General features: G+C 37.6%; 1 protein-coding gene across 5 annotated transcripts; it reads left to right on the top strand.

Moving 5' to 3' along the window:
• Positions 1 to 13,327: 13,327 nt before the first annotated feature.
• On the top strand, positions 13,328 to 89,758 carry TTLL7 (tubulin tyrosine ligase like 7). Of its 5 annotated transcripts, none has more exons than XM_074876386.1 (23): positions 13,341 to 13,541; positions 15,094 to 15,217; positions 21,888 to 22,082; positions 33,674 to 33,849; positions 33,999 to 34,124; positions 35,036 to 35,157; positions 35,846 to 35,913; positions 40,904 to 41,062; positions 42,731 to 42,947; positions 45,482 to 45,646; positions 46,398 to 46,556; positions 58,880 to 58,974; positions 59,637 to 59,784; positions 59,867 to 59,940; positions 62,869 to 63,004; positions 63,800 to 63,886; positions 68,267 to 68,462; positions 69,491 to 69,771; positions 72,686 to 72,820; positions 74,530 to 74,610; positions 79,962 to 80,122; positions 84,455 to 84,628; positions 87,854 to 89,758. In XM_074876386.1, exons 4-23 carry the CDS (start codon positions 33,825 to 33,827, stop codon positions 87,972 to 87,974), a joined length of 2,730 nt encoding a protein of 909 aa, XP_074732487.1. In that variant the 5' UTR covers positions 13,341 to 13,541; positions 15,094 to 15,217; positions 21,888 to 22,082; positions 33,674 to 33,824; the 3' UTR covers positions 87,975 to 89,758. The 5 variants fall into 5 exon arrangements, with proteins under 5 accessions (XP_074732489.1, XP_074732487.1, XP_074732485.1 ...); XM_074876384.1 differs by having other exon boundaries at positions 21,833 to 22,082; XM_074876387.1 differs by lacking the exon at positions 21,888 to 22,082.
• The last annotated feature ends 21,287 nt before the right edge of the window (positions 89,759 to 111,045 follow it).

Raw genomic sequence — 111,045 nt, 5'->3', positions numbered from 1 at the left:
AAGAATATATCAATTATGTCATGTAGATGTGCTAAGGGAAAGGATGAAAGTAGGAGTAGGCAATTCCCCCTGCTCCCTGCATTAGCTATACAGAGAGCGACCAAGTACCTCCTTGTGCAGGTAAGACCAAATCCACTGATGCCCAATTAATTCCTGTTGAGGACCCATCCTCACAGAGGAGTGAAAGGTCTTACATTTTGTTTCCACAATATCTGAGATTGCCAGCCCCTGAATCTGTAATGAAACTAGAGCAACTTGGCCAACATCTTGCTCTGCCAGATCTCCTGAAAAATGTTCTTTGATGCCCTCTGATTCTGAATCCAGAAGGAATCTGGAGCCTCAGGAAAGTATTATGCACACTGTGACTGTTACACTTTTGAGGGACATTTCGATTCAAAGAAGGAGGGATTTTTAATTAAGGGTAACTTGGGCTTCCTTCAATGGGACTAGGTACATTTAAGCAAAAAGCTCCAAAGGAAGTTTACACCAGCAGCCAACACTTCACTGCTACCACCCTTCCCCTCTTGGCATTAGACGTTTCCCAAGATAGCCACTGGTCAAAAAAACCATGTAAACATAGAAGCAAAGGGTTTATATATTCCCTGATTGATTTTTAACAACACCTACTTCACCACAAACTTCTCAAGAGCCATAAAGTTGTAAGGTGGGGTTTTTTTCGGATGTTTTAAACATAATTTAAAGAAACAGGTATGTTCGGGCTATGCTTTTGCTGTCAGTATTGCCCCTTGACAAGATAGCTCTTGTCAAACTTTCTATGGATAGTGGCTATATATTCATTCATAGGAGGTGGCAGGGGCTGTCTTGTGATCAATGTCCTGCTGAGTAGACATGTTTTTTGCAGAGATAAACTACAGACTTCCTTAATGGGCAAGTCCAGCTGCTCAGTTCTTGGCCTTTATCTCCTATGATCATTCGGGAGAGTGGGTGTCGTCTCTTGCTATCGGCCGAGCAGCGCTTTTTTCAGTTGCTTATAATTGTTCTGCAGATTATTCCATATTTATAGAAGATACCGCCTGCAAATTTGTGATTCAGAATAAATTGCTAATTACTGTTAAGGAAAATTCTTGCTGACCTGCCTTTGTGACTGACTTTGTGATCCTTTTGGTATCTGTCTGCCATCAGGCTCATTTTAAAAGTTTCCTTATCCACATCGAGAGAAGTCCATTGCTTTTCTACACAGGTGTTCCAGATTTTTTGAATCCATGATAGATTGCTCAGCCTAAGAAAAGCAAGCTATTTTATATTATCTTGATTTTCTGCTCTTCTGAATAGTTGATTGTGTACAAAAATTGAGTAGAGGAAAAAAAAAAACAAAAAAATTAATTGCACATTTTGTTCTTGTATTTTTAGTAGTCCAGCAACGTATTTGATTGCTGCACATGAACTATAGGAGGAATGAAATGTAAATCAAAATTGATGGTATAGTTGTCTGACATTAGATTCTAGTCTAGTCACACAGATCTGAGTAGAAATAGTACTTGTGTAGTCAAAGTTATTCAAATGCATAGCTGTTTAAAAAATTATACAGTAAACCACCTTCAGGGTAGTTGACTTCATTATCTGCATGCTTACCGTAATTGAGAGGTGATCAATATTATACTGATGTTTGTCTGTTCTTACTGTATATTGAGACTCTGAATCACTTGCCTTTTATAGAATATAGAAGATTAAAACCAGAAATAGTTGTGTTTTTCAATTTCTCTTTTTAGGTCTTTTCTACAGAGATCTCCAAGTTAATTACAGCTCTTAATTTAAAGTAGACTAAGCTATATTAAATGCCTCAGTATTTATTTTTCTTCAGAATTAAAAATGACCTTAATTCAATTTAGCCTAACTCATTCTGGAAGTGAAATAGGCTATGTTAAATGAAGGTCACTTTAATTCTAAGTAAGAGAGTTCACACAAGGAGTTCACCAGGCTTTTGTACATACTCTGTACTCAATAAATTAGGAACGATGAGGACTAGAAGTCACATATCTGAATCTAAGCTTCACTGTATTCTGCTCAAATGCATGTCCTGTAAATCGTGTCCCACTGTCACCTATCACTGTACTGGGTAAAGAAGTCCATCTAAAAAGCTTTTTAATGCATAATCAGCCATTTAGCTGTAATATTTTAGTAGTGCCATCTAAAAATAGAAAAACATCTAAGATGTTTTTCCTGGTTTATTATTTATATGTAGAAGCGTATTTTTTAAACAGAAACAAAATCACTTTCCTAAACCTGGAAATTTACCCATTTATCTTTCTACAACCTGGTGATTTTCTCTTAGGGTTACAACACAGTTCTTAGAAATACTAGGAGTCATGCACATATGACTAATTGAAGGTAATACGTCCCATTTGCTCTCATGGTTGTTATTTCTTCTACACACACCATCTTTTTCTGCAAGTGTCCTTTGTTCTTAAGAAAACAGTCACCCAAAGCAGAGGTGTCAGCAACCTGCAGTTTGTTCATGGTTCAGACCCCTGGTGCTTGCAGTCAAATTAATACAAGCTTTTGCTTAACGTTCAGCTTCTCCCATCTGCTTTATTTGTGTTGTTATTCCTTGCTTATGATTTCAAGCTCTGTGTGCTTTTCTGCCTCTTAATATCTTTGTCTTATGCTATTCTGAGCGCTTGGCCATATCTAAGGTGTCAGAGCACTGTCCCGTTCAACACTTATTCAAGTACTAGTTTCGTGGCAGATTCTAAATTGCCTCATCTGGGAGTCTGCTTCTTCCAGGAGTCTATTTCTGTATTATTTGCTCCACTTTCTGTTGAAAACCAGTGGCTTTTAAAAATTGGAAGTTGTTTTTTTTAATCTACAAATCTTCATTAGATCTTACCCTAAGGCAGGCTAATTCCGTGCTTTATCGTAACACCTGTAACAGATAAAATTGTCTCCCCAATCTTATAAACTACAGAATACATTTAAACCTTCAGGTTCAAAGCATATAACTTTCATATGCTTCATTTTTATTTAGGATGCAAGACGCCTCAATTTTTTGTAACAAATAGCTTCATGAATATCCTCCTCTGCTTAGATTGCTGAGAACTGTTAAATATGCCAAATGCATCAGCATTTGCTGTTTTCAGAAGGAAAACCTGCTTCTGGTTGACTTGCTTTTAAATAACACTTACTGCTTCCAGATGTACATTGGAGTGTTCTTCCTTCTTTTCCAGTAGTTTCTGGTATTTCCAGAGTTTGGGTCTTTAAATGCTTCAATTTCTTCTCAGTGTCTTTCTTTGATCTCTTTTTATTGCTAGTGCCATGAATGAGGAGTCATTCCAGGCTCAGAGGATGACAGTAGATGTTCTTTAATCGTGTGTGTCCACAGTGCCTTTTCCTCACACTTACAAGCCGGAAAGCTAAACCTCTGAAAGAACATCTAGACCAGTAACCTTTCAGTAGGAGAAATAATAAGCAAAAAAAAATATAGTATCATACTCATAGGTGTGAATCTGTTGAAGAAAAAAACCACCAAAACATGCAAGAAACAAATAGTAAAAGCCACTTTGCATCTGAAAAGAATCAGCCAAGAAAACAACTTCGACAGTTTATTTAATATTTGTAGATCTATTTTTGGTTTGTGTTTGACTGACAAAGCTAGAAGGAGAAATATCTATGGTGCTAGTCAAGGAGAGCACATTAATCCTCAGCAACACAAAGAAGAAGTGGCTATTTCAAGTGGTTATAATGCAAATGTCAATTTAAAAGCATTTTCCTCTCAACTCCAGAATCTGAGAAGCCATTGGCAGAATGTGCTTTGGTATTAGATATTCTGTATATGTGATAGATGCATGACTGATCCACCGAGAGAGAAATTGAATGTTTCAAGCATTTTTTTTAATCTTATGAAACAGAGAACTTTGACTTCTACTTGCATTTAGTCCAAGCCAGATTTTCTTTAAACTCAGTTTCACATCTGAACTGTTGAGCTAATTTTCTAATAATAGTTGAAATAAATATCGTGCTTCCAGTGAAACTTCTATTTTTTTTTAATCCATATTAAAAGAAGATAACCATGTAAAATACAGTTTTTTTCACAGGAATGTGAAAGACAAGGCTTTTAAATTAGTATTACCATTTTAATCATCACATTTACATGAAAGAACTCCATTCATTCTGTTTTGTGCAAAGGGCAGATCCATTCCCAAGTAATGTACTAACCAGTAAGTGCCTACATATAAAAATTACTATCAAGCATTTCTTGTTTCCAATCTGTAATTCCTTTCAAATAATTTCAGGTAAAGACAATCAATCAAGGTTTCTAACAAAGGATGTATAGAAGTTTGACTGTGGTAGGGATAATGTCTGCACTTGTTTGTTATGTCCAGGTGCAACGTTTTAACTCAGAGGTGATGGGATTTTATGTGTAGATTACTTGAAACAGCTGCTTTTTGTCCTTTGATCTCTCTCCTCAGAATTCTTCCCTTCTGTCTACTTTATTTTTTATCACAATAAAAATTATCCTCTGATTTAAACATAATTTTCTTTTGTTCCTCCTAGTTTTACTTCTTTATATTGCCAAAATTATAAAAAATAATAATTCTATTCCTCTCCAAGAAATGTCCCATTCTGTACCCCAAAGACTTAATATGTCTTCAATCTCGCACTCTGCTTCACCCTGCTGCAGAGAGGAGGGCATAGTAACTGGTAAAGGAATGAAATAGTGCAGGACAGAGAGAATAGGGTTTGAAAATGGTAAAGAGAGAGGAAAACAAACCCAGAAGAATTGGAGTACATGCGTGTGCAGACAAAGGAAAACAGATAAAATCATCACGTAGAACTTGCCTCATTCAACAGGAAAATATGCGATACGGTCTTTTAAGAAAGAAAAAAGTAGGGGAGGTAACGTGTTTCGTTTGGAGAGAAAAGGTGTTGCTTATGACTAGGAGAACCTGTGATTTTGTTACAATCTTGGCAATACACACGTGGTCCAGGTTCCTCCCTGCCTGTGAGTCTGCTCTGTGTGTGGATCTCTCTACTCCCTCCCTGATGGCTCTGAGTGGAATAATTTGCAGACTTCTGGTCTGGACACAGTCTTTTAATCTTTGTTTGGACAGCTGCATCACAATGGGGGCCTAATTTTGAATGGGGTCTCTGTTTTCTACCATAATTGAAATAATAAATCATAATCACTCAACAACCTCGTCACTATCACTTCTCAGACATAAAAATCCCATGAGATCATAAGGAAATGTAAATTATATTAGTATTATCTATTCTATTCACAACAATTACAATACATAGTCTGAACCAAAACCAAAAATCATCATGTCTGTGTAAAGTATAATTGTAGCAGTCTTTTGTTTCTTTGTAGTTGTGAAGAATTTGAGGGATTCTCCTACCCCAGCCTGTGCATTTCTCCATAGGCAGGGCATTCTGCAAAGTTCCTTTCCTTTTTGTGATTTTGGAGACTACAGCACAGACAGGACAGGCCCCTTTAAATCTCTCTGGTTTATCTGGTTGCTTAGGACAGCCCCTGTAAACATCAGTGGAACAACATGTGGTCTTCAAAAAGCTGGGGACCTTGAGGAAAAACTAGGTCATTTTGGGATGGACAGATCCTGTGTATCCGTACCTGTACAAAGAGACACGTGCTTTCACAGAGAGTTATTTTGGATATTTCTTTTGGAATGCTTCATGCTTTTATCGTCTGTTTTAATTTGTGATATATGGCAAAAATAAACATGTTTTCTAGCAGCAGCTTTTTTTCTTGTTGTCTATATTGCTTTCTGTTGTGACATAAATATTTACTGATTAAGTATTCATATATAATGAAAGAATAATATGAGAAAGAAGACTGACTACACAAAAGTGGCAATCATTTTATCATTTTATTTTGATAGTGTGTTTTTATTGTGCCTTTTGAGGTGATAGCTTTAGAAAGGTGAAAAGCCTATTAGAAAGCTAATTAAACAATTCCAAGTTTCTCTGAATCCTGTTGTATTAGGGCACTGAGGGCACTAATAAGCCTTAATGGCCCCTGACCAGCCTCACCTGGAGACTCCCCTACACCCACCGGCTCAGGAGCTCTATTTAAGTTCAGCTCTGAGCCTTCAACTCTTGTTGGAGCTATGTTGCAGGAATGTTGATCTCCTGTCTGGTCACAACCTGGCCATGGCCCCTGTTGGTCCCCAGCCCATGGGATAGCTTCCCAGACTTGTGTCAGTCCTGCCTCATCATTCTGAATCTGCCTGGCAATTGCTGACCCTTATCCTTGCCTCTGGGCTGGCTTCCTCACCTGACCTTGGACCTGCCTCATCACCATGATACTGCCTTGTGGTATGGGCTCTTGGTTGGGTCTGTCCACAATCCTGCTTGGGTACTGGGGGGCTGGTCCCTGGGGTTGTGGGATCTCTATTGTTCTCTTAGCTAGCAGCCCTATTTTTGCTGCCTCCTGACATGTTGCATCTTTGTAAAATAAATCTGAGCTCTTAAAGGTTCATTTAATTTGCAGAAGACTCAGGCTGCTGCCCAGAGCCAGTGAGTGCTTCCATTCAGTGCCTTCCTGTGTTCTGTATTTCTTGCATGCAGAGTTGTCCCATCTACATAGATACTGATCTTGCATTATTTACTGTTGCATGGCACAAGCTCACATTTGGTAGGATTTACTATATGTTGCCAAAGAGGCTGCTATAATTCTAGATTTAACTATTCCTATAAATGCAAATGGATAGTTCTTGTCCCTGCTACAGTAACTGCCACTTTCTCTCTGCAGAAATATCTTGCCACTTCTATCTCCTTTATGTCCTCTGCAACATCCCAATTTGCGTGGGTGAGAAGCAATGTAGCAACGTGTGCCGACTTCAAGCTGCCCACTTTGCCAGGCTGACAGGCGCTCCAGGAAACTGAATTGCCTTGCAGAGGCACCCGAGCATCTGACACCATATGTAAGCAAGTAAGCCCTGATGGATCAGAATGTGGTGCATGTACTTAGATGTTTCTGCATTATGTAGCCCAGTGCATCTTGTAGTACTGGTATTAGGAAGATTTTTCCACTGTTAATGAAATTTCTCTATCTTGCTGCCCTAGAGAAGTCAGTACTGATTCTAATGTCGTATCACTATGTTGGTTTCTCTCAAACACCTACCTAGTAATGAAATGACTGAATATGGAAATATTTCATCCCTATTTCAGTGTACCACATAGTACAGATACATCTATCATGCCTTTGTAAAGAAGGCTAAGTATCATTCCTGTTTTACAGGTGAAAGAAAATGAAGTATGTGTACTAGAAAAAAAATCTAAGAGGATTCTATAAGCATTAAAAAGTCATTGTCATTAAAAGTGTTTGTCACCATTGCAAAATTATTTACAGTTGTATGAAAGAAAAACTCTTTCCCCAACAACCCAAAACATGTTGCCTGTGCAGTTGGAAACTGCTCTGAGGTAGGCCCAAATAAAGAGGTTCTCATATCACCTAGGATTTTTTGAGAATTTTGTGTGTAGAAACAGTGAGAAACTAACATCTTTCAATGTTTTAAGGGTGCATAGTAATGAAAACTGAACTTCAGATTAATAGTCTGCATACAGTTTTATTTTGTTTAGGTAAAGATCAACTCTTCAACTGTCCTTTTCATATGAAACATATTGTATTTCTGTGGTATGAAGTTCTCCGTAGTTTAGCTAATGTAAAGACTTGCATCTAGAACTCAGAGTTTGGAAACAGAGTTGCTAGTTTACTGTAGAAATGCTCTGCAGAACAAATATTATGAAGATATTGTATGAAAAAAATTATTTTCAACTATCTATTAAGAAACATCACAAGTCTAAAAATGAATACATCTTAAATACGTTAAATTTGGTAAGACACTGACATCTAATCTATTGAGCACATGAATGGGATCTGGGAGGACTTGTGCACTTTATTCTGCCAGGGACTCCAAAGGTCATGTTCCAAGCAGTGTACTGTGTGAAGTAAATTAGATGGATGCTGAAAATAGATTTTTCTCAACCTTGTACATATTTCAGATCATTATCTTCTGTGTGGCTTTTGATGATGTACTTATCTGATAGGCACAAATTCATTGCTGACATGACATTGAACAAATGGCATTGGAATAAATTTCAATCTGTATCCATTGCTTTAATAGAGATGCATAATATTTACCTGATAGAATTGCTCTCACAACATTCCTTGCACAGTATTGTCAAGTGCCTAAAAGTTTTGCTTATGACAAAGTATATTAGCCTATCCAAACATATTCTAATATTCTATGCAGAATGATTTAATTCTTTTCCACCCAGCCCAAGTTTAGGTTAACAAAGCATCAGGAGACCCTGGTAATAAGAGCAGACTTTTCTCAATTGAATTGACATTTTCAAAAGACTTAGAGCTTCTTTAGGTCATAAAGCTCAGATACCAAGTATCTTCCTTAAAAATGGTCATGGTGATAGTAATACCATAGAACGCATAGCAGTTGTCACATCAAACTAATGAACTGATACTTCAGACTTATTTCAGTAAACCTGTATGGAACGATTTTCAGTTCCACCTGATAAGGTGTGGATTGAACAAATATTGAGGACTTTTATACTGCGAAAGGACACACTAACTGCATGAGAAACAGCACAACTTTGCTGGGGCAGAAATCTCTCTCATTCCCACTTCTCTCAGTGATTCCTGACCATATTGCTTAAATAATGGTTTAATTCCCATGTCCAACTGCAAAGGAGGAGTGGCTCACACCCCTCTGCTTGGGCCTGCAAGCCAGCAATAGCATAGGTAGCCTTTAGTAACACTATATGATCTTACCCCAATCTGTGAATATTTATGAAAACTGTTATTTCCTGGCTGACCACATTAATTTCGTTGACCAGCAGATATAAATTTCCACTTTCCTTCAACTTATGCCTAATTTGACCTAACAGCCTTCATACAGTGGAAATAATTTTTTTTTTTTTGCTGGCTTGATGGCTGCTCAACAAAAATGCCTCTTCAAACCGCTGAAGTTCTGGGGCTCCCTTTTTCTTAAACAGGAGCAGACAGCAGATGGGAACTTGAAGAGATTATTTGGAGAAAACCTCCAAGCTTTGATTACTAAACAGATAAAGACACTCTCAAATGATATTTTGTGTGGTTAAAAATAGAAGTGCTCATATCTTAAAGCTGTTCAAAAATATGCCTGAACCGAAGGGGCCCCATTAAGCTTGAGTGTAATCAACTGTAGTCTATGGATACCCCTGGTGTGACAGTATCTGCTTACATCAGTACTGAATTTCACCCAGAGCATGTTTAGAGTGACGAGGACTATAAAAAGTTATTGTATATGAAATGCTACTTTATGTCAATATCATACTGCTACAGCTTGTAAATTCACATTGATCTGTCTAATAAAAGATGTTTACAGCAGTGATGAACTCAATCAAGCACATGTTTGCTGATATATAAAAAAGTAACAAGCCATCTTGCTGGGCATTTGATTTCCAAGAGATAATCCCAGTCAGTACTCTGAAGATTAGAGAGAGGGGAGATAAGAAGCTGTGACAGGCTGGCAGTATCTGTGTGAAACACCATCCCCTATTACCAGGTGTTGGTGATGCTGGGAAGCTGTTGCATGGATTTTGCTAAGGCACTGAGCAGATGGCTTATTATCAAAGAAATGGGTGTTGCTTTTTGAGGCAAAAAATATGTATGGACTGAGAAGTCTTGTAGTGAGAATCCCGAGGGAATATAAAGTATAGGGAGGGAACTTGAGCTGAACCTTGTTTCTTCATCAGTAATGTTTTCTAGTCAGACACTAGGAAATGGGATGTTTTTGACAGCACAGACTCTGTTTGGACATAGTTTTATAGCAAGGGGGAAAATGCACCTGTTCAGAAAAGCATAATTAACTACTTGGTAAATATATTCCAAGATGACTGTTGTGCAAACAAAAGAAAACACACTTGGAATAGCTAAGTTTCCTATTATACAGCTACATGCTGGTTCAAAGGCTTTGAAACAGAGCCTACGATTGTTACTTCTAGTGGTTTGAAACTCTCTCATTTTGGCATTCCCCAGCACTAACAGTTGCATGAAGATACAAGCTGTATCAACAGCAGAAGCAAAATGCAACTTCAAGTTTTCAGGACTCTAGCAGACTGCATCCTACTGCAGCTCTGCAAGCTGATGGTTGTAGTGGACAGGAGGAATAAGTTTGCATTTCAAGGTCTATTTTGTGACTTTGAACAAAGACCAATATTTTTTAGAGAATTTAATTATCCTCTTTGTAATTTGAAGAAATTATATTTACTGACTTTGAGATAGATTACATATACGCAGCATTGCAGTGCTCATAATTATTCAGGGAGTATGTTGCTCATAACAGGAATGGTGAAATAGGAACTGTGCTCAAATAAATAATTAACTTTCCTCTGAAAGATAGGGCTGATCTGATTGACTCCATTGTTCCACTATAACAATTAAAAGTCATGAAGGTACCCAGGATCCCTGGATGGAAAACCAGGAAAAAACCTAAGAGAATTCATAGAAATATGTAGATTTCTGAGAAAGCACATTCTTCCTGTCTGGTTTTCTGTTTTGCCTATGTTTGTTTATTCTTATTTATTTGCCTATGTTTGTTTAAATTCATAAGATGATCTTCATGCCATAAAAGGTATCTTTATTGCTAGTTCTGTTTACAATAATTATCTAGGCACATCTGTTGTCTGAAGCGTATCAATGTTCAATAGTTAAACTAGCTCAATATTAAAAATAAAACTCTAATGCTCCTAATCAAGCAGCTGTGTACTTAATGCCCTGTTTTGGTTTCTTACTAAATTTTGTTACCTCTAAGGTTTCAACATGGAGGTAGTGAGTACCATCTACTTTCAGAGTGATTCAGAATGCAGATCACATTAAAAAAAGTAAATCTGATCTGCTTCTGGGAAACAACAACTAAAAGCACATTCTGGAAGGGATTAATGCCTCCCAGGAATGGAGATGAGAAAAAGCATTTATGCTGTCAAGCTCTGGTCTTTGCTGGGAGGCTGTCATAGGTTGTGATTTCCCAGCTGAGACCGGCATCTGTTTGTACCAGCCCTCCCCTGGAAAGGGGAAGCATTAGCTGCACCTTGGATGTGAGGCTGTTAGAAAAAGCCTCCCAGGAGCAGAGCAGGGCCCAGTCATACTGCCAAGCTCCAGGTTTGCCTGTGAAGTATAAAGCAACAGCTGGGTACAATCTCTCATCATAAACTCTCATTTGTGATTTGCTGCTCTTCCTGCTCTATAATATAATTCACTCAGCAGAGGTGCACCTCAGACTTTGGGGTGCAGGGACCTGGTTTAGGGTATGAAATGTGGACATACAGCTAAAACAAAGCAGGCAGGATCTGCTGTAGGCCCGAAGCAAGCTTTGACCCGGAATAACATGCAATGCATGTAAACCTTGTAAATGGTTTCATCTGCAGTCAGTGGCAGGATTCCAAATGACTAACGGAAAGAAAATCAAACCTTTCCCCACGAGCATCCTGTAACACAGCTTTCTCATAGCTGTGAGAAAAATTTAGATCCCATTGCCTCTGTTTTTGCATGGGATTTCTTTCATTAAAATTTAGATCTGTTCCTACAAACACTTACCTACACAAACAAGCATGTGAATTTCCACGAGATTACATGCTTGTGGGCAGAAATTATACATGCTTCTTTTTTTGACAAGCCTAACAAAGGTTTGAGTGGTAAGTAAATTATAATCTCTGCATATCAGTAAAAACCACAATGTAAACTGCAATCAAACCCGATGAAAAATACCATGTCTGTAAAAAGTAAGAAATTCTTCAACTTTATAAGCTACAAATCCATACCATACATGAGAAAAGAGTCTGACATCTCTCTAGGATTCCCTAAAGGTTTTTGCATGTGGCTTTCTGTCCTTAACAATCATTCTAGTATTTGCAAAAAGCCCACAATCTGTTCTTATTAAAATATCAGTTTATCTTGCAAGACGTTAAAGTAGCGCAAAACCCATAATGCTGACCAAGTTGCTTCACATCATTTAACATTGTCAACTTTCTCTGTTCCAGTTCTTTCTGACCAGTTCTTGCTGAATATATTTATTTCTAACTGCCTTAGAAAAGTAGTTGTAGAGATTCTCATGTAAGGCCTATTTTAGCAAAGAGATTGCGGAGAAAAGGTTAGACTGAAATCAGTTTTGAAGGTAGGTAGTAGTAAGGAATGTGTGATGTAAGAATGTAATAATATGAATAAAGTAAGTTCATTCATTGATAGGAAAACCCAAACGTTAGCAACCAGAGTAAGATTATGGCTAGTTCCACAGCGAACATAAATCAGCCTAAATCCAATGCCATGGGATTTCCACTGCTTGTGAATCTGGCTCCTAACCTTGATAAAAAAAGAAGATACTACATAATCTATTGAGATAATGGATTAAATTTCCTTTTGGCTTTTATTCTTTTGAAGAAATATTTTTTCTGAAGTTTCTTATTCTTTTGATAACATTCTTTAAAATCTTTATTTGACGAACGTGCCTCCATTTTTTGGATCTTTAATGCATGTACCTGATTGGGTCACGTGCATTATGCTAGGATGCAAAGTATTTCAGGAAAGGACCGAAATGGCTCTTTCAGAGCGGCGTGCAGCTGTTACGCACACAGGAGGAAAACCACTGCTTGTACGACCAAACGGGAAGGGAGGAAAAGTGCTTTGAAAACGCGCATAAATCCGCGCAGACCCGCGGATTTCAGTGGGTGACGACAGGACCCGCCGCAGCGGCGGCCGGGCCGCACATCCCCGCTGGCAGCTCCAGGGCCGCGCTCCCGCCGTGCCGCAGCGCTTCCACCGCCCGGCGCTGGCCGCCGCTGCTGCCCGAGGTCCCCGCCACCGAGTCCTGGGGCGCCCGGGCGGGCTCCCCGCACCCCTCGGCGATGCCCGCTGCGTGCTCCCGCGGGGCTCTCAGGCCGGGGCCGCCGGGAGCTGCCCGGCCCGCGCTGCCCCGGCCCGCGGCCCTGCCCGCTCACGGCAGCGGCGCTCCATGGGGCTCCTGGGGCGCCGCCCGTCCGCCGGAGCCGGGCGCGGGTTCCCTCGCCCGGCGGCGCTGGGGCAGCGTTGCCCGCACCTCCCGCCGGCCCGAGGGCTGCGGCGCGCGCCGTTGCTAGGTCCTCCGCTCGCGTCCTCGGGCGGGCGGACGGCGCCGGCCGCTCCCACCGCGCGCGGTCGCGGGGGGACGGATGGGGGGCGGCCGGCGGGGTGGGAGAGCTGCCCCCGGCGCCACCGCCCCGCTCCGCCGCCCCCGCCCGCCTCTCCTCAGGCGCTCTCCTCGCGCCCACCTGGGTGGGCGGGCCCGGCCGCCCCGCCCCGCCCGGCCCGGCCGGCCACCGGCGGTGCCCCCGCGCGGGGAATGGTTTCTCCCGGCTCCCCGCCGTAACCTCCCGCTCCTCCTCCCGCTAGTGCCCGGCTCGGCAGGCGCCGGCTCGGGTGCTACTGCCCGTGAGAGCCCCGCCGCGCCGCCCGTGAGGCGCAGCACGCTCCGCCCGGCCTGGCGCCGCCCGGCAGGACCGGAGTGCTCGAGGGCCCCCACCCGCCGCCCCGACAGGTAACAGTGAGGGAGCGGCGGGGCGCTCGCCCCCTCCGCCCGCGCTTCGCCTCGCCCGCCGCCCCCCACCCGCGGGGCCGGGCTGCCGTCCCCGGGAGAGGCGGCGGAGCCCGTCGTGATTCAGCATCGCCGCCCGCGAAGGAGGGGCGGCGGGGAAGGGCGACCCTGCCCAGCCTGGGGGCCGCGGGTGCCGGGGGGCGGGCAGGGGTGCTGGGCAGCCGCGGGGCGCGGGTCCCGCCTCCAGCGGAGCCGGAGCGGGGTCTTGTCGCCGGCTCGGGGCGATGCTGCGGCTCGGGGCCGCCAGCCCCCCGCTGCCCCTCGGGTGCCCGGACCGAGGGCGTGCGGGCTGCGGAGAAGTGCCCTCCGCAGAACCGGGCCCCGGGCCGGGCAGCGCGGGGCGGCGGCGCAGGGGCCGGCAGCGGCCCCTCGGGAAGTTTCCTGAACGCAGCGGGCAGCCCTCGTGTGGGGACGGAGGGGAGGGGAGGGAACTGCCTGCGTGTCGCAGTGTGAGGAATAAGGAGCGAGGAGGCGGTTCAGGATGAAAGGTACTCGGTTTCTCTCCCCCCTCCCCCAGATTTTGCACGCGAAGTCCATCGTCTGTGCAGGTCACATCGCATGTAGGGCCAGGTCTCGTCGGAGCCTGGTAAGGTTAAAAAGGGATCGTCTGTTGGCAGTGGTACCCAGCGCAGGCTGAAATGTAGAACAAGTTAGATCTCTAGAGATGCAAGTCAAATACCTTCCTGTGCTTTCTGCGCTTAGTTGAAAGCCCGTAATCTCTGGGATCTTCTTGAATTTCTGCTATTGAAGCCATGCGTAATTGTAAGCAAAAGGGAAGAGCAATTGATGCTGGAATTTGAACATACTGGTCAACTCTGTGCAACTGACTGAAGGTCTCAATATTGGTGGCTTTTGTGCCTTTCTTATGTATTTGCAGTTTGAGTACCAAGATTTTATTCCTTCTCAAAAAACCCCCTAAAACAAACAAGCACCCCCCCCCCCCTCCGTTTCAATATACTTTTCTTTCTAAATCCTTCATTACTTTTATGTAGCAGAGGGTTAGTACCTGTCTAAATGATACTCAGAGAAATCCTGCTGGTTGTTTTCATAACTGAAAGACTAGAAGCACTTTTCTGTGTGGGAATTGGTTGTCCCCCAAATTCTACAGAGTATTTCAAAATATACAGTGATTTGGCATCAGTAGCAGCTTTTGCCCCTGTTTTGAATACTAGGCTGTAGTTTTTAATAGAAATAGGATATGTGTCAGTGCTACTTTGAACAAAAAATGACAGAAGCAGTTATTATGCCAGGGGTTTTTCCTACGTGGTGAGTAAATATAATGTCTACACTGACATATGGAAGTATTATTTTTGAAGCTAGATTTTCTGAAGACAAATGTTACAAAGTTTCAGAAAATTACATGAGGTATTCTGTACAGCATATGGAATTTCTTTCATAAGGAAGGAATGGGTTTTTACCTGTAGGTATTGGCAATATTACACAAGAAAGTCTAGAACAATGGTTGTCAATTTTTTTCTTTTTTTTTTTTTTTTAGAAAAATGCCCCCTTTCTATATTTTTGATGGTTTGGATACATTCCACATACTTCCGAAGGGATCTGCCCACCAGTTTGGGAGTGTTAGAAGAGGCCAGGAGATGAAGCCTGTCAGCAGTTATTAGGTAATTATTCCGGTAATCTAGCAATCATTTTAGTAATCCGAGGCTCAGGCTTGCAATCAAATAAGGGTTTGTTCCCACGCTCTTCCAAAGCTGGCAGTGTTAAGTTGGCAGTGTAGATTAAGTTGTGGACAAGTCTGAAGAACTGGGAGATTAATTGGTCAACAAGCAGTTAGACACTAAGCCGTCTTGCAATCTTTTGTATAGTTAGGATTTTTTCTAAGATCTTTGCAATACTGTATGTCGATTATGAAAGCCATAAATATATCTTTGAAGGTGAAATGTGACAGACTAATGCTAACTGCTGAACATGCTTGCTCTGAATTGTCAGCATCAAGAAAGACTGAAATATGATTTCTTGATTTGAATCTCCATCTGTGGATATTTATTATAGGTTTTAAAAATCTCTGTAGGATACATATGGCAAATGAGTCATTTCTTGAACTTCCACGTTTTCTAATGTTCTGGGTTTTTTTCTTTTTTTAAAAAAACCTTTTTTTTCTTCTGTTTTAATGTCGTATTAAGGAGTATTTTTGTATTTAATAGATACTTGCAACTGTCTCATACGAATGGAGAACACGTTATTAAAGATGGAAATCCTTAGAAAGCTAAGAAAATTGAAATGCAATCTTAGCATCTGAAATAGAGAAATGGCATCTACTTTTGTAAAGCTTCTGTCTTGTCTTAAAAGATGAGCGTAATGTCATGTTGGAAGATAATTTTTTGGTATGTGGGTCACTAATGTTTTTTAGTTTTGTGCTGTAGTTTTATTAGTGTAAAGACAGCTTACTGAAACCAACAATGCTTATTTCTCATATCTATAACTTCCTGCAAATCTTCAGAAAACTTTGAGTGTTATTATTGCCTTTTGGGTCAATCCTAAATCATGAAGACACTGAATTGTATCAGTAGGCTTTGTATCAGTCCCTGAAGAAAAAGATGAGTGCTTGTCAGTCTTTTACTTTTTGATGAGTTATTTCCATCATCCGGAATTGACACAGTGACTCTGTAATGATCTGAGGGGGGAGGGAATAGTTGTATTTTCCTAGAAGAGGTCTAGAGTCCGCATGAAGATAGCGGGAGTTTGTTTTACTTGGAAAGATGCGTACAAACTGTCAACGTTAGGAAAATTCATTGCAAGTACCACAGCATACATATTGGAGAATATTAGCTGGATTTTGTTCTTCCCTTGTGAAATTTAGAATATTTAGCCTCAGGTTTACTTTTATTTTCTACACACCTAGGAAGTTATCTGGGGTTGTCTGACTTCGGCAGTAGGATTCAAATGGCCCTTATTAAGCACGAGGAAGCTCTTTAGAGCTCCATTAATGCTTACCTAAAACTCTGCCAGAACCCTCTTAACTACTCCTTTTGCAGACATTACGAGCTTCCTTTAAAGTTTACTGGAACCAGTGAACCGTTTTAACATTAATATTTAAAATACTAATGTATTTTAAATTTAGAATAGAATTTGTTGATGTCTACTACACTGATGGGTAAGAGAATCATCTGTAATTGAGAATGGATACAGGAGAAAAAACGTAGTGACATACTGAAGTGGTCAACCTTTGAATCTCTTGAGTATTAGAGCAAATGTTCCTGTTTTACCGTAGCTGCTCTCTCGGAGCCAGAAGCTCTTTCAGACCAGAACATTCCATAGTGCCTCAGTCTACTGGATACTCTTCTTTGTGGTGGTGGATGCAGGAACCTACAGGTTCTGTAGAGGTTGAAGTCTCAGCTTTTTGCTTGTTCACCATGTTCTTCCTTGTCTTCTCTTTTAAATGTTCATACAGCTGTACGAAATAGTTTTAAAATGCTACCACATTAATTTGTACTCATTTATTGATATTTTTTCTCTTGCCCTGAATTCCATACACCAGGAAACAGGCTCTAACGTGATAGAATAAATTTTTGGGTTTGCGCTTTAAAGGTCTAAATAAAGCAGGCATAATGGTTTTTACCTTCAAAATCAGTTTTAGTCAGAATATAGGATCTCCAAAATGAAGACCAGTGTATATAGTGTTAGTATTTCTTTTCCCAGTGTTAAAAATATAAGCTCAAATAGTTTGAAATGTTAAAAATATAGGTATTAATTTAAAAAATATCTTTACTTCAAAGACAATATTTAAAGCATATAATCACATGTTTTTTTGATGAACATTAATTTCTGGGGACACAGAAACAGTACTGCTTTATGGAGAGCCCAAATTAACAATAATAATGAAAGAAATACAAAAGAAAATAGCATTCTGATTTAGGACTCACTTTACACTTCCCTTTCTGTGGAGTGAGTGGCATGCCAATTCCCACTTATGCTTGTATTTGGTTTTGGAAGGATTCCAGATTGAAGTCTGATATGTACCACTGCTCAAATGCACCTTAGGTGGCTACATTACTGTTAATTGATAGAAAAACTGGCTGCCTAAAAGGGTAGAAGTGCTTTATGCTGCAGTTCAGAAGCTGCTTCTGGCCAGCAGTAGTAACAGAGTACTAACAGTCACTCTTAAGAAGAAAGAAGGACTAAATCCACTTTTCATATATAATAAATGCTACAGAAAGAATTGAGTGGGGCGTGGGCTTCACAGTTAGACACAGCGACGTGTTGACAAGTTTATTTTCATCCTTGCTTAGTAGCAAAATGCTAAATATATTCTTCTTTGGTTACATTAAAGTATGTTTCCTTCCAACTTTGTCCTTGGGTTGACATGTGTTTGTTTTATTTTTAGCACTTGAAAACCAGCACAGTAATATCCCTATAGGGTGCAGTGCAAGCATTGGAGTATAGCATGAGAAAATGAAATCAGATGCTTAACACTAAATTCATGCAGGTGTAGAGGCAAAGGTCTAGATACTGTTTATGATTACAAAAAAGAGTGGACTGACAGGGCAGAAGATTGTGAGATTTGATGGGGAAATTACTCTTATTTGCTTGCTCAGAGTGGACTTTTCTTGAAAAATACAGAGTAGAGCTATGTGATGGAAGTCTGCATTTTCTTTGCTTTTGTGGGTGGTTGTCATTGTTTAGTATTCATTGGCCATGAAATTTCTGTGAATTTGTTATATTGTTTTGTCCTTCCAAGCTTATCTTGGTATGGGGGGTGGGAGAAATGTGCTAAAACCCTTTATATGAATTATTGATGGAAGAGATCTGAAAGATGTGCAATTTATTCACCCAGGAAAACCCACCCTTTTTTTATTACATGTTATTTCATGTGGCTTTTTAGAGGAATATAATATTATCCTAACTTTTTATCTTTATGTCAACCTGAAATCTTTGAAAGACTATAAATTACTAGTGAGCATTAACAATTAGGCATTAATTTGAATAAAAGATTTTTTGCTTAAAAATGAACAAGAGTGATGTGAGAACATGGCTTTGGTACACTTTGTACCATTTTTAAAATGGAAGCATTTACTGAGAAGAATGTTTCTGAGGATGGAGAGGATATATTCAGTGAATAAAATAAAGTGTCACTGCATGATGAGACAGGAATCGGTGCTGGTTTGGACTGTTGCAAGATCTTTAGTGGAGTTGGGAGTCTTGTAGGATATTGACCCAGAGCACCATCCACAAGTGAAGAAGTAGAAGAAAAGTAGGGAACAATACGGAGTTAGATTTGAAATTCTGGACACCAGTTGAGAAACAATGCAGTTAATCACCCCAAGCAGTTGCTTTAAAAAGCCTATATATTACTTTCCTCTGTTTCCTATAGGTATGAAGAGAAAATGAAAGGACATTGTGGCCTTTCTGCCGAAAGCAACACTCGGGAATACAAACACACAGGAAGCAAGTCTTTGATATTTTATGAGAAAATGAAATAAAGTTTATGACAAATGAAAATAAAAAAGAAGATATATTTTTGTGAGGGGATGTTTGGGAATGTCTGATGCAGATAGTCAGCACACTATTTAGTTTCATTGATTAAAGAAGAAATACCTCTCGGTCAGTCATGGAACATGCATGCATAATGCTGTTCCAGCTGTTTGAGGATAATAGATTAATGGTGCAGTTGAGACTGACTCTGCAACAGCTAGATGTAAGAAAATTGGAACCAAGACAGTATGAGGAGCCACAGGGAGAAGTAATCTGTGGGAAGAGACTTCAGGAGAGATGTCCAGTTTTCACTCCCAGTTCTGTGCTTCTGTAGGAAATTGTGTCTCAGTTGGTTGCACCGAGTTTCCTCCTATTAATTTCCCACTGTTTCAAAGCCCTTGAATTCATCTTTTCTTCAATTTTGGAAGATGTACCTGTCCAACCATGGCCCAAGTAGAGGCCTTAATCCTTGGAGGGTTGGGTTTTTTTGTTTGGTTGGTAGTTTTTTCTTTATTTTAAGTAGAGTGAGGTATTCATGCTGAGCAACTTGAATGGGATTCATCTCACCTATGTTTAGACATCTACAATCTAGATACCTGCAGCTGCCTACACCGACTATATGTAGGCTGTCTGTGAAGGCAGCCTGGAGAAACCAGCTCAAAATCTACAGTGTAGGGGTCTACATTTATACAAATGAATCCATGTTGTGTCTTTATATTTGAGGAAAAAATGTGCTTGTAATGTCATCTGTGGGATTTCATTGTATTGTTTTTCCCTACTGATTTGTGTGAAAGGGAGAACCATACTTCTTATGAACTGGTGAAAATGGCAACAAACCGTGGTAAAGCTATTGACTTTTCAGAGCCTTATTTCTTTGTACTTACGGTGCAAATTGCACATTTGTTTGATTTTTCTATTTCACTTGAATGGGCTAGCAAGAGAGACATTTTCTGTGGTTCAGAGACAACATCTACTCTTACAATTTGTAAACTAAGGGGGGAGGAAGTAAGAGGAAATGTCTTCTATGTATATTGTAGCCTTCACACATTTGACTCCCAGCTTCATTCTACCTGTATATGATTCCTGAAGGATGGCACTACAGCTAGTAGGACTACAAACAGTTTATGTGAATATGTCCTTCTCCATCTCACTAGAATCTGGCTCTCCACAATACTTTGTTGGGCAGGTGCAAGAGTAGTGGTGCAGTTGGTCTTGTCTGGCACATGCAGTGGGCCCAACTGCTGTAAAATTGACAGAAGAGAATGGAGTGTGCTTGATTTCTTCAGAGTTTTCTTCTTTTCTTTTTTTTTTTTTTTTTCCTGTGAGGAGAAATAACCCATTTGAACAGAAGAATTTTCCAAACCTTTTATTGCCAGATGGCCTCTGTGGTCCACAGTCCACTCTGATTAAAATGTACTGAGCTGTCAGATCAAACCAATCTTTTCTTACTGAAAAAGAGAGATAATATGACAACGAAAAGTCATCTTGTGAAATGATGTCAGAAAACAGTTTCTCATTGATATAAATTGAGATAGTAAAATAAAACAACGAAATTTAAGAATTGTTAATGGTTTCAGAATACTACAGAAAAAGTTATCCCAGGAAAGGAAGTAACATTTCACTTTCCATCACTTCACTTAGTATTTCATTTTGTTTAAAAATTGCTCTATAAGACTGTAATCCTGGCCTCACTGAAATCAAGTAGGTTTGATTTCAAAACCTGAATTCCAAAGCTGGAAGAGAATCATAACTGTTTATCTTATAGCAAATTATAAACTATTCATCTTCTTTAGCTTACTTCTCTGCTACTATTTTATGTTATTGTGGTCTTGACCTCTTAATTCTACATTTGGAGAAATTGTAGTTCTGGTTACAGTACCTCATATCTCTGGTATAACTCCTTCCCAGTCACTGAGTCATTTTCTGGTTTTAGATTTTACTTCTCTTTAGCTTATTGTTATGGCTAAATCCTACTGACTTTCTGCCCACGGTGCTTGTCACACTCTAAGTAGTGCAAAATAATGCATTCTTTTCTTATAACATGTATCATGCCTTTCTCTTTTCACCCAAAACACAGGGAGAAAATACCTAGAAAGGGTTAAGAGAGATCTAAAAAGTGTTAGAGACAGGCTAAATGGGAAGGAGCTGCTCCTGCAGCATGTCTTTCTCTGGTGTACCAGTACTGCCTGAAACTGTATCACCTGTTAGTTATTGATAGAAAAATCTCTTTCCAGAGGGCTGACTTCATATAGTTTCAGCAATGCAACACTAATGGTAAGTGATTTCATTTTGGTACTTCTACTGCAGAATTATTTTAAATCTGTTTCCATGTGGAAAGGAGGTCCTGGTATGACTGTTTATTCTGCAGTATGTAATCTTGTCAGTTAAATCCATGATAAATAAACATTTTGTGCTCTTATCGGTAATTTGTATGCAGAAGAATTTGGTATATCATCCTGCCACATGCTGCTGCTAAGTTGGTTTTGTTTTGGGGTTTTTGTTGTTTGTTTTGGGGTTTTTGTTGTTTGTTTTGGGGTTTTTGTTGTTTGTTTTGGGGTTTTTGTTGTTTGTTTTGGGGTTTTTGTTGTTTGTTTTGGGGTTTTTGATTTTGTTTCCCCACTATTGCTCTCTGTTGCAGACTATGTTAATTGAAATATATTACCTTCAGTTTCAATGCTTATGCATTCTATCCACCACATATATTTTGGAATGAGTTCTTTTTCCAGGATTCTTGCTCCTTTTCTCCATTTTTATGGTCGTTCTCATCCATCCCTGAGCTCACGGTTTATCTTTTCTTATAATAGAGAACTGGATTCAGGAGCATCTTCTGAATACAGTAAATCTTGATCCATTAACTAGACAAAATATGCTTCTGGAGAACAGCATGAAGCTTTTTCTGTGGCGATATGTATCACCTGCACAGTAATCCGTGTTTCTGAACCTGTGAATCCTACGTGAGCTACAAGTATGAAGCACTGCATCTAGACAGCCAAGCAGTTCTGAAAGTGGTACTTGAAGCTTGTAATCTTTGTCAAGAAAGAAAGAAGTTCAGAGGCAAGTCGGTTATTTTTAGCTGTAATCTCTACTGTGATGAAGGTTTGGTTTAAATGGACTGTAGTTTTGACCTGGATGAGACATGGGTTGGTCTTGTTACCAAATGAGTCTGTGTCTTAATTATATTCCCAAATTGTGCCACCAGCAGGACTGTTCTGGAACTGAAATGCTATGACATAAACACCACAAAAATCAATGAAATGTCTATATTTACTTCACTGGGCTACAGAGGAATCTTGTTGCATATGGCTTGATCTCATTTACACTATAGACTTGAGACAAATTTTGTACTTGGTGTACATTTCTTCCAAATATGGAACTGGGAAGTTTCCTGGAGAAAAGCTATTTCTTCCTTTGAGCACTCAAAGGAGCATAAAAAATTGGGAAGAATTTTCATATTTGTGAAATATGTTGAGAGTTGTATCAATAACCAACTATGAATCCTAGTTTATTCTCCATTTCTTTCTGTTTGGATTATCAGTGGTCTTCTTCATTCTTATTTGTACTAACACTTTGCATTAAACATTTACTGAAAGATTTATTCTTCTGGTTAATAGGTGTGTTGTAACTTTTCCATACCTTTGTATATATAAATGCATTTGGCTCAGTTTGGTGCATTTCTTTTTTCCTTATCTGTGGTTATCAGGTAAATATAATAGTCCCTAGCTACAAAGAATTCTTTTGTAGTTTGAAGGGTGTGTTATGTTTGCGAGTCAGAAGCACAAAACAAACACTGTAATTTTCAGCCTAAGATAAGAGAATGATTAAAAAAAGGATTGTGTAGATCAGTTCTCAGTCGTGTTTGATTTGGGGTGTTGGTGGTGTGTGTTGCTGTAAAATAGTAAGAGATTAACGTATTTGTTTCTTTTGAATATTTGAAAACCAGTTAACTTTGCTGCCAGCATGTATTCACGTATTTGACTGTATAAGTTTATGCCTTTCTGCTTCATTAAGAATGCACCATTAAAAAATATAAGATTAAAGCAATGAAAAATCAAATTGAGCCCTGCTAAATGAATTGAATATCCCACTGCTCTAGCCTCTGGCTGAGGACTTTAATTTTAGTACATCTCTCAAGCGTAGCTCTTAACCAACACACAATGACCTTTTTTTTTTTTTTTTTTTTTTTTTTTTCAAAAAAACCCAAAACACACACTCCAGAGCCAATTGCTTTTAAGTGTTGCTTTTTGGGGGTTGACCAAGATGGATGAGGACAGGACTAACTGTGATACTGTTCCAAACTTGGAACTGTGCTGCTTCTGTGATTAAAGTAATGAAGGCAAATAGGCATGCTTAGGGCGGTTATCTCCTCAGATTTTGGAGTTATTTTAAACTACAGTAAAAGCTATGATGCTAGTGTCAGTATGGTCTCTGTAGCTCAGAGGCAATGTATGATTACTCAATAAATAAACTGTTCAATACTACAGAGTTGCATCGGTAATGCTGTACTTACCATTCAGAACGTACATTATTCTGATCCTATGAATTCAAGCGTTTCCGGAAAATTAATTTTGGTAGGTTATTTTCATGCTTTGTTCTTTTAAGCAAAAATTAAACCTAGTGTGTATAAAGTCTGATGCACTTGATTTTTCTTTCTTGTTTTGGGTATTCAAAGTATTCAATTTAGGGTCCGTATTTAAGGCATGTTATTTTTCTACTCTTTCTGACTACATGCTGTATTTCTTTACAGGTGAGTAGTATATACATAAAATGTTCCTGTAGTAGGATACTGGAGTTTCATCTCATTACTGATGAGGATAGTGACTCTCTTTTGATCCCCTACAATGGATAAAAATAGCATGACACAGAGGGTTTGAAGCCAATCCAGTCTTTTAAAGGAATTTTTATAAATCGGGTCAATTCCAGTTAGAGAAACTTCTGAGGACTTGCATCCTTTCGAAAAATATTTTCAAATCAGTGGTACCCCCTTGAGCCCCAAATACTAAGCTGTGGGGAAGAAAGCATATTTTTGCTGACATGTTTTGTAGCTGCTGGAGTTTCTGGCTGGCTTTATCAGCTGTTTGTAAAATACTGCTAGCACTGAGTGTTTGTTGCAGTAGCCCTAATGATACTGTAGGCCAACTGTGAATATTTCTGGCTGTCATTTATTCTTTACAGACTAGAAGAATATGGCACAGTCATTAAAATATCAGAGGTCTACTGACTCTCATACAACCATGAGAGTATCCCCAGTGGAGCTGAGCAAATTACTCTGTAGTTGGAAGTATCAGTATAATGTGATAAACAATTCGGTGATCACGTAAGAGCACCTTTCTTGTACTTTCATGGTCAAGAAGACTTTGAATAGATGTTTCTTGTGAGTGCACTTGGTAGCTTATTCAAGGGCTGATTTTTTGTTTAACGTTTGCATATCAGGTGCTGAAACTTCAGGCTAATGTCTGCCAATTTATATTTCAGGCTGCTGTGGGAGTGTCATCCTTGTTGCTAAACTAGAAAACATTGTTATGTGGTAGCATGTAAATTAGGATGATGTAATCCTCAATCAGAGTCATTGTGGGCCATGTGTGATGACTGCAATCCGTGTCTAGAGGTGCTGAAATAGATCTGTGAATTGTAGACCTGTAAAATAGCAGATGAAATGGGGCAGACTTCATGTGGGGCTAAGGTGTGTCCCTTGCAATACAAAGACGTCTGTAGAAATTGTAACCATATTTGAGTTCTTGCATCCCTGAACTTGAGTCTGTTTTCACACCAAGCCAATGCCACCGACTTGAAGCAGGGGAGGAAGAATTTCATATGTGAGGGGGAACCTTCCAAAGATATCTTTTTTTTTTTTCTTCCCCAAGATCCTTAGTAAATCTCCCCCCAAGGACTATTTATAATATAATGAATCATTGCAAATATATCAGCTTCATTAAAGGATTAGTGCTTTTTCTGTTATACTAAGTCATCTATGCTGATATATGTAAAATGTTAAATTGTCTTATCTTGTAGATCCCTAAGATCTTTAGCTCTTGCTAGAGAAGTAAATCTTTTGACACGTGAATGACAGAAAAAGAAAGGAATAGTTTAATTCCAGCAGTGATTAGTGTGTTGTGTACACAATTCAAAACACCCTGTAATACGTGTTGATGTAGGTTGACATGCTGTAATAAAGAACATGGATGGCACATTGCAAAGTCAAAAGCAGAGCAGAGATGTTCCCACAGGTGCCACTACTCAATTCTTCTCCTAAGTCTCCCTTGTTTACCCTTTCCCCTACCAAAACCACCCTGTTAATGGGCAGACTTCAATATTACTCTTACACATAATCATTATTTTACATTATCATCTCTATTTCTTTCCTTAGTGGCCATGGCTGTCTCACGACAAAGAGCACTGGCCCTTAGTGTGTTCCAGTCTGGCAGTCAGCAGGGCTTCCTTGACTTATGGTCCCCAAGACAAATCAAACAAGGGTCTTTCAGGTGTTTTCTTTAAAGGTCATGCTTCATTTGAGGTGACAGGGTCCAGCCCTCCTGTGGGTGGTAGGTATCATGCCACTCGGCTGTCGCTTGCAGAGGTGATGTGGCCAATGCACTCTAACATAGGGTATGTTTCTAGGCTGAAAATGCCTAGAAACTCACTCCAACGCTGTTTTAAATGAAGGTGGAATGATTATTGATGTTGCTGAGCTAGGTAGTTACAATAAATAGTGATCCATTCCATTCAACAGTGTTCAGTGGAGCTTATTGTGATCAGGGGCTAGGAATGCTTTCTGTTCTAGAGTTAGTGAAACGCTGTCCTGCTGACAGATTTATGGTGTTATCAACACTTACTGAAGTGGTGAACATTACTACGAGATCTATGCATTGTCTGTGCTTTTGCTGAGAGTAGAACATTAAAGCTGGTATTTTTTTTTTTTTTTTTCAGCAAGTGATGCAGATGTATGTTTTCTGAAATTAAGATTTTACTATATAAAGAATATCGTTACACTTTGGGTTGTTTAGACTATTTTGTCAGTATTTTTCCTTGCCATTATGAATACTAAGTGATGTTTATTAAGTTCCCTGCATTTTATTTATGAATTATTGATTTGTAAGTCATACAGTTTCTTTTCACTTGCCTTGTCAATTAATGTATTTCCTGTGTTTTACTGAACAAGAAAAAGGTTCAAGCATTGCCCTTTTTATTGTAGTCTTCTAATTCTGTCTCATTTTCTTTGATGGCCCTCTCTTTCAATATTCAGAACATAACTATGAAACTCTATAGTACTCAATTTGCTAACTGTCTGAAATATGTTATCACATTAGAAAGGTCTTTTGAAGGGTGAGAATGAGCCAACAGATAGTCACATTGTGTGCTCTGCTATGAAAGACACTTTGGAGGTCATTTTTTAAGAGAAAATCAATCTTCAGCTCTGAAAGCTTTGACATTGATTTAAATTTGGCCAAGGATTTGAAATTTCCTTTTGGAAAATGGATGAATGCAAAAAGAAGCAATATTGCTTCAAGACAACACTGAAAAGAAAAGAATTGCTTCTGTGCCCAATTCTGATCTCTGTATATTATGAGTAGGAAATGATTAATTCCTATGAAGCTCTTGTGACATTTCCACCATCTTAACAGCTTCTAATACATGTCCTGTTTTCTTAATCAGGGATATATACTTACCATTTCATAGACCTTTTGTGATAATAAACAACGAAAGAACTCAGCTCAAAGCTGTGAAGTGCAAAGTCAGGAAAGACCAAAAGAAAATCTCCCATGAACTGAGACTGCAAAGCTCCTGGGGCTCTGTGCTGATGTGTGCGACTGAGCCTCAGAGCTGGCACTGATGGGTTGTCTTCTGACCAGACTCCAACCATTTAAGATAACACACCTTTTTATGTTCTCCAGCAAAAGATACAGGTTCACAATTGTAATGCAGACTCTGCTTTGCATTGTTTTGAAGGTAGACTGGAAGGGTCAGAATAGTTTATGCTTTCAGGCATTGTAAAGTTATGTTTATTATATAAGCTGTGTTGGAGAAGGATAAGACTGATTCTAGGGCTTTTACTGATTGGGGTCTCAGATGGGAAATGGCAGTTGTAAGGTTAAACACACTAACTGTAACTTATGGATTCAGTGGTAGAGTGCTGTTATAGCTTGGTTTGGTCATTTTGGTAGCTTGGTAGTTTAGGGAAATTTTGGAAGTTTTAGAAATGCTGTCTATTTGGATGAACTGCTTCGGAGAATTGTTTTACAGAACTACATGATTCAAAAAAGTTTTAAGTTGTGTAAATCTTGCTGTTTGTTTTCTTGTGTAGCTTGTAGCTGTCTCCAGCAAATCAAACACCTGAGAACTCTGTACATTCTCTTTATCGGAAAGAACTGCTGAATAAACGTCTCATCTCACTTGATGGTGAGAGTGAAGGGTGTTGAAATTAATAGATTTCATTTGACTTCAGAATATTTTGAACCAAACCCTGATGTGTATGCATTTTTAAGCCTGCTGACGGATAGCCTTTTAAAAACAAGCTTATCACTTTGACACATGGAGCTTCAAAATGAGGACTGCTTCTTGCATTTAGAATTTATCTGTAGGAGTGAGAACTTGCCACCAAATTGTTCTCTTAGCATGTTACAATAAAACTGCTCGCCTATGCTTGCTTGTAGCAGGAACGCTTCAACATACATTTTGTCAAGACACATGAAAAAGAATCGTGAAGGGGTATGAGGCTTTTAATTCCGCAGTTTAATTACTGCAAATTGCTACTACTTTGCTATTTGAGAATGGTACTGAAAAACGCGTTTTTCTCTATTGTAATTTCTGTTAATGTCTTAATCTCATTTTCAGTCTGGATTTTATAGTTTAATTCCAGATCAACAGTGGATTATAATTTTGTATAACTAATAAATGACAAACCCCTCACTATGGTGTATCTAGACTCTCATACTCTAAGATCTAAGGGAGCAGAAAACTTAATTATTTAGGTTTAGATTGAAAAATGAACCAGAACTCACATGCTTGCTAGGTCAGTGCTCTGATTCACTTCTTTTTCATGTTTCCCTGAAATTTTTGTTATTTTAATTTTCCAGCTGATTGGGAAGTGGGGATTGCAGTGATGCGATGTTGTCCTTCTGTCCCTATGGTCATCTGCCAAGTTCTGTAACTGTATCTTCAGTGGGTCTCCATTTTAGAGTGAAAGCTCCTTATGTCAGGAGCTTTGTGGATTTCTTCACAGCTACTGAGCATTTCCAGACACTTTTGACAGCATTGAGTAAATTGCAATAATGGTCTCAGAGGAAAGCAGTCTGATAGTTTTAAAATCTATTCTAAAATATCCACTGTTGGTGAGTGTTTACTTGTCTGTACACAAAGAATGCAGGAAATTAAAATAAAACTGACAGTCCAGTTTTTGTAGCATTTTACTTAGGTAAATAGGAAGACACTTAAGAAATGTGTGTTGTCTTTGAGAGGTCTTGTCGTATGTGCCATCGCTTAAAATCTGAAGTCACATTTTCAGTTCATATATGTAAAGTTAAGCACATGCATAACTCATGGAGCTTTTCAAACTGGTCACCAGTAGCGTCACAATAGCTAGAAGGAGGGAAGAGGTTCATTAAAAACAGTACATTGAGTGATACAGTGTTTGTCTCTGCTTTGGAACATGGAGTATTTTGATAGTAGATGATTCTACCATTCTTAATGCTTAAATAGATTAAATCTATTTAGAATGTGCATATGCAATCTAGTCTCTTTTTGCTAGGGTACACAGTAGTGGTTTCATAGTTACTGGTATGATCCAAAATAGCTTGAAGAATCTCATTGACTTGAATGTTCTTTGGAATAGATTCTCAAGTTGCACCACTTTATTTTAAGTTTGAATTTGACTCCCCATTCTCTATTTTGATCTGATTAATTCAACCTTTTTCTGGGACGCTTACTCTTTGAGGAAAAAAAAAAAGGGTCTGATGCCATGCAATTCCTATTTAGAGATTAGAAATTACCTTTTCAGCTCCACACTGCATCAGGATGTAAAGTGAAGGATCGTGAAAGGCAGAGGCCACTTGTGAGCAGTATGGAGCAAATAAATTAGAAAATAAAAAAGGGATTTGTTCAAAAATACTTCTGTATAATCTAGGCCAGAAGAATATTTTTCAGGCAGTTTACTACCTTCTTATGTGTAATTTGTGTAATAGCAAAAAAACCTCTTAAATTTTAATTTTTGACAATATATTGCAACTTGTTATCAAGGAAACATGGATCATGCTGTTAACTGTGAAACTGCTTCTTCCCACTGTCCCCTGTCCTTCACCTAGGCATCCTTGTACCTTGCTCAGACTGTTCCCTTAGATGGACTCAAGTATCTGCTTTGGTCCCTGCCTGTGTGCAACACTTCCCTCTCCTGGAAGAGTATCCTACCTCTGCTGTCCCTGGAGGAAGGAAGCTGCCTTTTTTTTTTTCTTTTCTATCCCCCTTTTCTTTTGTCAATTTCTAGGACAGGACTGTGTGCAGTGCATCTCTCTTGCTGGCTCTCTCACACCTTTGCCAGGCAACAGTAAAGATAACATCTAATCTTTTTTTTTTTTTTTCCATAGAACACTTTTATTCAAAGTGCTTGTTTGTATAAGAATGTGCTAACCTGATGATGATGTTATCATTTCTTCTTCACAAGTCTTTCTCCATTTGTAGGTTAACTATTTCGAATCAGTATGGGTGAGCAACAAACCTTCACCAATTTGTGTGTATCATAATTTTAGGAGGGAAATGGTATATGCAGCAGAAACTATGATCCTTTTCTGTCTGAGTGTGAATTCAGAGATTCCCAATTGCTGACTTGTGAAGGTTAAGCAAGCTCTGTCAGTCCCAGTTTGGAAATAGAATACTTTCTTCCATGTTACTAAAAGCAATCTCTTAGAAACAGGCCTTTCAGGTAGGTTACTAGAGAGATATGCCTCTACATTGTTGTAGCTGAATGCAGGTTATAGGTTATGCTTATTTTATAAGTAAAAAGTTGTCGGAGTTATAAGAACTGGCTCAGAATTTGATGTAATCATAACCTGACAACACTGTTGCTGGTACTGTTGCATGATCCAGTGGGCCCTGCAATAAGCTTTGCCCCTGTACCTGGAAATTCCGTCGGGACTGCAGCGGCTGCCTGCAAAGCAGTCTTTTTCTTCAGCGTGCCTGAGACAACTGTGCTCTGACCTGGGAGTAGGGCAGGGTAATAAGAACAAGTCAAGAGATGTGAACTCAAGGAAGGTGCCTGGGGAGGACCTGGGTCAGAGAATGCGGTAGCTCTGGGGTGGTTTCTGCTGTACAGAAGTCAAAAAGAGGAAAGACATGTGGGAGCTCATGGCTGCCAGGGCCTGTGACACTGCTGTGTCTCAGTGCTCTGTCAGTGTGTGCCTCTCTCCTTCCAGCTCCCTCCCCTCAGCAGCAGCCCTTCATTTATTTCTCTCTGAGATGTATTCCCATCTCTCCCAAGTGACCCATTCCCCCAGTTAGAGAACTGCTCATCTCAAGCATAGTCTGAGGAACAGTTGCGGTGTACTTGAGAGGATTGCAGCTTCCTCAGTAGCCTGATCTTAGGTTTTCTTGCTGTAGAATTGGAACTTCTTGTGGTACTGCCCTGGGGACATACAAAGCCTGGAGGTCTAAGCAGGAGCAAGTCTACTGGTCCCATGGTTTAGCCTGCAACTCACAGCTAGTGTAATATATTTGCCCAGATGAGATGCTGTACCTCTCATCTGTCACTTGACATGATGGGAAGAAAAGCTGAGACTGTCCAATTTCAGTGGCGCTGTATTTGCCCTTTGGAAGGAGATGGATCCAGTAGGAACAAAGGAAAGGACTGCATCCTATGTCAAATAGTTTTGAAAACTACTGATTTAGAACTGCTGGTGTTTTGGTATTCAGTGAAATGGTTATTTGGAGATCGGTGACTTAAGCAATTGTAAACCAGTTTTGAATTATTATATATAAGCTTAAGGCAGAATACAGTTTAACTTTATTGGTATAAGACAGTGCTTGTGAAAAGTCAATACCCTAGAGTACGTATAAATACAGAGTGCGGTAATGATCCCTTTTGTCTTTGAAGAGTTCAGTTTAAATCAGGATTTGACAAATAGACTGTGTGTGTCTTTAACAAGATTTGACATCATTAGAGGAGTACATGGTTCAACTCTGGTGATAAAAATTGTCATCCATAATCTTGTCAAGAAAGAGTTACTTCAGTGGTCAGTTTATAGAGATTTTTATGAGAGTCCAATTACTTTGTTTTCCATATGGACAAACTTCTAACTGTCTATAGAACAAAGGTGACCATAAATCTTTACCATCAACTCATGATGTGTGCTAACAAGTTGACTGGTTGAAAGTCATGGACCTTGAGTGTTGGTGCTTTCTATTTAAACCTTAAAGACTATTCTCAAAAGAGTAGAATAGTTTCTATATAAAGAAAAACAATAATTCAACACTGTGGTGTGGTTTGGAGCTTTATGGTCTGCGTTCAGAATACAGTGTGTTATAGTAACTTTGGGCAGATATTTTTCTGTTACTATAAGCTGAATGAAAGTTCTATGAGCGGCTTGGTTTTTATTACCATATCATAGCTTGTAAATCATGCTGTGTTAGTAAGGGCTGACATTACAGGGAATACTATTTGTCTTGACATTCTTCCAAATTTGTTTAAAGTTTTTAGCCAGTACAGTGGAGGCACAACTGCTGTGTATGTGCATAGATGTCCTTAATTGGCTAACAGATGTACTTCAGTATTACTCTCAGGAACTAAACATGTCATGTACTCTGGTGGTACTCTTAGCTTGAGAAACAGATAACATGCAATATTCAGTGAGTCACTGTGCCCGGCACTGCTTTTCCTTCACAGTGGTTTTAAGGATGATGAATGCTTTGCTTTCCCATCTCTGCATCTACTTTTAGTAGGCCAGGAGGCAGGAGGACTTTCAAGCCACTTTCTCAGATGATGGCACCCAAAACATTAAAACTTCAAAATGACCTGCCAGTTTCAGTTCAATTTGGGGGATTTTCTTAGCGAATTCTGGTTCAGTAAAGTATGTTGCAAGTAGGTATGGCTGGGTGTTAACTGCTATGCTGTCAAACATTGTATCTGTGTATAAAACCTCTCCTGTTCTTACTTTCTGGATAAATACACAGGGTCACATTTTGGTGTTAATTAGTAGCACTCCACTAAATGGACATGAGGGAGATTTGGTTGTCTTATTACAAAGCGGAATTTGCCCCCTAGTACATTGGTGACAGTCATAAAAGATCTATAATCTGTTCTTTTTATCCTTTTGTGTTAATGGACTGTTAAGGGTAAATTTCTCTCTTGAAAGACAATAAGATCTTGCAGCTCAAGGTATCTGCTTCTGTATTTTCTTACCAACAGAGTGACTTGTTCAGAATATAATTGTATCTCTCTATTTCTCTCTCTGATATCTGTGTACACACACACATGCAAATAAAAAATGAGGATTTATAAGTAAAGATTTGGTAATTTTGCTAATGCACATCTTGTCCAATCTTATGACCAAATATGTTTTGCATCATAAGTCATGGCTGAATTTGACTTTACTGTAATTTTCTGCTATTTATAGCAGAAGAAATTCCTTGTGCTCTAGATAAAGCTATTTTAAATAAGTTTTGCAATCACCACAAGTGCCAATATAAACCAATCTTTAGCCACACATATCATTGCAGAAAAGAAATGAAAGCATTTAAAAATCAGTAACTTATATTGTATATATTTCAAAAACTTGTAGATTTGTTTGAGGCAGCCTGCCAAAGACAGCATTTGTTTCCTTGCAGACTTTGTTATAACAGTGCTGCATGCCTGAAATCATGTAGCAGTGTGTTTAGAAGTGTTTTTATTCCTGAAGGTTTTTTCCTAGTATTTTAGCTCATTGTTCTAATGTGCTTAAGCTGGGCCTGAAAAACTTTTTAATATGTGGGATTTTCACATGTGGTAGTGTATTCATAGAGAAAAAAGTTTGACATTTTGCATCAGTGTAGACATGAAAAATAGCACTTTATGCAAATAATTCCTCATTTTAGAAACTGACAATTTAGATACTTCCCAACGCAAAGTGTCTTTGAAATTATGTCTGTTGTGTCATGAAGCAGTCATGAAACTGCAGCCATGTGTTCCCAAGTGATTATTGGACAGTTGCTTTAAAAAATGTTGAAAAATGAAAAAGCGGAAAAAGATTATTAAGGTGATTTCAGTTATTTCCCATTTGGTACCTGAAAACACATAATACAGTGTGTCTGATTTAAAATTTTTTATTATGGTTTAAAATGGCTATAAATTCATGAACTTAGTGGAGATGCAAGTTTGCAGTATTGATTGAATTCAGTGTTACCTATTTTCATGGCCAAAATCTCCCATAAAAAAATAAAAAGAAGAAAATGAAGAAGTATAATCTCATTTTGAAAATTAGTACTGCAAAATTGTTTTTCCCAGAAACAAACCAATTGAATTGTAATGAACAAAGTTTCATATCTATAATGATTTGATCAATCTTTTAAAACAAGCATTACTTTTGACTTATTGTTGAAAGCCTTTCTATATTTAGTTTTCTGCTGTTTATATTTTTCAGGATTTCTCTATAACAAAGTCTCTCTTTTTTTTTTTTTTTTTAACACAGATATCTATCCATTCCAGAACTAATATTTGCTACAACCAGAGGCTGAAATGATATGACTGGAGCTTTAAATAATTTGTCTTTGACAGCTCCATTATTTTCTGAGAACTTGGAACGGAATTTGGGCTCTGCTTCTGCACTATCCTAAGTTATAATGCCATCCTTGCCTAATGAGGGAGGTATGCTAGTCTTGGATTTTTAATGTAGCCTATTAATTATTCAGTATACATGTACCTCTAAGTTGCAGCAAAGTAAATGTTTGTATTTTTAGTTCATTTGTATATGTTTGAATACAAAATGTTGATAGTTACAACATTATTTTTCAAAGATAACCATGGAACTGCTCCTCTGACTTTGAATTCGGAACTACCGTTTCAAAGCACAATTAAAAGAAAAGTCAGAAAGAAGAATGGAGTCATCACTGCAAACGTTGCTGGCACAAAATATGAAATTGGTAGGAAGCTACATATTTTGTTTTCATCCTAATAGCCATTGATGTGAGTGAATTACTAACTAATGAGGTGATTTAGTGGACTCAGCATCAAGCTAACAGTGAGACATTTCCAAAGGATTTTCTTTTGTAAGATACCTTTGTTCTTTTTTTGTAACATTGAGTTGATAGCTTTGAACACTGCATCTATTAATCCCTATTTGTTACTCAGGGAAAGGCCTTAAAATGCAAAAACTTAAGTAATCAAGAAGGCTGTGGAAAAACCCTCTAATTATGAGTTACTTACGTGTTTGGAAGTTTATTTAAAGCCTTGAAAGATGAACAGTGTAAATTTAATGTTAAATGCTCTAATTGTTATGCAGAAGTTTCTCAATAAAATCTACTAATGTTTTGTATTTTGATGCTTGGAACTACTTCAGAAAAATCTTTTCTTCTAGAACTTGAGATATGCCTGGCACATAATCAGTCTTTTCTATTTTTTTATATTAATGTATGCATTTGTTTTTGTAACTATTGTACCTTGACTAAGGAGGCATTCTTGTCCCCTGTCTGCAGTGACACTTATAGTCATCATTGGTTTAAAATTAACATACGTGATAGCCAAGATTAAGTCTAAAAGCAATGCAAGTGGACTTTTACTAGATGATTGTGGAATGCCCTGAAGCTCTTTACAGTTCCAGTCAGTGGTTGTGGTGTGATTCCAGCTTCAGTACAAGGTGCTGTAACATTGTAATGACAGGTTTGCAGTAGACTGATGGTAATATTGCAAGATAAATAATAGCTTGTGTGCTAGCATTGTTCTTAGACAAAAGATTGAATATTGGAAGTGATTAAAATATTTATTTATTTAAATTTTGAAAATGAATCTATTTTAGAGATTAAAAATATTCCCTAAGTATGTGATTTCTCCATAGTACGTGTAGTAATACGAGAAATGGGATTTGTGAAAACACGTGATGAAGATGAAACAGCTAATCTTATATGGAGTGATTCTGCTGTGCAACAAGACAAGATTGCTGAGCTTCGGAACTATCAGGTAGAGTGGTAGTTAGGATTTCTGAGATGTTTCAGTAAATTGCTTCACTCCTGAAACGTTCAGTAATGTGTCACTTTTGGTCAGTTATATGTGTATGGAGAGGAAAAAAAAAAACCAACACAAACCACCACCAACCAGACTGCAGTAAGGCTATACCACTACATATTTTAAAATCCTATTCTGTTTTCCAGAGTTATTTGTTCATACCAATTGGAATCTGGCGTTTAAATATTTGGGGCTGTTCTTTCATGTTTTTGTCTGCCAGTTGGGTGTTGTGAATGATCAGAGCTTGAAAGAACATCATTTATAAGTTGCTCATAAGCTTTTAAGCAGTAAGTTAACAAGCAGAGCGCTCTCCACAGTTTCTGTGATTAAATATTTCCTTTTTTTACGATTACTTTGATAGCATTCTTTGTTCCTAAATATGTGAATAAGAGTATGAGAGTCGTCTTTCATGCCTGAAATGAAATGAGTGGGCATACTCATGTTGGTGGAGGAGAATACAACTTACAGCATCTTTAGTATTACTAAGAATGCATAGTATAATGTGAGAGATTATCTTTGATAACTTATACGTAACACTAATTTTATTTGCCTGAGCATGCAGTTGAACATTTTAAATGGTTGTATTGGGTATGCCAAGAAAACTAAAAAGTCCCAAACAACTTTCTTTTTTCTCTTTCCTCAGAGAATCAACCATTTTCCAGGAATGGGAGAGATCTGCAGGAAGGATTTTCTGGCAAGAAACATGACTAAGTAATCTTTCTTTTAATATTAAGAATTTTTTGGCCATAATATTTAATGCAGTCCGATACTGAATTGTTGCTTGTAAGGTTTGTTTATTTTTACTAAGAGGCTGACAGGACCAAGAATAATTTCCAAAGTTCCTTAAAACTTTGGCTTTGGTCCCGAATCTGTAGCATTGGTGTGGGCTACTGTATCTCTCCAGTTGACTTCAGTGGAAAATGATGTGGGTTCAGTTCTCTGTCTGTGCATTCCAGAATGTAGGAGAGCCTCAAATTATTGTATAATACACTTAATACGTATGTCCTGTAATGGTAGAACAGAAAAAATAACTAGTATGGGGATGGATATTATTTGTTTAAAATTATTAATAAGTCTATTTTTGTGTAGATAAAATTTTAAAAATGTGAAGCATCTTACTGTTTATATAAGAAATAAGTCAGAGAGGCTCATTTGTCTATTTATAAATTCTCCTCACTCTAGTGGAATAACTGGGTTCTGAGGAATTATCCTAGCTGAGAATCTGTGAATAAGACCTGTAGGAAAACAATACTAAATAATGATTCAACAGCCTGGCAATAAGGAAGAATTTAGGGATAAATGTGTGTGAATGTCTTGATTCTTATAATCTAAATTAGTGTAAAGAGCAATTATTAACAGAGCTAATCTTTTGGCCCCCAATGTTACCTACACAGCATTTCCTGTTACCAGAACAGAATTTGTTTTCATATATTAATGTAATTAATGTGATATCTCCTCTCTCTCTTTCTCAGTTTCCTTTTCTGTTTTGTAACTATGACACATAGCATGTAGAATGTATGCAACTATTATGATGCAAATATTACGTGCTCTGCTGTGTTGTCTACGTCTCCTACATGTGGGCCAGGACACCCTTGTGTCAATAAATGCTACACAAACACTTTTCACTGCCCTTTCCAGACTAAAACTCAAAGTGAAAACATAGAGACAGAACATGGAGGCAAACAGCTATTTGGAGAGGTCCTGGAAACAGTGGAACAGCATTGGTCAGCTTGGTAGGCAGTGGTATCCCTGTGTATTGGTACAGTTCTGTGATTTTTAAAAAAAGTGCAAAATGGACAAAAAGCTTTTGTTATCATGCACACATTGTTTTCAAATACAGTCTGTTTATACCTCTCAACCTGCTGAATTCTGAGTTTCAAACACAGTTTAAAGGTGCAATCTCCACACTGAGTACATATTATAGGTAAGATGGGAATAATTTCTCTGTGAAGTCACAACATATGTGTTGTGATTTCACATAACATCAGTATATATAGCAGGGTTTTAATCAGTCTGTTTTTTGCAGTACTAACCTCACAATTCAATACTTACTATTCATAATTTATAAAAATCAGAATGATATGCCTTGAGACTGCTTATGAAACAGATGTATGTATGTGAAATCCCAAGTCAGCTGGGATACATGGTTGGGCAGGCTGTTGTCTGTAGTTGAGGATTTTGTTCCATACAGCTGCTGTTGTGTCTTAAAATTTATTAGAACGGGATTGTGCAGAAACGCTAATTCTGTTCTCTTGCTTTTCTGCTGCATGCAGTCTTTTCTATTCCTGTCACTGAGTCATATGGAATAGCTGCATTGGGAGTCATGAAACAACGGCTGAGAACTGGTGGAGTGTAGACTTTTCTTTTTCTTTTACTTCTACCTTTGTTGTTATACTGATCTCAACCCTTCCATTTTATGCAAGCTGTTGGGAATGGAGTAAAAGAACAAATCTACTGGACTCTTGAGAGGCAAATGCTATTCAGGAGGAATTGCACTTCAGGAATTACAGTCAATATCCAGGCACTCTGGAACACGGGTCAATGCGGTTTGCACATGCAGAATGGTGGAATGGAGTGGTGTAGTGTGTGTAATATCAAAGAAGACAACCCAGCACAGAAAGTGTAGGGACACAGAGTAATGAGCAGATAGAAGCAGGAATGTAACTGAGAACAAAAGGAGGCACAGGCGTTGTTTTCAAGGGGAATAATCAGAACACAGAAAAGAAAAAAAAATAGAGGTTCCATTGTAGGGCCAACTAGATCTTAATTTCTGTAAATGGTCTCTTAGATGAGATCTCCTCATGTGAAGGATAAGTGGGGTTACAGAATGAATACAGTAAGCGGAGGAGGTGGTGTACAGGATGAATGGGAAGGGGAACAGATGCATGTATCAGAGTCTTCTTTGCAGCACCTTTGTTGCTTATGTTTAAAAGGTTTGTGAACTATCATGGACCAAGAATTGTTCTCATCCATACCTACCCACTAACCTCCTTTCATGCTTGAGAAGTCAGAGGATCTTGAAACATAGGCAGTGGAACCTGTGTTATTAGACTGACTTCGTTCAACACCTTTGATTCTTTTGCACAGAAAACACTCTGAGAAACGAGCACAGACTGACCACATCTGTGAGCTAAAATAGCAGTCAGAAGAACAATAATTTGCTGTTTAATTCTCAGACCTCCTGGTAAGGACTGCAAATGCTAAATGATAGAACAGCACAGTGAAAAAGTGGTTACCCACAGCAGTGGATAGCAGATGTGCTGGAAAATAGGGCTATTGTAATGGAATAGGTCTTGATTCCGCAAGCTACTTGATGATGTTCCCATTTCTGAATAGGGCCAAGCAGGGAAAGAACAGAGCTGAATTCTTTCATTGGAAGTTTTAGTGAGGACCAGAACTTGTAAACAATGGTTAAGTATTTCGCTTCATATTATTAAGTGTTTGTAGTCTATCCAGTTATGCATAAGATAGAAGAAGGGATACAGAACTCATGTACTTACAGTCACGAAATAATATATCTAGAATACCATGAAGCTATATTCATTGAGTAGGGGGTCTGTGTATTGAAACCTGCGAGTAAGTTGAATGACATGTCTCTGTCATGTAACACTTCAGGATGCATATGATAAATAATTTGGAGAGGAGTGGAAACTTAACACAGAAATTGCTTTTTGCCTAAAAATAAGATAATTTCTGCCTAGATAAGCTATTCAGTTAGCAAGGTAATAACATTTGTAAATATATAGCAGATGGAGAGTAGTTTAAAAATATGCATGAATCATGAATTATAATATCTATTTATGTTTTTTAAACCTTTTTCTGAATATTTGGTGGCTTTCATAAAACCAGATTTGTAAAAATAATAGTTACAATGAAGCTGCAGAAGCACTGAACCTCATGCAGTACTTCAAGACTACTGTAGCTATTGTGGTTTCTGCAGATTGTTTGTTGGGTAGTTGGCTAAACAATTTGGTGACAGTGTATCTATTATACCAGTTGAGCTTGGCTACAGTCCTAGCCTTACAGATGTGGTTGGTGGCCCTGTTTTTTCATTAGTATGTGAGCCACTTAAAGAAAAAGTGTCTTATGCTGCATCAGGAGTGTTATGTAGGCTCAAAGCAGAAATGAAAAATTGAAATGATATTGTAAGTCTCTTTTACATTTAAGTTATCCTGATGCTATTAGTTTTTGTTACAAAAGGAGAAGTATACCTAAATCTGTAATTAATTAAAAAGTATTAAAATTCATCATAGTGCCATTTTTAAAAAAAATTAAAGTGGGGAACCTCTGATATCAGTTAATTTATTTTTAAACATCCAGTCATTTTCTTTTGGTCTGTGGATATTTGTATTTTACATGTGTCCACCCTATGTTACAGAGTAGTTTCGAGTTACCTGAATTATTTTCATATGAGGTTGTGTATGAAGTTTCAGGTATTCTGAAACAAGCTATCTGCACCAGTATTTGACTCAGCAAAGACTAAATTTATTCTGCCGTGAACTATGGTATACCAATCCGCATAGTACCATCAAGTCCACACTGCTCCTATAACTTGGCGGTTAATCAGTATTAAAGCTTCTTTGTTTAAAGCTAACCCATATCTATCCAGCCCATACTGCCAGTCTGGTGTGGGTATATGCTTCCTATCTGCCAGATGCACAGCTTTGGGTGATGGAAACTTCTAACTGAATTTTCTACCATTTTTCCTCTTCTATTTGTCTTTTCTGCACAGACAACAGAGCTATAAAATGAGTTATCCTCACTACCTCTGCTGCCACAACCATTAAAGTAGGGAGATCAGGACCTTGCTGCATCCTTTAATCAGATTCAGTTTCAGAGATTGTTCCCTATGATGTCGTAACTTTATTTTTGTTTAGTTCTATTTTTTTCCTCCCCTTGTCTTGCTTTGTATTTCTTTGCTTTCTTTTGGCTAAATAAGGTGCTCAGGGAATCTTAATCACAATATGCTGGTACCAAACACAAATCCAAGCTTGTGTGTTTTGCCCTATGCTGGAGGTGCATGAGCAGTTGCTTGGCCTGTGTCAAAGTATATTTACGACAATTCCTTACTTTTGAAAATCCTTGAAAAGACTAGAAAGACACAAAAAACTTCTTAAATCGCTTACATTTTAATTTTAAATTCAGTCCTTGTTGTTAATATTTTTTGCACCCATGAAGAAACTCCAAATATCCCAGGTCCTCTTTTTGTGTGTGGTGATCCTCATACATCCCCAAAGACATACCTGTATGAAAATTAAAATACTTGCCAAATATCTCCACCCCTCTCAAGGAAAAGAAAGAAAAAGAATATAGAAACAGGAATCTAGGAATCTATTGGGTAAGGAAAGATCTATAATCAAATGGTCTATTACAAGTTTAATATTTATAAGAATAGGAATAGCATTAAATCATCTGAGTTACTGAACAAAAACTGTAACAGGAGCGAGATGGATGCCAGTAACATAATTAGCGAATACGATAAGCAAAACCGCACAGGATAGTCTGCTTTTGTTGTTCTAAAGTATGCATGCAAGTATGTTAGAGATCTAACTATTCTTAAACAACTGCACAAGTTTGCTTTCATATTACAGCATTTTGCTAAAAAAGATTTCTTGTCAAATTGTTGTAAATGGTTTTTAATCCTGAGGATTGAAACATCAAAGTAGTTAAAAGATTTTAACTCAATTACACTTTTTTGCAGAATGATCAAGAGTCAGCCTCAGGAGTACAGTTTTATTCCTCGAACATGGATCTTCCCTGCAGAATACACACAGTTTCAGAACTATGTAAAAGAACTGAAGAAGAAACGTAGACAGAAAACTTTCATAGTCAAACCAGCTAACGGTGCAATGGGACATGGGTGAGTTGCATGTTAGCTTCAGTCGTCTTACCCATTAAAGGTGAAATGTAATGCTATTTACAACCTTAACAGAAGCTGTGTATTAGTAAGAAGATTGTATTTCCAGTTGTATGACGTATGAAAGTTCATGTATTGGACAAAGGCTTAACAAGCAGAAACAGCTAAAATATAAAGCTAAATCACAGTGGTATTTTAATGTTGTTCTGAATGTGGTATAATTAGGGAATGCATTTTCTGATGAAGCTCGAATAATTCTTAAGATCAGGATTATTTTTGTTATTAATTTATCTAAAAAATATATTAATATGTTGTGCTTAGCCTTAGGAGTGAGTTTGTATTGGGTATAAATGGCAGAGTTTGGGTGGCTGTGGGCTGTAGGGTGGTCATGTGAGAGAAAGTCAGTGTCTTCCACAGCTCTGAGACCAGCCGAACCCCTCCTCTGCATGTCAAAACTGCAGCCAGTCAGAGAAGCACAAACATATTTAAGAGTAGCAGCCATGAGGTGTGGGAGAAACAGAGGAGACACTGTTGGGGGTGTGGCTGGAGGAGCACTCTTGGAAGGAGGTGATACCCATGCCGGAGGAGGGACACCCTTGAAGAGACTGTGACCTGCAGTTTAGTTGAAACAGTTTTGCCTGTGACAGGGCTGCACAGTAAAAAACAATGAGATAAATATTGCAATTTGATTCTTAACTCTGTTTTTGTTTTTAAATATTTCAATTTTAGCTTTTCTTGCTTCTAATATCAATTTGGATTATACAGTATAGTAAAGCTCTTAGTTCTTAAAAATATATTGGAATTACTGTAAAAGCAAAGCCCCCAAACTTTTCAGTTTTCTTGTTTTTTAGTCCTCTTGATAAGGGCAAAGATAAGCTGAAGGGAAAGGTCGCAGCATAATCCAGAGAAATGCCTGGAAAGTACTTCAGTATGTTAGGAGTATTCAGCACCAGAACACTGAAATGTATTATAAATAATAGTGGGTAAGATTAAGGCAACAAAGCTATGGGAATTCAGGGTTAATAATTATGAACTGAAAAATATTAGCTATTACAGTTACTTAAAAGTCTGTGTAGTTAGGTACTGCGTGTTTATAGTCTGTATATAGACCATTTTTCATTCTGATGTGGGGAAACTGGAATATAGAAATACTGAGCTTCATCTATCCTATCCTATCCTATCCTATCCTATCCTATCCTATCCTATTCTTATTCATACTGATCAGTGTCCTGCTTTAGCAAACATCATCACTAAGGTTAGCACTGAAAGTTCTTTGCAACCTGTACCTCGGGCAGAAGTTGTGACAAAGACTGGAAGCCTATTTTTAGAGCTTCATGGGGAATAATCACAGAAGTTGGGGACTGGTCGTTCTGCCAAACAATTTCTAAGTGTAGAGGGAACCCATTATTACAAACTGTTGAACCAAAGAAAGCAGAAAGTTATTTTGAAATGGCTCATTGCCTTTTTTCATCCAGTGAAGCACCATAAAGGACAGGAAACCAAAAGCCGTGTAAGTGAATGGGACTTTTTCTCTACCCTACAAATCGGATATGCAAGTTTCTTTCTGTAGGTAGACTTTAGCCTCGCTACCTGGCTGGATGACCATGAAAATCTATTTTGAAGAGTAATGTCAAAGTTCCATGTTTTTAAAATAACTTCTGTTTTTACCAGGATCTCTTTAATAAGAAATGGAGAAAAGTTACAAGCTCAGGATCACTTGATTGTTCAGGAATATCTTGACAAACCATTTCTTATGGAAGGCTACAAATTTGATTTACGTGTGTATATTCTTGTAACCTCCTGTGATCCATTAAAAGTATTTTTATATCATGATGGACTGGTGAGAATGGGCACAGAAAAGTATCATCCCCCCAGTGACTCAAATTTGGTAAGTTGGAGTTCATGCATAAGCAATAAATTAGAATGTAGACTTTTACCTGTGTAGTGTTTGGAGGAAGTAAAATAAGTTGTGACATGAGACTTAATTTGGTATTCATCTGGCTGAACTTTTGCATTGTCACTGAAGAGAAAAAATTAAAATGAAAGGTATTTAACTCATGCTTTTGTATCAAAATCACAAGTATAGCCATATTATTGCTTCTGTATAGAAATTTTATATGACTTCTCATGTGTGTATGCTAAAGAGTTTAAATATTTCCTAAAAGAAAGTAAACGATGTCAATTACTGTCATTCAACCCAGAAAAAATCAAGTAAAGAAAATAATTTCAAGAACAGTTACATTGCTTTTGTATTTATCTGAGACTTAGTTTGGGGTGGAGTGGGGATAAGGTTTCTCTCCTGCTGGATCATTGTTTAACATCACTGAAGTTTAGAGCTTCTGCTGAGGATCCTGCAGTGTTTCAGCCATTGTGTTGGGAACCTGTGCAGAAAACAGAAACAGTGCTACAAAAGACCAGTGCATGAGTGGTCACTGCAGTCCCTGAACATGAGGGAATCTGCTGCTGGTGCTGTTTGTCAGTGACCGCTTCAGCAGGGAAAGGAGTATGTTCTTGACAACTCTAGGACAATGCAGCAGGGCAGCCTGTAAACTTGCAGAGAACCCAGAAATGTTAAGGGATGTGCCAAAGTTTTTGGACACTTTAATTCTCCTGTTCACTTATAGCATCTTCCCCTGTTGAGAGGTGTAACCTCTCTTCTGGCAGAGACCAAAGTGCAGATGTCTGTTAAGAAAGAAGTAGATCTGAAGCACTGGCAGGCATCAGTAGACTTGAGTTTCTTATACCTCACTCTGTACTCTGTTGCTACCGTATCTTTCTTTTTCCATACCATATACTTTTAGAGCTGCTTCATTGTAATTACGCAATAGACAACACATGGAGAGCCTTCTTCCCTACTTGTCACTTAAAATTGTCACTATATCTTAGGGCACCTTTGGAGAATGCAGGTATAATTTGGAGCCCAGTACAAATGGTATATTTGGAAGAGTTCCAATATTATATTTGGAATAGTTTGCTTTTAATATTTTTTTATTGTTACTAATCTCAGCATTAGCAGCACTGAAATATGCTCTGAGGAGATAAACAGAACAGGCAGTTGTTTCTGTGTTCTCACAACTGTTCATGTTGTAGTTTGTCTATTGTATGAAATAACCTGGCTTATCACTAATGACATTGTTCTTTGGATGACATTGTGGTTCCACAGTGACATTGTTCCAGATAACTTCAGATGAAAGATTAGTTCAGATGTTTAACAAAACACTTTTTTTTTGTGGTCTGAAAAAGAACTGCTTTTGTCTGAAATAATTTGAATTTCATGTGAAGATCACAGTTATAATGACCCAAAACCAATAGGTTTCAGAATGATTCTCAGAGTAGTAATTGGAAACCATGGGAGAAATTCATTACTTGCAGTGCTAATACAATATATTGTTAATTAGCCTGCAATTACATTGATTGGTTTTGTTAATTTCATTAAGGTTTTTTTAAACATAAGTAAGTGCAGTGAAATAAATGACAGCAGAAGGCTTGTGTTATCTATTGGCTGTTTTATCAAAAACGAATTGGAACAGAAGGCTTATGGTCAGCTTAGAATATCAATTACACTCAAGTAAGGAATCAAACATGACAGAGGACTGTCACTGTGGTGAGGACAGTCATCATAGTAGTGAAATGGAAAGCTGAATATCTGTACTGGAAGTGATGTAAACATACAAATCATGATTTATAGATTGGCCTTGGAAAGATAATATTCTTTTTTTTTTTAAATGCAACTGGTAACATGAATCTATTGCTGGTGACATTTTGCTCCATAAAGGAACTATAGCACTCAGTCATTTATATGATGTATATCTTGAAATTTACCTCCCTCTGATGTATGGCTACCAGCCAGTCAAAAATGAGCAATTTTGGCAGATACCAACATGGCATATGAGTTTATATGTAAAAGATATTTTAAAGTATCACTATAATGAGAACATTTCTCATAAATAAAGTACAGTGAAAACTGAAATGTGGGATTGTCTATGAAACAGATGCCAGAGTGTTTTTTAGCACTTTTAAAGTAGCACTTCAAAATATCATCTTTATTGTTTGCTTCTTGCGGAGTGTAATAATTCTGTAAGTTATGATAATTGCTCTTCACATTTTTAGGTAGCTGTTTATATACGACCTGTAAAAATAGCAGATATATCATATTGCCTAACCAGATGTTGAGTGGTAGGGCAGTTGACTTCAACTGGCTTAAATGCGAGCACAGGTTTTGTTATAAGCAGCCTCGAACATTTAGTAGATGAAATCTCCAAAAATCAGAAACGCTAAATCTGCATGAGTATATTTGTAAGTATGAACTGTTTGACTATGTAATTATTGATTTAAGTGTTTTTTTCTTTTAATTATTTTGAATTGACCATTCTAGAGTTGTATTTAAGGGGGTTTTTTAATGTCTTTTCTCCCTTTTTTTAGAGTCAATTGTATATGCATCTGACTAACTACTCTGTCAATAAACATAATGAACACTTTGAACGGGATGAAACAGAAGACAAAGGAAGCAAACGCTCCATAAAATGGTTTACTGAGTTTCTAGAAACAAATAATCTTGATGTCTCCAAATTCTGGAGTGATATTTCAGTAAGATAAAACTAATACACTTTATTTTGTGTATTCTTACAAAATTAGTTGCTTCTGCCATGCACTTTACTGGAATCCAGAATGATTTTTGAAACTTTATTAATCCACATTCTCAGCCATGCATGCCACAAAGGACATACTTGAAATGGTTATGTTTTTTAAAAGACTAAATTCAGAGTGTGATTATAAATTTAATGTTAAACTTCTTCTGAGAGACAAAAGCCCTTTCAAACAGTTATTCACATAAGTAATATGATACAAAGGAACTATCCCATTTAAATTCTTGGAGACTTTTCTAGAGTGTAAAGTGCATTTTATGTGTGAATATTTACAAAATTATGGTCAGCATTGCATATATCTGTGGACTTGAACCTGCGCTGTTGAAGTCAGTGGTTATGTTACCAGGTGTCTTTAGGTGAGGAACAGAAATTACATTGCAATAAGAAATGGGTGAAGATTGGCTATACTATACTTTGTTCCCAATATGTTTTTTTTGTATTTAAGTTATTACATATCTAAAAGTACATATGTACTATGGAAAGTATAACAATATACTCTAGAGCTATATAAAAAATATATCTGTTACTCCATAGGAATAGCTTATTTATTCTAGACCAATTATGTGGTATTTTAAACCTTATTTTAGTAGATACTTTAATGGAATTTAAAAGATTAAAGTATAAAACACATTAATTTGATATATACTGGTGTCTTCTCTCCTGATGAATTTTTCTGAAAAAAATCCCTACAGGAGTTAGTAGTGAAGACTCTCATAGTTGCAGAACCACATGTTCTTCATGCTTATCGCATGTGCAGGCCAGGGCAAGCACCAGGAAGTGACAGTGTCTGCTTTGAAGTCCTGGGATTTGATATTCTGCTGGACAGAAAACTAAAACCATGGCTCCTAGAGGTAAACCTCTTTAAATAAATGTAAAGTAAATTTTTAAGAGTAAAGTTAACTAAGCCCCAGCTGAATTCATATCTATGTAAGAAAACTTCCAAAGAAAAGTACATAGGTGGTGCTTTTTCTGCAGCATCCATATGGAAACACTGCCTTGCAGTGATTTTTGGAGACTCAGGTAAAGGTTATTCTTTTCCTGGAGGAATGCTGCATTTAGGATGTTTTTGAAAGTTTTAATGAGAAATGTGATATTAATCCAGTTGTTACTGTAGCTGAAGGACCTTGTTTATAGCAATTGCATGCTACATAGATTTCCTTCATGAGTATGGCTCTGTAATACAGCTCTGGCAACTTTTGTGAATGTATGGTCTTAATTTTCTGGTTGTGGGGATATGTGTTCTTTTTCTCTGCTGTGGCTTTTAAAAGCACCCATGTAAACAGAGGAAACTAGTTCAGTGTGCAATTGGTGTGAGTGGACTGGAAGAGACTTTTCTCCTCTGATACAGTTAAGCTTAAGTGGTACTCACACACATTTTCAATCAGGAATGTTTGAGGTTTGTCTATTGTGTCTCTTTAATTACACTATTAATAACATATAGACGAAGTTGACTTGTCTTGTTTTCAGATTGTCTTATATCGTTATGTTAACTGGTTGGGAGGCTGTACAGCTGGAGGAAAAAAGTAAAATGCATTAAAAATCTGTCTATTGACAATAAATCATGAATATGATTTGTCTACTGATGAGCAAAATGTACACAATTAATTTACTGAATAATAATCTTGTTCTCAGGCCACTAATACTGTCAAGAGTTGTTTTGTCGTGCTTATTTCTCTCAGGGGATCAGTATAATTTTAATTAGGAGAATAAAATTCCATCACTGTTGCCATGCAGACGTAGGCATATTTGGTGGCTTTGATGTGCTAGTGAAAAGCAGCACATGACAGGAACTTAGTCAGTACTATATTGACATCTCTTTTTGTCGAGCAAAGCCCACCATCCCTTTGGTTTAGCTGTATACATCCAAATTATCATCTATAGGTTTCCTATAGCTTGCATATAAGTGTATGTAGTTGTTTGGGTACAGACTGAAGTTGGTCTATGTATGCATTTCATCCAGTCTTGTAGCAAATGGTGACAGACCTCTTCTGTGAGAGATGGTGAGTCAACCTCTGTAGCGAATCCATTCTGAAGGACACCCCTATATCTTCTTGGATGTTTACATGCAGTATGGAGATTTTAGGGGTTTTGATTCACCATTTATCATAATGGGTCTCAGAGGAGAATCATGCTATCCTAGACTCCTTGTTTATGAGGGAGGGATCTCATAAAGTAGTAAATGCTGCTCTGGTATTTTGGGTTGCTGGAGAATATCTTCAGGATTTGGAGTTGTGTACCTGGTTATTTTTTTTAAATACAGAAGTCTACTTATTTCATTTTCTGGTTTTGGTGATACAGGTATCCTTCTTATCAAACTTATTTTGCCAGATGTTGCACTAAACTAACAGAAATTTTAAATGTTGAAACTTAGTAATTCAGTTTCTATACTCATCCACTAATTTTTACTGTGCTTGTTCGTGTTTTTTGCAGCAGTCTCAGAACACACACACTATGTATATGTACACACACTGTATGTATACTATAGTAAAGATCAAATAGACAGTGCATATATATACACACACTACGTAATATATATACAGTGTGTGTGTATATGTATATCACTATATTTTTTTTTTTCCTAAACCAGTTCTGGCTTTTTCCCCAGCTTTCCACTTTTATCACTTTCCACCATTTCCCTCTTGCCAAAACCCCCTTAGGGGAGTGAATCATTTGTTCTAACAGTAGTAACAAGTACTAATCACAAAGCCCTGAATGTTCCCAGTGTTATGGGAAAATTGCCAAACTAGGATTAGGATGGTAAATCTAGTTTCATGTTTCCATACTTCATGTAGCTTTTCTGTTATAAAGATAGCTTAATAAACTAGTATAAGGAATAAATTGTGCAACATTATAATGACTCTGCTTTCCTGAGATGACTTGTTTATATTGCCTTGATGTGATGTAGCTCTCCTGCTCCTTCATACTACTGAACTTCCGGAACCTTCTGCCGAAGTGAGGGCTGTGGGAAATGCGTGATTGCCATCTTGTGGCACCAAATGTTTCTGGCAAGCATCTGTGCAGTCCCAGCAGCCTTCCATCCTTTCTGAGTAGCAGCAACTATCTAGATCTCCCTTCAGTTCCCAGAAAATCCAGTTTCACTCTTTGACCAAAATTTCCAAGCCAGGTTATTTTATGTAAATAGGAAAACAATAGAGCTGAAGTTCTTGGACGGACTCCAGCCTTGTTCAACCTCATTTGGGATCACAAAGTTGTGATCGTTGGAGAGAAAGGTATTTATCAAAGTATTTAATAACTGCATCAAGTTCAGGGTACCCAACTTTCCTCATGATTTATGTGGGTGAGAGAAACCTTATATACAGATCCACAAATTTATTACTTAGTGTAACTGAACTAGCAAAATCTATTCAAAACTTTGCTATCAGTCCCATTAAAATGACTTTGGATATCTTAAGCCAAAGTATCCAATTATTGCTGATTCCTATTAATGAAGTAGCTGAAGCTCATGTACACAAGCTTTCTGTTATCTACTCCTTTCTCTTGTGTTATGCTTACCCTGTCTGTGCCCCTGGAGATCCAAAGGCCAACAAGGGGCAGGAGGGGTCGTACTTCTCCAGAAAAAGATAGGTGAGTGGTTATAGCAAGTTGTGAGTGTCCTGTGTTCTTCCTGGTGAAGGTTTCTTCCTCTTTGATCTTAGCTTCACTTAGGGTTGTGTTTATTCATTTGCTGCCACTGTCCACTTACTGGCTGTTCATTCACTGACCAGCATTTTTGCATTGTCTCCAAGTTTTGCCATAAGTGGTTTGTTTTACATTTCCTGGATTCTGTGCTGTGTTCTCTTTGTTATCCGTAGACCCAGTGTTATCTAGTTCACAAGGGTGCATTACTTTAGTGAACGCTACTTGGCCACTGTGATCGGTGTATACCTTCGAGTCTCTGGATTTTCAAGACCTTTGCTATCATCATTTGCTTGTACTTTTGGGGCCCCTCACACAACCCTTTCTTTGTCAACAATCTTCAAGATGTGCCTTCCTGATAAAATTACTAATGTTATGTTAACACAACTTATTCATGTGTATGTCCCAGTTCTTGGGACATTGAACTCTAGTCTCAGCCGACAGATGTATATACAGTGCTTTGGTAACCAGTTATTATGAATACCTGGGACAATATCGCTGGTATGTTATGAAGATTACTACACTACTGGCTTACAGATTAGTCAGCAACCATATTTCTTGGCTAGAAACAAGGGATAGCAGCATGAAAAATAAGGGACAGTACTTTCTTTTTAAGGGATATTCTAAGGGAAAAGCACTTTTCTTAATGTTCTTGCCCAAGACTTCTCAAGATTTTGACCCATGATCACATTTGACAAAACAAGATACTTTATTCCAGTCAATATTTAGTCCCTTACATGAGTAAAATTATATGCTGGTATCAAACAGCTGAATATATAGGATAATGGTATTCGCATTTCTTGTACTGCTTAGACTACAGCCACGTGGAAATACATTTCAAATGTATCTCATTGCGTTTCATTGGCACTTGAATTGTTCCTGTGATACTGTTTTTCATAAAGCGGCTGCATAAATGTAATCTTTTTTGTTTGAGATCAACTTCTGCATCTCAGCAGCCAATATGGCCTGTGGAAAATAACGAATCTTCAGCAAAATATGGATTATTCTGTCCAGTTTTATCCCCCGGAGTAAGGGATAGACATTGACAAACAAATGAGTTCAGCAGAAAGGTGCTAAGGTACTTGGAGGGCTGGAGCACATGCTGTATGAGGAGGAGCTGGGGGAACTGGGTTTGCTTTGTCTGGAAAGGGAGGGCTTTGTGAGCTGTCACCAGCTGTATGAAATTTAACAAGAGAAAGTGCTAGATTCTCCACCTGGTATGGGGTAATTCTGGTTATACATACAAATTGGGGGATGAGCAGCCCTGCAGAAAGAAATCTGGGGGTTTGGGTTGATGGGAAGTAGAATATGAGTCAACAGTGTGCCCTGGCAGCAAAAAGGGCCAACTGTGTCCTGGGGACAGGACATCAAGCACATCATAAGGAGCTGGTCAAGGGACGTGATTGTCCCCCTCTACATTGCACTGGTGTGGTCGCACCTTGAGTACCGTGTGCAGTTTTGGGTGCCTCAATATAAGGGCATCAAACTGTTAAGAGTATGTCCGGAGGAGGGTGACCAAGATGGTGAAAGGCCTCAAGGGCAAGACTTATGAGGAGTGGCTGAAGGGTCACTTGGCTTCTTCAGCTTGGAGAAGGGGTGAGGGGTGACCTCATCGCAGTCTACAACTTCCTCGAGGGGGGAAGTGGAAGAGAAGGTGCTGATCTCCTCTTTCTGGTGACCAACAATAGGACATGAGGAAATGGAATGAAGCTGTGTCAGGGGAAGTTCAGACTGGCCATTAGGAAAAGGTTCTTCACTAAGAGGGTCACTTCCCCAGAAAAATGGTCATGGCGTCAAGCCTGTCAGAGTTCAAGGAGTGTCTGGATGAAGCTCTTAATCGTATGGTTTAGTTTTGGGTAGTCCTGTGTGGAAGAGGGAGTTGGACTTGATATTCTAAGATTGTGTGATCCAACTGCAGACCTGAGGTGGGCTTTGAGAGAAGACAGAGTCAGGTGCTTCTCAGAGAGGCACAGTGAAATGGTTGGGAAAACTCGGGAATAGTGCATAGGGGCATGATGTGAAAAGGTTGAATGAAGAAAAAGAGAATAAGAGAAATGAATACCTAGAAAAACTTTTTGCATGATCTTTTGGGATTTTTGTTATTGTTTTGAAATAAGGAAATATCTCCCTTGCTGATGCTCTGATAAATGCACATAGGTGACTATGCAAAGCAAATACGCTGCAAGTTACTTGCCAAGGGGGAAAAATGTAAACTTTTCTTCATACAGAGAACTTGAGGTGAGATTCTCATCGGAAAAGTAGCTGAACTAGCATTATGGGCACCTGAATTTGTTATGCCTCCGTAGTTTCCACACAGGTATAAGCTCGCTGTTTCTTTATAAATTAGAACCATTAAAAAAAAATAATTCTGCCAGCTACATATTCTGTCAGCTTTCCACAGAGCACATGAATTATATTCAAACAGTTGATGGAGAACATCTTGAGTTATTTTGTCAGGTATAGACAATCACCTGCGATATTCAGATTGCTCTTAGCAGTCACAAAAGTTAAGAGGATTTAAAAGCATTCTGTTTGAAGGAATTGTTTACCACCTTACATGATCAAGCAACAGCTCTTGGACTGCCATTTCAAGAGTACGTGTATTATATAAATATCTACTGACCAGACCATGATGTTTTCTCTACTCTGAATACAACAGAAACTTGAACTGTTCCATTTTCTGGCATGTTTCAAAATACATAAAAATGTTGTAAATCAAATTTTATTTTGTTTAAAATACATAGAGAACCTGAGAATTCACACTCTTTCTTCCTGAAGCAGCAATCTTTGACATCAGGGTGAGCAGCCTGCACTGTTACTCTGTTGAGAAGGGCTCACTTCTCACTTCAGTGTCTCCCTTAAGTTATATGAAGTCCAAATAAGAACAGTATGAAAAGTAATATTACAATAGTTATATTACTGTGTAGAGTAGAATTGTTAATTACTAATTTCTGGATGTAATGTTAATAATTTTAACATACGAATTCTGAGCTTTGTAAATATAAATTTTAAGCGTGGGAGATTCCCATTCTTCTACTCCCAAGAGTCAGTAAAAACATAATGAAACCTGAAAATGCATCTCTAAAAGCATTGGATTTTTCAAATATTCGTTAACTAACATTTCCTTAAAACATCTTTTGCAGCTTATTGAAAGTTTGAAAAGGAATAATTTATTCTCTTTGTAGGTTTGCAACAGAGAGCACCTGTTTTACTTGTATTCTTCAGTAAAAATTATCTGTTTCACAAAGCACTTCTACACCAGTCAATGGGGCAGTGTTAACAAAGGAGCGGCGCATAGGCGTTAGTGATCAGTTAGGTAAGCACAGAGCGCCATTAATGCTGCCCTCCCATGGCCAGCATTTCAATTATGTGCTGAGTTTATATATGTATATATATAAAAGAAAAGCTGTAAAAGCTCAGTTGCCCCTTGTCCCAAGAGATTAACAATATTTAGAACCTTTACAGTTACCATTAGGAAGAGCAACTGATGAGACTACTCATCTAACTCTTTTGTTCAATCCTTTCAATTTTTTTTTATTTATAATGAAGATGCCTTTCAGTGATTCTTGTGCCCAGGCAGCTTCTCCCTCTGTTGCCTTGGAGAGCCATTTTTGGGGCTCTTTCTCCTGCTGTCTGCTGGCTTTTTCCTCTCTCTGACACTTGTCCATGGGTTCTCTTTGCTCTCAAACAGTAACAGTGATTCCACTAAGCACACATGGCTTTAACTGGCTCAATATTTGCCTTCAGTGTAGCTCCTACTGTCCATGCTTTTCTAGTTAATAGAGTTAAAAAGAGTGCAGTTTAATTTAATATATAATATAGTGTTACTGTGGGCAGTTGCCCAAAGAGCTGATCTAGCAACTTGCCTCTATCTGGTGATCATTTCTGTTAGATGAGATGTTTTTGGTTGCTGTTTGGATGAACATCTAATTTATCATTCCAAGCAAACCATACTTTTACACTCAGCCTGCAAAACTTCCTCACGCAGGGACTGCACAACGCTTGGTCTGGTGCAGGAAAGGGGAAAGTGACGTGAAAGCAGGACTAAGAGAGGGGCAGCACCAGACCTTTGTGGCAGCCTGCAGTTGCACTGGACCGGGTAAAATGTGAAACTGCCCCTGTATGAGGCAGTTCTGTGGTGCTTAAACTGATCAATATACTGGCTATGAGATGTCTGCTCTCCTCTCCTCCTCTGTGGAAGGCGTGCTTCCTACCCCCTTCCCTGTGATGACACTGGTGCTTGTAGGATTCCTTCCTGAGATAATCAAGGACCAATGAAAAATAATTTTTGGTGACGTTAATCTTCGTGTGGATCGTGGGATCAGCTTCCTTACTCTCTGTGAACCTCAGTGCCAAGACAATGATGTAGGCAGAGCATGACAGCTTGGATTTGTATTAATTTGAACTGCTGTGGAAACCAGCCTTCTGCTTAAGCTAAGAAAAAAGGTGGCTAGCACTCTCACAATTTGTGAAGTTTAAAAATGTGTGATTAGAGTGAACTTCATGATTGTCTCTAATCAAGGATCTCCTCAATGGTAGCCACAAGGGCATTCTGTGTAGTAGAATTTTTATGGCTTATAAAGTTCTTTTGCTTTTTGAATTCTTTTTGTTGGCAATCTCAATCACTTTAATAAAGAATGAGATCCCTTCCAAAACATTCATGCTGTTCTACAGATTGAACAGAGATTAAAACCCTGTTATTGAAAGGATGTAATATTTTATTCAATTGATTTTAGGTTTATGAAGTCATTCATGTAATCTCTCTTTTATATTTGAAAGGTCTTTTCAATAGGTATGTGTGACAGATAGTGGAAAATTTCTTTTCCTACTCCATGTTAGTAGGCTGCAGCAGTGGTAGGTGAGAATATGCTCTTTGACTGTTTTGGTAAAGGGGTTAAATGCCAGACTGAAATTTATCCCTTGTCTTGGTGAAGAAGAAAATGATGTATCTTACATACTTAGAGAGTTTAATTTTTGTAAAATCAGAATCCTTTGCAAATGTAACTGTGGATGGGATCCTTCACAGGACGTACTTCAACTTATGCTTCTTAATTTGAGCATTACAGATATGAGGTCCTCTACTGACAAGTATGTATTTATGAAATACACTGAGCTACGCAATGGCTGTGCTTACAAGCAGTTTGATTAATTTTATGTGCTATATTCAGTGAAATTTTAATTATGAAACTGAAGTTGAAGATTTTAGTTGGAGGAATTAAAAACTAGTGCGGACAATTCTGTTCTATGGCTATTAAGTCATAGAAAGTAAAGAAGCTAAAGTATTATCACCAGTAAAGCAGATATTTGAGAGATAAAACTGTGATATTGTAAAAATAATAGATGTGAGAAACATTATGTCCAGGAGTCTATACAGAGAAATATTGAATTTGTTTATCAAGCAGTTTTTCTGTGCATTGTTATATACAACAGATTAGAAAATTTGAAGTTTTGAAGGTAGTTTCTCCAAAGAAACATGATGCCAACACTGCTATAACTCCTGAATTAGTGGTGTAAAATCAGTCATGAGTAGATTCAACCAGTTAGCTGCTAGTTTAAGAGTAGTGCTGATCACAGAAGATAGTCATCTAGATGAAGTATGTAGTTATTTTATTCCTCTGAGTGAAGTCTCAGGTAGTTTATAATATGAAGACACTGTTAATGAAAAAAGCGTTAACCACCTCTGAGAACAACTGAGTGGAGCATTGAAAAGGCATTGTGTGGTGAGACTGTAAAATGTTGTGGTAGCCGGTTTAGTTGTGCCCTTTGCAGGGACCATATTATCTGTATGCTCTGGAGATTAGATTATCTCCTGCATGGTTTTTTTTCTGGCATTGAAGAGGGCTTTTCTGCTCTAAAAATGTTATTTGTGGATTAAACCCTTTGTTTTGTGATTTTAATTATGGTTTCTTTCAGATTTACCTTGAGTATAGGTGGTTTTGCACATTAGAGATTTACACAGTGGGTTCAGGTTATGAAGCATTGCATAGCAATGCTGGATGAAGATATTCCCTGTTTTTATACCTCCCATAATTTCATCTACACTTAATGATAAGTAAACATTTTAGCTGACACTTAAGGTCAGCGGTCAAAACTGCGTCTTGAAGTTTCTGTTGTGAGCGTGTCCAGAGAAGGGCAACAAAGCTGGTGAAAGGTCTGGAGCACATGTCGTACGAGGAGTGGCTGAGGAAACTGGGGTTGTTTAGTCTGGAGAAGAGGAGGCTGAGGGGAGACCTCGTCGTGCTCTACAGCTACCTGAAAGGAGGCTGCAGAGAGCTGGGGGTGAGACTCTTTAACCAAGTAACAAGTGATAGGACAAGAGGTAATGGCCTCAAGTTGCACCAGGGAAGGTTTAGACGAGGTATTAGGAAGTATTTCTTTACAGAACGGGTTGTTAGGTGTTGGAATGGGCTGCCCAGGGAGGTGGTGGAGTCTCCATCCCTGGAGGTGTTTAAGAGTAGGGTTGACATAGCACTGAGAGATATGGTGTAGTTGGAAACTGTCAGTGCTAGGTTAATGGTTGGACTGAATGATCTTCAAGGTCCTTTCCAACCTAGTTGATTCTGTGATTCTGAGAAGGGAGATGCATGAAAGAGATGAAGACCGTTAAAGAGAAAAGTTTGTGACATGTTCTTGCACATAGTCATACTAAATCAAGAGGCAGTTTAAGTATACACATAGATAGTTAGTACAGAATACCTAATGAACTTGAAATTCACACCTGATTTCTATCTATTAACTTTCTGATGTAACCAGTTGCTTGGATCTTTTTCGTACTGGACCTGCATCTACTGCTACCTGAAACATATTACACCAAGCCAATAGCTATCCAGAGCTGGATCACTGTTTTTACTGCCCCTCTAGTTACTCTTCAGGATTGAGGTCACAGCAGGATTGGGATTTCAAACATTAGTCATTAATGGTACGTCAAAAAATTGAGGATGCAGGTGATACAGCAGTGTTCCAGTTTTAACTATGAATGCTGTAGCTTTTCAGCCGCTTAAATGACTGCATTAAAGTGGCAGAAACCTTAGTGTGGAGTGATTGTGTGATGTCTCATAATAGCATTTGAAATGCCTTTTTATGTCTTTCCTAACCTCACTTCAACTTTCTGCTTAATAAACACAATCAGTATGGTTTTGTTTGTTCAGAAGTGCTAGATGTAGATTTTTGGCAAAATTCACCCTGTAGGAGAGAAACTTATTTAAATTATTTTACATTTCTCATAGTGTTAATTTTCACTGGTGCTTATATAAGTAACGCATATTTATAACATTTTTATTAATGCAGAATATTATACTTCCAATTATTGTAAATCTAGGAAGTACCTAAACTAAATATAAATACAACAGTGTGCACTTCTGTATGCTCTCAAGTTGGGTCCTTCAGTGCTGCGTAAGCCTGTCTCTATGCATCTCTAGGAATTCAGTACTGGACCAACATAGCATTCTACATGTTCCAAATAAGTCCTTGTATCTAACTGCAGTCTCACTGGATTTAAGGATTCATTGTACATAAAAAATTAGAAATTAATTTGTTGGAAGTTTTAATAATACATTTCTGTCTGTTCACCTGTTTTTTAATGCATTGCAAAAACGTTATTTCAAAGTAGAACATTGTTAGTTGCTACGTGTTCATTAAAAAATTCAATACATGGTACAAAATATAATTTTGTTCAATATCTAACATTTCTCCTCACTAAGAAGTTGGGGCTTGATTTTTATGTCTCTGTTTTCAGTCCAGTGAGCTTTTTGCATACGTAGGTATTTGCTGGACAGAAGCATAAGGCTCCATATTGGATCTTCATGCATATGTTTTTAAGCATACATAAATCCTTCCTGGACTAGACGTTATGGCATCTCAAAATCAGTATGTTTCGAACTTATTTCAGGTATCAGCTGTATTTAATCAATGCAGCTCTAGTTAAAGTGGTTTGTTTAAGCTTCATGTTGAAAATGAGACGCAGTGTGTCTGTGGTCTTGTCAACTGCCAGTATTCTGTAATGAAATGTTGGGAGAACCGGCTTTTAATCCTTGGGTTCGTTTCTCTGAATGTTTACATGTTTGCTTAGCTGAAAGTGGAACATTCACATTTAAAAAAAAAAATGAATGTCAATAAATGTATGTACTGTATCAGTACATACAGAATAGGAAAAAAAAAAATTGCCTTTGTGATGCGATGAGAGACTAACAGGTCTGCCTAAGAACATTGGTCAATTAAATATTTGTATGAAAGTCTTCCAGAAAAGAAAATGTATTCACTTTTCCACTATATCTGCTGAATTTTCGTGATTTTTCCTTCAGCATCAGATCCCATTGTTCACTTTGCCAGCCCGTCTGCAAAACCAGCAAACAAGCTGATTCTCAAAGCCAGAAGGTGCCCTCTGGCTATAAGCATAGGTGATGGGGCATCTGACACTCACCAACAGGACAGTTGGTGGCTCACCAGCCTGAATATTTCTGTCCCACAACTGTAGAGGCTCTAAGATGCTTTAGTGTATCTAAAGTGTTAAAATGATTTTTATGAACCTCTTTTGCCCTCTGCTTTGAACATACTAACTGTATTCCACTTATTTGCATGGGGCACAAGGTATTAGTTTTCAGTTCTGAAGCTCTTTAGTATCTGCCCCTTCTGTAACCAGCATTGCTCTTTCACTATTGAGGTGAGATTCCTGCCTCTCATTAGCACCCATTGCTCACGTATAAATTTTTATACCAGCCTGGAAGGTGTTCCTAGAAGTGTTGATGCGGCTACTTCATTATCCCTCCTCAAAGCTTTCCAAAAACTGAAGTTCTTCTGCGGGGGCTCCAAAGCTTGACAGTGGTTATATGGTGGTTGGTTGAGGTTCCTGGCTGTGTGATTTAGTCTCACTGATTCCCAGTTACATTTTCCTTGTTCCTCTATATTTATGGTAACATTTTTCATCTCTTATCTTGTACTTAGCTTATAAGCTTTTTGTTACTGAGACTTAATTATTTTATGTTTTCACACTATGTACTGATTTAATAAGTTAGATCTCTAGGTGTTGCTATAAAGCGTATCTGAATAGTTATTTAAATATACTTGAGAAGACCTTGAATTACAGCTTATTTCTGTCCTTATATAGTTGTTACTTTTTAGAGAAGTATTCAGAGTTGCTTTCAGACTGGGAACTAGGAAAGAGTTTAACTCTTCATGTGCTGGACTATCATAACATGGCACATAGTCTGTTATAATGTGTTTAACAGCACTTTGCATGGTAAATTTTCAGGTTGCAACAACAAAGAATAGATTAGACCCGATTCACAGTGCCAGCACTTGAATGGTGTTCATTGTAAGTGTCTGGATAACTTGGTAGCTGAAAGGTACATCTCCTGTTTCCCAGTATCTGTGATACGCAGTGCTCTATTTTTTAAACAATGCAAATGGAAATGAGCTTCTCAACATGTATTCTCTTAATCTCTGCTATAGTTGAAAGAATGGTTTCTCCAAAGCCTGTTACAATAGATGTGTTCCCTGTGAATGTGAACATTCCTGAGTCTTCTGTATCTTCTTTTTTCAGATTAATCGTGCCCCAAGCTTTGGAACTGATCAAAAAATAGACTATGATGTAAAAAAAGGCGTTCTGCTAAATGCATTAAAGCTTCTCAACATACGGTAAACTTGTCCTCTTTTCTTCAGTCTGGCTCTCTCTGTTGCTTTGATTTTTTTTATTTTTTGATTTTTTTTCAAAATTTGAACTGGACTAGGAGAAAATGAAGACCTTTTTTTCCACCTTCATATTTTCAAAATATGTTTCCTTTGCTGTCAGTTTTCCTATTGAAATTAACCCAAATTTAATTTTTCTTCTTGCTCATGTGCTTGCAAAAAATGAGTGGTAATAGTAATTTTCGTGCTTTCTTTTTTAATGATTTTTCAAACAGGTCTCAAAGTGGGGATATGAGTGCGCTCGTGGGCATGTGGCCAGGAAATTTGCTTTGGCCAAAGTTTCACATACAGTCAAAAGCCGTACCCCTGTACAGGAAAACTTTGTAGTTGGGGTATGTTGGAAAAAAATCTATGCTTCAGGAAAACAGATACAATTATGTTTGTACATTAAATTGTAGTAGAGAGTCATTACACTACACCTTAAAATGTTAAAATATTGTAGCCATAAAGTTAATATTTAAAAAAAAATTCTTAATGAGTGTTCCAATTCTAATTTTATACCCTAAACCACACATGACTGACTGGAAAATACAGATGATATACTTGAGATGAAAGTGCATCTCATCTCAGCTGCATTGGATTGACATATCTTAGTATCATCTGTGTTTCAGGACAAGTGATAAAAGGAGAAATTTAGCTCAACAGAAGGCTGAGGCTCAAAAAAGACTGTATGGTCAAGGTTCAATGAAAAAACTGTTGCCAGGTTCCTCAGACTGGGAGAAGCAGCGCCACACGTTGGAAAGGAGAAAAGAAGAACTGGTAGGAAGGAAAAAAATGTGCTGTTTCTTGTCCATGGCTTATGCTATCTTTGTTTTAACTGTCTTATTTTCTTGATTTCTAGAAGGAAAGACTTGCACAAGTACGTAAACAGATTTCCAAAGAGGAGCATGAAAATAGACACATGGGGAACTACAGGTAACTATTTCTGGCTGTATTAGTAGGAAGTATTCAGTGCATTCTTTAGGAGTAATAGAAACAAATATTTGTGGTAGATGATAATTTTCTACCAAAAAGGTGTAGGCATTCATAGAAAATACATACATGTACACCAGGTAGTAAAGTTTTTCTTCAGATAGTTCTTATATTGATTCCAAATTTTTGCATGCACTTAAGAATTCATATGACATCAGTCACTCTAGTGTTTGTGTAAGACATTTGCTTGAAAGACATGATTGTTCACATCCAGCGTACCAAGAACCATGACTGTCATTATGGACCTGTTCTATAATCACATACGATGATTCTTATCTCTGGGACAGGCAATACAGGTGTGTGAGTATTCCCCTATAAAAAAAATTAAAATCTGGATGTTATCTATGAGGTTTGCCAAAAGTTCAGAAACTTTATTGGTGCTTCCATCATTTTTGATAGAATGGCATTTGAAATATTCATATTTCTGCACTTTGATTTTGGATCTTAGTATGCTTAAATGTAAGTATCTTCAGATTCCTTGGTAAAATACATTCAAAAGGAAGCTTTAACTTGTTGGTTATAATAGGCATTGGCGAGAAAACAAGAATTTTTTTGTTTTATGATGTTGTTGTTATTATTTCTTGATATTTGCTTCAATGAGAAGTGAAAGGAAGGCCTATGAATATTTGGCGAAAGGGGGCGGTGTATGGCTGGGAAGAGATGATGAGAGTATCTGCCCACTCTTTATAACATTCATCCAGGGTATGGGATGTCTGAGTTCACTTATCTTATTCCGAATTAGTCATGATGCCTCTACTGCTGTTCTTCATCTCTGCTTTTTTTTGAGCAGATGTTCTATAATTCCCAGTAAAGTTCTCATTTAAATAGACATTTCTGTGAAATTTTCATTTTTGATGAATTAACATTTTGCTTACAAGAAGTCTTTCTTTGTAACATTCCCAGTTTTAATTACATCCTTTCTTGACATATGTGGAACTAGTACATCCAAAAAACCCCACAATGAAGCAGTTTTTTTTCATTCTACTTAGACTATAAGAAAAAAACATCATGATGCTTTAATACATTTTGCTTTTTCGATAACTTTAAAGTCTAACTTTTAAACTGATCACATTTTAGGTTGCTTATTCAGTTCTTGGCTGAAAATGAGCCAAATGTTCTCTTTATTTAGCTTTTTGGTTGATGTAAATCAATAAAAATACAAAAATATTTTATTTCCTCAGGAAAAAGTGAAGTGTCAGTTCATGAGCAATGTGCACATGTAAAAGGGCAGTACAGTGTTTTCTTGTTACCAAGTGTTTGCAGAAAGGCTAAAGAATCAGCAGAGCCTGAGAAGTAAAGGAATCTTGGCTAGAGATGCAGAGAAATTTTATCTGAGCATTATGCAGTATTTTTAGCTTGTGATGTTCTCCTGCAGAGTAGGACTAGCTTCTGTCAGGCATTGCCATAGAATTATGGAAATTTTGGGTGCTAGTATTGCTGCATGAAGTAATATTGCTTTATGAATAAAAATCCAGAGAAACCCCTATCAACCCCAGCAGGCTTTGATTTAATCTATGGATTTCAGCTCAGCAATTGGCTTAGTCACATGTCTGTCTGCAAGCACAACTAGCTCACTGATTCCAGTAGGAGTCCTGGGGTGGTCAAAGTAGGAGCCATGCTTTCAATTTTCTGTGAATTGATGAGGAACTGAAAAGATGTATATCTCTTTGAAACGGCCTTTAGCTGCAGTGCATTTCTACATATATTTAAATGAATATCCTTTCTTTAAAGTATTTTTCTATGGCATTTTTTCAGCAGTAGAATCAACACCATTAAAAAGTGTTGACTGCAACTAGAATAGAGCTTCTACAGGTGTTTCATGCAAACTGGAACCATCTTCAGTTTGCTCTAGAACTGCCCTTAGTCTAATGGGATCATAACTATCCTTTTTTTCATTGCAACAAAATCATCATGAAAGATACCTTTTCAAGGAGGAGAAGACTAAAAATGAAGGAAAAAGAACCTTGTAAAAAGTTCACAAAAGATCCAGAAAAACATAAGTCACATAATGCCAGTCAGTATATAAATGGTATCTATGCTTTGCACAGTGCAGACAGAATTAATTTATGGATTACTCCTTACAGTACATTAGAAATTAGTCTTCCACCTTCATCATTTCTGGCTGTGTTTCAGGCATTCATGACAAATGGATTGGAGTGGTTTTCTTCAAAGCCCATTGTTGCTTGATGAGCATGAATAAATCACCAAGTCCTGCTTCTCATATTGTCATAATCCCCTTACCTGTGATTTTAGAGAATAATGGCATAGCTGCTCTAATGGAAAAATCAGAGTCACCCTGTACATCCATGTATCAGAATTTTTTTTTTCTTATAGTATCTGTTTCTTCCTGTTCCTTGGAAGATTCCATTCATTTGGAGGATTTAGCAATCAAGTGTAGTACATACTCAATCTTTAATTTACATCATGCCCATTAACTCAAAGCAATTGCTCAGATTTTCACTGTTTTGTGTCCTTTTATTGCTAATACAAATTATTTTGTGGCTCTGAATATTACATGCAATATTTGGTTAATATTCCATAAATCATTCACACCTGCATGCATCATTCACACCCACTGAAATTTCAGAGCACTGCAAAACTGAGTTTTGGTATATCTCTGGAATGACCTGCATTGTATTTCTTTTGACTGGCTAATTGCTGGTTTAAACATGAATGTATTCACTGAGTTAGAATTAGATTTAGAGAGCAATGTTCAGAGTATATGTTTTATGATATGATATTATGTAATTGTTATAGATGGGATGTGTGTGCATTATGGAAGAGACCGTGAATTAGCTACATTACTTTTGTTCCTAGTGTGATAAGTAGCTCAGCTTCTATCTTAAGCTCAATTTTTTTCCCCTATTTTAGGCGAATTTACCCTCCTGATGATAAGACATTACTTGAAAAGTATGAGAGTTTGTTAGCCACTGCTTTCCAGACGTTTCTTGCTGGGAGAGCAGCTTCACTTCAGCGGGAAATGAATAACCCTTTAAAAAGAATGAAGGTACTGAAGCACCAGAAGTATTGTCTTTAGGAGTTATTTATCTTGGAATTCATTACCTTGTAGATTAGTTTCACGATAATCATGTCTGATGGCTAATAAATAGCATTTGATAATGTTTCCATCATTGTGCAGCTTGTGGGCCAGATCCTTGAATCTGGATGAACTGCAGTGAACGCAGGGTGGAGACAGGCTAGATGGCTTTAAGCTACTTTACCATTTCCCTGATCCTCAGGCGTATCCCTGGCCAAACCAGAGGTTGGCAAAAACTGCTTTTGAGTTGGTAATTGCCGCCTCCTTCCTCCAGTAATGTCCCCAGCCTATTCATCCACTTGTATGGACTGAAATGAGACATATCATAAAACCAGCCCCACTAGTTTAAGGCACAGAAAAACTTTGTCTGATTGCCTGCCTATGTAGTCAGAGACAGTAGGAAAATGGCTATATTTAAAATAACCAACTAATGTGATTTAATTTGAAATCTGAGAAAGAATTTTCCATCTTTGTATTTGACATCATCCAGCACTTTTACAGAAATCTTTGTTCAACATGTTCTTCAGACTTTTATCTTCAATAAGTGTTAAGACTCGATTTTAACTTTCAATTTCATGTTGATTGCAAGTGGAGATGTATGCATCAGAAGAAATACTTTTATATCCTCCCGTGGAGGGATTCATAGCTTTATTTCTGGAATTAGTAATCAAAGTAATCTCAAATTTCTACCACTTGGTGCTTGAAATTTAGAAGGATAGGATATGTCCTGCTTTGAATTAATTGTAGTGAAATTCCTATTTCTAGGAGGAGGACATTTTGGATCTTCTGGAGCAGTGTGAAATAGATGATGAAAAACTAATGGGAAAATGCACCAGGCAGCGAGGACCTAAGGTATTTGAGTTTTAGGTACCAAGTTTTTATTTCACTCTGTAGAGAGGTAGTCTCAGAATTTTAAGTGGGGAATTTAGCTAGCTGATCCTGGTGGAAGTTTTCTTCCTCCAACTGCCATTAGCCTTTTTTTTTTTTTTTTTTCCGAAGTATGAAGAGAAGTATAACTACCATTTGTCCAACTAAATCCCATTAAAATTTTACCTGGATATGAGATCCTTCTTTTCCTCTGTAAGCTATTTTGAAGAATTGTTGTGCATGGCAACAACTGTTGTACTAGAGATTACTTGATTTCAGTGGGTGAAATGATTTTTATATCCATAGCCTATCTCAAAAGAATGCTTTCATCTTTAATCGATTAGTGCCACTAAGGAATTTTGAGATCATGGGATAAAAGGCACTGTGGAAGCTCAAAGGATTAATTATGACTGTGATGTGTCTGTAGCTTGCTTACTTGCTAAAAGGGTTGTACAGTATATCTTGAAGCCTGTTTTGTATCCAAAATCTGCTTTTAAAGTGAATGTATATTATTTTTAGCTTAATGCTTTCTGGTTGGGTGCACAGTTCATACAAGCCTTTGCCTTAAATACACTGCATATCTCTGTAAGCCAGTAAAGATAAATACTTTGGGCTTGGCTGAAGTAGGTACATTTCTTACATCCTGCAAACATTTTAGGTCAAGTCTGCTTGGAAGAGCCTACATTTATATTATGTTCCTGAGCTCTAATGGATTTCTTTATGGATACATGTACATTTTTTTACAGCATTTTATGTTTCTGATGACATGGTGTACAAATCTGGGCATTTCTTTATAAAATGAATACTGACAATTGTCCTGAGCTTGCAGGGGTACTTTAGTGCAAGAATCCAAAGAGCTACATCTTATTCTAGGTGTGCATACTGGAAAGAAGATCTGCATACCCAATCTGGTATTACAATACATTTGCAGGAAGCCCATTACAAATATGGGGATTTTGTGAGCTAGTGCTTTAACAGTGGTGGATTCATTTACAGAAGAAAAAAAAAAAAAATCGAGTCAACCCTAGCAACACACTCTCAATCCACATTCTTCAGGGATTCTTTTCCTTGAGGTTTTGTTTTCAGTTCTTTAACTCAGGGTCACTTAATTCAAGTTTAACATCTCAGTCATGTTTTTCCTTTTTCCAGAAGCCTGTCTTTTCTCAGTAGCCCCCAGAGAGCATCTATCTGGTTGACTGTATGCACACAGACTTGATCTATACTGTCTCTACACTGATTGCACACAAGCCATTCCCAAGCTGGAGGCCATAAACATTTAACAGGGTACTGAGCCCAAATTGAGAAACCTCTCTTAATTAGTTTAAAGATGAAGTCTGATCCATTTATGAGTGAGACTATATGACATGGTCTTCCTTTGTAGCAGGCAAATGAATTCCATAGTTTACAAGCTGTTCTACCAGTACAATGTTGTTTGCACTTACAGGAGAAAGAAAGAATTGCTTATGACCAAAATTCCCACTCTTTCTTGCCATAAAATTGATGACATCAAAAGGGAAGGCAATGAAGTTATCTTATCCAAGGAGATTGTTTCTTTTCCTTGCAGTGTGCACACTTCATGCTGTACAGGATCTCTATTCCTGCATCTTTTTTAGGGTCCTGATATACTTCTCAATCATTTAAACCATACGTACAGTGAAGCCATGTGACTGGAGACTTCCCTGGTTGCATAATATCCTATGCACTCCCTTTGAAATACAATGTCCATTGCGGATGGTCCTTGTATCTTGTACCAAAAGAGCATCACCTCTTTCCTGTAAGGGGTAAGGTGCATATGGCTAATAATATGCATTTGATTGGCCCCCTCTTTGTAAAGGGTCTGTTATGAGATACGTAGTATCTAAATATATATCTGTATAGAAATCTGGTGAGTGAGGTGGGCAGTAGAATTTATTGTTGCCTGTGAGAGAATAATCCAGCTGTAGAACTCATCTTCTTGTGATCATGAAATCCCACAAATAACGACCCATTAACATATCAAAAAACTAACATATGCAAGATCTAATAGACAAAACAAACCCGAGGGAACAGTACTTTTCACGTCATGTTACCCAACATGAAAGATTCTTTCAGAAGGTCATAAAGTCCTGTCCTCCCTTAAACGTCAGTGTCTGAACTGCTGACAGAAGCTGCTGTTAGGAGGTCAGATGCTCTGCCTTGGGCACACTGTTTCTCAGAAAAAGGAGCAGTCAGGACTCGGAAAACTCTGTACAGAACAGCTGGAATAGTTAGGAGAGGGGTTTTTTCCTCCTCATCCTCCTCCATACACAGAAACATATGTAGACATATACATTAATATGTACATATATGTATCTCTGAGGGGTAGAGGGGGGTGTGTGTGTGTATAAATAAGCTTTGCATGTAAAACTATTTCATATTTGCTAGGAGTTTCAGCCTTATTTTTATCTGAATGTGATTAGGAGCTCAGAGTAGAAAACAAGTCAAGAATTTCCCAGAATGAAGGCATTTTTGCCTGTAATTAAAATGTTACTGAATTCTACTTAAATTGAGAAATACATTCTGGAAATGTCTGGTTTATTTGTAGCCTCTAGAGGGCACCTTATACTTACACACTGTAAGGTTTACTCATGTTTATTACATTGCACCTGTTTGTGCAAGAAAAAGAACTAAGGAAATAACAGATATTTTAGAGGACATGAGCAATTTCTTTTATTTTTATTCTTCTGATATAAAATCAGATGAGTTTAATCAAGGAAAAATCGGTTAGCATAAGGGGGAAAAAATCAAGGTGATTAGAATTGCCAAGCAATCAAACATCTCTTATTTTAACAGATCAGTTTAAACCCAGATCTAGCTATTTTTTGTCATTATTGCTTTTTTGTAATTTTATTGACCTTTTTATTCTTTTTTGTTAATTGATGTGAAGTCTTGGTCAGGTTGTTCTTACTGTTTATTGTAGAATGTGTGAGGAACATGCATATGATAAGTGTGAATGAAATCTACCTTAATGCCCCTGTGAGTTTTGATTGAAAATGTTTATTATACCCTGTATAATATACATCAGGAATGTCTGATCAATATATCTCTGTGATACACAGCATTTTATGATTAGGACAGCTGTTTCTGAGAAAGCAATAAGTGTTGAGGCACCTTAATTTGTCCTTTTGGCAGGTAGGTAGATATCAAAATATTCTTTGTGTAACTGAACAATTGCCAGGGCTCTCTTCAATGGAATATTCTTCTTCAACTCTTCCTTATCTGGTCTAACAGTTAGGGCTTGCATAAAGATACTGTCACTTCTAAGTTAGTGGCAGAAATCTTTTTCCTTCCTTTGCTGGAATAGAAGTTTAGGTAGCATATATTTAATTATAAAGTGTATCTTGCCGGAACAGTATGTTTGGGGCTTTTTTCTATTGTCCTTCACAACAGATCTTGGTGCATTACATTATGCTAAGATAACAGGGTAATTTAAATTCATCCTGAGAGTTCTTCTCTTTCACTCTGACCCAAAATATGTTCAGAAATTATGATATTAATATTTTTAAATCTGAGTTTTAATTGCAGTCCATTAGATGACTAGGAAGATGAGGCCATCACCATAGCTTCTAATAACTGAGAGTTACTGGAAAGAAAATGTGTAGGGGGAAGAAGTGACCACATGAGCATTCTTAGGGTAATAGATGTAATGGAGGATAGTGCATTTTTCTTGTCTGCCTGATGGTGGATGAAAGAAGAAAAATTTTCTTTTGTAGTTTCTGTTCTTGCATCAGTTTCTCTGTCTGATACTTTCTGATTTTTGTCTCGCAGTATCCTTGGTAATAGCACAAGATTAATTATCTAATGACACTGAATCCCATGTGCATATGGGACACCAAATACACCTAGCATAGCTTGCTATGGTCTTCCAGTTTCTGCTTTATTCAGGATGTGAATTAATCACTTTCTCTTTTGGAAGTATACCAGCCAGAGTTCCTTGATGTATCCCTTTACTTTATGTTGATCACTGTTAAACTATAGCTTCAGTTAGTGCAAATATCAGTGAGGGATTGAAACTGATTGTAAATGGTATTCTGTATCACTTGATTTATGATTTCAAACAATAATTCAATATGTCTGGTAGTGTAAGTCATAGTTGAAATAAAACAGGTTTTTTTCCCCTTTACTATATTATGCTGCTCTTCATCTGAGAGAGATTAGGATTACTGTGTAGTGAATTTCACGAAACATTTAAGCATTTATTCTAAAATTAAGGACAAACTTCCAATCTAATTTGGGAGGGTTTAAATATGTACAAATGAACCTGCCTGAATCAGGAACCTAGTGTGATACTAAAGTGTTCTTTTGGCATTATGAAGGAATTCAATTTCTTGGGTGTTTTTTCTTTAGCCCTTGTGTTCAATGCCAGAAAGTTCACAGCCCTTAAGAAAACTTAAGAACTACAATAGCGATAGTAGCTGTGATAGCAGTAGCAGTATGTCAGAATCAGGAGAAGAAACTGAAAAGGAAGATCACAATGAAAAAAAAGAGAAAAGAGTTTCATATGATCTTGAAGAAAATAAATACAAATCTTTGGAACGATCAGGTAAGTTAAATGATCACTTTTCCAAGTAAGTTTGGCATTCACAATGAATTATGTAAAATGCTTCAGTATTTTATAATGTATCAATATTTGTAACTCAGGGTTAAACACTGGTTTTCTGGTTTCATTTTCTTTAAAATCTTTTCTAAATCAATGAAAATGGATTTTAAAAAAAGGAAAAAATGAATATTCTTTTGTCAAGAATGCCAGAGAGAAAAATAAACCTGGGCTACACTTGGAAAAGGTGCGAATGTTCCTCTTTGCTCTTAGATTTTTTTTTTTTTTGAGCAGATTGTTATTTTTTTCCCTGTAAGAGGTAGTCATATTAAGCTTGAATTTGCTGGACTATAGAAAAGATAAAGTAATGTATTTGGAGACATAGTGAATATATTCCAGATGAGATTCCTGCACAGATTTTTTTTTGTGATTGGTTTCTTGCTTGCTGCAGAGCATTTTTCTGTGGAATATAATAGATACAGAATGTTATTTTTTGTTTTAGCAGTGTCTTGTCTCAAAGAGTTTCATAATGTAATTGCACACATATAATGCTGCTTCTAAAACTTTAGTTTTCATAGCAGCATCCTTTTTTTAGCAGAAGGCTGAATTAAAAAACTGTATAGCTATGCAGGAGCAGATGAGGGACACCAGATCTGCAAATATGGGATCCATTAACCAATTTTTCTCTCCTGCTTCCATATTCTTACAGTCAGGAAGTCACACACAGTAGCTGCACACTTTTTGACTTATAGGGCATATGCACGCTGTCATAAAGCTGATGCATGTTATAGAGGACTGGAGTCTACCTGATTAAAGCTGACTATGAGGAAGAAATAAATGTTCTTATAGAGTATGTAAAGTATGTATTATTAAGGGATCTGACATGACCGACTGCTACATATATCGTTGTTAGTCAACATACATTACAGTATGATATATGTGCACAAATGTTGGTCATATGTTGTTAGTTACAAAGACTGAAAAAATGGGTGAGAATAATAAATAATTACATAATTCATTTAACATGTCTGCAGGTAGAATGAACTGGAAGCCTTCGATTAAAAATATAAAATCTCCATCATATTCATCCCCCACATCATCCACGGGTCCGATAAGGCGTTCTGTAAGCTGCCCTCGTTCAATATCAATATTGACTATGCAGTCACAGGCAGCTGAGCAACGTCCCTTTTCAGCCAAAGCATCTCTGCAAATCCAACGTGCGTCCTCGGTGAATAGATCTCATTCTTTAAATCGTAGCCCATCTTCGGCCAGAGTCTCTCAGACACCCAGCGTGGGAGCTATGAACTCTTCGGGGGTGAGTTAACACAGCAGTTGCATTCAAAATGTGTTGCGTTTCTCTAAAACTCAATAAATACGTTACTAATTTTTACAGTTTAAGAAAACTTGAGGTACTATAGTCAATGTTATTTTGACAGAAACTCAGGATTATAAGATCTCTAGACCTGCATATGACTTACAGTGAGTGCTAGCTGTGATGTTTCAGTGTTTCTGGTGCAGCAGTACAGATGTCATATTTTGTAAGAATGTAGATAGAATGTAGAATCTTAGAGTTTTTGTGACTGGGAAACGTTCTCTCCTAAATATTTTTTTGAGGATAGAAAGAGTTTTTACCTCTCTTTAAAAGTTTCGGTGATTTGGGGACTGCTGGTTCTGAAATAAGGATGTACCTACCTTCAAAATCTTTACAGTAACAAATAAATTAATATTTCAAACCCAGTATATACTCCAAGGGTAAATACATTGTACCAGAATAAAACATTAGTAAGACTTTGTATGGGTGTCCATTGTAGAAGAAGGTGTAATTAATTTTCAACCTACTGTACCTATTTCACATACACAATACCACTGCAGTAGAGCTCTACTTCCAAAGTGAACAATTTAAAATTTATAGATAGTTCTTGTCTTTAGGATCTGCCACTGCAATAAGTGTCTCAGAAGCCATCTTTTTTTTTTTAAAGTAAAGATAAAACTTCTTTCATTTTGAAGCCTGTCCCTGAGACAGACAAGCATTTTGACTCAGGCAGTCTAACTAAATAAATAATAGAATAAATAGATCACATGAAACACTTTTAGCTGTTTAGAATTTGTGTGGTTAGTTGTAATTTTACAATGTACTTTTGAACAATACATTTTTTTCTTTTGTGATTGAACTGTCATCCTCTCTGGTATCTCCTTCACAGCCCAGGCATTTCTTCTTTTGTCTTTGCATGATGGACTGCATATCCACTTATCCCTAGGTAGCATTTGCTGGGATCAATCCCCAGCTTCATTCAGTATTGTACTGTGTGCTGGTGGCAGTCCGTTTCCATTCATAATTTGGTGCCTGACCTATATATTTCATCACCTAAATAATTCATCTGGAGATAGGGAAAAACAAATTGGCACTTTTAACCCTTATTTGCAGCCTTTCTCTATTGTGGTGAGCTTTGATTGTCAGAAATCCTTTCGTAATGCTAATTAACTTGCTTCGTAGTTATTTACTATCTCTAATCATCATTTTTATCTGGTAGAACGCTCATTGTCTGTTTTGCCTGTGAGGTTTTGTCTAAATGGTGAAAAAAGATCCTTTAAAAATTGTGTGCTGACATCTTGTGAAATACTCCTTAACATGATTTTCCATCTCTAAAGTCAGCTAATAGAATGGGAAACACATTAAGATTGTGTCTTCACTGCAACGTGTTAAAGGTATTTTTTATCACATTAGCTATCTCAAGTTTAAAAAGTACCCTTTTATCATCAAGATGTACTCTGAGAGTTTAATGAGACAGGCTAATGTAGATTTTTCTATTCACATTAACTTTATATCAAATACAAATTACTGAAAGATTAAAAACAGTCTCTTACCATCTGACATAAAAAATGGGCTACTCACTTAAATTAACATTAGTAAGAAACCGTACTCTCTTTTTCATTGAGAAAGCTCCACCACAGAAATGATCTTGATATGCAGAACAATTATGTTGGGTGACAGAGTTTAGGTCACACTTCTTAAAATAATGTGAATAAAATTACAGAATGGATAAGAACTACTCATAATTTAGCACTGTATTGTGAATGGAACTCTGTTCATAATTATTTTTGCAACTAAGAATAATATACTATATATTACTGCTAGAATAAAATGAAAATTGATAAACTGTAACTTACTAAGAAGAAATAATTTGTGCGTGATAAAGTATTAGTTTATCTATCCTTTGGGCAAGAAAAGAGCAGTATATTGCCATTTTTGGAGGCTGCTGAGATCCAAATGTTCTAAAGGTATGGAAACTAAGTTTATAATAAGCCATTTACAGTTGTGAATTACAGACATGTTATTACAGCAGTTACAAACAAAAGTGGATTTGGAAACATTTGCTATCTTATTATTTCAGCCACATTATTATGTATCATATAGCAAAATATTTTGTTATGCTTGAAAGTATTTATCATTTACTTAAGCAAAAATAGCCTTGAGTAAGTATTGTCGTTCTTACAAAATACAAAGATGTAGAAATGTTTAAAAATTCTGAATTTCACTCTCGAAAAAAAATAAAATTAAGTCTACTTAGTCCTGCAAATGCAAAAGTAAAGAACGAGGATCAGAAATACGTCTAACTAGTGTCTAAGATTTAAAGAAAATCCCCAAACCCTCCAGGGATGGTCTTACACAGCCACTGTAGGAATTCAAGTTGGTGTTGGTATAAAAAGCACTGATACTTTAAACAAAATCCTGGACAGTCAAAGACGCTGTCAGAACCACCACTGACCAGAGTAGGAGCAAAGTGTCTTTACTTTTTAATGCTTCCTGAAATCTTGTCACAATGACATATAACTGGCAGTTTCTGTTAAATTGTTGCAGTGAAGAACTGAAAGTTTTTATGACTAATAATTTTTTTCATTATGTTGAATTTAAATTCAAAGTCTGTTATCTAAATTTCAAATTTATATTTTAAATGGTGAGCGTATTAACTATTGACTATGTACTTGTTTATTCTGTTAAACAAACTTACATTTCAACTGTTTTTCTTGAATTGCTTGCCAACCATAAGTAATGGTGATGCATTAGTGTACGAGTGTATATTAGTTATGTATTAGATAATATGTCTATACCCTTTAATAATACATTTTATTTCACCCTATTTAGAATTTATTTTTGTCAAGGAAACATCTTTGTAATGTGATCTAATGTCACACCTGAAATTTTTCCTCTGCTTCATATTGGTTTTTAGAGTGAGTCTTTGCTGCAACAGAAAACAAAAGAGCAAGAAGTTGCTTTAACAAAAGAGACTCTTCTGTTTATCAATGACATGAGAATAAAGTTCCCAGGAAAAACAGATGAAGAATCAGAATTAATTATAGAAGATGTAAGTATCTATAAATAAGAAAGAAGAATAATAGGCTACTAAAACGAAGGAAAGTGGAAAGCTCAATTTAGGATTCATGAGCTCTTGTGGCCTTAAAACTTCCAAAACTCAGGATAATTCAAAAGATTTCAAAAGCTTGGTGCAGCACTGAAAATGTTTCTATGTCTTTATAAAATATGTGAGAAACAATCAGGAAGGTTAGGAAAATTCAGTTTTTCATTGTGGAGAAAGTTCAAACTTTTTAAGTAAGCTAAGAAGAATGTTACAATTCATATTTCATCTGATATTGTTAGTGCAGATCCTGACGTGTTTGACTTGCTCTTGAACAGGCATACTAGAGAATTCAGAATGGTATGCTGCAAGACAAACTGGAAGTTTTCTAGTCATAAAGAACACCAGTCACACCCTTTTTGGCTCTTCTAGTCTGCCAGTTTACCCTTTCTTACATCCAACGTTGTCCTGAGCCTCATAATTTGGTATCAAAGACATGTGAAACAATGCCCAATCTAAAGGACAATTAAAAAGCAACACCTAATATTAAGGTATATAAGCTGAAAATACATGGTATCTAAATCCCTTTTAAATATCTAGTGCAAAGAAACTAACATCAGCTTGGAAAGGAAAAAAAAAATGAAGATAGAAATTCTTCTCTCAGTGTAGTAGAAATATGGAGGGATCTAGTAATTTAAATTAACACCTATATTCTGATGTAGTAAGCACAGTCCACAGTGTGTTGAAATTCATCTAGTTCATTATCCGGTTGGAAACGTCCTTTGCTCTGTGAGCTTTCAGAATGTTACGTCTCTAGTAGTATGTGCAACTACCTCACAGTGGAAAGGAATTCTCCTGTAATGATGGTTGATTTGGATGATTCTGGAAGATAGCATTCATAACTACTGCGAGTTTCTCATTTTAGAAGCAGAAATAAAATGCTTCATTACATTTGCAGACATGTGAGAGTGTGTGTACATTTATGTACGTATGGGAGCATGTGTGTGTATGCACTCCATCTAGTGGTGCTTTCTCATACGTTAGCATGGTTATAAATGCACTTTTTTATTGCAGAATTCTTTTATAAATTTGTCTGGCTTTTAACCAGTTTCTGATGGGAAACAATATTTTGTTATGGAAGGAAACAAGTAATGGTATATTAGTTGTCAGTGAGGCAGAACTTGTTGTAGGTCTGGAATAGAATAGAAAGATAAAATAACAAAATGAAAATAAAAATGTATGTTCACAGCTTGAGTTATTTTGGTGGCACTTAGACATCATAAAAGGAGAGTATTGCAGTCCATATACGATCATTTATAGAAAGGATGTTTTCAAGGTGTGTCTGATGTCATTTATGCAGCAAAAACCCCTCACTATTTAAATATATTAACAGCTATGCATTATTGAACTTACTGCTGTGTTCAAGGAATCTGAGCTGAGTCAATCAAGACAAGTTTCTATCTGCTTTGTAGTGTACAACTGTCAGAATCAGGTGGAAAAGAGGGTAGGATTAAACTGAAACATTACACGTGTCTTTGCAAGTGTTCCCCCACATAAACTTGGAAGTACTTTTCTATTTCTTTTAGAGAAAAATTCTCCTCACAGAGGTCTTTTAGATGCTCACACTATTTAGCATTAGGAATGCTCATTAATGAAATGCCAGATTTCAGTTATTTTTATGTGTATTTCTTTTATCTTGTGTTTTGCAATGACTACAGATTATGGATAATTGGAAATATCATAAAACAAAAGTGGCATCCTATTGGTTGGTAAAACTGGATTCTGTAAAGCAACGAAAAGTAAGTGACATATATTTCATTTTCTGTAGACCCTCTGAAGTAGATGAGTAGCAGTGTTTCTACTGGTGTTTAGCAGTAGCTGAGAGTGACTTGAGATGCTAAAATACTGGCTATTAAGACTAACATATGTATTAATTCCATTGCAGGAAATGATGTTGCTCCATATTTAGATAATATGGAATATAATTTCAAAACGAATTTCTTAAAAACTTAGTCTGCTGAAAGAAAAGCAAACGAATAAATGATTAGTGGTTACATACCTGATTTTTATCAGATGTTCTTAGAAGTGTATTGATTCAGCAGATTCGATTGATAAGGGATAAACCAATCAGCAGTTTCAGACCAGGCACATTGAGACTCCATTAGAGTTAGTGGTATTGCACTTGGTTACTTGAGCCTTTGACACACAGTATTGCAATAGATCATGTTGAATAAAAAATAGACCTGCCAAGCAAAGATTACTGACATTGTTATAATGTTCACCCAACAGGTTTAGTCTTGCAAAGGACTAGTTATATTTGTTTATCATTCTGTCTTCGCTCATCTGCTTTCTAGGAGCTACTGTTGAACACAGAATCTAGAGAGTTTTTAATCTGCTTAAAACCTGACATACGGTGGTATGTCAGTCATATCTGTATGTCATATATCAGTCAAAACCATCTTTCCAGTGTAATATTTATTTTCCTTATTGTAGCAGAAATTATATCTGTTTTTAATACTTTGGTGCCCCTAAAGCAGTATTTCGGGTCTTTCTCTGCCTCAGTCACTGACATATTATGTGGATTAGATATCAGGTCCAGGCATTTAATCTCTGTGTGTCTCAGTTTCACAATCTATTTTTATAGACCGTAAAAGAAACTAACTTAATCAAAATGCTGCATACATGATAAATACTATAATTGGAAGAGGTTGGTAAATTGGTATAGAAGAATGGAAGAATGATTTCAGATCCTCATCTCAAATTACTTTTTATAAAATCAGCAGTATGATCCTCAGTCTTTCAAATTGTATTTTGTTGAAATTGCATTAAATGCTTGTATTTTCATAGTGGACAGAGAACACATGTCCATGTAATGTGATGTCATATGATAGAAATATATTTATTCAAGTTAAGTTCAGATATTAAATGAAATATGAGTCCACACAGCTTTCTAAAACTAAATTAGGCATGACAAACTGAAGAACAACTTGGAAATGTAAGAGGCTATAATTTAATCAAAATTCTTCTCAAACCATGTCAAATGGCAGCACAGATCTATAATTTAGCAGAATTATTTCTTGTGCCGTTGACAGGAATTGGTAGAGCAACCAACTTCATTGGCTGACATGGTGTCATTTTTTGTTTGATCTCTACAGCTGTTCTGCCGAGTAGGCCTTTGCTTAAAATGATCTCTTATTTCTTTTTAATTACTGCTGTAATCCCAATATACAAGCACATAGGTCTTTTCCATTGTGTGCATATGGCAGTTGTAACCTTTTGCCCACAACCAGATAGAGTCTTAGTGGGGGCTTGTAGAAAACAGTGATGAGAGGGACAGATGCATACATACATGTATAGATAACAGGGCCCAAAATTCACACTGCTGCTGCAATGGAGATCTCATTTTCTCAGCAGAAAACTTTGGGACAGTTGGAACTGGTGGGGGAGGTGTTGCTAGAATTGCTTTCTTTAATCTATGATGCCACAAGTGTGGAAAGAAGTGTCACCAGATTGGGCCCATTGTTGCAACTGAGATACAGGGCTTTCACGCAAGACTGGTTAACGTGTCTCTTTCAACCCTTCCCCATACGTCATTTTCCCAGAACTATGGGAAGGAATTGCCACAGGGAGAGTGAGAAATCTGCTCTTTGAGGAACTGAGGTTGTTTACTACACATTCTTCAACTGCCCTTCCTAAGATCCTTTTGGCCATCTGGCTTAATTTACCTGTTTGTTTTTTTTTTTTTACTTTTTTTTTTTTTTTTTCAGTCCAGTCAGAATTTTCTCCTTTAAGCATTCAGAAAGCCTACAACAAAGGGTGGTTCTGTCCTTTATTTGACTGACAGTCATGTAAAACCAAGGGTACACGTACAAAGTCAGGATGATGCAGGTTGATAGGCTAGGTTGTTATTAGCAAAAACTGCACAATCAGAAATGTGGATTTCTTTGCTCTTCTTGTGAGGACATCTTTTACAACTTAAGAGACTTATAATTCTTGAAGCACTAGTGGGCCCTTCATCTTTGCTTGCACTGGAAATGATTTGCCTTTTTTTTTAAACTGCTTTTAACCTCAATCCCTTCAAGCAATCAGATAGTTATTCTTAGAAGGGCAGTTTATAAAAACGGATTAACTTTGACAATGACATTGCAGCTGAGGACTGCCAAATGTGTAAGCTTTCGTTGATTTGAAAGAAGTATGTTTTATATTCCAATGAGGTGGGTAAAGGAGAAACGAGCTCAAGGTGGAGAATATTTATGCAAGTAAGGAATCTGTCTCAAAGGTACCTTCTGCAACTTTGTGAAATGCAAAACAGAAACTCAGTCCCCTTCACTATACTTCCTGGGAAATTCTAACACAAGAAGAAAATATCTGGGCAATGTACTAGATTTCACAGTGTTTATACCTGACAGATATAGTTGCTTAACAGTTATCCAACATGATGTAGAAAAATTAGATTTCTGCTCATATTCTTAGTGTGTAATATTCTGGCATTAAAGCAGAGGTACAGGAGTCATTTAGAAGCAAGTTGAGAGTAAACTGATGAAATCAATATGTGCTAGAATGAAATTTAGTCTCCCAAGACTTTTAGGAAAAAAAGATTTTTGTATGGGAGGAGTTGTGACTGCTTCGTGTTACATCACTTCATATAATTTCTTTAAAAGTGTTTTGATGGTTGCCAGAGGGTTTTGAATATGCTCTTTCATAACATCTTGTTCTGTTACACCTAGATAATTGGTTATGTTAAAGTAAATGATGTAGATTGAAGTAAACAGAAAGATGGAGGCAAACTAGGGAAATTAACTTAGAAAAATGAGGATGTAGGTTTCATGAAGTTCCAGCTCTTCTGCAATGCCTTGTCTCTTTTCTTAAATGGATGATTGAGGCCATGGTTGCAAATTAAGAACAAATAACTGGGACGTTTTCCCCTCTGGCATATTGGCAATATAAACAGAGTAAAAACAGCAAGAAAGTGTTGTGGGTTTTTTTTTTTTTTTTTCCCCCAGGGTACCTGCAGTCTGCAGCTGCCTTTAAGATGCAAGGTTCAGTCTTAGTTTTCTTTAACTCCAGGTGCTGAAGTAAAAGAAAAAGCTTTACATTGGCATCATAGTTCTTAGCTCATGTCTTTTGGACGAGGGAGAGAATATACATTGGGTGCAAATTGTTCTGTTTTACACAGGGAGATAAATTACTATTACTGTAACATTGCAAAGAGAGGTATGGTTGATGTTTTATGTAATTTGGGACTTACTTGATTCAAATGGGTGTACAGAATCACAGCTACTGGCTATTTGTGTGGGAAAACCTTAATCAGGTGAGACACAAGGAAGAGGCTGCTTGATAAGCATTAAGACAGTAGACTAATGCTGCTGAGGGGATATCTGCAAATCTGGAGCCATTCCACAAGCGTAGGGCAGTCCAAAACCTGGGTTTAGTTCCTGCAGTCACTAAACAAGATCACCATTCTTTGGTTATAATTTACTACTCTTTCTATCTCACTATTTGTGAGGATGAGACCACAGATGTGGTTTTTAATGTGTTAGACACCTGCGTTCATAAACATTCCAAACAGAGAGGACAGCATTGTATTTGCATTGGGTTATAATGTACATGGAATTAGTGCAAGATCTATGCATGCAGACTAATCTTAGGTTTTCAAAAAAGAGCTTAAATAACATGTAAATAACTTATTTCATTGAGGTTGTCATTATCAGGTACCTATAGACTTTCTGCCCATTAAGCATTACTCTTTACTACACAGCTTCGTTGGGCTATTGCAAGCATTTTGTTTATTTATGCGTTGTTTCCTTCATCATGTCTAATCAGACTATTTATAAACAACGGTTTGTTATGCAGAACCAAAAAATTGCTTCCATACTTTACTGTTCTACTGAATCTCCTTCACTTTTTGAGAGTCAGACGTTTCACTGTGTGAATCAGTTTGTCATGCATATTTGAGTTTCCTGGGAAAGTACTGTACCTTCTAATTTGCAACATCTTATACCAAATATACCTCCATTGGTTCACAACCCACTTCTGTCTGACTGTTTTTTTGAAAGATGCTGTTTTGTGTGAAAGAGGCAGTAAGGCTGTCTCCTTTACAGGAAATCACGTTCATTTAACTGACTTTTTTGTTAGTAGGTTACATGCACCATAGGCTTTTTTTAGGGCAGACCAGTGTGAGGCCTAAATACTATTTTGATCACAAAACTATTCACAGTCTTACTGATATTATCTAAATAGACAGAAGCCAAGACAGTGGAGCCTGTTTCTCTCCTGTGATTATGGAGGGAACCTAGACACCTGACTTGAGAGAATGTACAGATGTTTAAAAGCAGATGAGATGAATCCCCCCCTTCCATGTTCCCGTTCAGGGGGATGTGCAAAGGTGTTTCCAGGAGGACTCTGATTAGTAGGATACACAACTGCCTATAAGTGTGTGTGTGTGCTGAGTAGCTAAGACTTATTGGGTAAAACTCTTGGTGCTATACTGAATACAGCTTAGCATTTTTGTCACCCACATCTTTATACACTTGCATTTAAATGTAGACCGTATATAATAAATCAGTTGCATATCTATAAACGTTGCTATTTTAAACATCTTGCTGATTATTTTCTTACTGATTTCACTACACTGTTTCCTGCATGAAAAGTGAACCAAAACAGTTTGGTCTAGGGTAAGATTGAGCTTAAACAGACATTAAACCAAAAGCAGTTTGTAGTTTTTCATAAAATAGATGATATTTGAAAAGGAAGTGGGAAAAGGAGATAATCTTCAAATATATAATATTTGGGTGGTTAATTATGTTGCTTCTGGTCTGTAATTGTGTCCATTTTGTTCCTTTTTAAACTCTTGTAGTTTAAAGGAGCTAATACTGACAAGACTAAAAAAAAAAGAAATTAACTTTTCTGTAATAAAAATAAAATATTTTGATTTGGCTTTGCAAAATGTTATTGACAGAAAAGTATATCATAAAAGTTTGCTGATGAATGCATAGAAATGAAACAAAGACATGTGTGGGAATTTATAGCTATGCAGTCATCTGTGCATGTGTGTTTGTATATGTGTATGTGTGCAGTGAATCAGTGAACAGTTGGTTTTAGGTTTTGCAATATGCCTTTGCTTTGATTTGCTTGGAATACTCTTTCCTAGGTTTTGGATATAGTCAAGACAAGTGTTCGTGCAGTTCTACAGCATGTCTGGAAGGCTCCAGACATTGAAAATTTACATCTGTACCGTCTCTTTAACCGTGTATTTAATCGCTTACTTTGGAGCCATGGTCAAGGTCTATGGAACTGTTTCTGTAATTCAGGGTAAGCCTATTTTTCTTATCTTAGTCTTCATAACTTCACAATTACAATCAGTGCTGGCATACTTTGTTGCTCATTTTCATTCAAGAAAATGCTGTAATACACTGAACTGGTTTTAAAATCATCTAAAGATATAGTATAATTAGAAGTCTAATAATCTAGGCCAACTGTTTCAGTAATGAATCAGACATTTAGTAATGTATTTACAAATATAATAATGTAAGGAAAAAAATCTGCTCTTCAGAATACCTGAGCTTTAGGTCAACTCTTTCATTGGATGGTCCAAAATTTTGAGGCCAGACCACTGTAAGCATCAAATGTGGACTTACATCAACAGAAATCATTGTCATATTTATTTGAGCTCAAGACTTACTATGGAAAAAGTCACAAGTGCAGCTGACATCTCTTGCCAAATGCAATGTCAGCTCTATGATTTACAAGTAATGAGTTCGAATTTCTGTGCTTGATTACATTCAGTGTTTCCCACGCTGGTGGGAATTTAAGTATATGCAGAGTAGGAAATGTCCACACTGGAGGTAAGCAGATGTTTTTGGTTTGGGTAGCAAATACGAGTTTTCTATGGGGGAAAAAAAAAAGATCAGGCCATATATTGAAAGTTCAATATCCTACGCTTTGGAATCTGCATTCCTGAAATCAAAGGCATTCATGTAAGGATAGGTTTGGAGGCTCAGATCATGGGTATAAAATAATTCCACCCCCACCCCAAATTTCTTCATAAAATAAGAATACAAATGTTTAAATATGACAGATATTGCACAGAAAAAGACAATTTCTCTGTAAGTATATACAATATCTAAAGAATGGGAGGGGTTTTGATTAGCTTGCATAAGGTATTTGAAGAGATTTATTGCAAATGAACTACAACAAACACAATAGTATGCTGATGGATATTGTATGTACCAAGAAATCAGGTCAATATGTTCTTTACATATAGTCATTTATCACATGTAGAGAATGCATGGAATGCACTTGTTAATTGTTTCCCAACAAAATGGATAACAAGAAGATGGATCTGAGAGTATGCAAAAGATCATAATTTTTTTTAGCTTTTTTACCATTATCCTGTCATGGCTGAAGACTTGTTGTTGTGCAAGCTCTTGGGAGTCTACACATTTTTTGCATGGAGATGAGCCATGGGAACATGCAGATAATGTCAGCCTTAAGATTTGCTAGAGGTAGTTGCTGGGAATGCAGCACACTCCAAAAGTTAAAGTAGGGTGACAAAAGATTTCTGTGTTTCCAGTCTGAAACGTTTTTTTTTTGTATAATCCTCAGCAGATGCAGGGTCTCTTTTTCATGCCAGAGTTTGAAGTCTTGAATCCAAGCTCAATTTTTGTTGTCATAAAATACTATAATTACCTTCCCTTTTAATAACGCTATTATTATTTTGAATTTTAGTTTGCAAATCTTCTAATATGCATGAAAATTTTAATTTTAGATTTTTTTTTCTCTGCAAAGAATGGTTTTTGTTCAAAACCCTTGAACATCTCTGCTGCTCACTTGGCTCGGGAGGAGGGTCTCTGAGCCAGCAGAAGAGTTCAATGAAGAGTAGAATTTCTCATCTAGCAATAATTTCATTCATGCAGAACAAGACTCAGCTGACTCCAAAGTGGAGCTAAATTCTTTGACAAAGATCCAGTTCCTTGTAAGAGGAGTTGCTGTGTAAAAGATTTTAAAAATACCGTAAAAGTAAAATGGAAATACCCAGTAGGTGTAGAGATCACTCTGCATACTACTTAATACAGAATTCACAGAAGAAAACAGAAAGGCTGTTCGTACCTTCCCAGTATGTTGTTTATTCAGTTACAATCATCCTTCTTGCCGTGTAATTCACAACAGAGAACTCATGACAGCACCTCTGTCGGAGAGAGGCCAACTTGTCATTGCTCTTCCTTAGAGTTCATTGTGCCATTTTTAAGAACAGATTGGAATAAACGTAGGGCATGTGTAGAATCTGGGGAAACATGTCGGGAAAGGGTATTAATGTGCTAATTCAGAAACAACATGAGTATATGAAAATATATTAAGGAGTATAGTACTTTGACTATTTGTAAGATTGGGAGAAGAGCAGAGCTAATAGCCTTAAGGTTTCCTCTTGCTGGTTAGATCTTTGCTAGGCATGTGCTATTTCAGCAAAAAGAACGAACAAAGAAAACTTCAGTGAAAATAACCATGATGTAGATGGCTTCACAAAGCTATGTTTGTTTTCTGTATAATAAACAAAAAGAGAAAACTGGTAGAACCAGTTGACTTCAGATGGTTATAAAAAGCATAGCACATAATTGACAATATTGCACAATCAAGCATAATACTCTTTTCTGGATCTGGTGTGGACTCCGTGACTTTTACTAATGTATGGAAACTGAAGTTACAGCATAACAAATTAAGCTTCCTTAGGTAACAGTACTCTGATCCCTGTTGACTGCAGTATAATGGTATATGAACTGAATCTGTGTAGCACATGGAGGAGGTTGCACAGGAACATTTTTATGAAAGCTCATTAAAATTCACATATATATTTTCAAATCTGAATCTTTGTTATTAGGGTAACTGTATACCACTATGTTCATAATCGGCCATAGTTATAGCAGGCCACATATTATTCTTCACTGCTAAAATCCGTCCTAACTGTAGGAAAGTGATCACTGACGTCAAAGTCCAGAACTTAAGGAATTTATCAGGAGAGTTTCTTCCACAGGATTTTAGAGATTTATGGATTGAATTAGAATATAATTATGTGTAGCACTGTGAATCTGTTGAACAAATGTAATACTTAGAACTTCATCTTGCTGCTTTCTACCAACCATCACATGACTTCATGAGGAAAGAACGAAGACTACAGATTAACTTCCATGTAAGAATACATGTGGAAAGTTCCCAAACAAGAAACAATATTAAGAAAAATATATTAAAGAAAATAGTAGCTCTTCAAGTAGTAGAATTATTCTGTTTATGAAATGAAACAGTTTTGATGACTTAGAAACTATTTCTTAATTAATTCTATGGGTAATAACTAAGGAGAAATACTTGCGTCACTTGAAAGTTGTGTGTGCCGTGGAAATTCTGTAGGACTGAACAGTTTCAGCTGGAATACATCATCTAGTCTGAGGAGCCAGGCTGAAAAATCAGTTAGCTATGCATACAGCTTATCTTTTAGTCATTAATGTTCATAATTCCATACTAATACAGTGTAATTTTAAAAATCTCAGTAGGCAGAAGTAAGCTTGCTAGTTCTTTGATGTTGTTTTAAGGACAAACTTCCTACACCAGGGTTGTGAAATCTACTGCTGATCTCAGTGGACAAGGCTAAATCATCCTGCATGCTATGTTGAAGTCAGTTGCAGCAAATTTTCCTCACTCTGTGAAGTGCTTCTTCCATAAATGAACAAAAACCCTCAACCTTACAAACCATCTGTGGTACTGGATAGTGTTTTGACCAAAACAAAGTCTTCACAGGGACCGTGTTGCCTTTAAAACAGATGTAATGATCTGTAATCTGGTCAGAATTTTGCACAAACAGGAGTGTTGAGGTGTATGCAAAGAACTATTGTCGTCTTCTGTGGCAAAACATACCTGCTTTATACTGGTATGGTCAGGTTTGGGGGTTTTTTGGAAAGAAAAATGGCCTTTTAAGAAGACAAAAGCATGATGGTCTGCATTTCAAAAAGGAATGCTTCTATAGATACACTTTGCAAGTTGCACTTAATTGTAGTAGACCAATCCCATATGACCAGATGGAATAATAAGTAGTATTTGAATGACTAAATGAGAAACTCTCCTCATATGATTATTTGGATAAGGAAGCAGAGCCCATACTAATCTCCTGTAAATTAATTTTGTATTTGTTTTTTAGTATCATGTACTTAAATTAGAAGAAGAGTATTATTATACTGTGTAGACATTTAGAAATAATTTATTACTTTTATTAATTCCTTTAATATCATTTCACATTCAGGTAGTAGCCTCTTAAAAATAAGTGGTTTTTGTTATTCCTGTTGTAAGACACATATACAATTATGTGACAGTAAATCTTTATGTACTAAACCTAAGTAATGGCCCTGTAAATGCTTTAGGGAACAAACCAAGTGAAAAATGGCTGTGGACATTTCACATATGAAGATTAACGTCTTAATTTGTGTTTTGGACTCTGCATCTGACACTATTTGTGTTAAACAGCATAGACCTTTCCTGTAAACGGGCAAGGTCATGCTTTTTCTCTTGTTCCTCTATTGTTAAATCTGATATAAAGCAGTAGAGCTCTCAGATTGCAATTTGTGACAGAAAAACACGAAGTCATGTCTTTTTCTGTAACAGAAGCTCTTGGGAAACCATATTCAGTAAAAGCACAGAGGTGGTGACTCCTGAACAACTCCAGTGTTGCCAACGAATAGTACAGCTTTGTAAACACTGCCTGCTGGTGGTTTACAAATATTCATCAGATTCAAGAGGATCCCCTACAGGGATTAGCCCCCACTGGAATGATACAAGGTACACATTTCAATATTCTCTTCCTGAACTGTAAGTATAAAGGATAATACTAGAACAGGTTTCAGTCTATGTTGCTACCACTACACTTTAAGACTAGTTCACTATGTATTTAAAAAAAAAAACAAACAAACAAAAAAACACAACAAAAAACCAGACCCCCCAGCATTTCCCTTGATCTTGAGTTTCTATCATTCTGATCTCTCTAGCCCACTCATGAAGTGCTACTAAAAGAAGACTTGATATACACGTTTTGTGTGAAACTACACTTACTAAAGTCTTGATTGCCTACTGCCCAAGCAGCTGCAGCAACGGCTTTCCATAAAGTGAAGCCTTTTCATAAAGTGAACTGAAAATTTCATTTCTTCCCCTTCTCAGATTCCTCAAAGTCACTGATTCCAGATTTGCATTCCTAGAGGTATCCTAACATGTATGATACTTCTGGCTTCACATTCGCAGTGGGATGGCATAGGGGCACAGCTCCAGCCAAGGGTCAGGTAAGTGCCATCTGATTTACTGTATTGTACAGTTTTGCAAAGTTGATTTCCAAAACCTCCAGATTGAAAGTTTTATTATTTCATTTTACAGAGCAAAAATATATTTTCAAACCTTGCAAAACAGCATCATATAGTAAAAAAGTTATTTGGCACTTACCTGATTCTCCATTGGCTGGTTTAGTTCTCCAGCTGCATATAATAAGGATTATAATATTGTCAGTATAGGGATTACTGAATATTCTCCAACTGTGGGACTCAACGATCTGCAATTTAACAGTCGTAGGTGGAGAGTTAAATGTAAGTTTCAAATTACTTAGGTTCCAAATTCTATCCATAATGGCAATTTGAATTATTATGTATATAAACTTACAAATGCTTTGTTTATATAAAACATCTTATGGACATTATTTCATAAAAGAGCTTTATGACTTAAATATTACGTGAAAAGCAAACCTTTGATATATTATCTGTTAAACTTACTTTATGACTTAATTGCTTACTTGCTAAATCTCAGACTAGTTATTTGATACACTGAACCCATTTGTTATTGTCAAATGGATCTTAAGGCACTCTAACATAATTTAAAACCAACCAGAAACTGAACAAAACCAGCAAAAGTAGAAGTATGTTAGCCACAAAACAAATCATATTCAATATTAGTATCTACTGAGCTATAGCAAGAGTATGGTAAAGTCATTTGGATTAGCTAAGACTAGAAAATCTTCAGCCTTGAAGTTTTTATTGCTTTTATGTTAATACTGCAGAAAATTTTTCATCATGACCAACCACAAACTATTCAAACCGGTTGGATTACACTAATGTACTGCATCTAACAGGCTTGCATTTGGAAAACAGTGAAAGGGATGGTCCAATAGAACTTTCTCATTGCCAGTTTCTGTGTTTCTTTGAATGCTGAATGGAACTTTATTCATAAATTTCACAGGCTAAAGGAATGTAAGCCCTCTATATCCTTAATATCAGTATGTCTTCAGCAATGGTGTGTCATGGCAACATGATTAAATTTACAGTTTTTATATTAATCTCCACAAATATTACATCTATACTGTGGATACAGCAATATGCTAGTTAACTGTGATATTCTGAATTTGTGAAATGAAAGATACGTATGGAAATAAATGCTCTTGCCCATTATGCCCCACAATTCAAAGTAATGAACTATTTTTCTAGAAATGGGAGAACCACAATACTATTTCACTTTTCATCTAGGTTTCTGTTTTTAAATGATATAAGAATCTGCACTACGAGTAATAGTTTTCTTGACTCTCTGTAACACAGTGTGAAGTGCACGAAGAGATCAGAGTATAATTTAATAACTGCAAGAAATCAATTTTTTCAAGACTTTATAAAATCTAATTTGAAGAACTTTGTTTTTTCTGAGCACAAACCAATTTTTTGTTTGTGTTTATGAAACGAATGTTTGTGAAACTAAAGCTTTCAAAGATTACAAATAGCTTGGAATAGCTTGAAAAATATATTTATACAGGGGAGGGAAAGAGGTAATGAAAACTGCCATAGAGGTCTTTTTTGACTTCAAATTTGTTCTCAATCCCATCTCCTAACTGCAAAGCCACTATATGTCATGAAGAGAATGAAGAGTAGTATTAATGTAAATGTGTATTAATGTAATTAATAAATGTAATAAAGCAGAGGTAGGACTCAGTCTGGTGACATAGTGAACCATCAAGCTCACCACCAACACATTCTAAATCAGACTTTATTTTTTGTAAATTGTTCAAAAAAATGTATTGATGATAATATTTTTATAACAGCTTTTTTCAAAGCTTAAAACGTACACTTTCTTACATAGATTGTCTGCCAATGACAGTGTGATGCTATTTCTATCCATGTGATCAGTCTTTTAACTTATTCATCATTAATCAATATAATTCACTAGAATGATGCAACAATTTTTAAGCAATAATTTATACGTGTTGTGTTAATCCTTCCTAACATTGATATAATTCATTATGAAATTCTGATTTAGTGTGGATGTTATTTTTGCACAATTACTGTGCTCATCTAATGATTTCTACAATTAACTATTAGAAAATGATAACATGGACAGATTTGAGAATGTATATTAGGCATATGATAAGCTATTGTTTGTAGTATTACACAAAAATACATGCCACACAGTTGCCTGGATTTAAACAGTAAATAGTCACTAATGTGACTTACTAGGTTGTAGCATCATTGTTTCTTGCTTTACTAGAGTAGTGATGACAGCATGTATATTTTTAGAGAATTAGAGCTGGAAAGCAAAGCTGAGATCTCTTGTTTTTTCCTTAATCAACTTTTTTTACAACCTGACTCTTTATAAGGTGGTTAACATCAATTGTAGGTTTTACCCATTTTAAATTAAATAAATGGAACTATAATAACAGAACAATGTGTGAAATACTAATTTTTGGTGGTAGTGTTACACAGGATTCCATTGTTGTATTTATCCTCTTGCTTTGAACATAAAGGACTGGAAAGATGTTTGATTCTCATACAATGTCTTGAAATTTTGCTACGAGTTTCTCTGAATTCAGATCTGTTTCCTGAGTTAGCTAGTGCCTAATGCCCTGTACGTTTTATAAACAGTATTTATTGCACACAATTTATTGCATACAACGATTCTAATGTATGGGTCGTGAATAACTAATTCTTTTGCTCTTGAATGTCACTTTGCCTGTAAACTCTGTTGTATTTTTCATATCCTTTCTAGGTATTTATTGCCAGGACCTTCACTGCTCATCATGAAGTCATCCTCGTCCAACCTTAGCTGCAGTTCATCTGGAATGCCTCGCCCTAACATTTTGTTCACACACAGATACAGTCACTTGTGAAGCAAAAGGGAAGTTGCTGTTCTTTGTCAATAACAGCACTCCATTTTTTTTCAAATTAAAATTTGTGATGGAGCAAAATATAAGCACTGTTATATATTTATTACCATATTATGATAACATTTAGCTGAAAACCTACTGTAAAAGCATAGCTTTTCTGGAAACATAATAAACCTTGTTAAGTTGTTTACACACATGTGAATGTGTAGATCTTGCTAGGTTTGTAAGTAATGCCTTCCTACTAGAAATGTTATTTTTGCTGCAGAATATATAAAAAGGAATTGATCTTGAAGATCTTATTATAGTGTTACATTATTTTGTAAGTACTATAGTTTGAATTATTATTTATTGTAAAGTATACTATTTATTGTCTCAAATGTAATTGATCCTTTAACAAGGCAGATGATTAAAAAACTGTAGTAGAACAGTAAAACTGTTACAGTCATTGAAAATAATCTGATCATTTCTTAGACATGTTAATACTCCCCAAAACTCTGTAAACGAAACCTAAAGCAGACTTCTTTTTATTTCTCCTCTGAAATTAAAAGATCTATTTAATGCTGCTATTTTTCTTAAAGGGCATGGTATAGAATCTTTTAGCCAAAGTGAAGGCATCTAGTACACAAACAGTAAAAATATCAGTTTAGGCATTCAGTTTCTAATTGGATTCTTGTAATAAAATGGAAGCCTATGTTTGTTACCAGGTTTTCATTCACATTACCTATGTCCTGTGCCTTTAGCTTTCCTGTGGGAGCAAGCAGTCATCTCCAACTTGCACAAGCATGCATAGTGCATAGTTTTTCTGTTTTACTGCACAAGTGGTAAAGCAGACATTTTTAGGAAATACTGCAGCCATAGTGTATTATTTCAACCTTAAACTAATTGGTTTGTTGTAGTTTTTAGCATACAATCCAGTACCCACTGTAGAATGTATCCTCGCAATGGACAGTATTTTCTAGATTGCTGACACCTTTAAATGTTGGAAATCTAATTCATTAGAAAGCTCTCATTCAGGTTCAGCTTTGTGGGTCTCGTTGAAGGGCACAAAAAGAAAATGAGCCAAAGCAGGTACCTAGAATTAACAGGATTTGTAACCTGGAAACATCATTCAGGTTTTGCTACATACAGCCATTCATCCCACTCAGCATTGTGCCATATGAGCCTTATTCATTATAGAAATAATTATTAAAAAGAAATCAGTTAATCTAGATTTAAAAATGAATTAAGTTTTTTAACTGAGTAAAGAACAGAGTAGTTATTATTTACCAAAGACTTGTTTACTTACCAATCATGTAACCCTGAAACGTGTTTGTAAATTACCAATATATTTCAGGTATACTTAAAAAAATAACATAGGGGCTAATTATCCTCAGGAGCAAGTATATTAGAGGTTTTTGATACCCAGAGTTTTAAAATAAATTTAAGTGACTTAAGAGATTTGAGACTGAAGTTGTCTGGAAATGACTTTTTAAAATGTCAGTCACTGCATACATAAACTGGAAATTTAGGTGAGATTTCTGATGCCTGTGCTGTTGTGCCTCAGCTCTAGAACTGCAGGATATATGATAACGAGGCTATTTGTAAACAATTAAAAAAACCTCTTGAGATTAGCCAGATATAATCAGTCTTCTGGTCTGGTAAAGTCTTCTTCATTTTTTGTGGTAATACTGGTTTAGTAGTATAGTATGTTCACATGAATTGTTTCTCTCTTTTGGTCCATACCGTGACTACTGATAAAGCATACTATGGTTATCTGTAAGAACTAATAAAAGCTGTAAATTCTGTCATCTTGGGGGAGGCTTCCATTGTGTTCTGCTTTTGGCCATAAGGAGAAAACCAGCTTCCAGTTTAGCTTGCCAGACTCAAACAGAGCCTTCCCCCCCCCCCCCCCCCCTTTTTTTTTTTTTTCTTCTTTTAAACTACGTTATGATCTCCATTCTAGGAAGCCAGTGCTGGGACAAGTCAATCTGTATAGAATACTCTGCCAGCAGAGAGAGGGATACTAACCATACCTATGTGGAATGGACAGATCTAGAAAAAAAATACATTCAGCATGTGCAAAAGTGGACCAGATGGTTGGTTTATGTCAGAGGTTACTTAATATCTTAATATTTCTGATAAACTTTCCTAAAGTGGTACTGTGTTCCTAACAATGTGTGAATCAATACATTCAATAAATGTAATGCTCCTCTTTCCTGCTAGCTCCTCACAACCAGTGCATGTGGTCTACGGGTGAATTATGGACGCCAGGTAATGCCATAGCTGGAAGTATTTCCTCCTTTCCTTCTGCGAAACAGCAGCATTTACTTCGAGATCAGATAAGTGGTCCTAGTAAATGAGCCTTTAAATAGTAATTAGTTCTGGCCTTGGGTTCTTGCAGGCACCGAAGCGGCTGAACCTTCAGCCTGATGACCAGCAAATCTGCTGACCCTTGTCTTAGCCCCACTGTCCAACCTTTACTTGGGAAGCAACAAATTAATCCAACATGGAGGTGAGACCAACCTCCTAAATGCCTTTCACGGTACAACAGCATCTCAAGTCGTGTGAAAGTTGTAATTCGAAGGAAAAGAGCACAAGTAATTTTTTTTTTTTTTACCATAGGTTGATCTTTATTCATGTCAAATGGGTAATGTGTTTTATAACGGTGTATGATAATCTTAGTAACTTTTAAAAAAAATCCCTCTAAGGCCGAAGTAAGCTGCTCAGTCGCTTTAAGGCCGGCGGGGTGCATCTGTAGGCTGACACAGGCCTCTGGGGCCTCCTGGGGCGCACCTGCGGCCACGGGGCGGGAGCAGCAGCGCACCTGCGGCGCGAGCCCCGCCCGGCCCGGCCCCGCCCCGCCGGGTGTGAGGAACGGTGCCTCGCGGCGCCGGGGTCAGGTTCGCGCGCTGAGTTCTGTAATTGCTGACTCTCCAGGACCCCCTGAGGGTCAGTCAAAAATGCCCTTTGCTTGAGATCTTTATTTTCCGTTACATTGCTCCTTGTTTTGTTGAGAGCAGCCTGGAAGCGCAGGCAGCGGCGTCCCGCCAGCCTGGCTTCGCCCGGCCTTCCTCCGCCCGCTGCCGGGAGCCGGGCTCCACTGCTCCGGGAGGGCCGGCAGCCCGCCGCTGAGCTCGGGCACTCACCCCACTTCCTCCGCGCCCGGGCCCGAGCCCCGGCCGCCACCGGCCCCGCGGAGAGTCGGAGCGGTGCCTCCGGAGGAGGCGGGGGCAGGTAAGGGGCAACCCCGGAGGGGCGGCAGGGCTCCGGGGCGGCTCTGTCACGGTGCCTCCCTGTGCGGTGGCAGCTTCTTACCACCTTGCAAAGGCTTCACGCATTATTTGTAGTCCTGAGAGCAAGGAAAAGCCATTTTCGAAGGCATTGCTTTGCCGAAGTCATGTTACGTAAAACACCTCCTAAGGATGCCGTTGGGTACGCCTCAGCTGTGGGTCAGAGTCCCGTCTAGAAAGGAATTTCTTGTCCTCGTTATGGGAAAATTAGCCTCTAATTATTGATTGTCTGTACAGGAAAGTAAATTAATCAGCTTTTAAAATCACATCTGAATGGTTCCTTAGCTGGTCTAGGAGTTCTAGAACAAATGCACTTTAAAATGTAAAACCATTAAGTTTACAGTTTATGCCTTTACCTGTATACTCAAGTGAAAAGATTGAATTGACAGTTATAACATCTAATTTAGGTGTTAGCAAACGTGAATATTTGCAAGTTAGCTTTGCATGCAGTGTTAAAACAGTTAACTCGAAGCTGTTGCTTTTATTCCCATTTTCAAGAGAAAATAATTCACTGTTAAATGGCATACTTATTGGAAAATCCTTCACTCCAGCATTTGCTAAAAACATCTGTAATTTTTTCTGTATGTGGTAAAATTCCCATGCATTAGTTGTTATTTTGCATCTGTGTTGTTCTCTGCCAGCCACCTCTGTGCAGTTCCCTACTTCGTTGAAATGGCTTGTTAACATAGAAGAGTCTTTGTTGGTGTGTAAATACCTGTAGCACTTTAGGGCGCTTAAGGAAATGAGGGGTAATTTTACCATTTACATATCTGGAACAGGAGAAGATTCTGCTTGTGGGGGAGCAAGACAGGTACATTCTTGGTGTTTTTTTAAACTTATCCTCATTTCTTCGTTTAAAACAAAAGGCAACACTTACTTACTAAGGAGAACTCTTAATACTGAACTTAGAACTGCCCTCCTTTCGCCACAATGTTATTACTAATACTATAAAATAATACAGTTAAAACTGCTGTGGATGGCCCCTAAGTGCCCTCTGAAGGCGTCTGCCTGCTCTTGGTGCCATAGAGCCAAGCGGACGGAGCCTGTGCCCGGCCGCAATGGTGGCTGACAGGGATGCCCACAATCTCTCGGTCTGCCATGCTGGCTCAGGTGGCTGCGCAGCAGTCGGTCACCCTGTGTGCCTGCCCCTGTCAGGAGTTAGCAGCAGCATTGCGAAGCGTAGAATAGCGTAGGGAAGTGACCGATACCTGCCTTCCCTGCTGTGCCCTCACCAAACCACTGCTCACGGCTGCTGGCACGCAGTTCTGCTGAGTAGCATCACGCAGCATGCTGCTGCAGTGAGGTTTGGCAGCTCAGGCAGTTCACTCGCTGCAAAGCACTGGCTTTGAAGGCTGAGGGTGGCAGTCACGAAGTACAGCAGAACCTGAAAAGGGTTATCAGAAGTCAAGACATCTAGTGAGAAAATTCATTATCTTGGAGTGGGTTTCACATTAAAGGTTTTCCTCATGCCCATCTTTGTGGAAGTAATTTGCTCTGTTGCAGTAGAACAAAAGACTGTTCCATTTAATGCTATGTATGATTTTTAACTGAGTGACATAGTGTCATCTGACCATCTATAGCATTATACCCACTCAGTTGTTCTGGCCATAATTCCCCACAATCCACCATCTCTCTTACAAGCTTCTCAGAAGGACATAGAGGACCCTATTTTCTAAATAGGAGCTTTCCATTTCAAGATTAAAAAAAATGTCATGCAATACTTGTGTTGCAAACTTCTATGTAGTGCACAGATTTTTTTGATCTGACGTGGGCATTAGAAGCACTCTGGTTGTCATTGCACAAGAGGCATGGGATTAATTTACTTCGCAAAGAGAAATACAGCTCTGAGTGACACGAGCGGACTCAGCAATACTCAGCAGTGGTGCATCTGGCACACGAATAGGCAGAGGTGAGAACTCAGTGTGTGTTTCCAGGAGTGTGCGCCTGCGCCCTCACACGTAGGCCCCTCTGCTGAGCACCGAATGGTCTCAGCTCTCGCTGAAGTTGCATCCTTGCAGATCTGACATTTCTTGTTCTGCCAGAGACTTATGGGCCACATACAGCTGCAGGTTTCATTAGTACACGTGTGTGTTTGGTACAATAACCAATGTGCAATACCCCTTACAAAGGCAGTAAATTAGTCAAACAACTAAACATTGCTAATGAGAAGTAGGGCAAATTGTTCTGTACTTTCTTCTTCTCCTGTTCCAGATATGTAAATGGTAAAATTACCCCTCATTTCCTTAAGCGCCCTAAAGTGCTACAGGTATTTACACGCCAACAGACTCTTTTATGTTAACAAGCCATTTCAACGAAGTAGGGAACTGCACAGAGGTGGCTGGCAGAGAACAACACAGATGCAGAATTAGGGGGTGTTGTGCAGTGTAGACATGTGTTTAGTAACTGACCGTGTTGGTAAACAGTCAGCAATCTCAGGGATGTGTCAGGCTTGGAGGAGCTGGACTTTCTTCCAGCCCAGCTACCCTTTCCCGTTCAGCCCCATTAGGCCATCGCAGGTGTTCTGCTGAGTAAGGTCACTGGGCATGCAGGCTCTTCCCTCCCGTGCAGGGTTTGTGCTGTTCAGGGGAGTGAGCTTTTTTCACATTTGTGTAGGATGCAAGCCATCTGATTTATTTTATTCTGATTCAGAGAATGAATAAAGTAGTTGCATCAAAATGACATAGTACTATATAAATATGCTGTAGGGCAGTTTAAGTTCAGTCCCGTTGTTGTTGGTTGCTTTGCTGATTAATACATTATGCAACCAGAAACAGTTGAGGGAGCTTACTGGCGTAGTGAAAAATAAGTTCCTCTGGCACTTAAAATAATTTCTACCAGTATTGGTAAGATGGACCTGACAGCATCTTTCAAATCTTTAATTTACTGAATTTGTGGGATGATTTGCCGGCTTAATCAGTGTGATTGCCTACAGCTGTGTGGTTAGGTTATACTCAGGGTGCACTAAACTTCACTATGTTGCATGCCAAGCGTAGAGTTTGTGTGTACCTTTATTTTTGTCTGCAGTGGTTTCAGAGACTGTGTTCCTCTCCTGTCTCTACATTCTCTGGTTTTGTTTTGAAACACGAGATGTGAACCAGAGATGGCTCCCTAACTTCCTTCAGCTGTGACATGCCTTTTGGCATGCCACGAAGCTAAATGCTTTGCTCTACAGGTGTCACAACTGGTGGATAATGGGAACATAGGTAGCAAGAGATTTTTTTTTTTTTTTTTTGGAAAAGCAACGTACAGTGAGGTAGTTCTATACTTGCCAGTTTAGAAGCTGTTGGTACCTTGCTCGCACACATCGTTACAGCTGCCAGAGTAGCATGGCTGTTTGCTGTGGTAGAGGAAGGCACTGCTAATGCAGACTGCTCTTGCTGAACAGTGAGTTTGCACTTTTTCTTCCCTTTCTTCCTCCCACCATCAGCCTGCTCAGCAGGAAGAAACAGTAAGTTTTGTACGTCTTGTAAATTCCAAATATTAACAAATGTGGGTTTGAGGAAAAAGCTTTAATGGCAATATGAATTATCATCTACTGTGAATCAGTGTTCAGACTATTCCAGTGTATGTTATTATCAGTGTTTGAATACAACTTTTTTTATGGAAAATATGTTTGAGTTGCCCAAACACTATCCAATTAATATACTTTGTAATATCTCTGTTATATCTCTTCTTTCAAGTACACAAATACATGTATTATTAGTGATAGTAGAAAACCTTAGAATTAAAAAGCTGAAGTAATTGGATGACTGCTCTTACTTGAGAAGCACCCACATGGGGAAGATGCTTGGCTCCCAGTCAAGCTTTTGGAATGATGGGGTCTATTTCACAGTAATTTTTTTTTCTCCTGTACAGGCTGCAACAACATGGTGAGGATAGCTTTACTGGCTATTACAGTCAAGTCAAGTAAATAAAATTGGTATACGCTTTTGTTTTAGTTGGCTGCTGTATAACCTGTTCTATAATTCTGGGAGGACAATTGTATATCTTCTTTTGTATCAACAACGATAACAACATCCAGTAACACTAATATGCATATTCTCATGTCAGCATTTTTGTTATTTAGGAATTTGTATCTCACCTGAGTTGCAGTTTAGCTTGCAGAGCCTCAGCAGGAAGTATAGCACTGTACTGTAATTATTTAGTCAACAATAAATTGTACTTTCCTGTGTTGTGCTATTGTGTTTTATTCTTTTTAAACAAAACATTGTACCTTTCAGAAGCAACTTTGCTTTCATTGCACATCTGCTGGTGAACCATCACTCTTCAATGTAGTCTAGTAATTGGAGTCTAGCAATGCTCCCTTCTTGTGTCCGTAGCCCTATAAAATTTAATACCAAGTTTTGCTATTCTGTGGGGAGAAATGATTTCACTCGTTGGTTGTGTTTGGTCTTGGACTACTGAGAGATTATTTCTAGTTCTGGGAACTGTGTGTAGAAATCTGAAAGCAAATAAGGCATACGACAAAACACCAATGTACTGCAGGTTGCCCACTGTCATGCAGCCTGCGCAGCGTTCTGTCTCACTTCTGGTCCTCAGCAGATGTCACTAATGTCACCGGTTACACTGCATGCCGTAACCAGTGTTCCCAGTAGCAAAGATGTCAATAGCAGGGCCTACATCGGGCAGAGTTTGTCATCTGCAGGAAGTCCCCTCCCTCCCATCTTTCTAATGCTGAGCTTCATTTGTATTTTGGTTCTGTAAGTCTGCATGGGCAAGCTTATAAAAAATAATTCTCCTTTCTGAGAAGGGGGGGCTGTCTCAGCCTGCAGGATATGCTTGTTCAAAACACTGATGAAATAATCCATTTCCAATGTCAAGGCCTTCAGCACAAAGGACTAAGGTTTTGTGGTGCCATGGCAATAAAGGAATTACTTCAGCACTACTGATGATGATTTTTCTTAACTATTATTATTATTATTACTGTTTTCTGCAAAGTCACTGGGGAAGGGAGGGAGATTTTTCCCAAGTTATTTTTTTCTTGTTGCCAAGGTCAAGTGAGAGAGCAGTCTAGCAATAATTACCCTAGCCTTTTTGTACTGGTAATTATCAGTTACTGGGAAATATTTCTTCTGGAAACTTTAATTCCTGTGGATGCTCTTTAATCAAATAATGCAAATGACCCTACCGCTACTTAACTGAGGACCAATTCTTAAGATAACAGTAGTTTTCTACAAATTAGTATCAAGTAAGTATCTATTAAAAAAAAATAGAAATCTGTCATTACTTACAATGTAAGGGCCAGCAGCATTTGTGCAATCAGATATTGTCAGATAGTAGTTTGAGAAGCTTTTGTGAACAGGAACTACAAGACAACTAGGCATGCACCGAGCCCTTTGGGGTTGGTGGTTTCTGCCCTCACAGGTAACCAAAGACAAACCCAGCACTGCTCTGCAACTGCCCTGCTGTCCCTTTGCGGGAGCTCAGGGAGGCCCTGAGAGCTGGGGGCAGTCAAGCCGCTGAGGAGGTGGGCTTGGGCAGCAGGAGTGAATGGGTTTCAGTTATCAGTATTGGGCTGGCAGGTTGCAAGGAAATCTGTCATGATGGTTTCTGGAAAACTGTATGCTTTGAAGAGTTCAGTCAGGCTTCACTGGGTTGTAATATTTCTCAGGCTGAGTAGTTGCTAATATGAGGGCTTCTTTTTGAAGCACGGTGAATGGCACTTAGTAAAAAATGCTTTCAGGATCAAGCTTATAATTGTCACATGCAAACATACAAATCAAAGGTGGCATCCTTACGTTACTCATTTTTAAAAGCAGTTTGCTTTTCCTACATATTTTGAGTTGTGTGACATCATATGAAAATTATAGTTTTTGTATCGTTTTAAAATGCAACATAAAATATTAGTGTTACTCAGGAGGTTGAAATGTCACTAATATGTAACTTGTATGAACTGAGTGTGTCACAGATAATTTGGGGATTAATTTGCAAACCTAATTCATGTAATCTTAGCGATATGGGAAATTTGCAGTTGTTTGGAAGAGAAAAAGGCAGATTGTCAGAGGTCTAGAAAAGCCAAGCACTTTTTAATTACTGCTCTAGTTAAGGAAGGAGAAACCCAAACTCTTCTCATGCTCCCCCCAAAAGAGTTCTCTAGTTTAAACCAGTATTTGCAATTAAGAACATCAAGTAAAAGAATTATATAATGCTGCTCCATTTTGCTCTTACAAGCTTAAACTTTTTCTCTGTTAAAATTGAAAGAGGAAAAAAAAAATCAAAGGATTTAATTAACTAGTAAACTTGAGTGTTTATCAACTGTAAAAATGATTTGATTTCTGTAGCAATAGAATATAAGTCAACTTGAAGATTTTAAAGATCAAAGTTAAAATAATTGCAAAAACAGTCATTAGCTATTTATTTATTTATATTTTTAATTGAATTTTTTAAAGCTCAGTATTTCAGGATGTTTTTTCCCCACTTACTGTGGGTTATTGGGATTTGGTATTTAACCTTGCATTTATTCTGTAAACTGTAAATTAAAAGGCTAAATAATCTGTGTGACCCTTAATAAAACCTCAGTAGTAGAAAGTTGCTCTCAGATATATCAGCTGTGTCAAGGGACTGTAGCCAGCAAATTTCTGCCTTCTGTTCACGTTTGGACTCAACTGTAACTGAAATTGTTTCAGTTAAGGAGTAGTTTTAGATCAGCAACAGTATATTAACCGGTCTGAACTGTGAAGGGTCATGGATGTAACAGGCTGCACCCTGCCAGCTGCAGAGAGCTCCAACCTGAAAGAGTGAACGGAGCCTTAATTTTCCCTTCCCCTTGGTCTCCAGGCTGTGGCAGCTTCTCTCCCGCTGGCTTTCAGGGTGGCAGAAATGGAAGAGGGGTGGGATGCTGAGCTGTATGGGGTGGTCATTCTTGGGGATCAAGAGGCAATTCATAGTGTTGAGTAGAAAATCGCCTTGCAGTTTGTTGAGGCTGGTTTCCAGAGTGATGCAGCTGTGGGTGGTATTCCATGGAATGAGTCATTTTACAAACTTGAGGTGGGATGTGTAGATGTCACTGTGACTCTTTCCTTGTTAGCAAGCTTTAGACCTAAAGTTGTGTCAAGTGTTTGAGAGATTAAGCTCTTACACATTGCAGTTGTAGTTGGTCTCACAAGTGATAAGTCTCTATCTGAGGGTAGCAGAAACCTAAAAATGTTTGTTCTGCAATTAGTTTGTGGGACTTCATATACTTTTCCTTTAGAGCAGCACTGTCTTCTGCCTGACTCAAAGTGATTGCACAACCCCTGCTGAGGTGCTGACAGGCAGTATTCAAGTAAGGAACAAAGAATTATGGCTGTATAGCAAATTGCTAGAGTACCCGGTGAAAGCGTATGAGCAGTGAGTGTAGATACTGAACACTTCAGCTGTGATCCACAAGGTTCATCCTCCTCTGTGTGCTGAGCCCAGCTATCTCCTCCTTGTTTTTTGCCCTGAGGTACTGTGAAGTAATAGATCTGATAGCAGGGTTGAGTAGGATGTTTCCTCTGTACATTTTGCTATCCAAGGTGTGGTCCTGTGGCCGCATCCTCGTGGACAGACAGATGCCCAAGGACAGAGTTCTGAAACCGCTCACAGGAGGAGGGGGGCTGAGAACAGCTGCAGCAGAACATTTCTCAGGGGCCTCCCATAACTTCGCATCTGTTGATCTGGGGCCAGCTTCAAGTTTCATGTTAGATGTGCTTGTTTGATACCCGATTCAAACTTGAATTATCAGTAATTGTTTTTTTTTAATTTAATGAAGATAATGCTTCAAATAAGCAACAGTTAGCCCTTACTTTAAAATTGTTTTTTGCACTGTGATATTTTCTCTGTGTTACTAGTGATCACCTTTTGTCTTCTGTGATGTTATAACCTCATTTTTTCATACCAGATTTTCATTCCGGAGGTCTTGATATAGTTTTCCATTATTACAGCTTATCTGATATCCTTTCACCTGAAATACACTATTGTTTTAATTTTGTTGTATGTTGCAAAGGTGCACATTAGGGCAGTTAGTTAAAACAGCTAAATTTCTGCTCCAGAGGTGTGGTGGTATTTATGAATTACTCAGTTTACGTTCTTATCATTCATGACTTTGGCAGAATTGTTGGACTAAAGTATGTCTCCACTAATCTCTCTCTTCACTATTTATATGTAATAATTAGTTTAAAGTTTCATTCATCAGGATAGCTGCATTAAGTATAACTTCTTCCAGTTACTCCTGAGGCAACAGCTGTAGTGGGAATACTTATCGAATGGCATGGCCACAACAATTCTCCTGCTATTACTCTGTTCTGTGTATGGATGCAGCAATTAGCTACACAAGTTCCCTCAGATTTTTAGGGAAATTTCAAAGATGTTCAGGAACTCTCATCTGATTTAACTCTCTCGCTTGCTGTGTGATTTCCTTTGATTTACAGATTAGGTGGGTACATCTGGATTGTGCAGGATAAACAGCTTTTTGAAAGATATTAAAGGTAAGATTCTTCTAAATATCAGTAAGTTCTTTAGTAGATACTTTTTTTTTTTAATGCTTATGCAAAATCCAGGTGTTTGTTTACTTGTTCACAGAAAAAGGAGGACAAAGCTTTCAAACTGTGGTGGCTAAAATTATATGCCAAAAATATTAATACATCTCAGTAAAAGAGAAAGGTGTTAAAGTTGCTGAGCATTTAATTTTGTGTCACTGAAATCCAAGAGAACCGTTAAGTGTTCTCCTATGTTAATGAGGAATAATTCTCATCTCTTTTGACACATGTATGTTTGAATGCTTTATTTTAGGTGCTTATTTTAAGATTGTCCTTTGTTGATTAGTCTTATTCACAAAAATAAATGGAGAAGAGTATTTGCCCTCCTTTAGTACCTGTAAGCCCATGTGTACCCTAAGGATTAATCTTTTTAATTTAGATTATTTGCCCCAAATGAGAAATAGCCTGAAGGTTACTTGGCCCTGTATAACTACCACATGGAATTGGTTATAAATGTTATTACAGCAGTTCTGTGCAGACCCAGGTGGAAAGGAGGGGGATTATTATTAAACATTTTTATAGCACAACAGATGCACATGCAAACAGTCTAACACAGAGGAGACAAAATAGGACAACAGCTGAGGAAAACAAGAATATAGAGATATCACTGGGGAGAAAGGGTCAGGTAAGGAAGAATTTGAACCACATGGTTTGTGAGGGTAGGAAGGCCCGCTGAGGGCAAGATGCAGGAGAGTATACAAAGTGGGAAGGGCTGTGTTAGGATGCCATGCTAGATCTCTTCTGTATGAACAGTGATGGGGTTCTCTCAGTGAGCTAGAGTATGAAGTGAATGGATCAATTTGTTTTAATTGTTGTATCCTGTTTATTCTGCCACTATACACAAATTACCTGTATTTACACTGAAATTTTCAGTGAATGCTTTACTGGTTTGCTGGTCTTTGCTTTTCCTACCCTAACCTCAAGAGTAGTAAAGTACAGCTGCCATTGTCATATGAAAGAACCAAAACAATTTATCGTAATCTTTTTTTCCAAAAGTATTCTTCCCTTTCAACATACGTATTTTTGATTAATATTTTTGTGCATGTAGATATGGTATTGATTGCTTTGGTAAAGTAGCCTGTGGCATATAAAACTTAAGCCTGATGAAGGAGCTAGGACAAAAGCAGCTAACTTTTTGCATAATTAGCCATTTCTTAGCTGAAATAATAATCAGCTTTTAAAAAGTATTTGAAATAAAAACCTAAGGATTATTTGTAAGATCAGTTTTGGAATTAGAGTCGAATAAATATTTTTTTAAGGGCTGGAATTGTTGAGCAGAGAAATTTGTGTCAGTACTGCGCATTCACCAAAAGAGAGCAACATAGGCACACTGTACGTGCTTAATGCAAGTGGCCATTTTACATTGTAAGCAGGAACATATTGTCCTCTGTTTCAGAGTCTGTATTTTACCTACCTCTGAATGTGATGGATGTGGTGCAGTTATTAGTTAGGTTTATGGCTATTGATGATGTATGTTTTATGGATCGTATTTTTGTCTTTCAGATGTTTATGTACAATATATTTCCTCATTCATTATGATTGCATTTAGGATACATGTTTATACATTTGCTGAAACATTACTGCTTTTTTTCCTGTTAGAAACTTTTTTCAACAGCAGACTGCATTCATGAATTTTCTTTGGCTAAAGTCATTAAAATGTACTTAACATTTTTAGTTTCTTAAATGCTTTGGCTTAATATCAGCTCTATTTTTACTGACTTGAGAAAAAATCTGGTAGGCCTAGAAATATGCATTTTGTGTAGTATTAATGATTGTCACCATCCTGAGTGTGTAAAGACTGTTCTATTTTACTGAATTTTACTGTTCTATTCTGCTGAATAATCTTTTTAGCTCCACAGCTAATAAATGCACTCAGATATGTCAAGATACTTATTTAGATAAGCATGTGAAGTTCCTTGAAGTCTCTTTCCTAAAATACAATGTCCAGTTTCAGTTAGTAACTGAACTGTTTCAGCCCAAAACTCAAGACAAGTGATCCTCAAACTAAAAGAGCAAGGGCTTTGTAAAAAGGGGTTGTTTTCAGACAAGTACTTACCTGCAATGTCCAAAACCTACCTGTCTCATTTCTTGTAGTTTGGATTTGGGATTCATTATTAGCAAGTTGGTTGTTTACATTGCCTATATATTACTGTAGCTTGCGGTCCTTAGTTGGCATAAAGATGTTGGGGGCATGATCTTGTGACCTCATTTAGAGCAGCACTAGATCCTAGGATCTGTGTAGGTTGAAACAAGGGCAGCTCTTACTGCAGCAGGCAAGGGAAAGGGGGAGATGGGCAACAAAGTCTGTCATGTGCCAGGCTGAGGAGGGCAGTTTTGTCCCCCCTCTTGTACACAAGAGAATGAATGGTTTGACTCCTTTCTCCTTGTTTCATTTCCTGTGTAGTCCAGAGGTTGAACTAAAACACATCCAAGTTTGTTGCAGCTATTTTTCTGCTAAGCCAGTAGAAACTAAGTGCTGTAAACTTTCCAGTCATTTCCAATGTCCCAATAATAGACATTTCTTCAGTACAGTAACACTGACTACACACAGCAGACCTGTGTTCGGGAGGACATACTGTGAACTGGGGCCCTCGGGCGGTGATGGTGCCGGAGGACCAATGCGCAGCTTGTGCCAGTGGCCGCGCAGCTTAACAGCACGGATGCCCTCAGGCGAGTCCCGAACTGTGCAAAGACTCTTGAAAAGATCCTGTAGTCAAAATGGCTTTACTAGGATTCGCTTAAGGGGGTCCAGCAAAATGTCACCTGAATGACATCTTCAGGCCTGTGGAAGAATGGAGGGGGTCAGAGAACAGGAAAACAGGAAAAAAGGAGATGCTGAAGAATTGCTGTAGCAAAACCAGCATCCCATCATGTTTATTAGAAATGTGGATGATGCATAGTAACAGAAATGAAACATGAGATGTATGTAAAATAGGAGTAAGTTTGAATCTAACGGTGGCCAGAGGCAACGCAAACGATACTAAGTTTTTAATAGTTAGAAACCTCACATGAAAGGCTTCCTGGAGCCAGGAAGTGCTAGGTGTGTGGGTCACTGGAAAGAAAATTATGTTCATCCGTAGCCTGGATTTTTGAATGTATGTGCCCCTATTTACTCCTATTTAAAAATAAAAAAAATAGTTAATTTCAGAGTTCAGTATTCTGTGGAAGTTCCCTGCAAAGAACAAAAGGGTAGCTCTGATAGATTCTTGGTGTGGGAGTGAGAGTATGTTGGGCTCTGGAGAGCTAAGCAAAGATACAGCAAGACTTGGCTGTGCCGGAGGCTTTGAGCCCGTGTTTGTTTGTTGTGGTGTGTCTGTTGGAGTAAGTAGCTCTTCATCTGAGACCTCCGTGCACAGAGAGTGACCCTGTGTGTGCCAGGCAGACGCTGCCCCTGAAGAGCCACTCTCACATCTCTTTGCCAGCTGCGCATAAGCATTGGATTGAACCTGTTTTTCACTCCCACTAGAAGAGATGTCTGCATAAGCTGCCCAAAGTTTAAATGTAGGGACTGCATGTAAATAAGACAAAATGTGTATATATTTACAAATTTACATGCATGTACACACATGAATTTTGCTCAAAATATTTCAATCCAGAATTCTGAAAGAATAGATTGTTCAATAAAAGTATGTTTTTCTGATTAAGAGCCAAGACATCATCCTTTTTCCAAGTATTAACAGGGTAAATAAGCATTTGAAAGAGGCATAGACTAATAATTCTGAGGCTGCTGAAGCGTTCAGTACTTACGACTCTGTATGCTTCACATCTGAGATTGAAATAGAGTATTTCTGAAACTCCTGTTTCAAAAGTATGGGCTCTTGCAAAATAATCTTGGCTAGTTTTATGCAGAGTGGCGGTACACTGATTCTGTCCAAATGAGAGGTGTTTAGCGTAGTTTAAAAAGCTGAATCCAGACACTGGCTGCTGTCGGACCTTGTGGATCACTTTGTTTTATAGACTGAACTTGCTTTCCTAATGCTGACTCCAAATATGTGACAGGAGTATTCCCTCTTTCTGAATTAATGAGATTCATCATGAGTTACACAGCCAGGCTAGGGAACCCAGCTGAGGGAGAAGCATTTGCACAAGAGGCATCTAAATGAGAGACCCTCATGTATTTCTGAATCTGCATTTTTATACATAGTTCTAGATAAAAAAAAGGTGTTTCCTAGAAGTGATTTTTTTGTGAAAAACCTTGAATTGTTGAACTGACTGCTCTTTTGACTCAATAGAGTAGATGTCTGTGTATGTACTCAGTCAATCAGCAATTAAACTGACTTCAGTGTGAATGCCAGTGGTACACAAATATGTATGTATATATTGAGACTAAATATGACTCAGTGTTTCCAGACAAAGTTTGTACAATTCCTGTGAACAAAAGGTGCTTATCCTTTACTAATAAGTTTTATATTGGTCAATATAATCTGCAATGTCATTACTGAACCACTCTTATTTAGAGCAAGGTGTATAATTTTCATGACTGTTGTTGCTCTGTTCTTTTACCAGTGGAAAGCTTCTGCTCATGATGCTCTGGTTTGCAGAAATGCAAACAGCCAAACAGTGAAACTACCGGTCTTAGACCAAAAGTTCTGGCAATTTTGGGTGAAATGAGTTTGTGTGGCTGAGAACATGCTGCCTTTAGGTTCCCGCTTACTGAAAGCAGGGAAAACTTTAAAAAATGAATGCCACTGTGCAGGTGGCAGATGTTTCTGAAGTGGTAAGCAAATGAGTATGTCTATGCTGAGAGCTTCATGTGCTCAGGAAGTGCCCTAATATACACTGCAGCTGCACAGAAATTTCTTGCTTTAGCCTGTACCCTTTGAGAGTAATGGGTTAGTGCTTGAGACCAGAGCCCTGTTACTCCAAATTGTGATAATGTCAGCATAAAAAAACAGGGCTGATCCTGGAGCAGGGAATACTTTTCATGGTCATTTTGTGCCCCTGTGAAGGTCAGGTTGGGAGAAACTTAACATATGTGTGTGTGTGTGAATATATAATATTTATTTAAAAAAAAAATCTGCCATCTGTTCCCCCATATTTTGGGCATATTTATTAGTGATCCAAATATATAGTGGTGTTCCAGATTTTTGCTGATTTTTAGGCTGCTTCTTTCTAGTTTCCATCTATTGACAACTGTTTTCTGCTTATCTGTCTATGCAAAGCAGAGCCTAAAATGCTTTCTGCAGTTGGTAATGGAATTTCTGGCAAAGGTAGATTTCAGCTGCTAAGAGAGAGAAATTACTGGAATGGGAGAAACTTCCAACTCAACTCTTGCTGTGTTTGCTTCTGTGATTTGTTTGTGTAACACAGTACTGCAGCTTTTACCACCTCTACAGCCCCGTGTCATCTGGTCCCCTGCTGTAAGGATGAAATGGGTAAAAGAGCACAGCAGGGGCATGAGAATTGCAGAACTTGAAGATCAGAATTGACCAATACAGAACTTACAATAATTGTTTAAATCTGTAGTATCCAACTGGTGGTGAATGATGGCTTCAGACTTCTGCTTCTCATAATAATTTTAATGAAGCTGCAGCTTTCCAGCCATGTATGATGTGACTTTGGAGATTGGTCATTGCTCTGCAGTGCCCTCAGCAGCAGGATCTGGACACTGCTGCCACACCACTGACAAGATGTAACTGTGTTACCGAAACAAAGCATGTGAGCAGTAGAATATTAGGTATTTTTCATGAAATTGTTTTGGCTTTTGTTTTATACAGAAAAGCTTCCTAAAATCAGCAGTCATTTAAAATGCTTTTAAGGATATAACTGAAATGTAACATGAATTATCATTTAATATTTCACTGCTATTCTTTGCATGCTGTCAGTGATTCCTGGCTTTGCAAATTATAGCTAAATTAGGCCAACCTACAAATCCTGATATTTTTGCATAATCTCTGTTGTGAACAGTAAAAGCATGTGTATTCTGCTAATCCATATTCAGATAGAAGCCTGCAGTCAGAGCGCTAAATATAACTTGTTTTTAGGCCAGGAAAAATAAGTTATCATTTTTTTCCCATGAAAGCACACTTTGAAGCAACTGAAATATTGCCTATTTTGTGTGTTTTTGTTTTTAGAACTATTTTTAAATATTCCATAGCAGACATTCTACCCACAGAAAACAGCGGGAGAGTTTTCTTACATAATAATCTGACAGATGTGTCATGGTATCTAATCCCTTAAACCTCCAAAGCCCTCTGATAGTGGATGTTTTAAAAGGCCAGATTGAAAAGCATGCTGCTCTTTTATTGAGTCTGCCTTCAGTGCCCATTCCACACTCGATCGCTTTATTTTGCTAAAGCAGAGTACGTGATAACTTGAAGTCAAGAGGAAAAAAAAAAATCTTAGAAAACAGAATTAAAAATACCATTAAAATAATTAATGCCAAACGAAAACACCATTTTAAATCTGCATTTACATCTGGATCTTCTCATTCAAATCTTTCTTCCGTGCTTTCTCTGAGATTCTATCAAGAAGTAAATCAATAATAATTACACACAGAAAACGACCAGCAGACTTGCAACTGAACCATCAAGATTTTCACATTCCTTAACTATGCAACCGTGTAATCATATTACTGTAACTCTTGTAGTCTTTCGTCTCAAGCCTTTCTGTGCCTTTGAGCATCATGTCTGAGTACTCTCTAGGCCATTCAAAGTGGGGGACTCTGTCTTCTACTTGCCTGGGTAAGCACCTGGCATACTTTTAAAAATTACAAAGTCATTAGAATAGTCATTGCCTCTTACTTAGCTCATTTTAGTCTTTTCTTTTTCAGAGCAGTTATAGCTTTACTAATCCAAATATCAGAGGGAACATGAATTCAGAGGATGGGGGTTTCAGTTAATCATGTTATCTAAGTTCCCCTGATAGTTAGATACAGCAGCGTACAACCTTATTTCAGCTACCAGAAATTTTGGATAACTAAGGTTCATGTAGTGAACATCACAATACATGTGACTACTGCATCGTTTGCCGTAAATCTGTGTTCTACATAATTAAAAAAATTACATGGGAGTTGGATCTGAACTTGCATCCAAACTTAAAGGAAGCAAAGGCTTAGAAAGAAAAGCTGACTTATTTGGTGTTTTTGTCATTAGCAAAAGTGCGGCATGGTGTTAAATGTGTAGATGAAAAACAGTGTTTTAAAATATGTAAGAACACCTAGAATTTCTTTCAACAATGTTGTTAATGTTTGTTTTGATAAAGTCATGGCTTTCTGGTTTTTATAATCCTTACTACTTTTAGTAAGGCAATTATTTAGGGCTTTTTCTTTGTAATGTGAACTGACTTGAGATATCTCACCTGATGAGGTTGTCAAAGATTTGTGAAATGACACTCTGGGGCTGAGAAACTAATCATCTCTTCTTTGATGACACAAACCTGTCTGTCTTTTTCATGAATGCAGCAGCTAACCTTGACTTTACACATGGTCAGTTTCTACATTTTTTGCAGCTTTTATAAAAGAAGCATTTTTCAACAGACTAATGCAGTGATTTCTTTTTCAGTGAGGATTTCTCAGTGATTTTAGTTCTGTTCAGGCTAAGGTTCTTTATATACCAGCTGTATACACATAACATGTAAGATAAAAACAAGAGGACAGACAAGAAATGAAGATTATACACAAAGACTTCTAGGTTAAAGTGGTTCTGCCAGTCTAGCAAATGTGAAATACAAGGTTAAAAAAAAAGTCTTTGTTATTTAAGTGCCACATTGCATTACGGACAAGAGCTTTCCTTCATGTAGAATACAGTGCTGTCTAAGGATGGCCTTCATTCATTGTACATCCCTTCTTATGGGGGCAGGCTTCTTCTGTACTTCCTCTGTTTTTCTTGTGGAGAATCTATGATTTTCAAATCACCACATTTTAATTTTATCTCATATTTTATCTCATATTTTATCTCATATTTTATCTCATATTTTATCTCATATTTTATCTCATATTTTATCTCATATTTTATCTCATATTTTATCTCATATTTTATCTCATATTTTATCTCATATTTTTATTTCCGTGTGTATATTGAGGGAAAAATTAACATTTTAACATTTGGGCTTAATATTACAGTATCCTATAGTATGCATATTCCTCCTATACTGATGAGACTGGATAGTGGGTTTCAGACCCTCGTCCCAACATTCACAGACACTGTTTAGGAATGGAAATGAGTGATACTGTGTAAATGTTGCAGTCCAGGCAAATCTGAGAGCACCTTGCTTGATGTAACTGTTCAGGGCTATAAGAGAGGGGACAATGTGGAAGAAGTTATCTTCCTTTCAGGCTGGCTGAAGCAAGCGAAACTTCTGTTGGTTGGTTTGATGTTAATTTTACTGCATGTTTTGAATAATAAAGGTTTTCAGAAGAGAGGGTTTATCTTTTCATGGAACCATTTCATTCCAGAATTAGTGGTTTATTCTGTATGTCTGTCTGTTTGGTACTGTCCTAACAACTGTTACTGGGGAATAGAATGCCTGCATGGAGAACTGTTACAAAACCTCAATTGTATGTTCTTTGGCAGCTATTTTGGTCAGTTTAACTTAGTTAATATACCCTCAAGCCTAATACTTTTTCCATTGCTGGGAACACTCTGCCAGTTAAGTTGACCAGTTAAAGAACACTGTAGTCTTGAGCCCTGTAGTATATAACAAGATGAGGGGTCTGCTCAATTCTTCTGTCTTTCCAAAATTAGATACACCTTCTGCTCATGTATACAATATGCTAAAGGAAAGGAAGAAGCATGATTAAAGTGCTTTGGTTTTTAGAGGCTCAGACTTTCTTTGTGACTTTTGAATATCTTGGACTCAGATTCTCAAATGTACTTGAATAACCATGTAAGCCTTTAGGCATTTGATTTGCCTAAAGTGGCAATGACATTTTTGAAATCATCCAGCCCTTGCTACATCCACCAGTTCTGATACCTGGTAGCCAACCATTTGTATGAAGCCTTCACTTGAAGCCAGAACTATGTAAGATGACTGGAGAAGCTGAATCGAAGAGGCACTTTCTGAGCTGAAAGCAGCTGAAACCAAGAGCAGGGAAGCTATATGCTGAGGTGTTCTGATCAGAATGCTTGTCCAGAGTGAGAAAAATTCTGTTGTTGTTGTGTGGTTTTTTTTGTTTTTTTTTTTTTTCTTTACTTTGGAGTACAAATTTAAATTTGGGTCTCTGGTATCTTAGGATAATATTCTAGGTACTCACCTGTAGATAAAGTATCTTTTCTCATGAAGTTTACTTAAGCAGAGGAGTTCCAACAGGAAAGAAACACCTCACACTTACCAGTATTTTGGTGGAGTGGGGTTTTGTTTGTGCTTCACCTTGATGGTTTGAATGCTTATTCAAGGTTCTGAGATAGTTGGTTTGTTTTTTTTTTTTTTTTTTTTTTTTTTCTGTTGTTTTAGGAGTAGGTTTTATATATAAAGGAGTGGTGGGCTTTTGCAGGTGGAGAAATGGAGCTTGGCTCTGTATTTTTAGTAGATGGTTAACAGGTAACTCTATGGACTGGATGAATTGCTTGGGCACCTGGGCCTGGCCTCTTTCCCCTGTTTCATCTCTAGCTGCTGGGAGCTTCCCACTGGTGCCAGTGCCCGATGGGTGGGAGTCGCACAGCCCAGCATTAGCTGTGATGCTGCTCTTGTGGATCAAGCCCTTCATTTCTCTGCACCTCTCCTCTCTACTTGTAAAACAGAGAGTACCAACAGGCTTCGTCACGTCAATGTCGCATGGTGAAGGTTAGAAGGTGTTCAGGTGCTGCATTGTGCTGCTGGTAGGGACCATGCAGGCGTTTCAGCCAAGTGTGAAATGGCTTCACTAAGCCAGCTGCAGAGGTGCACTGAACTGGCAAGTTTCCACATAACTTAGTTTTGGTTTAATCTACTGTTTCTATTTGGATCTTTATTCAAAACCAAATGTTTTTGCTTGATGAATGCCCAGCTTTCGCAACTGGCCTGCATTTCATGAAACGTGACTGTGAAAGGCCTTCACTGTTCAACATCTACTGTCAGATTGTTTCTGTCTAAATACATACATAATTACTTGGGAAAGATGTTATTAAATGAATAATCATATTTTTGCCTCTGTAATTATCACACAATTTATTACATTCCTCTCTTAATTTTGGTGTACATTTTGACATAGTTCATGTAACACATAAGACATTACCTCCGTGATTAAGTTTCAATTTTGAATAAAATCAAGACTTGATTTTTAATTTTTTTTTTTTAGGTCCTGGGTCCTGAATTGTTCACTCTGCTAGTGATACTTACATCAGATGTATTTAGCTTGCAAATAGGAAAACGAGAGTTATTGTAACTGACTACTGTTTATATTTCTGTGAACCCTCTGCTACATTGTTGAAGGTCTACATTTTAAAAAAATGAAACAATAAACCAGTTCGCTGATTCTAGAATCCTGTTACACCACTTCCAGATGTTACCACATGCAATATTTTACAACAAAGCTAAGCCTTGTGTTTCATTGCTTTGGTTACTGAAGGGGCCTTCAGGAAGGAAACATAAACCAAAGATTTCTAGAATAGATAAAAGCTGAAGGACATGAGGATGTGTAGGCAGTGCCTTCAGTCAATGTATTATCCTGTTCCCCTGAAAATGGGGCAAGAAACACACAGTTCCTACCTGAACATTTAGGGAAATTACAGGCAAGAGGTACATAGGCTGCTGCTCTGCCTTAAGTCTATATTTCGCTGGATATATAACCACTTTCATTTTAAAGAACTTTCACAGGTTTACTGCATTTATTTATTAGCAGAAAGGTTACAATCACTGAGAAACTGTTGAAATGTGCCATGGCCCATCTGTCCCCAATTAAATTCACTGTTATCTTTCTACATCCAAAATTTAGATGCCCGAAAATCATGCAGTCAGCTGGCTGGCTATAAAGTGTTGTGGGAGAGCATTCATACAATTTCTTACATTGCAACTCTGTTTTTTTACAAATGAACTGATTGTTCCTACAGACAATTGAGACCAGACATGGGAATAGCTAGTTGGAAGAGATATGGTCCTGCTCTAATAAATAGTTATTTTAAAGAGATATTTTAATCTAACTTGATGTAAAAAAAAAATAGCGTTGCTAGCCTAGAGCTGTGGATTCCTCCAGGTACCTAGAGTTAGGTGGCCTGTTGGTCGGAAGGGTGTGCAGCAGGAAAAGCCTGGCTGTGGGGGAGAGGAGGTGCAGCAGCCAGGCATGCGCTTCTGAACTGGCAATTCTGTGCAATTTCTGTGGGATGGTCTTTGTGTGCCATCACCAGCAATAAAGATTCTTCAGGCCAAATTCTGATATTGCTTGCATCTGTG

The sequence above is a fragment of the Strix uralensis genome, chromosome 8 (genome assembly GCF_047716275.1).
Source record: "Strix uralensis isolate ZFMK-TIS-50842 chromosome 8, bStrUra1, whole genome shotgun sequence".
NCBI lineage: Eukaryota > Metazoa > Chordata > Aves > Strigiformes > Strigidae > Strix > Strix uralensis.
This window is presented reverse-complemented; position numbering and strand designations above follow the sequence as displayed.

Excerpts from the sequence above, each read along its gene's own strand:
- TTLL7 (XM_074876388.1), top strand. The coding sequence starts at position 33,825 with ATGCCATCCTTGCCTAATGAGGGAG. Across the intron at positions 58,975-59,636 it reads TTAAAGCTTCTCAACATACG|GACAAGTGATAAAAGGAGAA; the intron begins GTAAACTTGTCC and ends TCTGTGTTTCAG. Across the intron at positions 63,887-68,266 it reads CCAGGCAGCGAGGACCTAAG|CCCTTGTGTTCAATGCCAGA; the intron begins GTATTTGAGTTT and ends TTTTTTCTTTAG.